Below are 111,451 nucleotides of genomic sequence, written 5' to 3'. Positions count from 1 at the left end.
AATCATAATTACAAGATTTCTAGTCAGGACACGGATTGCAAGATGACAGCTTAATATTTAATCAAAGCGTCAAGATATTGTTGCCAAACCGAATTTCTTTTCGTTGAAGAATTCTTTGTTTTACGGAGCTATAGGAAAAGCAATACATCTCCTGACACATTTTGGATAAACATTTATAAACTCATTAAAATTCAACCAATTAATGATTCCTAAACGTAACTATGGGGAGTTTCTTTAACCAGTTTCTTACAGGTGTTGAGTCAAATTAGTTAAAAATAAGCCCAACAATAACAATTTGGGGCTATAACCACTTAAGAGCAAACAAAGATTGACAGCAGTGTGGTAATCCTGCTTAAGGGGATTACTTTATTTTACTCAAAAGAGTTAAAACCCCTAAAACTATTTAGCTTTTCCTAATTACAGAGGGTGACCTTATCCTTTGTTTGCCTGACAGGGGACGGAGGGTCATAGGGGGAGTGATGCTAACTGTTTTAACTACCAGCAAAAAGTTGTCACTCACACATGCAAAAGTTTATTTATACAGAAAAATATGTTTTTTTAAGCTGCATTATGTCAGAAAAGTTTGAGTTTTTGAATTGATTCATTCATTTATAATAAATATGTGGAAAAAGCTGAACATCATGAGTTCAGTGCTCCCAAATAGCCTTGAAAGTGGCGCACAAACAGAGGCTGAATGAAGCGTCTGTGTCAGTATAATTACCTCCAGTGTTCTCACTACTTATAATAATGAAGACACCATAGAGACAGAAAATGTCTTGCAGGTTTCCTAAACTTATTTGAAAGTATGTACAGTAAAATGATCTCAACTCAAACTTAATTTAAGAGTTATTGTCCTTCAGTCCAAACATTTTTTTTTCCAAATCTGTGTTGTTTGTTGGTATCAAACGGTGGTTGTCAGTTTGACAGCCTAATCAACCATCACCTACTCTTTCTGAAGACAAAGCCTGCTCTTACACATCAGAAGGAAGTCACTTCAGAAAGGTTGATATGATATGAAATGTACAAATGTATTGTTTGCAGAAACACATGAAGCTAACAATTTTCTTCTGGCAGCTGGGCTGTACCAGCACCTCTCAAGCTCATTAACTAACACATCATATCTTTTTAGTTTAATGCTCACACAAGTGTAAAAGTGATAATTTGCTGACACCTTGTTGTCACACATTGGTTTGTGGACTGCTGTTAAAGCCTCATTTTTTGGGAAGTTGGACTGTCACCATCTTTTTTGAGCTATTAGTGACCATATCTGGACTAGAGGGTGGAGCGTCAGATGAGTGAGGGGTGGATCTAACTCAGAGACTATGGCAACACCTCACAGACAGCCTGTCGCCCTAAGCAGCTACAACCTTAAATACGCATAACTTTAAGCCTTAATAACAATTACATGGGTGAATTATGAATATTATATTATATATTATAATATATTCACCTCCATGCAGTTGTCATGAAGGAACTAAATATAGAAACCAAAACTTTTTTTTTTTTTTTTAATTTCTCCTGTAAAGTTGGGCTTTTCAACATGGGGGTCTATGGTCAATGACTTACTGTTGCAGTGAGCCTCAAGTGGCCTTTCAGGGAACTACACTTTTGTCTTGTCCTCATTTTTCAGTCCTGGAGAGAGCTACTTAGATTGTACCTTTATATTTACTGTCATCTAACTCTTGGCAAGAAAGCAAATAAGTTATTTTCCCCAAATGTCTACCTACAGTTATAGCTTGGTGCTAGGACATTATGAAATTCTAGTGAATGCAGGGGTTTGGTTGAGTAGATTAGACTGTATCTTTTTTGTTAGTTGAGGAGAAATATAACAAGTTTTTATAAGTTGTCCTATGGCTGGTTACACAAAAAAGAATGAGATGTATGGTGTTGCAAAACTCCAGTTTGTGCAGAGCTATTCACACTGAGAGAGAGAGCGCGCGCCTGTGCCGGGCCACAGGCTGACAACCTTGGCTCTGCTGATCCTATTAGATGGTAATCTCCAGACTTGACAAATCCACAGCCGTTTAAACTTGGGTTCATGTGAAACTCTAAATGTTGAGGATCCCTTCCTCCCCCCCGTCCTGCCTAATCATCCCTAACAAGTGTTTGGATAATGACCAATTAAATTAAGACGTTTTTCTTTATTCACTGCATTAGCTTTGATTTGGGTTGATGGGATTACGTTTAACGTTTAATGTTTGTCCAACAGAATTTCTGTGTGGCTGACCTTTTGAAATGACAAACCCAACCATAAAGCTTCAAACAGTAACATTAAAGTTAATAAGCACTACAAGGATCCTTGATAGTTTAAATACATAATAATTAACTTACACATGAAGCTTAGTGAAAACATGAAGATTCGTTTGTATTCGTGGAAAAGCTGCATATAACTGTTGATATGCATGTTTTCCAGCACCCAGCCCCACAACACAAACGGACATTTTTCATTTATTCAATATACATCTTTATTTGAACAACACATTTACAAGTACCTCCGTGTATTTCATCTGTATTTATGTACATTGTTTTCGTTCTTATGCATGGAATAAATCATGTTTTTTTTTTTAAGTTTGCATTTGTGCAAATCTGCAAATGTCTGCAAATGTTTCAAGCTCAACATTTTTTTGTTACAATTACTTGTATATGGAGAAATTCAACATGTCAAGACTTATGAAGATTGTTTGCTTTGTAATAACACTGAAAGAAAAAAATAATCTAAATGTCATAATTAATTCAAACAACACATAAAAAAATCTAGAATAACCAACAAACCAGAAGGAAAGTTGAAACACTCATGCAGGATTGAATTTTTAACTTAAATACAATTTTTTTTTGTAAGTGCGTCTTGGTATATTATTTATTTGACTGAAAATCACACTGTTAGACATAACTGTCTCAATTTACAACAAACAGAAAAAAAGAGAACATTTGTGACAAATCATAATTTTGAAATGTATTGTGGCCTGTGACTGTTGTCAAAAAGAATACTCGGCTGGGAAAATCACTTCTCTACAAAATTTATCTAAAAAAAACTTAAAAAAAAAAAAAAAAGACGGTCATGAGGGAGAGATGGGGCACTCTGGTTGTTATTTTAAGCGTTTTCAGTTGCAATGATAAGTCATAAATTACTACTAGGGAAAATTTTACGGTGTATTCAGTAGATGCAGTTTGGTAGCAGTATCAGTTGACCTTTTAATGCTTTTAATAAAAGTAAATTCTTTGTAGGCAGTTGTAACTGAATCGCAGACTTGTTAACACGGCTCAGTCCGTAGATTCTTATAAAGGGTTGAAATTCATTTTCTTGTGGTCTTCTCCTCCTCTTCTTCTTCTTCATCATCACTCACACACAGTCGACCCCCTCTGGTCGTTTACATGACGGAGCACTTCTCCTCCGCTTTGCTCTTCAGCTCGGTGACGGTGGCCGAGGCCTTCTCCTTCAGCTGGTCCATGTCCATGTTCTGCAAGTTTTGAAACTGGCCCATGATGGAGTCCTTGCCTTCCTCCTCCGTGGCGTCCTCATCCACCATCTTAAGCAGCTCCTCGGGCACGTCCACGTCGTCCCCGGCCATCTCGATCATGTTCTCATCCTGCTCGCTCTGCAGACGACAACATCAGAGAGAAAATAAGGTCAGAACACAGAGACACAGACACACGTATTACAGCCAGGGTGTACTTTGATATTAAGATGAAGGAAGTCTCTGTTCTGTCCTGTAAAGTACCACAATGGCACTTATTTGGTGTAAAGTCTCTGGATCGTCCAAATAAATTTGTTCATTTCAAAATCTTAAAATGAAACAGGCTTTTTGTAGACGGTTGTAAAACATAGTAGGTAACTAAATAGTTAGTTTCTTAGATTAACATTTATTCAATACATTAGATAAAACAGTTCTCCATAATGTCCCTTTTTAATGTAAAATATATTAACATTCTAAAAAACAAACATGAAGAAGGCCATTTTTTTGTTTTCTGTGACAATAACAAAGATTATATATTCACTGAACTGAAATTACGCAGAAGTAAACAACCTAAACGCTGACTTAAAGGCTTTTTACCAGATTAACATGCTGTCTTCCTGCCCGATTTCCAAAACTAACAGTATATTCTCAACCTTTTACACACAGATCTGATAAATACAGATATGTACGTATGTATCGACCACAATTTAACAGAGGACAAACCACTAATTCAAATGTATTTGTTGACAGCTTTATGACTAATTATATCACTGTCCTTTGATTTTATTGCATAGTTCTAATATAACACATAACAACCTTAAAATACAATACATTAGTCTGTGTTTAAATTCAAATTATAAGCAAGCAATCAGGCAAACTAAAAATAGATGAACTCTAGAATCTGTCTTAATCCACATTCAAGCAGCTGCACTCGAGGATATTCGGCTTTCTGTGTTTTTACGTTCTCATGAAGCTAACTTGAGTCTCCGTTGATTTTACTTCCAGTGCCTTTTGCATTATAGAAATGCTTAAATTAAATCCTTTCCAATCTAATCACTTAATATCTGGAATAGTCATGCAATAGGCGGCATACTGGGACTACTTTAAACTTCAATCTGTGGGATTATCTCAGACCTGCCTTAGCCTTTCCACTCTGAATCCCAACGATAGTCTAAAGATATCTTCTATAGCGTTGCACGAGACCCTAATTCCATTAGATTAACAGCACCAACTTCCTGTTTCTAAACATACTGTATACTTGTACCATAAAAAACATATATATGTATTTTTTTTTCAAACCCACACTTGATAGCATATTTGTGCTCTTAACCTCCTACCCTTTTAAAGAACACAATCAACAGAACAGGATGCCTTTAGGTGCCTTATTGTTGTTAGAAATTAATTAAAATGCATACTTAGTTGTAATAAAGACACTTTGTCGTTTGCTTTTTTTCAAGCCGGTATGCAATGTAAACATCATTGACAGAAACTAATTAGATTTATATGTATAGCCTCCTGCCATTGTCCTCCTCATATATGTATGGTTTCAATTTAAAAGACCAACAGTGAAAAGAAATGCCTCCATTGTTTAAACCAGGAAACAGAACAATAGAGTGTCTGTTGTGTTAGACTATAAGAGACGCCTCCAGCAGCCAAGGTCATCACCACATTCAGATGAATAAAAATCATGTTATTAGAAAAGCTGTATGAGCAAGAGACTTTTGCTCTTTTGTCACTAAAAGAAAGTTAATTGCAAGGAACCTTTTACCTCTAGGATTAAAAAACACTCTACCAGTATTTATCTGTAAAGGACTAAAATAAAATCCCAACATACCTTATTTGCGCCCTCCATTACAGCTTATTTGTTCTTCTTAGTTCTTTAAAATCAGTTGCTATGTTTACATCCAGTGAAGTAGATGTTGTTCTCTCTTAGAGCCAGTGCACTCTGGCCGCTGCTCCCTAATGAGCCTGGGACACCTGCTCAGTGGCATTTAGCTTTAGGTGCAATTGGGACACATAGGCTAACGTCTTCCAGGACACTGGTCTTGCGCGCTAATCTACTGGCATGGCTTCTACCTCCTGTTTTCCAAGCCGCAGCTGCCATGTGCTGCTGACAGATAAAGATAACCTCGACCATGAAGCAGCTTTTTGTTGCTCTACCTGTGCAGGCAGGACACAGCTCACTCATTAAATCCCACTTTTTTCTGCCAAACATTAGAGGGCAAAGCCATTTACAGGATTCCCGCAGATCCTTAAAAAGTCTTAAAAGGCAGTGAATTCATTAATCTAAGAATAAGGCCTTAAATTGTATTAAACTGCCCTTAAAACCATTTCAAATACTAAGACATGGGAAGTAGGATTTTAATAATTTTCCCCTGTGACACTGCATGGTAAAATCTCAAAATAATTGGTAAGATCTATTTCTTTTTTTGTGTGTTTTACCTATTTATTTATTTAAAATGTGGGTATTTTTTTTTTTGTAAAATTGCACATAAATTTAATGACATTTAAACAATCTGAAAAAGTCTAAAATCTAACGTGCCTAAAGCTTTAACATTGCTGATAAACAGCCCATGTTAAAAGACCGAGAAAAGGAATATACATTTGAATCAGATGAAAATCTACATAAATTGATATGTAAAATTATCGTTACCTGTCGAGTCGAAGCGACTGGTAACATGTTACTTTAACACCCCATATTTAGCATTTAACATCTCATAAATTGTTTGTGACATGCTTCAATGTAGTTCTAAGCAGATATTAATGTTTATGTCTTGCTCATCAATTATAACTCATCCTGCGGGCATCCATTAGCGAAGGCTGCTGTATACATAAATAATGAATGATAATATAAAGTAAATGTTTTCATAGGAGAAGTTATAACTGCTGATAAATACTGTACATCAAACACTAAAAATGTCATTATAGTGTGTTATAAAGCCTTCATAAAAATGTTGCCCTTGTTTTTCACCTGAGTAGAGTTTATTATTGTATACTATAAATGTTATATATGAAATTGGAGTTACACTATCAGGATAAAAACACTTTACCTTTGGCAGCCTGTATTTTTCTCTGAGGCACACCCTGAGTGTTGCTCTCTCTGCCTTCTTGTGTAAGAAATCTGCATCTCTCTCCATCCTGAAATAGAAATATATAAATATTATTAGCACAGTGACATTTGGCCGCAACAATATCACAGTTTGGCCAGTTTGGCAGTTAAGACCAAAAATATATTTTAATCTCTTTACACTCAATCCTGGTGTAAACATCCAAAAATCTGTTATGAACTTAAATGTGCAAATATGTTTTTACACTACTTGATAAAAAAATATTTGACATGTTTTTACCTTTTCACATCTGTTTGGCAACAGGTTTATGCAAGGTTTTTACAAATATATAGTATTACTTCAATCAGGAACCTGCAATGCATACCCCTAAATATAATTGCCTTAGTAATGTAACTTTATTGTCAGTTACTCCAAGTTTACTTCCTTTTGAATTATGGAAGAGTAGATGTATCAAAACTCTTCTCAAATAATTAAGTGAAATTTCATTGTGACACAAGTGTTAGCAACATTTTAGGCCATTAAAAAATAAAATAATTCGATTATTTTCATCAGTGATTCTAATTTTAAAATTTTGAGTCAAGTTATCAAAGCCCATTTATCTGAGTCAGTATTGAGACCTTGCGTACATGAGGCGTGACTCACGTACTTTCCCCTCAGCCAATTAAAGATGGGATTATTAGGCCAGACTGAGTCAAGCAGATTTGAAATCAAGCCAAGACGCCACAACTTGAACTTTAGTGAAAACAACAACACAGTGGACTGAGGTTTTTTAACAAACTACACATTTGAAGGGCGTCCTTGTAACTTACCTGGGAGGGTGCAAACCCCATGTACTATGGGCTGAGTCTTTAGCAGCAGCCAGGGGTTGATTCTGAGCCTTGGCCCTTTGCTACATGCATTCCCCTCTATATGTCTCAAATATATACATTATTAAAATGCTTGATCTGCCCAGACACGTCATATACGTAGATGTTTGTATTTTTTTTTAGCAGAACGAGACGTCTTTCATGTTCTGTTTAATTTCCATCAAACATTAGTGTAGATAAGAATTTGGCATATTTATATAAAATTACAAAAAAAAGGGAATAATATTGCAATTTTATGTCTACTTTTAAAACAAATAATTTCCCAAATATAGAGAGGCAGAGTAGAGAGGCAGGATTAATCTTGTTATGTAATACAGACTTGATGCTGCAAAAATCTACTATGTATCATGAACATTCAAAAGTCAAAATTAAAAAAAAAAAGTTATTCACACAATATTTTCAAAATAGAAATCAGGATGGATTGTATCAGGTTGTTGCTACAAGTTCATTTTATTACTTTAAACGTTTTAGTGAAAGGAATTGGACCACAATGCACCAAAAAGAAAAGCAAATTAAATTCAGAGCATTATCCATAGAAAATAAAATAACAGTGACAATAAAAGGCTTTTCAAAAATCAAGCTGCGTCGATATTGTAGAAAATTAACTGTCCTTTGATGTGGCCTCTGTTGCAACATCTACCTCAAATTGAGATCCAGATAAAATAGTTACATAAATACAATTTTTCAGGATCACAAAATATCCTTAATCATTTTAAATATTTCAACATTTGCTCCTTTTAAGTCCATGTTTTTGAGCTGTGAATAACAATGCAAGTTTACTTTTGCTTACTTAGTTGTTTTCAAAACGAACAATTTTTTGTTACCCGAGCTGTTCATGGTGCAGAAACAGATAACAGATTATAGGAGATTATTGATCAAGGAGCATTTGCCTCAGCGGGGTATTGTGTAGAAAAGATACAGTATGGTGGTACCTCTGCTGTGACCTTCAGCAACAGATGCATCTTTCAAAAACACAGCCTGCTCATTGTAAGATCATGAAGATAATAAATACTTGGGTGTTTGCATGTAGATATGGTTAGGGTAAAAATATGTGGTAGTGCAAAAGAGGGGAAAAGAGTGGAGGGAAGTTGAAAACAGCTTGTCAAGGTCAGATTGTACATTCTGCAGCCGCACGGTTAGTGACGGGCCAGTGGCATCAATTCAAAATGGAGTAGTGTTCATGTTACTACTTACTTCTCCTCCACCAACTGTTTTTGGTACTCTTCATACTCCTCGCGTGTCATCCCTGCTGCCTTGGCTGGATCTGAGGGGGTGGCCTCCTCTTCTTTGTCACCTCCACCACCAAGACCCATTCCTGACAGGGGGTTCCCAATCATGCTCTTGATCAAGAAAGCCATCTTGAGTTGTTTGACTGTTCACTCTGCGAGGGTGAGAATATTTTTTTTCTGGAGGTGAAAGTGATGGTGCTCCCCTTATGGCGCCCTCCGCTTCGGTTTCCTATAGCTGTCAAATCCAGTGGTAGCTCTCTAGCTAACCTGCTGCTTGTCTATGCAGCCAAGGACACACTGACGACAAGCAACAGACACAAACACACACACTTACACACACACACTTACACACACACACACACACAACGGCCATAATCTGGATTTAATCCTCCCTGCTCCACTATGCTAAGAGGCAGATGGCCTGTTTTCCCTCTATTTTTAAATCATGCAGACCGTTGTAGACATTTCTCTCTATTAATTTTGACACTTTGTGCATTCTTTGGAAGAATTAGGTGCAGCACTCATTATAAAATGCTTTTGGAGATGGGTGTCTCAGTTTGGGACCACACATATGCTGCTTCCGCCCACTAGTGCTTAATCATATTAGTAAAGTACTGACTGGCCCGTGTGCAGCTTATACTGCTGAGACCAAGCAGGGGAGAGAGAGAGAGGAGCGGGATTACAGTCTTGTTTATCCCCCACTGGGGCCACCGTTCATGCCGTGCTATTGTTCAGTGAGAGCATGATTGACAGGAAGATGAGAGATGGGAAGGAGACGGCTCTTGTGTCATTTCACCCTATCACTATTTTGATATCTGCTAACTTTAGTTTGCAATTACCGATTGTATTGTAGTAATTACCTATTTAACACGCTATTTTCAATGCAAGCCCTTTGCGATGATATTTGTAGAAAGTTGACAGATAACCATTCTAAAGCATTTTGACATAAAAACCTAGATCAGGGTCTCTGAAACTTGAATGACAGACTACCAATTTATGGAGACAGCCTATGACTGAGCACCGCACAGGAATAGTGCACACATTAAACAAAATATCTTTCACATCATTCAGTAAACACCAGTTATCCGTGAAAATTATGAACTTTGGTAAAAGCACTAGCACTGATGACAATTCAATTTTCACAAGCGTCATTATGGCATTTTTCATGACATACTATAACTATGACTTCATAAATGTTTTCAGTGACATAATACACATGACATTGTTATTTTTGGCTACAAACTGTACAATGTCTTTGGTAAAATTTTGCGACATGCTATACTATAACTTTTTTGACATTTTCATGGCATGCTATACTATATTTTTTTCCTTTGACATACTATGAATTTAAAAAAAAAGATTTATGACATAATGACCAAAAATCCAAGAATATACTAAGGCGAAAATGTCAAAATTTGACATGTCCCAAAAACAACTCAAAACCACTGGAAACAACTTAGAATAGCCTGCCATGACACCCCATGACATCGAAAGTTTCAAAAATTCACGCCTCCCAAAAACAGCTGAAAACCACTGAAAACGACTTAGAATAGCCTGCAAAGACACGCCATAGCAAAGAAAGTTGCCAAAACGGCCAAAAACACCATAATTTGGCACGTGGAAAAAATAACCAAAAATCCAAGGCTATAGTAAGGCAAAAGTTTCAAAATTTCACGCCTCCCAAAAACAGCTGAAAACCACTGAAAACGACTTAGAATAGCCTGCAAAGACACGCCATAGCAAAGAAAGTTGCAAAAACGGCCAAAAACACCATAATTTGGCACGTGGAAAAAATGACCAAAAATCCAAGGCTATAGTAAGGCAAAAGTTTCAAAATTTCACGCCCCCCAAAAACAGCTGAAAACCACTGAAAACGACTTAGAATAGCCTGCAAAGACACGCCATAGCAAAGAAAGTTGCCAAAACGGCCAAAAACACCATAATTTGGCACGTGGAAAAAATGACCAAAAATCCAAGGCTATAGTAAGGCAAAAGTTTCAAAATTTCACGCCTCCCAAAAACAGCTGAAAACCACTGAAAACGACTTAGAATAGCCTGCAAAGACACGCCATAGCATAGCAAGTAAAAATGGACAACACCATATCAGTGAGTCGGTTAATTAATCAAAACTTTATTCCGGACACAGGAATAAAGTAGACAGAATAGACATATGAATAAATAAGTTTTTTAAAAAAAAGGCACATCTAAAAGACCACAGAACATACAGTGTTTCATAAAGTTACATATCATTTATGATGCAATGGTTCCACAGTCTTGAGGTAAATCTGACTGCACTCATTGTGGGATTCACAAAGCTTTCAATTATACTGTTGCATGACACAGTTAGTCTTTACATCCATCTATACATATGGTTTCTGAATACAGAAGGACAAGTCGGCACGTCAACAGTCACAAACAGATAGCTAGCACTACTCCATCCGGGCACTCCATCTGGGCACTTTGATTAGTAACCATTATTGTATGCCACGTGAAGTTTGTGAATGCTGATACTTTTTTATCTCCACAAATGTGCAGTGTACATTGGGGTACAAAAGTCTTTGAAAAGTGTTATTTTCACAGACGATGAACACATACCAAATTTTCTGATTAGCATATTAGCTTGTGCATACATCATACGGTATTGCCTATAAATGTCACGGTCATCAGACAAGTCATCAGTGATGTAATGTCCTTTGCGCTGCTCCCACTTTGAGAGATTTTGGAATCCATGTCTTAACGACACAGCTACCTTTAAAGGCTTCTGAGTCCTTTTCTTCCCTTCCTTCAGGACAGTACTCCATGCTAAAGACAGTGGTTGTAGTTGTTGGTTCGCAGCCTCTTCCGTTGGTGGCTCTGCGTCAGCACCGATTTGTAGCCCTCCCGACGCTTGTGTTTCCTCCTGCTTGGGTCCCGGGAAGCCTTCGTTGGCCCAACGAGATCCAAGGGATGTTTCGAAGTCCAACAGCCAGCATTCCAGAGCAGCGGTCCCCAGTCCCAGACAGTCCCAGCCAAAAACACTATAAATTGGCATGTTGAAAAAATGCCAAAAAATCCAAGACTATAGTAAGGCACTTGCCCCAAAAAATGCTCAAAAAAGCTGGAAACAGCTTAGAATGGCCTGCCAAGACACGCCATAGCATAGAAAGTTGCAGAAACGGCCAAAAACACTATAAAATGGAGTGCTGAAAAAATGGCGAAAAATCCAAGACTATAGTAAGGCGAAAATGTCAAATTTGACATGTCCCAAAAACAGCTCAAAACAGCTGGAAACAACTTAGAATACCCTGCCGCGACACACCATTGCATAGAAAGTTGCAATGATGGGCAAAAACACCATAATTTGGCATGCTGAAAAAATTACCAAAAAGCCAAGACTATAGTAAGGCGAAAATTTCAAAATTTCACATGTCCAAAACACTGCTCAAAACAACTGGAAACAACTTAGAATAGCCTGCCATGACACCCCATGGCATCGAAAGTTTCAAAAATTGCCCAAAACACCATGATGTGGCATGTCGAAAAAATGACCAAAAATCCAAGACTATAGTAAGGCGAAAATGTCAAAATTTGACATGTCCCAAAAAAAGCTCAAAACAGCTGGAAACAGCTTAGAATGGCCTGCCAAGACACGCTATAGCATAGAAAGTTGCAGAAATGGCCAAAAACACTATAAAATGGAGTGCTGAAAAAATGGCGAAAATGTGAAAATTTCACATGTCCCAAAAACTGCTCGAAACAGCTGGAAAGTGCTGATTGTAGATGGCCAAGACATACCATAGCAAAGAAAGATGCAAAAATGGACGAAAACACCATAAATTTGCATGTCGAAAATATGACCGAAAATCCAAGACTATAGTAAGGCGAAAATTTCAAAATTTCACTTGCCCCAAAAACGGCTCAAAACCGCTGGAAACAACTTAGAATAGCCTGCCATGAAACCTCATAGCATAGTAAGTTGCAAAAATGGCCAGAAACACCAATAATTGGCATGTCGAAAATATGACCAAAAATCCAAGACTATAGTAAGGGGAAAATTTCAAAATTTGACATGTCCCAAAAACAACTCAAAACAGATGGAAACAACTTAGAATAGCCTGCCAACACACACCATAGTATAGAAAGTTGCAAAAATGGCAAAAAACACCATGATGTGGCATGTCCAAAAAATGACCACTGCAGTCAGGGAGTGGTGGAAATCATCATTTAAAAGATGTACAACAGGGTCCATTGGTAATTGCAACCATGTTCATTGCGCAATGGTATTTATAACCTTTCCACAAAAATGCAGAACCTCTGGTCATTGCCTCACAGTATGTACAAAGGAGCCAACGTTTTATTGGGGACAGAACAAATAATAAGGTTTACGTATCAGCCCTAAACTATGTCGTATTCTCAGCGTTAAGTAAGCTCTATGGCAAAATTAAATGTATATACTGATGATTTGGGTTTTTTGAAGTACTAGGAACATTGATCCAAATTGCACCAAATTGCATCCCAGTTTAATTCTTGTTCCAATTCTGACATATCCCTTTCACATGCTTTCATTCCTGAAGTAGGGACATATTTTGGGGAAATTAATTTATCATATATGTATGACACTATCCTTTGGATGGTCTTTAGACTTGACCCCCAGGGAACCCCATAGACTTTACAGGCTAACCTTATTCTGAATTTCAAAAAAAGACAGTGTTTATCAACATTATATTGAGAGATCAGTTCTTGAAAATTGAGACTACGATATCACTATACTTTACAGTTTTCTTTGCTATATTATTAAGTGTCTTTGGCCCTTTTTTCCACATGCTACACTATGGCGTGTCTCTATGAGCTATGATAAGCAGTTTTCAGCCATTTTTTTGGACATGTCAAAATTTGATATTTTTTGTCATACTATACTATGCGGGGTTTTTTTGGCCATTTTTCAACATGCTTAGAATGTTTTTGGCCTTTTTTCGCCATTTTTTGGACATGTCAAAATTCGAGATTTTTCACCATACTATAATGTCAAAATTTGACATGTCCAAAAATGGCCAAAAACAGCATAGTGTAGTGTGGAGGAAAAATCTCAAATTTTGACATGTCCAAAAAATTGTTGAAAACCACATATTAAATCTTGTAAAGACACGTCATAGTATAGCATGTCCAAAAAAAAGGCCCAAAACGTCATATTATAGCATGTTGAAAAAACTGCGGAAAATGACATAGTATAGTATATATCATCGGAAACATGACTGAAACGTCATACTATATAGTATGTGGTCCAAAATCTGACCAAAATGTTGTACTATGCTATGTCGTCCAAATTACCATAAAATAGTCATACTTAAGTATGTCGTCCGAAATATTACCAAAAAGTTAGTTAAAGTATGTCATCCAAAATATGACCATGAATTCATAGTTAAGTAAGTAAGTAAGTCATAGTTATAATTAACGACATAGTTTTTATCCAGTTATAAGTAGCTTTTAAAACTTTATAATATTGTATAATTTAACCTTATAAGAGCATTTTAAGTTTTAAGGTATTTAATGTTTTTTAGCAGCATCATAGAAAATGTAGATGCATCTTGTGTGGAATGTATTTCATATGATAACATATGCAGACTTCACCAAATCCTTTGGGTATCCTGTTTATGTAAATTGCTCATGTACAGGATGTGTCAGATTCTGACACTTTTGACCCAGTCAGCACAGATGAATGGAAGCAGGTATCTGCTCCCAGTTTTCATCAACAACAGTTCAGCATTATTTTATACAAAATTGCACATTTCAAAACACAGGTTTTTTTGTTTTCTGTTCACTTTCATGATATGGGACTTAGGACAGACTTTTGAAAACAAAATCAAACAGGATCCAACCATCAAAAAATACTGTCAGGAACATGTTACATCATGTTGGAAATCCAGCAGTCTCACGGTAGCATTCATACACAATTATTTACTGATCAAATTAAAAATCTGCAATTAAAACAAACTTCTTCAAAAAAACCAATTTTTTCAAATATAATAACTTACCATCTGTATGATCAAAAAAAAAAAAAATCACCAAAATGGACATTCCCTAATTTACACATTTTTTCCAGAAATGCATTTCATCAAAAGAACTTTTTTGCTGCTGCTTCTTGTTGACTTCTGAAAAAAAAAAACACAGAAAAACATAAAGTGTTAGAGAGCTTTAAGTAGGTACCATAAGTAAGGGTACTCATTTTTCAGAATGGCCCCTCACAGAATAATATATAGTATATATCACGGATTATAATTGGAGATATATTTATTTAAAAAAAAAAAAAGGAAGTCATAAGACGTCATAGTATACTGTCATTAAAAATGCCATGTTAACGTATGTCGTAAAAAACAAAATCCAGTCATCCAAATCATAAAATACATCAGTGTAATATGTCGTAAAGAAGTGTCTTAAAAAGTCATAGGATATTATGTCAAAAAGTCACCAAAAAGTCGTAGTACAGTATGTAATATTGAATGTCAAGGCAGTGTCATAAAAAGTAAGAAATGTCACTGAAACTGTTAGCTCCTTCGTACATATTGTATAGTGTTTATATCGTGAAAAATGTCATAAAAAATGTCCCAGTGTAACCTGCCTTGAAAAGGGTCATAAAAAAGTATAGTATAGTATATCATAAAAACAGTTACAAAAAAAAAAGTTGTGGTATAGTATCACATACATAATATAGAATGCTGTAAAATGTCATAAAATAGCCTTTGTTTAGTAAGTCTTAAATGTATAAAAAGTCACAGTATGTCCTAAAAAATGTCATACTTTAGGATTTCGTCCAAGCATTAAAAGGTCATACTATAATATGTCGTTGAAAATAGCATTAGAGAGTTAATGTGTATATAATATAATAATAATAACATATCTCCCCAAATAGCATAAAAATTCAAACTATAGTATGTCATCCAAAATAGCAAAACAAAAGTCACTATGACTTGCTAATTTAGGGGTCTTTTTTCCTTTCATTGCTCCTTAAGCTTATTTTGTGTTTTGAAAGGCATCAACCCAAACTTTTCTCCGGTATTAGAGGTTAAAATGATTGTGAGAGGTTTCCAAAATAGCGTAAAAAAGTCATGGTACAGTATGTCATAAAAACATGTTGCTAAAAGCAGGCAGTATGGTATGTCATTTAGTGTCATGAAATTCATGGTCGAGTATGTCAATAAATGTCAAGAAAGTCATAGCATTGTATGTTGTAAAAAAATATAAAATCATTGCATGGTATTATGTCATAAGAAGTACTACTATTCTATGCAATGTCATCCAAAAAAGCATAATACAGTATGTTGTTTAAAATTGCAAAAAATTCTTACAAGGGCATGTTGTCCAAAAGAGCATAAAAGAATCATAGTAGGTTTCCCAAAATAATAAAGTAATAAAAAGTCATACAGTATAATGTTGTTTGAAACTGTCTAAAAATGTCATAGTATGTTGTAAAAACCAAAATGCCATAAAACATCATAACAGAGTATAAAGTAACACAATTTCATTAAAAAAAATGATAGTATATCATGAAAATGTCGTTAAACCGTCATAATATAATTTGTTAAAGAGTGAATGAATTGGTGGAACAGATGCTATAAATAGCCACACCTCTGGGGTAGCAGTCATGACAAATTACAGCTTGACTGCTGCTGCTGGAGCACCTTACCGATGCAACAGTCAGTGAAATTGCACTTTGTCTTTGCTGTTCCACAATTTGACAGGTCGAACGACTAGCGGAGTGGACACAACAATCGATATACAAAAGGATGTTTAGAGGCTTATCCCCTCTAAGCTACCTGTGGGAAAGGATCGTGCATGTGCTGCAGGCTCAGCAAAGGCTGAAATATACACAGCCAGCAGGTGTACCAGTCTGACTACAGACACCATATGTTCTTGTTCAGTGTTGTACTGTTTAAATATATTCTTTTACTGACTTGCGTGTACATAATAGCTAGATGTTATTTACAGTTGTCCATGTTTTTGGTGTCCTTGTTTTTTTTAGCTGTATTTCAGTTTCTGGTGTAACTACATTGAGAGCAACAAACATCTATGTATGTGTGCACCTACTTGGCCAGTAAAGCAGCTGATTCTGATGAGAGTATCACCAAATAAAAACAAATGTTGCCAAAATGTCACAGAACGTGTTATTAAAAAATAATAATTAAAAAAAGTGGTGTCTTAATGTAGCAATAAAAGTCATAGTATGGTATTTTTTCAAGAAATGTTTTTTAAAAAAGTCATAGTATAGTATAATATTTTGTTTAAAAAAAGAAACAATGTCAAAAGAAGTAATAGTATGGTGCTAAAAAAACATCATAACCAGTGTGGTATAATAAAAAAAGGCATATAAATCACCCAAAAGATGTCATAAAAAAGTCATAGTATATCAAGTCTTTAAAAAAGTCATAGTATAGTATGGCGAAATAACTTTTATATTAATATAGAAATAAAAAGTAGTCTCAGCAGAGTGTGTTCTAACAAAATTTCATAACATGTTGTGAAAAATGGCCTAAAAAAGTGTACACAAAAAATAGTGTAGTGTCTCGTAAAACATAAAGTCATAGTACGGTACGTCATAAAAAACTAAAAACAAACAAACAAAAAAAAAACAGTAAAGTATGGTAAACTTTGTGGTATAATATGTGGTTAAAATAAAAAAAAAAGTCGGAGTATAGTATGTCTTAAAAAAATGTAACAAAAAGACATGGTATAATAAGTCTTTATTGATTTTATTATTTATTTATCCTTTATTTAACCAGGTTGGTCCCATTGAGATTAAGAATCTCTTTTTCAAGGGAGACCTGACTAAGGTCTGTTTTGTGAAAAACACAAAATTGCAGACAGGTACACAAAAGGAGACAAAATACAATTCACTTTAAAATGTCAAAGTACATTATGCTGTGAAAAATGTAAAGAGTAATAGCAGTGTATTGCAAAAATGTCATAAAAAGTCATAATATAGTATGTCATGAAATGTGTCCTTAAAAGGCATAGCCTATGATGTTGTAACAAAATTTCATAAAAAGATGTAATATAGTATGATGTGAGAAACGTCATAAAAAAGTCAAAAGTCGTAAAAGAAGTTGAAAGAAATCATAGTATAGTATGTTGTGTGTTGTATGTCGTAGTATGTTGATTTTGGTGAGAGTTTTTATGTCGCCAAATTAAAACAATGACGTCTTACTTGTACATGATGTAGCAGAAGAACAGGACTGACTGGACCACAATGAAGATTGCAAAATGAACAGTAGATAAGCAGGAAGGCATGGGAGGCAGCTCAGGGCACTTTATAGCCTTCTCAGCAGGATTCTGTGATACACAGACACACAAAACGTGAGATCAATTTCATAAACTGCTCTATAAGCGGTTCCACACTCTGATCCGTACCTGAGCGTTACGCTGGACCAGGTGCTCCACGTCCCTCTTGACCGTGTGCAGATGCTCCTTGATGTCGTTGAAGTGCTGAATGGTCTCGTATGATCCCAGCCCGCCTGCGTTCCCCTGGTGCTGGACTGAGCCGATCTGTTTCAGTGACTCGTAAAAGGAATTTCTGCGGTAAAAAAGAGAGGACACACTCAGTCCCTGTAGAAGCACTGAGCAAAAAAAAAAAAATATTAATACTGTCACTGCTTCTCCCAAAGGATTGAAATTAATTATCTTTACTACAACTGCCTTTTAATACCAAATAAATCTATCTGCAATACAGTCATTTACTCTTGATCATGTGAGTTATGTTAGGAAACATAATGTACAGTTAATATGCTGTGTGGTATCATTTATTTACAGTAATACAAATTGTCCGAAATTAATCCCTTAATCCCCATTCAGTGGGGGCTACATATTCTCAAAGTTTGAAAAACAGAAAATTACCATCTGATAAAAGAGGTCATGATTGCTGAATTAATCCCTTATAAAAACATGTTCTTACAACAGATTACAAGTACAGGAGGTTAAGAAACAGACCACAGAGCAGCGCTCACTGAAATCCAGAGTCTGGTCGTGACGCTAAAGACGAAATAAAAAATAGTGATTGAAAAACTAAAAATGGATATGAAAAGGGGAAACAAATAAATGAAGTCACTGGAAACAAGGAAAGGCAGCTAGACAGCTCTGTCCGAAGGTAAAAAAAACTCTCGCTGATTTACATTTTATAAATTTACATTTGGTTTGTGTGCCATTTCTTAAACCGGCACCGTGACTCCTGTGAGACAAAAGTGAATTCAGAAGATGTATGTTGACCAGTTCAGACTAATGGTAACCAGAAGTCACCAGCAGCCCCACGATACATTATTATTACAATACTTTAGTTTGTTTCCACTTATATTACCATTTAAAGATTCTGAACACACCTAAGAATTCCCAACTCAGGAAACGGGACCACCAGAGGAGCGCCTGAACGCAGCGATGCTGCTTTATCCTGCATCACTGCATCCGCTTTTAAAGATTTATGTGTCCCATTGTCTGTCTTTGAGTTACTAACCGGTGTCAGAAATATCCACCCATCACTCCCTCAAATAGACATCTAAACATACAATCCTGAACCGTAATTGTCACGGCTTCGCCAAAAAAATAAAACGTGAAATCTGTAAATCTCGTCTCTTCACTTTTCATCAGTAAATGAAGCGCAGCGTGCCGTTTCTCAGAAGAGAATGAAGACGTCTAAGCCCGGATCATATTTCTCAACAAAATGTCATTTCTTAAAGTTGATTACTCACAGGGAGAAAGCAATAAGTTCCCCTTATCATCTTAAACACATCTAAGACGATTATGAGGAAAAAAGTGACTTGACAAATGAAAGGAATTCCAGCGGCGTAAGTCGGAGGGCCCCGAGGGGAGGATTGTGACAAGAAATCAATTGGAGGCGAGCCATGTTTTGCCCGTGTATGACAGATGTATTTAAAGACTGCTAATCTGATAAGGACAAAATGGTGCTAAGATGGTGGCCTTTTCTTGCTCGGCCACATGGCTGAGGTCTGCGGGGCCGGACAGGGATGACATATAAACAAAATCTAATTTGTTTCACGGAAGGGAAAAACATCTCCCTTGAGAAAGTAAGTGAGCATTTATTAAAGCCTACATCTAATCTTCATCTGCTACAAGTGACCCATTTATGAGCGGAAAGCCCTCCTTGGAGTCGCAGATGAAGTCCCGTCGTAAACTCTGTGTTTAAAAGACGGGCCGGGATCAACTGAGAGCTTAATCGGCAAAGTAATACAGATCAGTCGCTCACATTAGCACATTAGGAGGAGCAGCTGCAGCCTTTTGACAACTTATTTACTGTGTCAATCAGCTTACTCCTGTTCACCTCTGATCGTTCTTTACATCGAAGCATCGCAGGAACTCTGTCTTTTCCTGCCGTCTATACACCAAGAGGGTCGAATAAGCAAATGAGGCGCGTTGCAAGTGAGAGTCTGGGTCCGTGTGAGTTATGGGTCAACGATATGATAAAAGAAAATCATGTATGCTAAATCGTTTTGAGGATGAATGTCCTGTTGGATTTAGGGCATATAAACAGCTTGGTTCTTTTATGATACATGAGACTAAGAGATTAATGTTACATAAAATAACATCTTTAATATCTTGTGATTCTGATTAAGTCTTAATGCAGATGGTGTGTTAAAATTAAGACGCACGAGCAAACTGCACCCATAGGACATAAATGTGCCATTATTAATTAAATAGGCTCTCTTTTGTTCAGACGGCTATTTTCTTAAGTGCTGACTAAACTGAAGAACTAAAGACAAACAAAGCTAAAGATGAGAGTCAGTCACTCAGAACTTAATTATTGTCGATACTGTGAAAAACATTCAATAAAATCCCCTCACAAATCTAAAAGGTTTTTAGACGTTTGTTAAATCTGTTGCGTGCTCACAATGGCTAAGCCTACAAGCACCTTAGGCGAGCAATACAAAAGCATAAGATACACGCTGTAAACATCAAAATATTACATCCTGCACACCTAATCAGGCTTACTTACTATAAGTCCCAAAATCAAACAGTCATGGAAGGCACACCATCATAAATCTCTCCTCTCTTAAGCTGTATTACGTTCATACGTGCCATCTGAGAGCGGTGAGGAGAACATTTTTATCGTTAAGAAGAAGATTACAGCTGGATGTTACTCTACCTATCATACTGTATGTCTCCACAATCACAGAATTCTTATTCATGATATCTTTTTTAGAGGACCAATTATGCTTTAACGTATTTTGTGTCTTATATATAGTGTTACAATATCAGATGTTCATATAAAGCATGGGGTAAAGTTTCAGATAATTTAGCCAAATGAATGTAAAAGTAATCCCGGTGACAGGAAACCTCTGTTTTTGACAGTTTTTTCTTCTCTGGCTACAGTATGATGTCAGTGTGCTGGATTTCTTTGTAGGGTCATGCGCTCCAGGCACGCTACTGTAAGAGTTTTCATTACCGACACTACTACATGAAGCTACATTTAGCAGAAAAACATGCATTTTTTGTTTTCTGATGTTATTTTCTCCGCAATTTCCAATGTCTGGTTGTGTTTACAAGCTTTAATTGTTGATTTTTAATGAGAGAAGGTGCCACCATGCACTCATTCACTGACTGCAAGTACACTGCTACATGTAGCTACATGCTAACATCAGGGAAAAATTTAATCTTGGTTGCTGATGTTGTAAATTTTAATTACAGATCATACTCCTAACATGAACAGTTGTATCAATTAAGTTTTTTTTGGTGATTTTACAAACTAGAAAGTGGATGCATTAAGAGACCTGGATACAGAGGCAGGCCGCCGTTCATTCTTATGAAATTTGCTCAGTGACTCATAAAGACAAAAAAGTTAAACTACCGCATATTAATTAACCCAGACGACCGATCTGTGGCACAGAGCAGGTGACTTCTGGTTACTTTCAATTTAGAGTCCTGCTAACTTAAATGGGGATAAAAAATTTTTCAACTGTGCAGCTCGTCTAGACTCTCTAATTGTTATCGGACCGAATGGATCAAATTCTGATTGAGTCATTCTGTAGGGGTTGTGACAAAAAGGAATTCACAGACGTCTCTTTTGCCATGTAAGTCAATGGGAAATATCTCTTTGGGCAGCAGGGCATCACGAGATGGATGTAATTACAGTGTCTGGCCACTACAAAAACTGGCTTCAAATCCTGGCGAACTTCCTGGGGAACTGGGCTACAATGATGACGAAAAACTCGGAGACACTGACCAATCAGAGCAAACTGGGCTTTATCTGAAGAGACAGGTGCTAAAATTGAGCGCATCAGACAGAAGGTGAATGCAGGTGAAAATTGTGGGGTTTTTTTTACATTTAAGGATGTAAACATGATCTAGTAGAAATCCAAATATAAATATGAACCTGAAAATGAGCATAGTAGGTCCTCTTAAAAAACAAGTCACCTCATGGCAAAAAATCTTTAGGCTGCTGAAAAACTGGAAAAAAAAGCCTCTGCAAGGAAATCCAGTCTAAGTCCTGGTTTGAAGCTAAGATCAACACAGTGTGATGATGATCTCATTTGGTGCAGAGGCTTTTTGCGTGCGCACGTGCATTTGACTGAACGTTACAGCGGCTGGATTATCAGGCTGGCAGACACCTGTGATGTTGCAGCCACTGCATCCTGAGATTAAATATGATTTGAGGGATTTAACCGCCAGGATTTCCCTTGTTTTTCTGGAGTATCACCGAGCTCTCTTTCTGTCTGTCGCAAAAACAACAGCAAGTTTTTAAGACTGACCAAACGTCAACAACAATCACTATGTTGTTACTCACCTCAGCTCATTCAGATTTTTGAGAACCTCGTTCTGGTTGGCTAAGACGTTGCCCAACTGTTGTTGACCAGCAGTATCGAGCTGAAAGACAAATACAAATTAAAGGTCTGAAGGTTAAACACTGATGTTTGATAAAGTGTCATAAAAAAAAAAAACCTTATTAGTTTTTATGATCTGTCATAAAAACACTTAACTTCAGCAGGAACACAGAAATGACAGTGATGTTGACAATTTGTTTGAGCAGGTCAAATAAACTAACTGGAAATTGACTGCAGAAGTAAAACCAAAGGTTATTATTCAGATTCCTACATTTGTGTATGTGTGGAAAAAATTAAACCCAATCCAAAGTTTAACATAAGAAGATGAATGGAGACTGGCGTGCTCAGTGTTCGAGTTGATAGTGGTAAAACAAGGTGCTCTGTGGTGGGTTTAAATTCTTATAAACACTTTTTATCCAGTGTTTATTGCTTCATAAACCCTGTGACCATCACTGCGTGCATCTGGTGTGAGCACATCTGGCAGTGACACACTCACCTGTCCTGACTCAGCGTTCGCACCCTTCTTGGCGACCTCGTCGGTGATAACGGACACATACCGCCGCTGCTCGTCCAGGATCATAGCGAGCTGCCGGTGGAGCTGTTTGATCTCCAGGTGGATCCGGTTCTGACCTTCAAATACCTGACGGATCTCCCGGTCATTCACGCTCTCAAACAAGTCCTCAACTGAAGAGGATACAAAAAACTGACATGAGTGAAACCTACAAACCTTTCATGAGGTATTGTACTGTCTGAGTATATATTGATTCATATTTTCTAAACAATTTAACTTAGTTTGCTTAAATTATGCAAAACAGATTATTAGGGGAAGAAATAAAAACAACTTCTTATGTTTTTTTGGTTTCCACTAACTTGGCTCTCCTTGGACGTCTGGGTGCTCTTTCTGAAACTCCTCTTTCTTTTTGTCGAGCTCTTGCTGGAAGTTCTGAAATTCCTCCTGGTACTTGTCCTTCTCTTCTTTAGGAATCTCAGATTCAGGTGGGGGCTTCAGTGGGAGAGGCAAAAAAAGAAAAAAAGAAACCTCTCTGAGCTCAATAGATGCTGTGTGTAGGCCACGTCGTGCACACTGAGACACACAGCTACACAAACACAGTAAGTGCACGCACGCGGGATTGTGAAGAAAGTACGAAGAGTTCTAGAAAAATGTAGTTACCGGCTGCTGGCCTGGTTCTGTGAGTCTGAACAGCAAAAAGGACAAAACATCGTGGTCATCTGAGGGAGGAGAGACACTCTGAATTAGAAAATTACATCAGATCTTAAGTTATGGTAGCACTTTAAGTAAGTGCATAAAACGATAATGGGGAGTAATATCTAATACCCTCGTGATCATGGAGGAATGTATTGGTAATATCAATGATAATCTTTTATTTCTTTAATAGGATAACTGCAGGGGAAAACATGCATCATGTATTACTAGGAAGAACCTCTCAACAGAGCAGGAAACCTCAGTGGTATTAGTTATATCGTGGTTACAATCGTCTCAATAATTAGGTTGTATCAAGTATAAAACGATGATTATTTTTAAAGAGTAATGATGGAGGTGGTGTTAATGAGGGGAAAACTGCAGTGATAACATCCTAAAATGGTCATAATAATAAGGTATTTTTTTCACAATACAAGGGAAAAACTTCATAAAATACTACAAAATATTACTGAAATTGATCAACAAAATGAAAATTCTGTCTTCCTGTATCTGTTTCACTTCTTCTTTTCTTTTTTAGGATTTGGCTTTTTGGGAAACATGGGGAGAAAGTGTTATTTTAACTACACAGCTCTTACCGGGACCACAACTGTTTATGCCTCCAGCACTGACAATTTCAACTGAATAATTTGTATTTCAGCCCAATCGAGAAAGCTAGAGTGGTTTCTGATTGGCTCAAGAGGGACAGTAAAGTTTTAGCTGGAGGACTTCAGACAAATATTCAATACTCACATTAAACTCATGCCTCTAAAAAAAGAGACAGTTAAACCCCTAATCAAAAATACGTATTTTTAGTCTTACCTGTTGTGCTAATTATCAGTCTACACTGTTTTGATGTGGCTAGTTCAGCTCCGCCTTCTCTCCAATATAATAAAACTAGATGGCACTCGGCTTGTGGTGAATAAAGTGCCAAAAAAAAGAAAATTCACACGTCTTGCTGTGAGCAGTTTCATGTAGAAACTATTTTCTTTTCTCAAGAACTACACCTGCCAATCATATCACTGCTTGAAGAATCGAGCACCTGCTGCTAGCACACCGCGCACCACTGAACTAGCAAACGTTACACTTCACACCTCTACCAGCTGATAAGTGTAGTTTGGTAGAGAGAAAATAGTTCCTACATGAAACTGCTCACAACAAGGTCCGTGGATTATCTTGAGTAACTGGATCATGATTTCTGGAAAGAGACACTGCTGTTGAGTTCTGTTAAATGTATTTTTTTGGCTGTTTGAGCACCACAAGCTAAGTACCATCAAGTTGGAGAGAACGCAGACATCTCTACGGCCGATATCTCAAACATTCGGCAACTGACACCAAAAAATCTAAATTGATAAATAGTACTACAGGTGAGAGGAAAAATGTTTGTTTTTTTTTAATTTTGGGGTGAACTGTTTCTTTCAAGATTTTAACACAGAAGACAACAACAATACTACTACTACTACTAATAATAACAATAATCCTAATAATACCTGCTAAACCTCCAGTGGCAGCTGAAATGCCAAAGAAGCCCTCAGGGGGAATGATCATGTTGTCCACCTTTGTGCAGAACTCGTAGTCCTCTTTGTCTGGGGTGAAACCATTGTTGATCATCACCTGAGAGGAACATGAAACAGGTGATGACTCAAAGACACCACTGACTGTGCTGATGATGTGTTTTATAAAATCAGCGCCATTGAGTTGTTAATCACATAGAATTTCCTTTTTTCTCTTCACATAAAGCTTCATATATAAATGTGTAACAACTCTTGTGCTTATAGTTTCTCCTACCGTCAGCGTCTTCTTGTAGTACGTTATTTTGGCTCTGACAGGATAGGGTTTGTTGCGGAAGTCTCGTAAACATGTGCCGAGGGCTTGCGTGGTGCCGTCACTGGATCCAAACAACAAGAAAACATAACCATTACATTCATCTAGATGCAGTGCTGTGCTCCACATAAACGTTCAACATGAGCAGGAAAAACACTTTGTGATTAGAGTTTATTAAATGAGTGAATAACATTAATGCCCGTGTATGTTTTTTGTAAACACTTGTTGTGGTCGAGTAAACAGTGTGAAATTCCGAGACAAACTGAAACGGCATTGAAAAAGTCATCACTGTCCCGCAGAGATTAGGAAAGACAGAGGATTATTTTACTTCCCAAGCAAATACAATCATATTTCCTAATCTGCTTTAAGTTGTTAAAATTTGAGTTGGTGACGACATCGGAGCAAAGCAAAAGAAATGTTTACTTACTTCTGATGGTCATAAACAAGGTTTCCATTGTTTCCCACAACAACTATAGCAGGGTTATTTTTCTGAAACGAAGATAGAAGAAAACAAGGAAATACATTAATCCTTTTTTTTTCATCTGGAGACCAGAGGTGGATCTGCTTTTAGGTAATCTATTCAAAAATATCAATCCCATACCTGAAATAAACAATATTCAGATGTGACATAAACAGACCTATGAGTGGTTTGTTTTGCATGGCAGTGATCTATTTATGTACAAAAATACTGATAAAGATGAAATATGTAAAAGAATATAAATTAACGTACATATAGACAAATGAATACCTCATAGGTTTAGATAAAAAGAAAAAGAGGACGTGCATGTTTTTACATTTTTTTAAACAAAAAAATGAGTAAAAGGAGGCTGAATATGTGTATGTAAAGTTAGTAAGAAAAATGAATCAGCACGTAATTACTTAATATTTTCATTTTTAACACTTCTTCTGTGACAAACCAGCTGATGACAATCAAACAGAAGCGGTTTAAGAGTGAATTTGGCTTCAACAGCGAGTCTGTGGCCAGATTTTAAAAAAAAAAACCCACATGAAACACTCTGAGGAACGCTGTTTGAAATCCACACTCATTGATAGTTACAAAATAAATGCCAACCTTTCCATCATTGTCAAAAGAGTCAAAGAAGATTCCCACTCCGTTCCACTGGTCGGCGGCACCGTACACTGGACCGTCGAGGCCTTGCTCTGCAGTGAACCACACAGCCTGGAAGACAAAGAACATGACAGAAAACATTAGTTTTAGCATCCTTTACAAAACAAAAGACAGAGGCAGAGGCAGTTCCCTGAGTTTATTTCCTGATTTGCATCTTTTAGGATTCTGTCCTGACAAATAAGTTAAACAGTCTTACATTGTTGGCTGCTTCTTAATAATTGTGTTTGCAGATGGTTTTGTAATGCATGCTTTCTGGTTGTGGTATGATTAAACTGTCCACACATCCCGACCCCAAAAAGAACTTATAATGAGTGTCTGACAACATTACGAGAGTACCCCACAGACACATGAAAAGTTTTTCTGGACCTTTCGCTTGATCCACGCTGGTTATTGTCTTGTTTTGAAATCTCATGAGATGTGACTTGTTGCAGGAAGAAACGTGAGTGAGAGGAGTACTGATAACAATATATTGAGTACACATAGTGTATATCACTCTTATCTGAAAGATTTTCAGTGTCATGACTGAATATTCAGCTGATTTCGAAAATGTGAAAAGTCTGCAAGACTTCAAAATGTTCTCCCGCCTCTCCTTCTCCTTTAATGAAACTTGGACACAAAACAAAACAGATAAGCAAAAGTTACAAAAAAATTTCAATTATTGGCAGGGTTTTTTTTCATAATGTTGTCAGCAACTGAAAAACAAAATTAAGCGCTTTTAATGGATGTAAATTGACAGTGCAAACATGCCCTGAGTGTTTACATTGTAGCCTGTTTTGCAGCTGTCAGCTATAGAGGTGTTGCTCAATACTGGACCAGTTTAAAAAAACTGTTATCCCCTATAGTCACAAAATATGTGAAACTAGGATCCAGGAAGAAAAAAAATAATTATTTTCAACATACTTCATGCAAAGTATTTTTTGTATTACTACAGCCTAGGATATGTGAATGAAAATTATTTTGAAACATCATATTTTGTGCAGTGTCAAATACTCAAACTAACACTGAAATGCACACAAAATGTACTTCTCAAAATTAGACTATAAAAAATATTATACTTCAATGTGGTTTTCCAATTTCAATTAGTTTTTCAGTTCTAACCATAAATATCAAATATTCACAAAGTGTCAGAATGTTAACCCTTTAAACGCCCAGTTTGTTCTTGTCTTTGTTTTAGATGGGAAAAAAAATACACAAATTATTTTCAATATACAACACGCAAAGTAGATTTTTTTTTTATTTGATGATGAATAGGTCAATGATTTGAAGCAACACTGATTGTGACCGTGCACCTAGTGGAAAAAGCATGTATTTTCTGCGTATGCCAAATATGTTAAAAAATTACATCATCAGGTAGAAAATAGTAAAATGATAAATTCAAAATAAACATTAACATAAACTGTTCTTAAAAAACGGCCGATATCAGAACTGTATTAATAAGTTATACTGTATATCACATTCCTTTAAAGAAAACTGTTCTGCCTCATTAACCAATACAGAACGTTAACCCTCCTTACCAAACCGTCCGCTCCCATCCGGCCTCTCCCAGACACTCTGAAGGTCACCTCGGCCTCCCAGTGCTGAAAGCCCACTTTGTTTTTTGTCCACACGCTGCCTCTCTGACTCCTGAGGGACGGTGTAATGCGCACCTGGTCTGCACTAGGAATCGCATCTGTGATGGAGAGGAGAGAATAAGCAGGATTTGAGTAGCATGTTATGTTTAATCATCTCTATGAAGATAATAGCTATAACCCAATTTATCACAAAGCTCGACAACGTATGTGGTTTTCTATGAATATTAAAAAAACAATCACACAAGAAATAGTCATTTGCTGTTTGGTTTCCACTCGAGCCAACGTGAAAAAGCTCATGCCAGCTAACTTAGTGTTGTTATCATAATCAGGGTGTGCCTACTCTCTAATCTTAACTGCCACAGGACCTCAGGTCGTCAGATTTTTTTTATTGAACATCTGCATACTTCTGCTGCAACAAGAATCAAATCAACAACAATCTTGACAATAATTGTTAAAATCACTTCTCATCACTCACAGCTCTTAACTGTTTTAAATCTCTGTAACTCAAATAATGTTTTAAAGTGCTGGATGGACAAAACAAGCAGCATGAAGATAACATACTGTGGCTCTGAAAACTTTTGATGGCCAATTTATCATATTTTTGTATCCATTTTTGAACATTTGTTGATGATTACCTGATGATCAATATTTGATTACTTGCGTGGAGGATTCAGGAGCATCTATTGGCAAAATTGTTAAATTAAATCAATAACTATCCTATGTTTTCATTAGCGTACCTGAAAATGAGAATCACTGTTTTCCTTACTTTAGTATGAGCTGTCTATGTCGAGTGAGTCCTCGTCCACAGAGTCAGCAATGCTGTTTTACAGTAGCCCAGGATGGACAAACCAAAGACTGGCTCCAGATTGGGCTATTAGCGTTTAAACAGCGTTTTTTTTTTGTTTGTTTGGGTTTTTTTTTGTCAAACAAAGGACAGAAAACATCACATTTGACACTGAGAAATTGTGAGGGACTCAAATATCAGTTAGCAGACTAATAAACATTTAAGCAAAGCCCCCTAAATCATTGCAGCCTGAGAGGGAAAGCTGTGTAACCTCACGCTGCAGCTTCCTGAACTCTCATATCAGCAGCTGTGGACAGCTCACTGTGTGATGCAAGACTCCAAAGGCCCATTTTTGTAAAGAGGAAAGTTCATTTGTATGCACAGTCTCAGACAGTCACGTGCTGTTTTTTTTAAATCAGCCCAGTCTGCACACGTTTGAAAATAACATTAACATAAAGCTAAGGTGCTTGCATGAGTGCATTATCTTTTCAACGCGCAAACAGCTGTCGCCTCTGTACATCCTGAGCGGAAACACGTCCGTTACAAACCCTCTCGGGTCATGTCGGTACATGAGTATTTGAGTTTAAAGCGCAGATGAAGGAGCGGCTCTGTGATGCTGACAGCTGGAAACTAACTTACTTCCAGTGTGGATCCAAAACGGGATACTGCCGTCGGTCTGGGACAGGTGCGGTCCTTTGAAGCTGTATTTGTACTCGAACCGGCGGTGAGGGAGCTCTTCTGTCGTCGAGGCGTCGGCGGTGGTGTCGGCGACACTGCTGTGCGAAATTAACGTTGTGACAAAAGTTAATATCAACACACGAGCGTTTGTAGCCCGGCGCTGCGCTATGGACACCGCCATGTTTCTGTATCACTGCTGACGTAGCGCTGAGACCACGAGCATGACGGGATGCCTGTAGGGCCAACAGGGCGGTTTCTGATTGGTCCGTTTTTTTGGTCCGTTTTTCTGCTCGTTCTTGTTTTAAAAGGTTACAGCTGAGGTCGACAAAAGGGGCCTCCTGTACATATGTAGACCTAAGTCAGCAAAATTAACAAAATATACTGACAAATACAATTACTGTGCACTACACGCTATATGTCCAGGATATGGAAGCATTGGTATAGTAGTCTCCTCTGTGGTCATTGACTTTTTTTAATTGTTTTTTAAGTGATCTGTACATTTTGTGTTGGGGATTTTTTTATTTTTTTTATTTTTTTTTATTAAGTGATCTTATTGCATTGTGAATATATTATATATTAAATATATTTTATATTTTTTGTATGTATTGTCTTGCTCTTATCTGGACCATTGAGTCTGTAATAAAGTTTATTATTTATTATTATTATTATTATTATTAATTATATTCTGTGCCTTAGATTTTCACACACAAATTTGCTCTGTTTTGATGCATACAAAGGAAACACAAATATAGAAGAGAAAAAAAAAAATACTATAAATATAAATATAAAAATAAATATAAAATACTTTTAATAAATATGCACACTTGTTTAGAATTAAAGAGTTAGGTATGATTGAGCAAAAAATATTTATTATAGTTAATAATAATGACAAGAATTTTAAAAATACCATACAACTTCAATTAATAGCCCAGGCAATTATTTATCAAAATCAGTGACCTCACAAGGCTTATTTTTGGGACAGGCATCTAAATGGGAGATGCTTTTATTTCCTTTCACAAAAAATAGCACTCAGTAAAGGAGTAGAAATCAAATTATTGATTTAACCCTTTGAAACCTGTGCAAATAGGCTTTATTTTTTTCCCCCTAAAACCATGTGAAGAAGGTAATGAGCAACAAAGAAGAGATTACCCATGTACAAGAAAATTTCCTTGAAACTTACCAAAATGAAACAAACAACCTTTTTAAAAATGAGAAAGGAAGACAAAAAAAACCAAAAAACAAAGTGAGACATGGCCTGGGAAAAAAGGTCATCATAGAAATTAGAACAATTCTGTAAAATAATTCTGAATATATAATTTTGATAATTATAAAATGCATGACAACCAGACCAGGCTTACAATTGAAGACAGGCCTGCATTTGTCAAAATGTGTTCGCCACACTGGGCTACAAAAAGGGACTGGGCGTTTAATTGGGACTTTTATGGTATGCAATGTACAGAGATAGTGGTTCAAAAAGATGTGCATTAATGTAACATTAAAGCCAATGTGATGTTAATATAAGCTGTAGTGTCTATAGAGTTCCCGAGGAATGAGTACTAAAACCTGTAAATGAGTTAGCATTTCAGCATTTCAGTTCCCTTGTCTTGTAGTCAATGGGTCTCTTAAACTGGTTTTTGTTTAGATGCTTGAAATAAGGTTTGTGGTTAACACTAGCTTTAGAGACTTTGTTTTGTTATGTGTCATAAAATACGTCAGTAAATAACCCGCTCGTGAATTTTTAAACCTTGCATGTGTCTTTAAAAAGGTGGTTGCTAAAAAAAGTGGCTAAATGAGACAACAAAACATCATCAAACTGAACACAGCTTAACAGCCTTGTTGCGGTAGGGATTGTATGTTTATAGCCTAACGTTAGCTTTTTACTTCAGGCATTGCATTTAGGCCTCAAATCACAAAACTGGTGCTCACATGTGAAGATTAACTTGCTGAACAAAATGCGTAAGTATCATAAACGTTTGTTTTCCACAGAACTTATTTTCTGCAATAATTCAAAATCCAATAGAAAAATCTCACAGGCTTTTTGATGAGGGAATCAGGGCAATGTTAACTTCCGCGTCATCCTACAGAAAAAAAAAAACATCACACCCCTGGGGCACTCTAATAGGGGGTGGGGCTGAGAGAGAGGTCTTACAACCTGTTGTTGAGCCAAGCTGCAGATGGGAAGAAACTGTTTTTGGGGTGTGACGTTTTGGTCCTGATGGATCGCAGCTTCCTGCCAGAGGGGAGTAGTTTTAAACAGTTTGTGTCCAGGGTGGAAGGGGTCAGCTACAATCCTTCCTGCCTGCCTCCTGGGCAGTTGGGAAAGGTTTTTTCTAGAGGACTAGTGGGGAAAAAAGTTGTGGTTTAGGTGAAAATGAATATGTTTTTTCAGTCAGTGCTTTCTGGGAGAAAGTCTAAGAAGAAGACTTTTCCAATGTGCGGGTCATGGAGGGACAGCAGATTGCAGCCAAAAGCCTTTTCCGCAGAGCAAATTATATGCTGCAGTCTGTCCTTGTCCTTTGCAATCTATCATTAAACTTGTTCTTCATACTACAGTACTAGTGTTGCTAGAGTTTTGACCTCTTTAGACTACTTTCCCTTCTTCACGCACGCAGCTCGGAAAAAAGAGGAAGTTGAACGACACCCCCCCACCTTGTTGGTCCTCTGCAGTGACAGCAGCGTACCAGATGGTGATGAAGGAGCCTTTTTCATGGAAAACATTTGACATATCACATTATGAAAACACACAGGTGTAAATAATGAAACTTATCAATGATGGATGATTTCATTTAGCTGGGATTGTATGTACATAACTAAATTACTTAACCCTTTGAAACCTGAGAAAATTATCTTGATTCCCAAAACACAGGAGGAAGTTACAAGTTGCAAGTTAGAAGAAAATTACCTGAAATTTAGCACACACACAAAAAAGATTTTTTTTAAAAAAAGGTAACAAAAAATTACAAATATACAGATAAAATAGTTAATAATAATACATAATAATAATAATAATAATAATAATAATAATAATAATGATAATATAATGATGATGATGATGAATGATGATGATGATGATGATGATAATAATAATAATAATAATAATAATAATAATAATAATAAACATCATCAACAATAATAATAATAAATCTAGTTTTCTGGATATTTTTCTCTATTTTTTAAGTTATTATTAACTTCTGGGATGCCATTCACATTGAGACACCTTAAGCTAATATATAGTATATTAATAATGCTGTATAGTGTTTTCTGTAGTGAAGCATGTAAGAAACAGGCATTTTTCTTGCCATTACTACATCCCACACAGATTGCACCAAGACATATGATCTGCAAATTAGCTCAAAGCAACCAAAGCTCACATTTTAACAAGCAACAAACCAGGTACGTCAACATCCATAAGGTTTTGGTCCTTTCAGCTGCTGTACCGTATCACTTCTGTTGTTCTGGGGGGGTTAATCAGCCTGCAAGAGGTCAGAGAAAGGTTAAGTGACGTAGCCATGTTGGCTGCTGGAGCGTTCACTGCGGTCTGAAAGCCTCAGCAGGGGACGGGAGATGACACAATTATGTGTCACTTGCTCTCTCTTTACTTTCAGGCAGCGTCTTCCTATTGATTCTGGAGGTGCAGCATCACTTTCTGTGATTACGGATTCAGGAACGAACCCCCGGAACAACACAGGCCATTGTAGTGACTCTAATCTGGGGATTTTGACTATTCTGGCCAATGATCAGCCGTTCAGGGCTCCTCTCAAAGAAATTCAGAGTGTCAAACAATGAATTTTCTGCATTTTAATGAATTTTTATGCAATGATTTATTGTGTCTTTAATTTTGTCAGAATAAGAGTTCTCTGCTACTTTTAGGTTTTTACTGGGTGGGATAAATGCAAATGTTCCTAAAAATCATGTCTATGTTTTAGAGAGGCATGATATTAAATTCCATTGTATTACAGGAATGTGTAATCGCTGCTTTTTGTCAAACTGATTCAATGATTTTTTAAAAATAGTAATAGTTAGGCACAATGTGAATGTTCATATCAATCAGACATCAGAGGTGTTTGAAAATATGCAACTCTGAAAAGTAATATAGTGGAAAAATATCACTCTTAGTAATCTCTATGGATAAATAAGGACCGTACAAAGGCAAAAAGATATAATAAAGAATGACAGCAGAAATTCTAAGTACATTAAATTATAAGTTAAATGCTTATTCTACTGTATGACATTTAAAACTCATGAAAAGTAACAGGGAGTCCGGTGGATTTAGAGAGCAATAGAGGCCTCTGTCCTTTGTCTGAGGAAGTCCTCATTAGAGAGTTAAACCACACTCTTTGTAAGGAAATGTGGGATTTAAATAACAATAGCAATGCTAATGGGTCCATTTAGCGACGGACAATGGGAACCTGTAGGATGTTAATGGGTCACTGGGACTGTGAATACCCTATCACATGAGTCAGCACAAATATTTGGCCAGTGAATTACAGGCCGCTGTAGTAAACATTGGGTTGCAGTCTGAATATTGATGATCATATTATACTGTAATTGAAATATATATTTTATATTGTGTAGTGCATTTGTATACACTGGATCTGCATTTATACCCACTGTTTGATGTGTATAATGCTTTAATACCTGTCACACTTTTGGATCACACAAAACCTCTTAATTAATCATTTTCTACCTGACCTCCACTTGCTGTGTGTATTTTGGCCATCAGTTGGATGAGTCAACATTTAGAGATCCTAAAACAGCCTAATCAGATAAAACAAATAACAGTTGTGCTGTACTTGGGGCTACTTGTCCCCGGAGGATCTAAAGGTGTTTGTATTACCCGAGTCACATTAGGGGGAAAGGGAGAGTGGCTTGTCACCTCCTGGTGTGACACCGTGGCTTAGTTAAATGAAGCCTGTTACCTCATGGTGTTTATTCATACCCGAAAAGCACAAAGCAACCCATTAACCCATGAACTAAATGTCTGCTGAGAAGACAGCACTCTAAGGAAATGTCCTGCGGTTAAACCCGCTGTGCTCTTAAGTCGGCCACCACGATGCAAAACTCGAACTGGCCCGAGAGGATGTTGAGGAGAGCGCGATTTTAGTGTTTGAATTTTCATGTGGTGCACTTGATATTTCCACCATTATTTCTGCTGTGCCACATTTGATGGCAGTGCATCCAAGAGAGATACACAAGCCAAATATTTTGGAGTCTAAGGAACAAAGTGTTAGATTTTGGGAGATTTAATGGCATCTAGGATTGCAGAGGTCTCTTCCTCTCCAAAACAAAAGCACCAGGCGATCTCAACCTCTAAAAAAGCGGATTATAATGCAGTTTCACGTTACAAATTAGAGATTTTCTTATGCTGTTTGGCACATCACAGACTGGTTGCTCGCCCAGCGACTGATAATTGCGCGCACCTATGACGTACAAGTTGAACAGGAGGTTTCACCTGAAGCAGAACTATTCGCTGAGGTCAATCCAAAACATAGGGACGCAGTGATTTAAACTGGTAAAAACACAGAAAAGAGCAGCTTCATATTACAAATCTATGTTTGTCTTATGCTGTTTGGCATGTTGGAGACGGGCTCTTAGCCTAGTGCATGCAATGTGTACTCACCTTTTTTCTTTGATAACTTGAGATCCAGACATTCAGGAGGTTTTTACTGTGATCCAAATTCTCCAGAGGTCCCTTACTTTGCCAAACAAATGGACAAGGTGATAAAAACCTATAAAAACACAGAAAAAAGCAGTTCCATGTTACAAATCCGAGTTTCTCCTATGCTGTTTGGCATGTTGGAGACAGACCATTAGCCTTGCACCTGCTAATGTGTGCTCACCTGTTTTCTGTTTCTGTTTTTGTAACTGCATTGGCCAACACAAAAAACACCAATGGCCTTGTCTAGAACCAGTGTTTGGTTTGTCTGCTCAGGGCTACTGTAGGAACATGGCAGTGCAACATGCAGGACTCAGTGGACAAGCACCTGCTCAATATAAAGATAAATGTCTCATCCTAAGGTAACGTAAACACAATTTTTATTTTCAGTTGATTCTACACTAAAGAAAAAAAATTTTTAATACATATATCCCTCTGAAGCTTACACGCTTAACCTTTAAAACCAGAGTCTGATGATTATTTCAACCTAAGATTTAATGATTACTCCACTGTCTTTGCTGCTGTGTTATTTGTTGGCTCAATTCTGTGCACATAGGCCACATACTCACCCTCAACAATGCAGAAGGACTAAACCTTTATTTCAGATTGCTTCAACACGGTCCAGTGTGGTCCAGGCAAGAGAGGGCACTTATTGTCCACTGAGGACTTTGCCACATTCATTTGAAGAGCAGCCCTTTCTCATTATTAACAGACACACTAAACGATGGGCCCCAAAACAATACAGAACAGATCCCTTTATGCGCACAAGTGCTCAACGTTTCGGCAAACCACTGTGTGCCCTCCACCACTCCCTCTTCTTTTCAGATACCTGCACATAAGTGAAAGATGTGGAGGACACAAAAGATATTCTCAACTTTCCCTTTCTCCCTATTCTGGGAGACAGGCCCATTTTAAAGCTTTTATTTGTGCAAAGCCTCTCATTAACTCCGCTCATGCTGCCTCCCTCAGCTTGCCATTGCTTAAGTACTGGGTGTTGTAAAAAAGCTACCAATTAGTCCCTCATCAGCTCCAATTAGAGGAGACAAAGCCTGAGTAAAGATAACTCAATGAGAGGGAGAGGTGGAAGGCCGAGGGGCTGTCTACGTGTGTGTATCTGTGTGTGTTTGTGTAAATGTGTGTAGCCCGGGCCGGCACAACATAGTTTGTAATCATTGAAGGACATGTGGCCATTCAGTTTGACCCGCTGCAGCACAGGTCCATTCACTCCCCGGTCTCCTCAGCGGACCCTTTTCTCAGGGCCAAGTGTTGTTGTGCTGGGAAGACAGGCCCCCCAGGAGTCCCAGAAAGAGAGCCATTCAATCCTCTCTACCTGCTTGCAGCATATAAAGCACTTAAGGCCAGGCCGATCTCTCATTATTGTCTCCTTCACTCTCAATACTTCCTTAAACTTAGGCTCCAACAAGAGTAAGCCCCTTTTAGAGGGGGAAATAGGGGATGTATGTTAAGGGGGTGCCTTTCGCCTCATTAGAATTGAATTTGCACTGTCTTGTAATTACGTCGGAGGGCAACAATGTATTTTTTTCATCATAATCTTCCCTGAATAGGGGATTTTTGGGTCAGTTAATTTGCTGCCCACACTAATGCATTAATTAATGAATTGGGTAACACTAATTTTCTCTATGCTGCCTCTCTCTGTTTGTTTCCCCCGTCGGTTTCCAACAGTTCTGGGCAGCCGCTACTAATAAAATTACCTCATTGAGGCTTTTATCGCAGCACAGTAACTCACTCATTCATTTGCTATTAAACATTTTCTTTGCAAAGGGGACTGGGGGTGTTCCCATTCAGTGTTGCATCTTTTTGTGGGGAGTTCTAAATAATGAGGGGGACAAGCAGGGAGATATAATTAGGAACAAGGGGGCACTTCAGCAAATATTGGAAATCTTTTAAGGCTTGCCCTTGTATGACAGTGATTAATTACTTCCAGAAGGGATTTTAGAGCAATATATTGCCAAGTATTTTTTTTCTTTCTGTCTTTCCGCAGACGAGACAACCCAAGCTTGTTAAAAGGATGTGCACAGGACGTTAATTTCGGCCCCTCTTTAATCAAATGCGAATTATGACATGTACTGTTCTCTAAAAAGGGGCTCATTGTGAAACAAATACGCAACATGTAAACAATGATGTAGTGTTTAATGAAGGTGGCATCCGACTGTCTGGCATGCGCTTTTGTTTGTGTTGTTGATGAAGTGACGATGATTGGAAATTGTGATAATAGCGACAGCTGTGATGACGCACTTGTTGGTTTTAGTTGACAACAAACAGCGTGGATGTTGTTTGATTGTGATGTTCAAAAAATGTGTGAAAAAGTTGGTTAAGATAACAAAATACAACAGATTATCACTAGCAAAGATGGTTTATTAAACTGGTCTTTTTCAGTTAATGTCGTCACTGGTGGCTGCCCACCAAACAATCTTTGAGAGAAGAGATGTTGAATATCGTTGCATAAGAACATCTAATTTCAGTCATTGAGTCCGAAAATAAACAAGAAAACACACATTACCCACGCCGAGTGAACATCTCTACAAAGCTTTATTCATAATTGTGTTTTGATTATGTTCATGTGCATCTCTGTGATCTACACTGCACAGTTTAATGAGTTCACTGAACACTGAGTGCTGTGCATCATCCAAAGGGGTGTAATCACACAGCACAGACCGAGAAATGACTGCCACCTAGTGGATTTAGAGGGGCACTGAATGACTGTGGGGTGACAGAGGAAGTATAAGCATCATTCAACTTAAATAATAGTAGCAATACCACACTGTAATAATACTACATTACAAGCAGTGGTCCTGCAGTAAAGATTAAGAGGAAATAAAGCATACAAAGTATAGAAGAAATGGCAGTGAAATACACTTCAAGTATCAAAAGATAAAGTACTCATTATGCAGAATGGCTTCTTTGAGAGGGTTACTTATTAGATTATTTTATGACTGATGCAAATACAGCTCATGGTGGAGCTCATTTTAACTACATCAGTGATGAAAATATTCAGTAGTGTATTAATGGTTATTGGTTCAACTTTTAACAGTGTATTGTATTTATAAGCTCATACATTTGTTTGTTTTTCTCAATTCAAAATGTTAATATGCAACAAAAATATATATAAGATAAATATTTTTCTATCATTCTAAATTTAATAAAAGAAAATAGGGTGCACACGTGTGCATAAAAGGGAGAAATATTGATTTGACACTGGCCATAACATGGTGCATTTTCATGGATACGTTTTTTAGAGTTTTACATGATTTTTCATGGAACGCATTTTTTTCTTGCACGATTTGCCTGTAAATTATGATTTCAGCTATGTGGTGTACATGGAGGGAGAGCTAAACACAGGAAAGAAAATGCAGAAACGTATATGATGGTAAACAAACACTGACACACATCGACGCAGAGCTATGTTACATTGACAGCTTCAGAAAATGAATTGGCTGTTATGTTACATTATATGGAAGGTTTTTCACTGAAGATAACTAACAATTTCATTACATACAACAAAGTTCCATGGCTTTTCCAAAACGTTAAATGACTTTCAGGTTGCAGATTCACTCAGCTATGACCAATATGCTTATTGATAACATGATGGAGCTAACAAATTTAACAAAATAATAACATACCTTAAGTTTCTTGACTATTTCCACTTTCCCGGAGCTCTCAGGGGCAGCACCTCAGACAGTGGAGAGAGCAACAGACATATTATCAGTAATTAAAGAAGTATTCAGATATTTTACTTCGGAAAAGTAGTAAAGAATTCTCCGTGACATGTTAAAGCACTGCACTTAAATTCTTCCTTATAAGAATAATCAGCTAAATGTACTTAAGGTAGGCTATCAACAGTGAAAGTACTTGTTATTTAGTAGACAACAAGATTATATAACGTCTATATAAAACAATGAGAATAAATAATAATGATAATTGAGTTTTAGAAGTTGTTTTGATTAATGGATATGTGTAAAAAAAAATAAAAGTTCTCATATACTCACCTGATAAACCACTTTGTTGAAAAGCAGGAAACATAAAAGCCTCGGATCTGTGCTGTAAAACAAGACTGAAGGTGTCCTCAGTGGCATGTTTTTCAATTTGATTGCATGTTCTTGTTATTTTTGAAAATAAAAATGACTTAAACAAGCTCCGGGAGATTACATCTGCAACTTCTCTTCATCCAAATAAAGGACAGAGTAATAAATGTAAGTTATGAGTGAAAAAAAAAGACCAGGGTGAACAAAAAGTGAGGATGAAAAAACAAAATTTATGACTTCAGAAAAGGCTAAACAACGTCCAAACCACAGCTGGAAGCCTGACGCTAAAACCTTATTCTTACCTCAGAGGCCAAACATGTTCAAACTCTCCCAGCTATGATTTCACAGCCCTCACTAACTCTGACAAAATTGTTATGCTAAGTGAGAATAACGTGGATGATGGCAACAAGTTATGTTAAATTGTATAATCCTACTGCTGTTGTTGGATTTTTCACTTATACAGTTAAACATGATTTTTGAACATATTTCAGAAGGTTAATAGTTAGGGACATCTGTAATTTACCTGTTAACGCTACTGCGACTGTATGCCCTCCTAGTTTGCAATCTTAATTCCACCTGTGGGCATTTTTAAAGGGAGGCTGGTGTAGAGACAGATAATGACAATATAGTAAAACAGAACTGTAGTAAGATAAAATTTACCATCACATCAGTATAAAATTGCTGGCAAATGCTGTGCAATAAACACTTATGGTTGCTTATCACTACCATTATACAGTATTGAAATCCATCTATTGAATGTTTGTATACTGCGTAAAAAGCCTAATAGAAGGACTTCAAGTTGACCTTTTTACCAAAAACACCAAAGATGCATGTATTTCAGCCACAGGATGAGCTGTATGATAAGCCAAGATAAATATTATTTTCATATCTTTTTCTTTAAAGGGACTATGTAAAAGTTTGCTCATCTAAGTAAATATCCTGATTGTCTTTAGCCTTGAAAAAGTTTAAATGCGACTTAAAATCTGAAAAGTCAATAGAAGCATCGCTGGAAATTCTGCCTTTTTTACCATCAGATTGAGTTATCACATTGTAATGTAAGATTCATTCGTCATCCATTTATTTATTTCAATATTGCAGAACTTGATGTGAAGTCGCTGAGAATTTAGTATTTTTTAGAGAATGTCTCCCTCTGGTGGAAAACTATCAGTCATCTATGATCCACAGAGCCATCCAACACCTCAGTTTAATGTATTAATTTACATATATGTTTCTTTTAGAACCTGCTTGTATGCATAATTGCTCTGTCTTTTTTCTCTTATCTTTTCCATTCTTGATTTTTGCTGCATATGTGTATTTTGGAATAAACACATTATAAAACAGCAAAAAAACAGACAAAAAACCTTTGTCTGTGTACATAAGTGGCCAATTAAATTGATAAAGAGGTAAAAACTGCGTGCACAAGAGGCTTGTTTAATGTGTAAAAAAAGTATAAAAAAAACATGCATCTGCACAGTCCTCATTAGTTAAAAAATATTCACACAAACTCTCATTTATCATACAAAAATAAACATCTGTGATTTAAAGGCATACAGTACATTCTGTTTAAATAAAAAAGCAAACCACCTCAATATTTACACCTTACATTATCTAAACCCACCCTCTTTAATTATTCAAGTCAAAGTCCGTTCTCTCTCGCACTGGTTTCTTCTTCCTGTTCTTCTTGGACCCTCCACCTGTTCGAGGTGGAGCTTCTTTGTACTCCTCACCTGAGCCTATATCCACATTGTCCTGATGGTCCCTCCAGCTGTCAGGGACGGCAGGAAAATCCTCCCCTGGAGACAGCAGCGGGCGACCGTACACCTTGCTCTGCAGGTCAGCGATGTCGTTACGGATGTCCGCCATCAGCAGAAGCAAGAAATCAAAGGAGCCTGGAGGGCCCTGCGGGTTGAGTACAACAAAAACGAATTATTTAACAAATATTTATTTTATTATCTTACAAATTATGTGTGAGCATATAATTAACACTTCATTTCCGTACAATTTTGTTTTGTATTGATATTTCCATTGAGTATACGGAGGACACCCCCTGTGTATAATGCAGGGAAATGTATCTCTTTACAGATGGATAGAATCTTGAAGAATTTGCACATTTACCAGTACCAGCCGCACAGGAAAGCCTCAAATAATCACCTGCATCCCAAAAAGACTTTTCCCCATAGACCCACACTGCAGAAGACCCCCATAGCAAACAAATTAACCCTTTGAAACCTGAGCAAATTGGCTTGATTTTTTTCAGAACCATGGGTAAGGGCGACAAGCAACTCAACAATATATGGCCCAAAAATTAGCAAGAAATTAGTAAAAATTTATCAGATAATCACCTGAAAAAATAAGTTCAATAAAAACAAACCACAAACAAGAAAATTACCTCAAGAATGTGCTAAAAAAATATTTTTTTTTTCTGTAACATGATTTTAAATATATAATTGAGAGACTTATAAATATAGTTTTCTGGACATTTTTGCCTCATGTCTTTCGTATCTGACCCCTCACCCCCTCATATGCGCAAGGCAAGCACCTATTAAAATAATTAGACGCCATCGTGTCTCGGTAATATTAAACATCTATAAGGAGCACAGAGACAAAAACAGGACCAATAATGCATGGTGGCATATAAGTGAGGAGGTCAGCCTGAGGGTGTGTGGCCAGTTTTGTGAAAAATTTTGTTGAAAGACGTATGATCCACTACGCATGCACAGTGTTACAAAGCTAGCATGCTACCAATGTTAGCTCGCCATGCCATCAAACTGTTCTCTTGGAAAAAATGTATAAATAGTGCTGCATCACATTCATCAATCACTTAGCTGATTTGTTTTTTTGTTAACTTCCTGTGGTACAGTATACAGAGTTCAGATTATTTAACGTACTGAAGGCACATTCAGGACAAAAAAAAGTGAAGGAGTTCATAAACACATCTGAGCTCACAGGGGTTTCCATACGAATCAATGGTTTTTGGGTTGACTCGCACACGTACAAAGAGCTATGTGGAAATGAGTCGTGAAGTTTCTCTGCATTTCATGGAAAGATTACATTTCTCATGTGACTATTTTTATCCCAACAGAAATCTAGCTGATCAACGAGCTGTGGGCTACAGCTCATGACTTTCTCTCATGATTTGTTAATGTTAGAACCATCAGTGTTTATGTAAGGGGATAATGCTTACTCTGTTCTGGATACTATTTACTTTGAATTTGACAGAATCATTAACTGTGTCTTTTAGAATCCATAGTGGTCTGTTTTTCACTCATGCTTTAGTTCACTTGTATTGTTCTGGATAATGCTAACAAGTTACAATAGTATGGCATCAACACATAGCAAGAATCTTACTGGTGGTCCGACAGGCCCAGGAGCTCCTCGGTCCCCCTGGGGAAACAAAACAAATATTTAGCTTATATGAATTACAGTTGAGGGGGGGGGGCATGAAAAAAATTCATATAATTCTAGTTAGGGAAGTTTTTTTAAAGAGCGAGAGGAAAGGAGAGAAATCTGAGATCAGGATGAGGGTAACCACAAATGGCTGAATAAGCAAGCATATAATTTTAAAGAAACATATTTTATGGAAGATTAAAATCAGATTAGATTTTGTATTATTCCCTCAGCCAGACAGAGGAAAAGATTTAACATTTTGGGGAAAAAAGCTCATTCACTTTTTTTTGCCCAGAGTTAGAAGAGAACATTGATTTATGTCTGAGAGTCGTAACGACCTCCTTTAGGTTTATCTCCCAAAATGTGGCACTATTCCTGAAACTGTGTCCACTGTGTGTAACAGTAAAAAAAGGGCCTGCTGCTCATGTAAAATTAAACATACTGTACATGTAGCTTGACTGTGAAGTATTATGGCAGGCAGTTGACCTTCGGTAGCGCGCACACATAAACACAAACACACACACACATACATATGCACGCACGCACGCACGCACGCACGCACGCACGCACGCACGCACGCACGCACGCACGCACACGCACACACACACACACACACACACACACACACACACACACACATTGACCTGGTCGCTGAGGTTGTTAGCCAGGCTCAGGGTCACACTGGGGCTGTGAGTGTTTTGGCAGATGGTTTGGATTTGTTACTCAGAGAGACAGATTCCCATCAACCTCCAATCTATCCACACAAACATCCCCGCTGTAGTGAGAGAATACCAAGGTACTGCGTCAACAAAGCAGATGCACCTAAGTTGTTCCATACGTGATCCAAAAGCTAAGCAAACAGCGTTACGGGTATAACAAGATCCAAGAGCCAACACAAGATTCTCCTTAGCTTTCCAAGCAGACACTGGATGTCTCTATGACACAAAGAAGTCAAATTTTGGTTGAAATGAATGTCTGATTTTAAATGTCTAATGACATCAGAATTTCACGTGTCGTGGCTGTTAAAATTATAACGATTTGAAGACGTTGAAGTTGCGGTCTCCTCACAACTAAATGTTGTTCTTCTATGTCAAGATGACGGCGTGATTTTTTCTAACAACACAACTTAAATAGAACGAAATATCACATCTGTCATCAGAATTCTACAACAAAGTGATTTGCATTAAATGTTGATACGCTGACATTAAATTTTGGTCACCCAAAGTCACAACCTAAACATCAACATCCTACAAAAATGGCAGCTAGCTGAATTTTATACCTCACACTTAGCAAAAGGTTGTTTTAAGCGCTATATTGTAGGCAACTGGATTTGCTTGAGTGTCTTGAAGACCTCTCATCTTCAGTGCTAACTGACTGGTGGGGAGTTGCAGGATTTATGAAATAGCACTCAGAATTACCATGACCTGAATGACTGAGAGTCTTCCCCAGCATGTAGCCACAGGTTGCAAATCTCAACCTCTGAAAAGGGGTATTTTTATGATTTTAACTCTAGTTGTGTTATGCCATCAAAGCCAGATCTCTGTCGGATTACGATCACTTTCAGGTATAATAATGCTTCAAAGTTAACCACATATTAGCTGCCTGAACTACCTCAACTGCTCCCAGGCTAATTTAATTTTGACGTCCTGTTGGATCACAGAGCTTCAGTTTCTAATCAAAAGTCAGCCTTGGCACTGAGGAGGATAAACTTTTTTTTTTTTTCAAGATTATTTTTTGGGGTATTTTCCCTTTATTTTATAGGGCCTTTGTAGATTGACAGGAAATGTGGGAGAGAGAGGAGGAATGATATGCAGCGAAGGGCCACAGGCTGGAATCAAACCCTGGGCGCTGCAAAGGCCTCAGCATATAGGGCGCACACTCTAGCAGGTGAGCTAGAGGCTGCTCCATGAGGAGGAAAACCTTACCACTCTCACTGCACAACCCAAATACCATCAAAAGATTGATGGAAAGTCGAATTTTAATTTTAACAGGCCCTTTTTCATTTGTAGCTCATCTTTGTTCTGCCTTTGTTGCCACAGCTTCTTCACTAATTAAAACAGCAGCTTTGATTTTCTCTTTCACAAATATTACAAAATGAGTGAGAAGGTTAGAGCAAATCTTGTTTATTAAAAAAAAGTTAGAAAATGAAAAATGTAAACACAAATACCACTGTATCCACTGTGGAATCTGCATTTTTCCTCCCTAATCTGAGGCTTAACCATCTGCTGGAGACACTTTTTTCAGCACTTTTAACGTTTTAGGCTTCTCAGGGAGGCAAAGAAAAGAAAAAAGAAATTCCAGTTTGCCTTTTGAAAGATGGCGAGTCCCTCCCGTCAGCAACTGTTCCCATAATCCATGCAATATTCCACAGAACCGCAACAGCCCAGAGGTATCCAGAGTATTCACACTGGTGGTCAGAAGAAAGTTACTGTGTTGCCACTTAACTAAACTTGCTGTTGGCTTTAGCTTCTTGTTAGATCAGTTCTGACTCAGGCTGCAGAAGGAACTTGTATGTTCTGAAACAATGTGTAATCTCACGTCTGATTAAGCAACGACAAAATTGTCCCAGTTTGGCCCAAGATGCCTGTATACCAGGTACAATGCTTGAAACTCATAATGAAGACTCATAGATAACAATGCTCTATTTGCTCCTTTGGAATATCTAACAATTCGCAACTAGAGGATCAAAATTGTATCTATTGTGGTTTGGCACATCAGTTTTACTCTCAGAACTTGAAGCAACTTGCAGTGATCCTATCATTCACAGGGACAAATTCAGTATTCGTGAGAATGCTGGCACAGGATTGTGGTTTTCCCCCCTGTATGAATATGGAGAAGTTGAGAAGCATTTTTGGCTATTGGGAAATAACTTTTGACAGACATGGTGCTGGCAGATAAACCAACTGATCTACTTGGTACTTCCAAACCTTCTGCAACTCTTTTTTATCTTTCCTTTTAGAAAACCTGTGTTCGGTGAGCCAAGAGTCAAATTCTGCTGCCAGCATGAATGACTCCTTTGCCTAAGGGGCAACACATGCTGGACTGCAGTTCTTCAGTCTGCAACTAAAAAATAGGCTCTCGTCTATAATAGCTGTTTTATACAGAAAAGTAACACTTCATTTCATATTCAAAACTTTCTACACATTCAAGGAATTGGCCCTCATCTGCGTTCCCTAAGAAGTCTAGAATAAAGTTGTGATATTTTGACAAACCACAATTAATACCTCGTGTTTGTATTCCACTGTGAACCAGTGAAGTTGTAGTGACAGTTTACATGCATGTCTGTCCAGACTCATATGTAGCCATGACAGTAGAAAATGCTTCAAATATGGATGTTGCTGCAAACAAGCTACATGTTCTAAAACATGGATGCTTCCTACTCTTCTTCATTTTATCCTCTTGGTCCTATGTGTGAAATTTTGTCATGAAAAAGCATATACATTTTTGAGATATGGCCAAATACAATTTTTGTGAGGTAACAGTGAACTTGACCTCTGACCACCGAAATCAATCATCATAGAGTTTTAGTGTACGTTTCTTCCAAATATGAGGACATTCCCACAAGGTGTTCTTGAGATGATGAGTTTAAGAGAGTGAGATGGACGTACGTTCGAATGGACAGACAGACAGACAACTTGAAAACATAAAGCCTCTGGCCACAGCTGTCACAGTAGCATAAAAAGTGGTAATGCTATGAATAAAAAGTCAGAACTGAATCGCACCATAATACTTAAAGAAAAAATCTACCTGTTCTAATCGTCTGCTGTGCCTTACATTATGCTCTCCTGATATAACAGTATCCCCTTCAGACTGTCTGACAGCCACATAACCTCGTTTGGGACTCTCTGGATGAGACAAAGTTTAGGGAAGCTGCTGTGCACTGCTTTTTATCAGAGGTGGAAAACTGAAAGTAACTGGAAAAAAATACACACACACACACACACACACACACACACACACATATATATAACCTGTGGCTGCTGCAGGGAGGACATAGCCTCTGTACATGGGGCACCCACTCTACCACCTGAGCTACTGGGCGCTCCAAAAGCACTTTTGATCTGGCATCAATCTCCCCAAAAATGTTAACTTCACCCGCTCCAAAGAAGTGCAGCTCACAACTGTTTCCCCAAGCTTTCGGTGGGAAGCACACACAGTGATGCTTAACTACTAGTCAGAGGAAAGACTTCACACTGTCCTTTACTAAATCAAACAAGGCGTGATCTGTCATGTATTTTGGTAATTTTACAATTAGATGTAACTACAGCGTCTGACACATTAGCAAGAAATAAATGCCTATCCTATGACCGATATTGGGTAAGGGAGACGGGAATCACTGAAGAGAACAAGACCTGTTAATTGTTTGTGAACCTAATATATTGGCTACCAGACACTGTAAGACAACAGTGGCTATAGTTATTTTATGTTGTTTTTTTAACAAAATTATTGCTAGGGAAAAATCAGTAGTTGCTGGATATCGGTAGGGACATGTCTGTATTAAATTCTATCAATGCCCTTTTGTTACAGAGAGAGGACAAAGTGACAAAATAGCATCTGAACTCACCTTTAAGCCATCTTTTCCTGGTGCTCCTGGAGCCCCCTGTTAGATGAAAAACAAAATAAAACAATAAATTTCCTTTCACACTCCAAAGACAGCCTGCTGTATGATGTGAAGCACATAAATGGGAATTTGCACGTGACTGTCTATCTGGTGGTGGTTCCCTATCTTGCACCCAGAAATGTATTAATGCTCTATTTAACATTTTCACAGAACAATGAATTTATTAAAAATCTTTACAAATTCTAAAATGACATTTTTATCATGCTTCACCAGCAATTATCTAAAACTAATTTTGTGCCTGCCTTAAGGCCACTTTTGAGTGACTTCAGCTCAGTAGTAGAGCGTGCTTTGATCTCTTTCCTGGAATAATCACCAGTAACGAAGTGTGAAGACACTATAAAAGAAGTCCAGCCAGTATTCAGATCAGTGCCAAACCTGCAAGTCACATACAATACCACAATCATCATCTGTGAGACCGTGACGTGCAGTCGAACATGGGACCTGGTCCTCATAACTGTGCTCAAAATCTGATGAGGTTTTTGTGTAGAGAGACTCCCTTTAAGTCAGCCTTCACCACCATGTGCACTGATTAAAGGTATTAACAGGTTATGAATATAAAGACACACACACAAAGTAATAAATCACTTTCTACTGTACAAACGGAGTTCCAGACTTCTAAGTTTGGCATTGATGCAGCTTGTGATATGACCAATTGCAAGTTTTGATGGTCTGATTTATCAACAATGAGATTGCATAAATAACCAAGCTTTAAAAACCAGAAATATGTCACATTCTTGATTCAGATCCCACTCTTTACTACAGAGGGTTTACACTCGCAGGCAAGACCCAGAGCTGCACAAAAACACAGCGAGCCAAAGAAAACAACTAAAGCTGTAAATGGATTCTACCTTCTCTGTTATTACTGCCATAACCATGTGTCATCTTTTTCCCTTTGCAGAAGCGTATGTCTTTTTAAGAGGGTGAGTGATGGGTTGGGTTTTCCTTTTTTTTCATTTTTTTGCATCAGTTAAAATGCAAGGGTTACTTGGTTTCTCCTACTCATGCTCCTTTTATAAAGACAAATCAATCGCAGCTCTCCTGGGGTCTGTCTCACAATGCAGGATTACAAAATTGGCCGAATAATTTTAGTGAAAAAAATCTGCAAGATAGACAAAAGTAAAAAGAGCTTTTCAATTTTTCACGGCATGCAGGCCTGTCATCGAGAATAATTGAGTAATTCTGCTGTGAAGAGTGACTCTGGACCAACAGAAATTAAAGGCAAAGGTGGACATAAGAGATGAGTTTTCAATAATTATTCAGAGCAGTGGAGGTCACAGTCTAAACACAGACACACTCAGCTTATGCTGTTAAATGTGAGAAATATGACAAATTGAAGTACATATACAATCCTAAGAAAAGATCTCTATTTCACCTGCAAAGAACCATTGTGTGGCAGTTTTGATAAATACATAAAAAACAGTATATATTAACTGACCACAGGTCCTCTGGGGCCCCGTTTGATATGGGACAGGTCTGGTGAGGGTCCGATGGGTCCCATCAAGCCCCTTGGACCAGGAGGCCCAGGGTGGCCTAAGAGTCCCGGAAGACCTGGAGGGCCCTCTGGTCCTGGATCTCCTAAAACAAAACAGACTGATATTAGAGAAATAAAGACAGCTGATCACAAAAAGGTCGTACACAGAATAGATGATGAGTTTCTAGACTAGATTAAATACTCATTAGCCATGCTAGTAGCGCTCGAGATGGTGGTGGGTTGACCACTGTGGTTCGGACTTATCTAGAACTTGCTGTAATTACAACAACTACAGTATGACTGCCAAGGAATGTTGCTGTCAAAATCCTCTGATTATTCCCCTAGTGCTACTAGCTGGTCAAGCTGGCATCACTAAAAATTAAAAGTGGTTTTGAGAGAAATGTTTCAACAATTTATGGATAGATTGCCATGAAACGTGGTACGACTATTTATGTCACCCTCATGATAAATTATAACTACCTTTGTGACATTTTAAAGGGCAATACCAGTTAAGCTAAGAATACTAATATGTTATTTCCATGGCCTAGGAAAGTGTAGTATTTGTGAACATGAGCTACTCTCTCTCAAAGTCCAAAATCAGAGCTAAGTCTCAAACTAATTTATTTTCATCAAGTATGAAGTCTGGAGTTGCTCCATAGACACTGAATGGGAGACTGATTTTGTTTCCCCAATGAGCTTTATTCTGTTGTAGTGACCACAGGGGTCTTCAACATTTTTCAGGCCAAGGACCCCTTAGCTGAAATAAAGACAAAGCAGGAACCCCCACTACATGCACTGTATAAAATACCTTGCACATTACACTAGGCCGTTGGAGGGTGTCAGGCAGGGGACCAAATCCGCCTCAGACTGCATTCTTGATTTGTATTTCCTTTTCAGGTGTACAAGGAAGGAAACTCCACTTTCATAAAGGTAAGGCAAAACATGTTCTGTGTTAATTCTTTCAGACATATTCTAATAACAATAAAAAAGAATAAAAAATATATATCATTTGGAAGCCCCCCTGCAATCATTCAGAGGACCCCCTGTTGAAGAACCAGGGTTTAGAGTGCTGAAACAGAGTGTATATTTGTACTAAGAGCAGTCCCCTGGGTGACATCACAAAGAGTTTGTGTCTGTTTTGTGACTGTCTTAGACCATAAAAATAACGTGAATTTTGAAAATGGGTGTTGCTTACCTTTAACTTTTCATCTACCATCACCATGAAAATGTCATTTTGTCCAGTACAGTTGTTTATGACCATTGTCGCTCTCAGCATGTAACAATACTGAAGTTAGCATTTGGCTTAAAGCACAGCTGTGCCTGAGTATAACCTCAAAGAGCTGCTAGCATGGCTGTAGATTCCTGCTGGATTCAGGCCAGTTTCTTTGAGCAGAGTCTGACACTGTTTTATTATCTTAAGCTTCATGTGTTTACCTGGGGGACCACGGAGACCTGGAGGCCCTGGTAAAAATATGGGCGAAGTCAGGATTTTCTCGCTGGTCATCTGCTCAGGGACGTCAGCACTGTTTGACAGCAATGCCATCTTGAATAAGGATTCAGAAAATAATGACTGAATGAGCAGGTCAATGACAAGTAAACTACAAATAATTGAATGAATTATAAATCAAATGGAGAACATGGCCAACAAAAATACACATTTCTAATGGGTAGAAGGCATTTTTCCCCTTAATTTGGAAGTGATGCTAAACATCCAACTGTTTAACAACCATTTGGTTGTCATTCCTAAAGTGGTTACACATACAATGCTTCCTTAAGTCCTGCAGTGTCAAACAGGACAAGAAATTACACACTGAAGGGCCAACCTGAGGTGAAATTACATTAAAATTATATTCCCTGCCAAAGATGAAAGCTGATCCTCCATCTGCTACAAGCTGTAACCCAGACAGATGGAGGGCCAGGCAACCCCTCTGCATTATTCAGCAAGACCAGGAGAGTTCCTGCTCTGTATGCTAAGTGGCATCCTTGGGAAAAGTTATCTTTGATCTCTGTATAACATCATGTGGATCTGACAGTCCCAGAGGGAGACATGTGAAAGACCTTGCTATGCTGCAAGGGCCAAAAAATCTGAATTCATGCACATAAACATATGTCCACACATACACACACACACTCACACATACACTGACTGAGGTCGTGGTTCACCTGCTGATACGTGAAAATTATGCAAGACTGTAGCCTGTGACCTTGGGCACAGGTGTTTGAACCACAGCGTGATCCTGCACTCATACTCTAAACTTCCCATAATATGTGTAAATTATAATATACTTTTTCATAAACTGAAATAATACACAGAAATTTCATTTTGTTTTCTTAATATATTAACATTGAGAAAAAAAAGTAATAAACTGTATAGCTGCCCAAGCACTTGGACCACACAGCTGGAAGCAATATATAACGTGTTAAAGCCGAGGGTGTTGAGTGCCACTGCTGACAGACTCGTGCTCAGATAGGTTCAGACGCCTGTGATTACACAGAGGAAAATGTAACCCACTGTTGAGTTTCACGCAAACTGCCAACCAATTCCCACTCACAGAGAAAATCTAACAGCTACAGTACAGGAAGCTTTTTCAGACATTTTTTATTAGGAAATAAAGTGCTACAATAAATCTCAGGGAAGCTGTAAAAGTCTGCCAGCTGTTGCTCCTGAAATACTGTCAGGTATGGATTCCATGGAGATACAGCGAGATCTTTAGGTGGTGATAAAGGAACAGAGCAGTTCTGCAGATATTTACGTTCAGCTGAATCAAGAAGGGTTTGTTTAAAGCTCACAGATGCCTTTCTGTGGTCAACCACAGAATGCTAAAAGAGGCTGCAATTCTACACTTGTTAAACAGAAATGCATTTTTTTTAGTTTATTTTTCTGCCGCTCACCTTCTGTTTAAGCTGCAGGACCGACATCCTGATCTGGTGGAAATCGTCACATGTGGCTGAGCAGGTTCCAGCATTCATCACGTTGTCAGACTTTTCAAAGAGATGCACTGCTGAGAATTGGGAAAAAAATGTTCCTGTCACTAAAATTACCCGAAAATGGTTCTTTTAGAAAATCATCAGAAAAAGGAAAAACATATCAGATCTAAAAAAAAAAAAAAGTAGAATTATTTCGCACAATTTGACTAAGTAAGTTTTCAATGTGTTCATAAAATTATGTTAAAGCACAACTATTAAAAGAAAAAAACAATCCAAACACCAAAAAAGACACACCTGTAAGGGTCCATATTCCTGAGTCACACAGTGCTTGTCTGATGATAGTCTGACGGATTGTTGCAGGTAAAATAATGCAATATAATTAAGATACTTGCATATTTAAACATCTTGACAAAAAGACTGGGTACTGAGGAAAATTCTTTCTATGATTATCTTCTTTAACTGTATTCAGAGACCATGTTAAAGTTTAAGCAATAAACATGAAAAGCACAAAGCTTACTACGTCTCCTGGTTTTGTCTGTGGGCTGGAGTCGAATAAACTCTATGAATGCATAAATTTAATGGATGAGTTAAAGTGCCTCGACACTAATTTCCTCACTGCGTTACAAAGCAGCAGGACATAAAGCAGGAGCATGACTATATGAACCATCGTCTCTCACTCTCCAGCCTCTCCTAAGTTGCTATAATAGGTAATGGATGATAAACACATGGGAGGAAGTAGCAAATCTGCAGCCCCTGACCGCTTCACTGGCGACTGAATCTGGGGCGGCAAAATACTTTATTATCGCCGGGACCATTTGTGATGTTCTCCTTTAATGCATCCAGCAAATCAGAAAAGACCAGGAGTCACGGGGGCAGCGGTGTGTTTGGGAGACAGAAATGTTCTGACATGCACAAGCAGCTTGGATGTGTAATGACTACCAGGTGTCTATGTTTGCAGTACCCCCCCAGCTCCTCCCCATCTCTTTTTCTCCCATCAAACAATAATGTGTGGTCAGCTCCCCATCACAGTCAGAAGTGCCCTTGAGTAAAGAGAAAGTGTCTGAGTAAAAATACTATTCTCACCTCTCTCCCCCTTGGTGCATGTTTTCCCATCTTCTTCCAGGAAATAGCCTTTCTCACACTCACACCTGTAGCTCCCCACAGAATTGATGCAGATCTGAGAGCATGTAGTCATGTTTTTGTCTGCACATTCGTTGATGTCTATAAGTTGAAGTGACAGATACAGAGGAGATACAACAAGCAGTTAAAAGAAAGACAGGGTCTATTAATACAAACATACATTTCCAATTACATTTTAAAAATACAGAAAAGTATATTTTATACATTTTTTCACTATTAGCACCTTCTTGGCTGAAATTATGGGATGTTAAGTGTCTTGACATCAACTGCAGCGATCAGCACAAGGATTTGATACACTGAAGATTTTACACATATGACCCTTGACAATGTCATCTATATGATGCGTCACAATTTGTCCATTCATCAAAAAGAAAGAATCTATTTAGCTTTCATGAATACAAGGTGGTCAAATGGTGGTTATTAACTCTCAATGACAAAAATGTAGGAAAACTGATATGAAAACTAGTAATCTGAATTAAAGACAAAAATAAATAATTACATACTAATAAAGAGCATGGATTGAAAGCCAAATTACACCTAAAACATCTAAAGTCAGTCGCATTCATGCATTGCAGTGTGCTAGTATAGTAAAATGGGCACTCAATAATTTTTTTACAACCATTAAACAAAAACATGTGATGCAATCTTATATTCTGCTGCAGTTTAAGTCAGTGGACCAGAACTTTCTGCAAACCCTCTCCAACCCTAACCCAAAATAAAAAATACTTTATTTTCTTTTCTAATGATCTAGATTGTTTAAGATATTGTTATAGATATTAGAGAAAAAGCTGACATTTCTATGGCCGATATCCCCAATACTCATCAACTCACACCAAAGCAGTCTAGACTCATTAATAGCACTATATGCATTGTTTACTTTTAGGGTGAAATGTCCCTTTAAGGAATGCTATTAGACAATGCAGTGCATGTGTCTTCTAACTGGCTGCACTCTGGTTCAATATAGAGTGATCAGTTCTAATACTTTTAACTGATACATGAGAATATGAGAATTTGAAACATATCCTCATTTTAAAGATAAATTATTTTTATTAAGGTGTTGTGCAAGGTCTCACCCAGACAGTAGGGCTTCTCTCGGTTTCTGTGGCGCTCACGGTCATAGCGGTAGCCGGGGTAACAGGTGCACACAACTCGACCGAAATGGTCAGTACACTGTTGCTCACAGGGGGCGCCAGCACACACATCATAGTCTGTAGAAATACATGATCTCTTGTGTTTAATCAGTATAAACACAAGAGAACACACATCCATCTCATATTCATCTTTTTCATTTTTCCTGTCATGCCATGTCAAACACTCAAGGAGGTTAAAATAATATCAAGTTTAGTGAAGTCTGTCAAAGGATCAAAGATCATACAGTAAGGGACAAGATTGAAGAGAATTCCAAAAAAAATCACAAATACACAAGACAGACATCTGAACAGTTTTCCATACCTTCAGGAATACACTGGCCCAACACAAACTTGAAGCCCTTGCAACATTTCTTTCTGTAAAATATCAAATGGACGTGAATATAAGAAATCCAAAACACTTTCACAATCACACAACAGGTCCCACATTTCAATATGACGTGCATTATGTTTGACATGCAACATTAATAAAGATCTGCTGAATATGTTGGGATCCAATGATGGAGTCTGTTTTTACAATTGTGTTTGTTAATGTGGGAAGCAACTTCTTGAAGACTGATGTTGCCAAAGTAAACACACACACACACACACACACACACACACACACACACACACCCAAATACACAGAGAGAGAGCTGTCTGCAGGTTTCATTGCATTGTCTGGCCTGTTTTTGCATGTTCATTCATGTCTGACAACACTTATGAATTACTGTTAAAATCCCCTGTTTGGACTATCCTGGCAGTGTGGCGTTTCTTGTTTCTTTTAAAAAAAAAATGTCCGTTATGACTCCTTCATAAATGGCAAAATACCAAACTTCATTCTTCATTTATTTTCTGTTTCTGTCAAATCAGTTTTGTTACTGCTTACTTGTATACATCTTTCCTTTCCAATTCAGAATTTCCATTCCAATATGCACATCTTCAGTCATACAAGTTATGTAATCTCACAGATGCCGTGACAAATGAACAGATGAAATACTGTTTGACAATTAGTTTGTGTTTGTTTGTGTGCATGTAGATGAGAGTGAAAACAGCTTGATGAGACGATGTGAAGTAACAAACTAGTGAGCTTTCCTTTAACATCCTCTCTGTTGCATCATTTCTTCCCTCATCTGTATTTAGTTTAATTCATACCATCTCCTTGATAGCATATTGTTGCAATATTTTATCAGGAGGATGAGTCGCATCAACATGAGGTAATATTCATCCCTCGCTCACGCTCTGCTTTAAGGAAAAGTACTACCAGGTGTTACTTTCAAACAGGAGGTGATAAAAAAAACCAATTACACCATGAAGTCATGGCAATATAGTGCAGTCAAATTTACTTTGAAAGTTGTGCTGAAAAATGATAATGCTTTACAGCTTTTATTCAGGACCCAGTTATGATGATGGGGCATTCCTACGGGCCTGTTTGGTAATTTCATATAATGAAAGCTCTCCTGTCTCTGCTCACAAGCATTAAAAACAATTGATATAATTTATTTTCACATTTACTTAAAGTAACATGATTCATCAGCTCTCAACCAGGGTACCCACAGGAGAGCGAGACTCTACAGCTATAGAAGTGGTTCTGTGAGGCTGAGTTATAGATTTTATTAATCAAGACGGCACCTATACAATTTCAACAGAGTTGCTCACCTAGCACATACACCAAAGAATTTTCCAAGCTTCTGGTTTACGTGCGTGGTATGCAGCCCACTGAATTGCCGATGTGCGGTAGTGATTCTCGCGCTGGCTCATAGGCTTCACATTATGATGACATCACAGATTCTTAAATCGCTTCTCTCAGCTTGAGAAAAGTTTTACAAATATAAAACCACCATGGCTCAACAATTCAGGTTATAAAGAGTTAAAACGGGCCTTGTTTGCAGTTTGAGGTGCCCTGTCAACAGTTTTACAGAGGAACTTTTACAATGGTTTGATATTTACAATGGTGGCCTGATGGAAAAATGTTTTTTGGGCCAGAGGGGATTTTTTTGCTACAATACTGAGAACGGTTACTAGGAAAAATTGGCTGCAAGGCTGAGCAGCTTTCCTGAGGCCAATGCTAAATGCAAGCATTACACACAACCTAATTTGAATATCATTAATTAAGCTATTCGGTCATAAACCTAAGTATTGGACAAATAATTGGAAATATTGGCCAAATAAAATTATGATCTGATCATGGCGCTGGATTAAAAGTTATGGGATCTCTAAATTTATGGATTCGAGAGGGGAACATTAATGTTTGCACCAATTTTCATGGCAATCCTTCCAAAAGTTATCAAGAAATTACACTCAAATCCACAAATGCCAACTTCACTGTACAAGAGAAAACGTCAGGCGATCAACACAGTGAGCAGGATTCATTCTCATTTGTTCAAAATGTCATGGCAATCTAGCTGAAAGTCTTGTGAGATATTTCAGTCTGGATAAAAGTGGTGGACTGACCGATATTGCCATGCCTGCAGCTAACGTGTGGTAAAACAGTCTGAGTTCCTCCTTCTAAACACTTCACCATAAAAAATCCAAATAACACACAAGGGAAAAAATGAAGGGGAATGTCGTGCAAGAGTAAGAAAAGCTGAATTTGTTATCTGAGGAGAGTTAAACTGACATTTTTCAGATTGATTATCTCTTAAATGGCCCATGGGAGACTTGGAACAGAATGAGTGTGTATCACAGGATCTCTTAATTTCAGTTTCTCAGCTTATTACAGTAAGATTTTCCATTTACTACTTCCAATTTTATTCATGAATCAAGAGGCCTGTCTACAGAAAGGTCATGCTTTTCGCAGTAACATCATCACAGAAATATAATCCTAGTAAAACAAAGTAAATCATTGACTCTGCGCAACTGCCGTCTAATGGGTCTACCTTCTACAGTCTAATGCTTTTACAGTCATTTTCATGGGTATAGGATATACAGAGGAGCCAAGTACTTATTCACTCACATAAATTAATATTTACTACCTAAAGAGGGGCCATGAGAACCTTCCTTGCTGCACTTGAGGCTCCCACTGAAGAACATTAACCTGTAACAACCTCATTTCAAGTCTTTGATTACAATTAGCCTGCCACTCAAGAGACCCTCCATGTAGTAAGAGCAGGCCACATGCAGTGTGTGTACAGCTAAATATAACGTGTGTGTGCAATTTTGTGTGTTGTGTGTTTCATTAAATATTTATGCAAGTGTTTACTGTTTACTTAAAGGGAGGTATGGGTATGGGAAAAATAATAATATTTCCATTGTGAATAAATTCATTTTCATTGCAAGACAAAACACAGTGGGCTAGATTTGGCCTAGAGAGCCTTAAATTGAGTATCACTGAGCTACTATATAGTGGATGAAATTTACCGCAGAGCATTCAAACACTACTATAAAATGGTGAACACTCTATATAGTGCACTGTTTTCATGATAGGGAACAGTTTCTAACACAGCTTCTAAGTTTTGTTAATAAGCTCTTTTGTTTTGTTTTTTTTTGTTTTTTTTATATAACCTACAGTAGTTTGCTTAAGTTAGTTACTGGAGCCTCCCTAAATTACTTTATTAATGTAGGATATTCATTAAGCATGGAAATACAGCGTGTTTTTATTTTAGGCAAAGATAACTGTGCAGTAAAATGTACCAGTGCATACCAAACTGTGGAAAGTTGTTCCTTTTTCTGTCTTTCAAACTGTGTAAGATAATCTCAACTCGGCATATGTTTTGGTGTTTGTGGGTTCAGAGCGCTGATCTGAGGATGATTTCCTGCGTGACCCAATATTTCATGTCACAATAACATCCCCATGAGGACAGAACGAACTTATAGCAAATAACCAGCGTAGCAAAATAACCAGGCTTGGTTGAACAATCATGAGAAAACAAACATCTATGTCCGTCTCCAGCAGCTCATGAGAGAGGCGACAACATCCCATGGAAACTGGGTTCATATCTGTGTTCAAGTTTATTTTTTTCTGAACTGTATCTTTATTAAATTATAACTCAGGGAAATGCTTATTAGCCCAATAATTCTCTACCTTATTGCACTTTCTCTCTTTATATCATTACATAAACAAGTCTAAAATTTAAGTCATATTTGGTTACCTTGCAGATTAAAGCACTTTTAAAACAAAATGACAGTATTATCTGTTATTTTCCATTTAGGAAAATTGATTTAATTTAACATTGTTGATTTCTGATGTTGTCCCTTTGATAACCTTTTTTATTTTGACACGTGGACATGAAAACAGGCAGACCGGGAGAGGCAGACACGCAAAACCAAGATGGTAATGATATGACCTGTCCACAAGTTAAAATAACATGCCTGGTAAAGATTGTGGGTGATGGATACTGAGCTGAAGGTCAATGCACTAAAGCGATAAAATAACCTGAAAACAACTCCATGATTTACAGTCGGGGGATGGAAAGTTGTCAGGTCTTTGATATGGAAGGTCTCAGAGATGAACTGCAGATACATGACATTATCATTCTTGTCACAAACCAGATGTATAGCTATGTTAGCGCTGAAATTTGTTTAAAATTTGGTTTTAAGTTATTGTCCAGTTAGTAATACCCCTCAGTCAAAATATCACATACTTTAAAGAGTTGGGCTTTTTTAATAATCACATGACATGTTGTGGCAGTGGTTAAGTCTGCAATTAGTGCTTTTAGTCAAAACACACCATTCCAGTATTGCAAGTGTTAAAGTCGCTTGGGGTAAGATTGCAATATTTTCCCACAGTCAGGGCCAAGTCAACTCTTTAAGAAGAAAGTCTTCATATAAATACAGAATATATAAAGTGTGTGCGTGAACTCCAGCCTCTGCCAGAGCACACTGGTGCTTTCATCAAAAAGGATATAACTCTTTCCAAACAGATTTGTTTATATTTACACAACTGTCTGAATCAATATCTTGCATTGATTTTCAAAAGGCTATTTATGTCACAGTCCACCTCAGCTCCTCTCACTGTGTTTGAACAGCAGAAAGATCTAAATCCCTCTCTATATTGACACACTAGAGGACAGTAAAAGAGCACTTAATAGAATAACCCCTATCCAAAAGATTAAGCATGGGTAATCAGAGGCGAAGCTCCTCATAATATTTGGCACACAAAACAAGATCATGCAGAGTCATTATGCACAGAGCCTTAACACCTTTCATAACAACAGCCAAGAATACAGTGCTGTGCAAGCTTGTTAGATGCTCATGTACTTCATGCAAATCAGCAGACAGATTCAAAACACATGTGGATTTCATTCATATTCATGAGTGCGAGAACAAGGGGGGGAAAGATATCCCAAATGCATTCATGACACTTTTCGACATGAATATCAATGAGTTTCCAGAGTCGCATGCCTACACGCACACAATACCATCTTGTTGACTAACATTTAACTTTAGTAGACTGTGAGTCCAGCATTTGTGCAGAATGAGCACATCACAGACAATCTGATTGTTTTGTCACCTGTGCCTTTTTGCACCTAAAGGTTATTTAATTTTGCCAGTGGTCCATATCATTTTACAGCCTTCCTTGAAATCTAGACATAGATTAGTCTGACCTCAGTTACCCCGGCTGAACCTAAGCACTCTAATTACCTTAAAAACACTGGACCTCCCCTGAACCAACATGCTGGACCAGCCTGGCTTGACTTTGTCTTGTAGTGAAACACACTAATTCACGCTGACACACATGAGTTAAAGTGGACATAAATATAGCATGAGCACTTTTTTTCCTCTTTTGCCAGTCTGTTTGATTTTTAACCGTTGTTTATTTACTTTTTGACAATTCTTATTTTCTTTCTTTTTCCTTCTAGAAATGTATATTATTTCAGTACTATTGTATTTAGATATATATATTTATTTTAGAAACATGTATATCTACCTATGTCTATATTTGTATTGACATTTTTACACATTGTTATTTAATTATTATAGTTAGCATTGGTTATTTTCCCTGCTACATTATGTTCTCATATGTGTTGTTATTGTTATACATCATCATCATCATCATCATTATCAATACTATTATTATTACTTTTATAATTACTATTACCATCATTGATAATAATTTCAATTACAACTTGCTACATTTGCCAGAGATAACATTATTGTTGTTTGTTGCTTAACAGATTTGTGTGTTGTATGTATGATTGTCATGTCTCTTGCACATGTAAAATTAAAAAATAAAAAATAAAGTTCTATTGAAAAAAAAAGAATGCACAAAAAGTGCACAAGGATGAGGCATACAGTACATGTGCACCTTCACATGAGAGGCCCTCTTAATCACAGCCCAGCGTGCTTTTCTCTCAAACCGGGATAACAATTACAAAACTAAAGGGTACCACACACACAAACACACACAGCTGTGAGACAACACGTGCAGTCTGCTCAGTGGAGGCTTGTTTGTCTAGCAGTGATATACAATAACATGTCTGCATTCCACTCAAGAGAAGACGTTTGTGGTGAGGACACAACTTCCACACTCACGCCATGAATGCTGAATCTTAAGCTTGACATGAAAGCTCAAGTTTGACATGAAAGAAACAAATATTGGTTAAGAATCTAATAATGACTTCAACAATTGTTATGCTCATCATGATCCTCTCTGGCTTCCCACTCCCGTATTGCATGAGTGTTGCATCATCATCCTTAATATCTGCCAGCCACCCTCAATTTGCCATTGTCAACAGGACCATGGCGGCTCCTGACTGTTGTGAAAGACCCACAACAAAGAATCAACCCATTTATTATGTTTGTACAAAACTTTAAAATCTTTAAAATCAGACATTTCCTCCTCAACAATAACTCTATCATCAGTCTGGACTGCAGCATTTCCCCTCAGCCTCCAGTTTATTGATGAAGTCTGCTTGTTGTGTCTTCCCTCTATTTTTAGCTGCTCATTTCAGATCCAAAAGCCTGGCATTGACACAGTAAACTATCTAAAATGCAACTGTTCATCTGTTCATGTATTTTGCAGTTATACTGCCTACTTAGTGTTCAGTATTAGCCATTGGCAGGGTCAACGCTCCACTCACTCTCAACTCTGCACAACAGGCTCACACATGTTCCTCTGTTATAGACTCAAAGTCCAGTTTTCAAGAGCTACATACGTCACCTTAGATCAGGCATGTCCAAAGTCTGGCCCGGCGGCTAAATGTGGCCCATGGATAAATTTAAAATGGCCCTCAGCTTGACTTTCAAAATACACTATAAGTGTCCCTCCACACAAGTGGTTAATCAAGCTAGTTCACTTTGCATTTTTTCCCTTCGCTTCATGACGGCTGCACTTTACAACAGCTTGTCGATGCACACCAAGTTGAAACTGCACAGGTGGAACTAATGTGATTTCATAAACAGAAGATAAACAAAACAAAAGTTACCAAACAGCAGACATTTCCTGCTAAGCAGCACATATGGCCACAGCAAAGAAGTCCACAATGAGGGTCAGTTTGTGTTGTTGTTTTTTTGTTTCTTTTCTGTTACACTTTTAATACCCCATTTAATTCAAGAAGCAGCTGTAAAACAGTTGTCAGGACATCTCCAACTGCAAACAATATCAAAACTACTAAGTTTTGAGCCATGGAGGCTTTGTATTGGTAAACTTTTGGTAAAATCTATAAGCCCAGTGGGAACTCGAAGGTGGGGCCATTGGGAAAAACACTACTGTGCATAGTCCGCAGCCTCTGTAAATCAATAAAAATAAAAAAAAGACGAATGATGATAAGATTTCCAGTAAGTAGACAACATCAAAAATATGGAACAAAAGTCCACATTTTCATCTTTTCAATAAGAGGAAGTGAGACTTTATATTAAACAAAGTGCTTCGTCTTCTCTTCCTATAGTCATAATGGATTCCTCACTTCATGATTTGTATGCACTACTTATTAAATGCAATAAATAACAGAAATTATTGGGTGTTTAATGTTGTGACCATACATTTAAGGCAGATTAAATTCTGACACTTCCATATAAACCCTTTCAGTTATGCTTAGAAACAACTGCAAACAAACATAGGCGCGCGCACACACACACACACACACACACACACACACACACACACACGCACACACACAGACAAACACATACACAGACATCAGGCGCCCTCTCTGCAGCTTGAGGGTCACCACAGTGTAATATAAACAAATTAACAAAGGTACACCACAGTTTGTAAGGCGTCCTGGTTTAAGCGTTTGCTCTGGAGACTCACATTTTATCGTTTAGAAATAAACCTCTAGCATGTCAAAATGTGTCCAGTCTCTGTGAGCACACACTGGTTGTCATGACAAACAGGAGATAAAGTTAAGCAACACATTAGCAAGTCCAAAACCAGACAAAATACAGTAAATTAAGAGGGACAGTTACTTCTGCCAGTGCCGTATCCAAAAAACAATACCCTAGGAGAACCAGAGTTTATAGAAACACATAAAAAACAAAGTACAGACGGTACCTCTTCAGAATGTCTGGATACCTTTGTGTTTTCCAAACCTACAAACTGAAAAAACTCCAGTCTTGGAAAGGTCTTCCATTCTGCTAAAAATACTACAGAAAAGGAAGGAATCAGACATCAGGGATTGTTGCAGACTATAATTTTCTCTATAGTGGCAGACTTTCAGTCTTAAGGCACTCTTGAAAATGTGTTGCCGATTCTTCAGCTCTGCTGTATTATGTCCCATTATTGTCAGTAATTATAACGTAATTACGGGCAATTGTTTGGAGATGCCATAAAAGGTAAACGATGTTGGAGAAATATGTTTTTCCTCAAGCTGATATCCCTCTGTTGGAGGCAGGCCATTACAGACAACAATTGTAGCACTATAACCCCAAAGCACTTAGCAGTATAACTCAGCATGAAGACTAAAGGGGCATTTCAAAGACTGAGGGGTCCAACAAAAACTCAGCTGTTCCAGAGCTTCATGCAAGCACTGAAATTTAGAAAGAGGAAGGTGGATTAGAGCCAGTTGTTACTGGCAAAATACCTCGACAACACAAATAAAATGTATAAAATGTTTTTAATATCTGGTGTTGTACTAAGATGACAACAAGTCGAATATCTGACAGATAAAAGTACTGATAAATCTGCAATGTTGATAATTGCATAGTCCTGACATATTATCACATTATACTGACTAATGCAAGAAAACCACAGCCTGCTTCTACATCTAGCAGGCACACAGCAACATCAACCCATTGGAATCCATAAAGCCAAAACTGTGAGCTTAATGAGGCTAATAGGTTTTAATAAAGCGACATCTCTCTGTGGGTTATTTACTTAAAGCAAACCCTTTTACATGTAGTCTGATCTGACTGTATCTTAATTTGCAAAACTTTAAAAATGAGTGTCGACTACACCATAGTCTCACATAGCCAGACCTATCTGGTACTGTGCCAAAAATCGAGAAACATTCACTCTAGGTTGTTTGTATTTCTTTAAATTAATCACAATCCTCCTCTTGGGCAGCGCTGAGCAGAGGAAGCAGCGACAGTGGGCTTAGAGTAGAGAGAGAGAACTTTTGGTGGAACCTGTAAATGGGTAAATCCTCAAAAACAAACAAACACCATACATAAAACATTAAAAGATGGTTTGGTGTGTAGGTTGCTAGCTCAGAGGTTTTTGTTGTGAAAGAGATTATTTTAGGGGGACGAAATCCTTTATTTATACGTTTTACTTGATTAAAAAGCCTTAATAGTTTGAAAGTACTTTATCACTATACTGATTAAACAAATCTAGTGCAAAAATATATATAAATGTATTTATACGGTAGTCCACCAGTTTAAAAGTTTTCTTCCATTCTTCCATTCTCTCCTAAAATCCCCCCTGAATCCCTATTGTTCGGATAAGGAAAAAAGGAGAAAAAAAAATAAGATTAGGGCAAAAACAATCACTTCTTCCCCAAATAAAAACAATTTAGCTGGCCTTTTACATGACAAATATTCCCTGAGACATATTCCCCTCTTCTATTCAAAAAGAATTGCTCACTGCATAGCTGTTTCTATCTGTATCCAGGGTGAGCGCATATATACATCTGCCCTGAGAAATAATGGCGCCCCATTTGATCACTAACATGGTACATTAACATAACCTATTGGTTAATGACTGTTTGAACTCAGTGTTCACTGCCCGTGACAGTCACACAGTTTTGGTACAATACCCCTAGGTGAGGCCCCTCATTTTAAACAAACAAGCAGTCTGGTTAGAAAATTGTGGAATCGCATCGCTCAATTTAATGTCACTAATTCAAAACTCAGCTTTTAATTCTTGCGCTTTTGTTTTCATTTTCTCTCTTGTGACACAGTGGTAACAGGAAAGCCTGGTAATTGTAATAAAAAATATGTTTTCAGAGACTGAAGCAACGCAATGTCGTCACAAGCTGAAGGGAACTGTTGCTTCTAGTTATAGGAAAATCTGTCATCATGGTAACTATAGCATAATACAGTGGTTCCCAACTGTTGGTTTGCAGTCCAAAAGTGGTCACAGGTCCATTCTGAATGGACCACAAATGACTTGCTTAAAGTACAGTCAACTTCAGGCATAGAGCTTTTCAGTGCCATTTGTGTTTGTTTTTGCTATGATTTATTTTTTGTGTTCTCAGTATTGTTTACATTTTGTGAAATTAAACTGAATATGTGGTCATTTATAATGTGTGGACCTTGAGCTAATGACTTAAGAGAAATCTCGACCCCCTGACTGGAACAGTTGGGAAACATTGGTCCAATATACTATACTTAAACATTATGTGAAATATACCTATTCACTTTCTTGCAGAGTTTCATGAGAAAATCAAAAAGGCTCTCACATCTGTACATTTAACTGAAGTTAACGCCAGCAGCCAATTATCTGAGTTTAGCATACAGACTAGAAACAGGGGGTAAGCAATTTGTCTGGCTCTGTCCAGAGACAACAGAACCAGTCTACCAGCACCTCTAAAGCTCACTAACTAACCAAGCTTCAACCTCTGAGGCTTAACAGTGAAACGAATGAGGAAGTGCAAAAAACTGCAGTTCATCAAATGGCCACTTGAGGCTGGCTCCAAGACAGAGAAAATCCCACTGGGCTCCTGTGTTTAAAATGCCCAAATTTGCAACAAAAACAGACATGTTTACAGCCTCGCAAAAAACATTTTTGTTCACTATAACCAATTTCAGCATTCATGATGACTGTAAGGGGTTGAAATTTTTTATGACTCACCTGTTTATTAAGAGTGCACATTACACACATTTAAGGCATCACTGCAGTCTATGAATCAGATCCACCCTACACTCCTCAGTTCCACCCTCTCATCCAAATATGCTCACTTCTGGCTCCAAAAACCCAAAACGGCTGTCCACAAACCAATGGGTGACATTACTGAAGACTCATTCCATGTTCAATCTCATTTTGTATAAGTATATTTTTCATAATCTGTACAAAAACCTCAGTGTAAAAACAACAAGCTTCTCCAGCTTCATACTTATTGTTGGGAGTCACCGAACTCTCAACAATAAAACAAACATTGGGGCGTTTCCACCAACAGGTCATTACTATTCAGTACAATTCGGCATGCATTTGTTTGCGTTTCCATTGTGAAAAGTTGTGAATGGTACCTTTAGTACCTTTGGCACTGCTACCATTTTTGGTCACCCCTCTGCTTGGGGTACCTTGCACACAGATATGTTAATAAAAGGTGGAGCTAGACACACTGCAGTCCATTTATTGGTCAGTAGAGAACACAGAGCTCAGAGCTGAGGTTTGGCAGTTTTAACAACTGTTCATACCTTGGCAAGTTTTTCATACATTCGTCAACGATGCTAAAAAATGAAAGGATGTTTGCAGTCTCTAGCAGCAGCTGTAGACTGAGAAAAAAACATCATTCAGTGGGCCGACTGCCGACAACTTTTAAAGTGGAATCTAATCCTCACTCACAGTTAAAAACATGCCAGGCTGTCGGAGCTTTGTTCGATGTGCTATTAATATCCCATAGAGAGACTCTCACTGCAGTCTGCTCATTTTTGTGCAGTCCTGTTCTGTGGACAATAAATGAGGTGCAGACTAGTTAACTCTTTGTAGGTGGCACTTTTGGTTCCTGAGGTACTATACCAAAAGCCTTTTAGGGAAATGCAGTAATGTGTGTTTCCCAAAATGCGGATTAATTTCTTCAAAACAACTTTATGCCCACTCCAGGACTAAAATTACCACCTTGCTGTTTTATGCCTCTGTAAACCGGTCAGGTTGCAGTTATAGTTTACATCCATGTCTACTCAGAATCATGTGTAGCCACAACAGTTGACAATGTTTCAAATATAGAGAAGCTATAAGTGGTTACTCTCACTTTTACTTTTGACCATCACGTTCACAAGAATAGGATGGACCAACAGACAACCCGAAAATATAATGCCCCGAGCCATGTCTGTTGCCATATTATCTGAATCAGTGTTCTGACAAAACGGCTTCACAGTACCAGCATGTACCAGTTTGGCCATAGTGTGAGTTCACCACAGTGAGCCAACATGAACATCCCAAATCAAAAACAGTACATGAGGGCTCCTGCCTGTTAGACCAATACACAGCCATATACATGTACTGTTATAACACACAGCAACTAAAAAATGGCTACTTTTGTGTGGCAGAAAAGGGTCACATGAAATAACGACCTCTGTCCATATAAGCTCTGCAATCCATCTGCTGTTAGCAGCTACTTTGGCCATGTATAGCACTCCTGCTGTGCTGGCATCTGCAACATAATCCAACAAAACCGGCAGTTTTTCAGTGAGACTCACTGCAGCAAAGCACTTCAGCTTCGCTCAGCTTTTGCGGACAGCTGGAGCCAAAATACTACCAGTCAGCTATAACAGAGACAGCCCAGGCCTCTGCCTCTTTGTTGCCTTTCCTCAGCTGTGTTCAAGGCTCAAGCAAATCGGATTTGACTCTGACCACGTTATAAAATGTGTAGTGTAATCCATAATGAAATCTATCTGCTTTTATGTCACATTTTGAGTTGAGAAACCCAGATTTTCATTTATATAAACTTTCACTTAAAAAGCTGAGGACAAGTGCAGGGGTGTGTGTGATGTCTCTGATACTGACACTTCAGGAAATCATATAAAGCACGGCTGTCTGTGGCCTGTTACAGTAAACCGTCATCGGCCCCTCCATGTGTTTCTAACTCAAACCATGCTACTGGACACAAGCCAGATATTACCAATCCCCTTCCAACACTGGGGTTACTGTGAAAGCATGCAACCTCTACTTCAGGGAAATGTTGAAAGAATCTTGAGGGGATTATTGTTAATTTAATTAATTTGTTATTATTAACAGATTTTACAGCTCATTACATAAACAGAGTGGAAAAAAATTAGCACTTCACAATGGATGGCCATTTTAAATGTAAAGAAAGAAAAAAAAGTGAATCAAAGAACTGGCCTGCTGAAAGATGAACTAAAATCAACAGTGGTTTATGGGAGATTATTTGCCTTTAAAAGGAATATCTTCCATCCTGATATAAAAGGTTCACTTCTTCATATAGATTTAAATGTATAAAGCAGATGTTCTGTTTTTTTTTTCCCTAAGACCTTAAGTTAGTCAGATTTGGTCTAGACAAAGATTACCAGGAATCACACTTGAAAGCATCGAATGAAGTCTTATAGGGCTACGAGAGGTCACTGGTGCCTCTTGGTGATCAGAAAACACATAGAATTTTGATATATGCAGTATTCATGATCAGATTTTGTCACGTGTTTGTACAGTAAATGTGCTGGATACTTGCTTCTACATCTCCTGTTTTAAGCTGAGCTGTCCAACATTTTGGTTTAGACTGAAATATTGAACAACTATTGAATGAATTGCCATGAAATTCTGTGTTTTTTAAACAGAAACACCCACTCAGCCATTAACTCATTGTGTTCTGCAAATTAAAATAGCTGTTTCTGTCAAAGGAGATTAGTGGCTCTGGATGGGAGCAGTGGCAAAAAATCGGTTTAAGTACACACTACATTAAGATTATTTCACTGCTGTACCTTGCTGTTAGAGACGCCTTTCTGGTGGGAAACTGATGCTATCTAAGCTCTCTTCAAAGCCAGCGGAGGCAACTGACTGAAACAGTCATTTTACCTCACAGCACATGGGAATTGCTTGTCTTGCCAACTTGATTTTTTAGTTAGTTAGTTATTGTGCGACTTTCGGAACCAAACTGACCACAGTCCACAGCAGTACTTGGGGTTTATATGCAGCAACAGCACCATGCAAAGACCTATGTCAAGTCAGGTGGGACAAAGTTTTTAGAGGGGCTTGGGAAAAATAGGATTTTGAAGCTAAAACAGAGGAAGTTTGACCAAAATTTAAATTTTAGGATTTGAACACATCAGGAACACGAATGTAAAGCTAAAGAATGATAAAAAGAATTAAATAAAAAAAATTGATTTGACTTTTTATCATTTAATTTTATTATTACCACTTGAATTAGTTTAAGTTGATTAACCGTTCTCCTTTTTTCAGTGTGGTTGTGTCATAGCTGCCGACTATTATGTCTCCATGTGAGGTAGTTACTGTATTGTATGTCTCGTTTTATCTGGTTCATATGTTCTCATGACATGCAGTGTGCAAGCCAACAGAGATATGTGGTATGTGACATATGTTAGCCAACCAGAGGCTTTGCGGTTTGCATGTTATTTTAAATACTTGCATGTAGTGAAATAGGATATTCAGTCCAGGGACTCCTGAAAATTAGCCAGCATTGGCCAGCTCAGATTATAATTTAAAATAAAACATGTAAATGTGCATGTTTCCTTAAAAATAGAACATATCCAGAATCTTGGGTGGAGAGACAAGGACAAGGTGAGAAGGACGATAAATGTCTGAGTAACTTAAACAGCATAATGTAGCTCTATAATTGCTGTATAACATTATCATGATCTTCACAGCTGGACAAACACACTGATGGTGGTGGTAGTGGTGAATATCATTAAATTATGTTACAACTGACTCACAAATATTGAAATCCAGCAGCATACAAGCAAAATTCTCAATGGAAGGGGCGACATCTGTGCTGCCAAAAACCACCAAACATTAAGTCCTGTTTCCAAAATATGGCATTAACATTTAATGCTACAGCTGTTTACAATTTAACATGACGGTACTGATATATGGCAGCTTGTTCACTGGTACAGGCGAACATTTCCTTCGCCTAACTTCTGTCCTTCAGGACAGACACATTAGCAGGTTATTCTTTTCACTTTTTCACAAATGGGAAAATAAATTAAGGCTTAAAATGGCCCTCAAATTGCTTTCAGTCAGCTGATTTTCTTGTCAAATAGGTCCTTTTTCACAGAAGGGTGTACTAATACCTTTTTTGTGCAAAGTGCCAGTATACTAGATATTTATTTTTTAGGGTAGAATGTAGTGACATGTTAAATACAACTGGAGCACAGACTTGGATACAGAGCAGAGCCTGCGGTTTACATATCACCACATCTCCTAACCATGGCAAAACCACAGCGTGACCAAAGCGTGACCACACTACAGTTCTCCACGGACAGAAACAGATGGTTGAATGAGCTGCAGCCAAAAGAAACAAGAGCAGGATTTTAGGGAACCAAAATATTAGAAATAGATTGTTGATACACTGATCAGAGAAGGAAAAATGGCTGTGATCTGAAAATGTTGAGTTGAATGTAAAACAGACCACAACAAATAAGTCATGTAACTCATTTGAGTTAGGATCTATTACTGTTTAGCATATATTAAAGCTGATATTTAAGGTCAGACCCTGTGGAGAATATCAAAATGCGTGGACATCAGCACTCATTCAACACAGATGCCAATCTCTTATACCTGTTTCTATGTTAACACGTGTACCTATGCCATATGAAAACACTCTGATTTAAAGGTACATTGTGTGTAATCTAGGGGCATACATTGGCAGAAATCGAATATAAATGATTAAGAATATGTCCATAGTGACGTGGCAATAACAAACATGTTTTCATTAATTTAGAATGAGCCATATATATATATATATATATATATATATATATATATATATATATATATATATATATATATATATATATATATATATATAGCACGACCATGTTTCTACAGTAGCCCAGAATAGACAAACCAAAGGCCAGCTCTGGATAAGGCCATTTTTATTTCTTATACCAGCAACCATAGTTAGCTGCCCGTCCACAACGAGTGGGTCAGGGCAGCACTTATTTTGTCTGTGAAACTGCTTTATTCAGTGTTTGTTAGGGCTATACCTGATTTAGAATTTATACCAGTCAAATCGTATTTGGCTGTTCTATACGAATATTCAAATATTTGTGTGGTTTTTTTTATAAAGTATTAAAGTTTGAATGGGCTTCACTTGACGCTCAACGTGACAGCGGCATTTACTTCATATAGTGAACGAGCTAAAGAGTGCTAACGATGGACTGCAAATGCTCGACAACATTTTTGCCGACACTAGATATCAACTATATAAATTTCAGCTGGTTGCAATCTGCAATCCTCACCACTGACACTAAATCTCCCTAAATCTTGCACTCTGTCCTGTAGTTATATACAGACGTGGACAAATTTGTTGGTATCCTTACAGCTCATTGAAACAATTTTTCATTCCTCCTGAAAACTGATCGAGTTAAAAGCAAAAGTCTCATGTATACCTGTGTTCCTCTGGTATGTCACAGAGTAAAGTATATAAGTAAAAATCTATTTTCATTACATATGGAAATAACAATAACAATAATTTTGTCAGTGTCAAGTTATTTCAGAGAAAATTGTGGGATCTTCTATTTTCATGGAAGAGTACCAACAAATTTGTCCACGTCTGTATATAATTTATGTTCTTTCCTCTAAAATTTAGGCTTGATGTCCATTTACGGTAGATATTCAGCTGGTAGCTTACATCTACCCAACACCCTGCACTGCCTTTGAATACATGGAGGCTTTGAGAGAGAGAGAGCATCCATCTCCATTTACAGCCTGTCCTCCACAAACTGGATAACTACTGTATAGTGCTTAAGTATGTGTACTCTGGGCAACAGGTCAAAATCATCCAAACAATAGCTGTCAAACAATTCCGATAAAACAACTCCAGGCTTTAGGAGACATTATAAAGCAAGAACACTCAAACTCATGGTCTCTCCGGCAAAGGCATGTTTTGTATTAGTCTTCTGTCAAATGGAAACAGATGGCAAAATGCATTTGCGAGGAACTAAATCAAATAACTCTGTTAGTAATACTGAAAATGTTGAAACGATGTCTGATTAGGATCAGAAAAATGACAATTTTTAAATGAAGGAAAAATGACAAAGAAAAAAGAAGAAAGAAGGCAAAGAGATGTTTCATTTGTAAGAAAGAAATTCAGTATTGTTGGACCATATTTGTTGTCCTTGTGCCTGGCATTTTGGTTAAAGAATCATAACAGAGTGAATTCAATAGCAAAGTCATGATTATCTAAACTGTATGTATAAATCTAACACACTTTAATTCATTAAGTGCAATGCACCAAAGACATAAGACAGGAGAGAGAGGATGTTTGCTGCTGCTTGTGTTCTACATCCGTCACTAAGGAATGCTCTTTAACACTAACATGTCCTCCCCTGCTCTCACTGTGATAACTTACACTTCACTGCATCGTCCTCAGTGCTGTTAAGGAACAGGATGGGGATTCATCCTTTACCTAATAGGGCATATCACCACTTCAGCTGAACTGTTGACAAGTATGTGGCTAAACAGCTCTTTTACATCTTATCTATGAAAAAATAATACAGATGAAAATGTTTTGTAAAATACCCCCCCATTGGAGCAAATATGAATGACGAGTATAATTCAGAGTTGAAAAACCTGGCTCCCCCTCCCACTCACAACACAGTTAAACAGAGACTGTGAGATCTTCCAGCAGCAATCTAATATATTAATGACAGGACCTGCAGAAATTACTCAGGGCCGATTGGCTCGACTTCTACAAAAATATTATTCAATATAGTGCAAAGTACGACACCATTAAAGTGACACACAATAATGGCAGGCTCCAGGGCGTATGTGCTATGAATTATTAACATAAATATCAATAATATTTGTATAGGACAGAAAAAACAGACGAAAGTGACCAATAATTGATGTGTCTGAGCACAGGCATTCAGGAAAAACAAGTAATAATCATAAATAAAGTGGAGTTACAAAAACACTACTTTCCCTTTCTCTTCTGTTAAGTAACTACTCTCTAAACAACATAAAATGATTTTAGTTTTTTGGTTCATTGGTTCAAGACTGGTGTTCTTAAGCCCTGTTTATTTTTATTTTGCACTGTAAAGTACTTTGGAGGTGCTCATTAAGCATGCCGTTGCTACAGTGATGCAGCACAGCAACAAACATGCATCTTGTTAACTAGGTGTTAAAAAAAGGAAAAGGCCTTTTCTAAGTAATGATGTAGTTCAAATGAGGTCTTTCGGCCCAGAATTGCACATGCAGGTGCAACTAACCCCGCCTGTGCAGGGTATTTACTAAAGTGGGTCATGCACATGATCACTGAAATGCATAATTAATCAAAATGGGAATAAGCAGAAATAGCAAAACAATCAAAATATACATATTTGTTTGATTGTTACAATTTTCACTGTAGACACTGGGAGACAAAAGTTCTATGCACATTTAAAAACACTAGGGTGACCAAAAGAAGGCAAACTGAAGCAAAACATCACATGAAAAAAGCCTTTGATTTACCTGCTAATGATGGTAGAGCTATAGGAGACAGCATGCAGCAAAAACAAATGTAAATCTTGGTTTGTTTTCATATTGAGCTGCTATGGTGAAGAAGGTAAATCTAGTCACAATAGGAGATGAAAGCACTCTTCTCCAGCCAGATGCACAGATGGGGGGTATTTTTGCCAGTTACAAAGGTTTAATAGCAGATAAGTTAGTTACATAAATCTAAATGACACTAAAACAGCCTGTTCACTTAAGTGGAAAAGCTCCGGGTGCTCTTGATGTTTATGGATGAAGCTAGAGAAACTGAACTTGGGGCTTATATTAGGAGCTCCTAACTACAGTGCTTTCATACAGCCTGTAAACATACTGAGCTGAATTCTTAAACAATGGGATGAACAAGTTTGAACTCCATCCATTGTTTTACTGAGAAACTACATAATAAACTGGCAAAAGGACAGCAAAAACAACTTGGGGTTACAGTGAAGTGACAAATCCCTCTAGCAGCCTTACAGTTATTATGACTCCTGCCTGAATGGGTCAACAAAACATGAGAATTTGCCATCTGACTTCTATGCATTTAAAATTTCCTACAGTCAATGGTGGTTTCTTTTAACCACCACAGTGGTCATTCCTTGACCTTGAAAGAGTTGTTACTATTGTATGAAAGTACCCTAACCTTAATAAAGTATTGTACTGATATAAAGAGGGACCTCACATAAAACTAGGCCATCTCTGCAGCTGAAAGACAGAAGTATTTTTTTAAATTGGTGCCACATGACCAGAAGAAACAGAGAAAAAGGGTGCTTTTGATCAAGAGGTAGAAAACCGACAACTACGAGAATGGTACCACTGGTTGGTGATTTGATGTGAAACAATGGCGGCTGGCAGAATCTCGTATTACATTTAGACAGATAGCTAAAACGTGTTTCCGAAAACATTAAAGGTGAGAAATACGCAACTCAGTAAAACAATCTTGGTTTATATTTGATCAACGCTGTTTAGTTTTACTATTGGATCTCTATTTTTTCAGCCTCCGTTTTCACTTTACAGGAAGCAGTACATGGCACCCACTTCCTGTTCACAAAATATTACCATTATGGCAAAACGGGGCGTTAAAATACTTTTCTTAAAACATTTAGGTGAGAAATAGGCAGTACGGTAGCTTAACCTTGACTTATATTCAGTCATCACTGCCCAGTTTTATTGTTTTATATGATTTTATTCTGAGTTTGACAGAGAAACAGAGGGGTAGGTGTGTCTCCTGATCAGCTGTTTACTTTTTGAGGCAGCAGCTGGCAGTGGGCAATCGCAGGCAATACAAAAATGCCAAAGTACAGCCTGAAGTTCAAGCAACAGTCCCAAGAGACCACCAGCCCACAATGTTTTGATACAAATTAGCAAAGTATCCCTTTAATAAAATAGTAATTTTAACCCAGACAACGCTCTTGTCTCATTTCAAATGAAGTAGGGTTGGTGCTTAACCTTAGCCTTAAAGGAATAATTCAGAATTTTTGGAATGGGGCTGTATGATGTTCCTATCCATAGTCAGTGTATTACCTACAGTAGATGGCAGTCAGCACACCCCCAGTTTGGAGAAACAGACAGGAGTAGTGACACTGAAGCTAAGCGATGTAGTGCTGTGGACAGGGGCAGCAGCAAAACATATTTTAACCAGCTAAAATGTTCAATATCAGTTTAAGTGTATGCTATGTTCAGAATATTGTCACTGTTTCACCTTAGTGTCAAAACTTATCTAAGCTCCCTTCAAAGCCAGACTCATTTTAAAAAAACAGTAATTTTACCTTGCTGAACACACACACGTGTTGGTCTACAGGTGCTTCAATCAGTTAGTTTGTGTTATTGTTTGATTTTGGTGTTTTAAAGGGTTGGATTTGACTCACCAAAGTCACACAATAACACAAACAAAGAAAACAGGCAAAAGTAGACCAGCAGCTGTTTTTGTTTTTGTCAAAGGAGTCTGGTGGCTTTGAAAAGAGCAAAAAACAGCACCAGTTTCCTGTAAATGGTTGTCTGTAAGCAAGGTCAATTGTTGAAAATATTCTTAATATAGCATACAACTTAAACTGATACTGACTGTTCTAGGTGGGCCCTTTTTGATGACTAAAGTGTGTTGTGCTGCTGCCTGCAACCACAGCAGTACATGTCTGGTTTCAATGGTGGTCCTCCTGTCTTCTTTTCTAAACTGGGGTCCAGCCAGCCACAATCTGCTGTAGGTAATACACTGTATCACATACAACGCTGCTTAAAAAAACCCAAATTACCCTTTCAACCATAGCACTGTCAAATTTTAAAACCCATTTATTTGTCCAACAGTAATTTGTGACAGTAATGGAAGGCACAGAGAAATGCTGTTCTCCTGCTGATAAAAATCCTACTTTGTTGTTTTATTTTGGTCACTTGTTGGAAGGAATGTGAAACAAACATTCACCTCCCCTGACTCTAAGATCTTTTTCTGCTCATGATTCATCAAATTGATCCATTTGGAAAGATTTATTCACAGACATTTAAATTGCTGACATGTCTATGACTTATCCAAAGGTAGAAAAAAAAGATTAGTAATTCATCGTATTTTTCAAAGTATTTAAAATCAGATGGACTATGATTATTAGCTTATCCAACAGCTGACCTCTTTCTGTGCCTTTAGATCCTTTCAATGTTAAACTGTGCGGGAGCTGTCATTAAAGAGCAACGCCAAATGTTCATGTCAACTCCTTGACTTCACAGCAGTCTCTGTAATGCAGCAGTCTACTTCAGTTAACAGGCTACATATCCTCTTTCTGAATATTGATAGAAAACACATGTTGACGTCTTTTCTTTGACAGAACATTATGTATTATTTTGGGGATTTGGTTTATGATGGATTATGGGATACATTAGACCTTATAGTTGTGTCAGTTGTTATTAAATGTATTCATCAGTTTGTAAAAGCAAGAGTTTATTGCCTTTTATCCATAGAGTTTCTTGTGTAATGCAATGGTGTACATTATACTAGCAACACTTGCTCTTACTTTCCTCTTACTACTCAGTATGGAGTATCACAGTGCTGGGGAACAGTGCCATGTACTTTAAATCATTCCAAGCTTTTTTGATTGGCGTGATTTTCAGTGGTGTTATCTCATTATGCATCTACTGAGGTTAATTCCGGTAAATTCTATTTCACTCAAAGGGCTGTTGAGAAACATCTTGGACTTTTTCCATGCTCCTTCCCACACAACTTATTTACTTTATCATGATGCATTTTTCTGTCTTTTCAAATGCTAAACTGCATCAGCTTATAATGTTGTCATTCCTAAAATAAATAATTTGCGGTTTTAACCAAATCTGAAAGTGTTTTGTTAGTAATTCCAGATGTGGTTTCAATAAATCAAAAATGTGCCTGCTCTGGCACTTAGTCCCTGTGTTTTTGGAAACCCTTAAACCACTAGAACAATGTCTACAGCTGAACAACAGCTACAGCACATGTATTACTGGTTTGCTATTTGCTATCTTGCAAAATCCTCTGATGTGAACTGTACTGCTGCCTTTTTTTCAGTGCAAACAAGACAAGACAAGTATACCTATCAACACTACTAACTGGTTCCTGACGCATATGCAGTAGCACACAAGGTTGTTGATAAATGGATTTATAGACAAATAAAAAACACAAATATAGAGAATGCTTGAGAGTAATCATTTTAAATTGCCTAATATTTTCCATCTCCCTCATGTGCAATCATCAGTTTTCCTCCTTTCATTGTGGAATAACTACTGCATTAAATGACTAATTATGCTGTTTCAGTTTATGTGTAATTTCACCTAGAAGCTCAGTATGGGCAGACGTTAAAAAATGTTGGAAAATTTAAGTCTGAAATTTATAAAAGGACCCCAACCAACCTATTAAACAAATACATTATAATAGTGGATGTGTGCCCATGGCTCGGTTGACATTCATTTAGTAATACTATAACATGGGGGCTTTCCTGAGTTACACATTTTTCCGAGAAAAAAAAAAAGCTACTTGTATGTTGTCTGTAAATCTAGACTCACTTTCATTCCAGTGCACAACATTTATAGTTGCATCAGAAATATAGTAGCCCAAAAAGACCAAACAAAACTAACTGCTAAACTCCTTAAGCTGTGCCACAAGATATTCCTCATGGAGCTACAAACACTGGAGGGATGACAATATGGCAGCAAAGAATCCCAAGTGTATGTCTCGTGTTGAAAGCTATTTGAATTGGGAGCAGGAACAGAGGTCCAGCAGAGAAGATTATTCCAAGTCACAGAATACATCTAAATTTGATGCGAAAACCAGATTTAAAAAACTAAGGAAACAAGAGAGACTCAAAGCTTTGTAGCCAGGCTGAATAATCAGACTGATGTGATCATTTCTCTGGAACTGAGCAGTGCCCCAGCAGTGTTTGGATCTGACCGGGAATCACAATATAAATCAATTACTCATTTTGCAGTCAATGGAAAATCTATTTTCAGTAATTCCTCATGACAAATTTCTGGGCCATTTGTTTCACTAGGCTACAACGCGTAAAGGAAGTGAGTAAAAATGAGTAATACCTCTAAAGAAACTCTAGTGCATTTCACTGGCATGAATTGACGGGACATTTTAGGACACAAACAATGCTGTCTGGATCGGCAAACTGCATGAGAAGTATCATGACTATCATGTCTCAGGGGGTGGGTGATGAAATGTTATCCCCAGTGTCCTAACTGTGTAAACGAGAGTTTCCCCTGAATTCCTGAGCAAAGGAGGACGGGAACCGAAGAGAGGAGGGGCAGGGAACGCAACAAAATGCTTAGCACTACCAGTATTATTTGGAAAAATAATAAAGCAACAATTAGAAACGCCACACATCAATTATGTCTAACTGTTGCAGCTGTAGAGTGGACAGACTCACTCTCACTGTGTTCTGCTTCTTTTCCAGAGAAGCATTTCCTTTACGGGTAGGTAAGGCCGACATCGTATACACAATAAATCAAGCCAATGTAATCACTGTTTCATGTACCCTCTTGTCACCTGAGAGAATTTATAAACAAAGATTATTAATGTGCCTCGATGCTGTGATGGCAAACACGTAGGATCTGGCTCTCATCTTGGATTTTCAGAGATGACATAAGATACTTGGCTGAAAAAACAGCTTCACTCTGAGTAAACTGCACCACATTTACTGAGTTTGACGGAACAGCAGAAAAACTAGGTATAGGTATAGAGAACCAGATCCAGTTGAGAACCGGTTTCAAATTGTCCATTGGGATCGTATGCCTCCAGGCTGATCAGTTCCTTTTATCAATGCCGGTATGTTAATCTGACAGTTGCATATTGCCAAACTAGAATTACTGCCTCAAGGTTGTATGCCTTCATGCACCAGTCAAGTCTGTGAAAACATGGAAGCTTCCCACACATCTTCCACCCTGTCGGGTCACACAAGGTCACACTATGACCTTGGCCTTGAGTCCAAGTGGACGCAGTATCAAGAAATTCTCTATAGGCATTCTTGAGATACTGCGTTCAAGAGATAGCGACAGATGAAGTCACGGTGACCTTGACCTTTGACCTATAACCACCAAATATAATCGGTTTATCATTAAGTGCAAGTGGACATTTACACTAAAAGTTGAAGAAATTCCCACATGGCGTTCTTGAGATATCTGTTAAGTCTCAATTAAAAACATTTACTTTTTTTACGCTGCCTCCTCCATCTATTAATGACTGCTAATTTATTTTTAAGCTATATTTTAAATCATTTTAAATAATCTTTTTATCTTTGCACCTCTTGTCTGCATTTTTGCTATTTTTAATTATTTTTATTTAATAACTGTAAATTATTTAGTAATTAAAATTACCTTTTATATCTTATCTCTTTACTTTTATTGTAAATATATAATTGTGTTTTTTATTTTCATGCTCTCTAAAACACTTTGAATTGCCCCTTTGTATGAAATGTGTTATATAAATAAAGCTGCCCTGTCTTGCCTGACATCAAACTCAAGCTTCTATACTGCTGGAAATTTCCAAATAAAAGGAGTCGTGGGGGAGAGACAGAAACAGTCCAAAGTGTGCCTTCATTTCACAAGGACACATGAAAACAATGCTGCTTGTAACGTCAGTAAAAAGACACTCTATGCACGAGTGCCACTGCTTTCCAGATGAACAGCGTGTCCATTACCAAGGGGAAATATCCTGTTATAATGACATTGGTGCCACACAGACAGTTTTTGCAGATTTTTTCTTTGACTAAGAAAACCTAAATGAAAATAAATGCTGTACAAATATTTTCTCATTTCATCCATTTTATATGATGAAAGGCAGACTGCTGCTACAGTGAACTCTCAGGCTACATCGAGCTCAACTCGCCAATCACAGCTTGCTGTGCTAAGAGGGAAAATAAGCCAGCAACGAGTGAACAAGTGTCACATTGAGTGTGGTTACATGCACACGAGTAACTTGCTTATGAGGCTTTTTACGGTTCTGATCATATTCAGGATATGGATTTACATGAATACAGAGAAATTGGGTTATTCATACTCCCCGTACACATCCCAGTTTTTTTCAGAGTACTCAGCAGGCATATTTGCATTTCTAATGAAGAGAGAGAACACGCTTAATGCAGAAAACCTGTGCAGGCCCGCTTTTTCCACACAATAACTTGAATTGGACTGATAGGCAGAATTGATAATGGCAGAGGTATTAATAAAATCTTATCAATTCCCATCTCTAAAAGACAATAAAACAATCAACCTTTAGTCCACAAACTCGTCATAAATATCACTCCTGTCAATCCCTACATCCAACTGACAAAGTAATTCAACCTCAAGTAGTTTATGAAAGCTCAAAGATTTGCTGTTTGCCAACAGCAGCTGTCAGGTATATTTTCCCCAGGGGGTCCTTCTCACAAAGCAGGATTATGAAGTTAGCTGGATAACTGCTGAGGAAAACCTGGAAGCCTCTCAAATCTCCAACATGTACTCAAATAAAAACCTCTTCTGGGTTATGGCCTGCCCATCGCATTTGTCCAGCTAAGTCAGTAATCGTCCTTTGTGATACAAGCCACAGAGAGAAAATTCTCTGGACACAGAAAGTGGTGGGTTTATGTTTTCTGCAGCAGCAACTGTGGCTTGGATAAAAATACTCTATGAGGATAAAAAGGTTGGTTAGCGTGACCAGTGATAACCACAACAGCCAAACAACCAAAGAGAAAATAACCACAAACAGCAAAGACAGAAAACATAACAAAGATAAGCCATAGCCAAACAGCAGTGACCGCTTAGCACTTAACATGTTGCCAAATAGGAACAAAGAGCACACACCTTATCGTTTTAATCAAATTGTGCTTTGGATTTTAGCAAAGCATTTCTGTTGCAATCACAGGCAGTGGTGTTTTAAATCAAACTTCTGGAGCAAAAACCCTGCACAACCTTTCACATCCTATTATGAGCCAAGCATATTTAACCCTACAGCCTTTGAGAAACTACACACATAATCATGTAACATTTGAATCAGGAAAATACTGAATCCTTACAAAACCAACGTATGATGATCTCCATATAAAACAACCACAAACGACAGTGGCTACAATTAGATGCACATGAATGTGACCATTTGCTAAACTTGATACGGTCATATAAACAGCATATTCCATTAAAATATTCAGTGTCCGGCTGTTTTCTGAGTTTAGCGTTGTCCAGTTAAGACATGTGGGATAGGTCAGTATTATTTGGGCTTTAAGAGCATTATTTGGACATATATAAAGCCATGCAGAATATGCGTCTCAACTGGAGTTTTCACCGCAGTTTGCAACAGACGGCCTCTCATATGTCTGCAGCTTGCACTGTGCATTGTCATGGATATGTTGCGCACAAACCAATTTGCCAACATTTTGCAAAGCTGTGGAGTAGAGATGCATGCAAAAGATATTCCCACATTTCTGGTCAGAGGGAGAAACACACCTTATAAAGCTTATAAACTTTATCTAAGACTTAGACTCAACAAGTTTTTGGAAACGCACAAATATCACAGCACCGACCTTTTCAAGACATTTAAGTTTTTTCTCTTTTTCTTTGGCTGTGAGGGAAAAAAAAAGAGACCCACAAGTCTGCCACCAGTAGAAAACTCTGAAAAACCTTTTTGATGTAAAGATGCAAAATGACAAGTGGTTCTACCTGTATTAATTCTTCACATTTTAACGTGATAAACGGTATGTCGATGGGAGTATGCGCTGCTGCATGAAAACTGAAATGTTAGTGGAAAATTCATTGTCATTAGCCATGTAAACAGCTTAGTAGCAATAATGTCTTTTTCAGAATAAGGGCAAAAAAACAGAGTATTTCGTGCATGTAAACACACTCAGTGGGAGAAGAATGTGGCTGCACTGACAGTGAGACAGATATGGCCCGAGTCAGCTGAGGCCCTGGTACTTCTCTTGTACTATGACATATGCTCTCTGGGTCTCTGGTGTCTCCTCTGATGCTGTTTCACAATTTGATAAATTTCTCCAAGGATGAGTGTTAAACTGTGCACACAGTGGAATGCCATGGTCAAAGGGAGCTTGTTTCAAAATTTCTTCATGTGGTCCTCTCCTCTCCCACTTAAGCTACAAAAGACTTGGATTTGAATGCCTCTAAAATGTTGGACATTTTAGGAAATTAGTTCCTTTGTTTTGTTTTTTTGCCAAGAGTTAGATGACAAGATCCATGTCCCCTTTACATTTAAAGCCCACAGCTTCTTAGCTTCGCTCAGCCTAAAGTCTAGAAACCCAAGAGCTGTAGGCCTGGCTCAGTCCAAGTGTAACAAAATCCAGCTACCAGCACCTCTAAAGCTTGTTAATTGATGTGCTATGTGTTTGTTTACTTCATAAAAAACAAAAACATAAAAACAAGAATTTGGAGGGATTGGGGGGTGTTTATGTGCGTTTCTTGGCCGAGAGGAGTGACTTCCTGGAGCCTTCACTGTTCGCCTAGTAGCAACTACTCCTGCCATATACGTAGATGTGCACTGTGAAATGTAAGGTATATCAACTGTATTGTCAAATGTAACAAGTAAGAGTACGATTTTTAGAAACAAATCCAGGGTGATGATTTTGTTAACTAAGCAGTTCAGTGAGAACTCAAACATCATTACTAAAAGCTTACCATGATCAACATACTTATATCCATTCCCTAAAGAAAATGCATGCCCATTTTCAATTCCCAGGTTTATTGCCATTTTGTCACGCACGTTGGCGTTACATATCGACGCCAAAGGTACCTGACTATATGAGGAGCATCCAGGCTTTCAACCAACTTCAGTGTAAAACCATCCATGACAACACTTGAAGCTGAGAGCAACAGGCGTAGTATAACAAGAAAAAGTGTGCCCTGTGGGATGCTATAAGATGCCTAGGGGTGTGACAAAGTGTCTGTATTTGACATGCTGGGAATGGGAACGGGTTACAAATGCTAATGTGCACTGTAGGCTGTGTGCAAACTGACGCCCATCTGGCATCTGCAGTTCTACAGATTGTTGCTCAAATATGAAACTGATGTATCAAATATGAAAGAATAATATATATCAATAGTATCAAACAGATGTAGCTCAGCTGTGAGTACATGCAACAACTTTTAAACAAATACTTCTGTGTTAGAAAAAAAGAAGTCTATTACACTAACAATATGTTCAGAGATGTGTAGACTTCCTGATACTCTACAAAGCCCCTAATGAATGCCATAAGCCCATATTTTCCTTTGGCAACTGATTCTTGCCAACTTAAGTCATGCTTGGTTCCCTTTGAACTGCAACTCAGTCATGCCAAGGCCCAATTGCACTGTTATATGACTGCATTTTGAAAACAAAAATGCAGTAATCAGAATCCACATTCATCAAATTCAGATCATTAATCTGAATCTTTGGCACTACAAAAAAACCCCTCTACTAACCATTACAAGGCTGATGGGCAGTCACCAGCTCACGCCGTGCAGGTGAACTAAAAGGCACCCCAGGACACATTATCTTGGCTCTTAGCTGAAACACTTTTTCTTCTTTAAATAAACATTGTGGGAAACAACTGTGGCCGCAGCCAATAACCATAAACCAACATAATTATGTTAAGAATGTGTTTGAGATTGAAGATCAAACAGGATGTCGCTGTGTGCTTGAACCACGGCCAGTCGTTTGTCAAGTGATGCAGAGATGAAACCTTACAAAGTCGACATTTGGGAGACTTCTCAGAGGAGAAACTCAACAATCTGGCATTTAGTTCTCGATATGCTTTCCCAGAAAGGACATACATGAATAGATTTGTTATGAATCAAGATGATTGACAACATGTTTAAAAATTAGCTCCCTAAATAAGTTGCATGATTTTGTCTCAAAAGCAACAATACAAACAACCTCATCAGCCTGAACCACAATGTGTCTGAAAAAAACAAAACAGCATTACATTCCCACAAAGTGGTGTTTGAGCATTAGTCAGCTGTCCATTATATATATCTTAAAGTAGCATTGCAAGGAGTATGTGGGTGTTGGAGAGTAGCACATGTCTAATCTGATTTATTTTATAATATGATAAAATTTTCAGCTTGTATCCATCACAGAGACAGCAGACGTTTGTCAAACTTTGTTGCTATAAACTATATCTACATAGCAAAGTTAATGAAGTGGCCTTTAGGAAAAGACAGAGTGGATATTTGAATTGATGTTTGACTTAACTACCTCTTTTAAGTCAGCACAAGTTTTTTCATTATGCCTTTGAGGTGGCCCCTCACAATGAAGACAGATTAGGGTTCTAACAACTTAATCCATAGCCTCTGACAGGAGTTTGCTGCAAGGAGACGCTGTGTCCACTGTGTCTGTGAACTGTCATAATTAAAGCCAGTGTCAGAACGCTGAAGTCCAGTCTGAGGGCTCCTGGATATTAAGATTGCTAAGATCAGTTCACAAAGGATGATTAAGAGGAAAATCCACCCATGTGTCTCCAGAAATCCCTTCATTTTGTTAGCTATATCATAGAATAACTTAAAAAGGATTGTGGAGTTTTGTAATATCACTAATGATCAACTGCATCCTGCTTAGGAGGCAGGCAGTAGATTTATTGAAAATAAAAATTAAATCACATGCATGGTTGAAAGGAACACTGGAGGATGTTTTATAGCCTATTCATTTTTGTTTTAAAGCTATGAGCAGCCTTAGGCAATAACATTTTGTGATTCTTTCTGTGCCTCATAAGGCTTAAATGTCTCCAGTGTTACACAAAGTATTAATTAGTTTCCATCTCATTCATCTCGTTTCAACCAAGCACCATTTCAAAAAAATTATTGCTCTGTAGGGAGAGTAACTGAATTTGGGCAGCATCCAAACACATGATTCACTCCACTGTACCTGTAACATGTTGTAACTTCTCCGGTCGACTTCAGGCACGGATACTTTGATGTAGAAATGTTATTCTCAGAGCACTCTTCACTGTAAAAAGAAATATTTTAAAATAAGCATTTTCTTTCGTTTCATTCAAGGAGTCCTCGTGTCGTTTTGCTGTTATTTGTCCGATAGTTACCCGTCACTGGCATCCTCTTCTTGATAGGACCAAAGCAAACCTCCTGAGAAGTACATGCAGGTGACGGCGAGCAGAAGAGGACTCCGGTTGGGTTTTAGTATCATCTCATCGGTCCCGTCACCTGGGTGCTGACAGTAATCCACACTTGTAATGATTACCTCCTCACTGCTACAACTTCAGGGAGTAAAGTGGTGTAGCACAACAGCAGACCCTCCCACTCACCCCCGCGGAGCTAAACGTGAATGAACTGTCACTACAGCGGCTAGCTTAACGGTAACTTTCCCTCCTCCGTACTTCTGACAGGTCACGTCAAGACACCGGGACATAATCATTACTTTAACTTTTCTGTCGTTATACATCGTTTCTTTTAGCCAATGAGTCCCCTCACACATAAACACGCCTTTTGTTTCACCCTTTCTCCTCGGTAAAACTTTGAAAATGTATCGAGAAAGAGCTCTAAAGTTTACCCCATCACTCTCCCCAAACAAGCGCGAGCGCGCGTGCACGAACGTACACATGATTAGAGCGCGCTGTGTGCGTCATGACGTCTGCATCTTTGCTACCACCGCGTGGCTGTTACTGAAATAACTGCTAAATAAGGGACTGTTCGTTATTATTGAGGGTGGAGGCGGGGTTGCAAAATGTGGGAGGAATGTCAAATGTGTTTTTAAGCACCAGGACTGGTGTTCTTTACTTGGGTTCAGGGGAAGGACATGCAACTTTAAATGACTGTATTTTGTATTCAATTTAAATAGTCTCTCCACCCTAAATCCCTTTTAACGGGTTAGAAGGGTATATTTTCTTTGAAAACTGCCAAAATTTCACCATCTAACATACTGATTAGTTGATTTTTTTTTATTTTACAGTAAATCTTTTTTTAACCCTATGAAACCTGGACTGACATCATTTTACTTTCCCATTTTTTGTTTGTATGCCTTTATTTTTTTGTTTCGTTTTTGTTTTTGATTGGGTTTTATTTTTTGTTAATTTGTTGTTTGTTTGTTTTTTAAAGTGGGATGGGGTTGTTTTTGAAAGAATATTATAAAGATTTTTATAATTATATATTATAATAAGAATATTATAAAATATAAAATAATATATTGAAAAAATCGATGGTTATTTACGGTGAAGGGTGATGCATTTCTCTCAGGTCACTAAGAGAGGCTAAAGGAAAAATTGGGAGGGCCAAGATTTGAAAAAAAAAAAGTGTACATATATATATATATATATATATATCACACCTCAGCCACCCTTTACCTGTGATAAACAAAATACAGTTCTTACGCACAATAATTAAAAATAAAAACCACACAACAAATTCAAATGTTCTACTATGACAACTATGTAACAAATCCATAATCAATTGGACAATTTTTTATTCATTTCTGTGTTTCAGTTAAATTGCAATCTGATGTTCAAGAGGGTGCTCATAAAACCAACACATTAAAAATGCATTAGCAATATGAGCACAAACACATTTCAAGTAATTAATTTACTGTACCTCTATTTGAAGTTGTAAGCATTCATTATTCATGAATTGATTTAACCAAATTTCATAAAATATTAAAAGGGGCACGTCTCACATGAAATTCAGAGAACTACTACTCAGCGTACGAAATCAGTTGTTATAATTTCCTCTGTGGCTTTGGGAAGAGGTTTTGCAATAAAAAAAAAATCAGGTCATGTCATCACAGTCACAATATGACAGACAACTGAGATGAACACAGTGTAGGATCCCATATATGTTTCTGGAGCTTGACAGCTCAGTCGCTTCAATTTTAACCAATTAAAAAACAAAAACTGTTTTAGAATAATATCTGATGTGTTTGAGATGCATAAACTTGACAAAATATTTCAAAATAATTTTGAAGGCATCCCGTAACTGATGATATTATCAGCTTGTTATGTCTAAAGGGAAAAAAAATATGCAGGCTTCATTTAAGGTAAACAAACACAGCATTAACTGTAGTTAATGTTAGCATAATGTAAACAAGAAGAACATATTAGTTAAATGAGCGAGTATGGTATTTACTTACATTTAGCTCAGGCTGCTTTAAATCCCCCTTTACAAACCAGAGGGCATCATTTCTGTAAAAGCAAAGCAGATTAATGTCTTTATTTACTGCTGTCAAAACTCTGGGGATTCATGGTGCAAAATATCAGCCAAGTCATCACAAACAAAGCTCAGCAGCATGATGAAAGAGGGAAGCAGTTTGTGAATTAATTGAGCTTCTAGAAAAAAAATATCTGCTAAAGGATTGCAGGACAAACAGGATGTATTTATAGCCTGGGGCCCAGTGGCACAATATGTGCTTCATTATATTATGTCTGAACATTTATAATCTTAAAATCCAAGCAAAAGAACCTGTGGGATTCGAATAACAACCAAATATATTGCCAGATTATGATTTAGGAATTGTTTATTTTGCTCTCACTTGGTAAACCTCATTAATTTCAACAGATAAATATAATGAATGAAAACAATTCTAAACTTGAGTCCTGCACTGTTAGATAAACTTAGCTCCTCCTCTTAAGTACAATAGCAATAATACTGTGTAATATGGCTAAATTACAAGTAAAAGTATAACCAGCAAAAATGTACCTACAACTGTAGAGATGAAAAAAACAATGTTGCACACAGAATGAACCCTGTCTGAAAATATATAATTATTTGTAATTTGAGAATTACCACTGAGGCATTAATATGTGAGCAGCGTTATTGCAAGGTTAAGGCGGAACAAATGTTGACTTGTAGTTTTGGTTGTTTAAATGACAAAGCTTCATATTTTATATGCTCATTATGGGTTTTAAGATCTTAATCTGTCAGATAAAGGTAACAGAGGAAAAAAGTTCAATATTTCCCTCTTCGGCATTAATTATAAAATATTTTTTGGGGTGTTGGTCCCATTTAATACCCACTTAATATTCAGATATGCTCAAAATATCCTCACCAAAACACTGATGAATACATGTGTAAATGATATTTGTGGTATGCTAGACATGTACCCCCAACTGAGAAAATCAAATATAATCATATTCATAAATAAACATAACAAATGCTATTATTATTACTATTACAATGTACTGCAGTTCTGCTTTTGGTTTGTGCAAGTGGTGCAAGCAGGTAAAATTTCAACCACTCTACTGTCTTCTATCTATCTATCTATCTATCTATCTTCCAGACATATTAAAAAGTGAAAAATAGTGTTACATCGGCTACATCACTGTCGACAGTTATAGTTTTTGTGTTAGTACGTTGTAAAAGATGTCGTAAAAAATGTCATGAAAAGTCATAGTATAGTATGTCAATGTTATAGCCCAGTGTACCATTTTCCTGTGCAGCCCTCAATCATATGCTGGCTCCCTAAAATGACCCTCAGTCATCAAAGCTTTAAGATTTTTGTCTCAAAATCCTCTAAAATGGTTCATTTAGCTGTTGAGTTTCTAAAAATTTCTCCTGGGGAGAATCCTCTCAGACCACTTGGAGGTCTAAAGGTGTAGATTAGAATGTTCCCCCTCAATGTTAATAGGTGATTATGACACTGTTTCCCTCTAAAACATGGAGAAGTATGAAGTTACAAAAGGCAAATACTCAAGTGAAGTAAAAGTACTTCAGAACTGCACTCACGCATATGCGTACTACTAAGTAGTTATTTTCCATTACTGGAAATGAGCACTATTACATGAAGCATGTCAAACAAGCCATGTGCATCAGCAGGAACTAACTTTTCATGCTCTGTTAACCCGAACTGACTTCACTATCTTGCTCGGTCTTTGGGTCAAGTGATCTAAAGGAGGTTGATGAGAAACACTACACCTGTATGCTGGTTACTTTCTTTCTGCATGACCTTGACCTCTGTGTGACTTCTACCAGCCAGCCTGATCCCAGCACAAACATAATTCACCTGCAGAACCCCTGACTTCTTCATTTTCTTACGATCGCAGTGTGGTGTTACAGGGAGATTGATAGCGGAGCGACTGAGGAGCCTGTAAAGGATATCCCAGTGAAACAAGAGGACGGCGGTGTCATTTACAGCCACAATGGCCGCTTTTCAATCTGTGAGGTCAGTCAGGTATGATTTAACGTTATTCAGAAGGTGAAATTAGTCCAAATGTCTGCTCAGGTGAAATGTAATACAATATTTCCTATTACAATCATGCTTTTTTCCCCCTATTGAAAGGGAATCGGGCCTCTTACAGTATCATTTAGCAGAAAATAGCACCTTGAGCCTGCCTCAAAGGGTCTGCTCATGCATGACCACTCCAGTTCAAGAGAAAGCAGTGTGCCCTGCTTCATTACAACTGAGCCTCCACGGCTCAGCAACCAGCCTGAAGCTGCAGTTCAGTTCCCGGCCACTTGATGGCCCTTTCAACCAAGAGATCCCACCCATCCCGCCCCTCTCTCGCCACTATCGTCATCATTGCCCACAAAATGGATGACAGCTTTTAGAAATACCAGGGTGCGTCACGACTCTGAGGTGCACATGCTGTGCCATTTATGTTCCACCTGTTTTGATGCCTCAGCTCAGCAGCCCGAGAGGCAGAGAGTGATCATGCCGAGAACGGCACAAGTAGCCAATTAATGTTGCAGGGCTGATACTGTATCAAAGCTGCAGGCCTAGTAAACTCACTTATAATGTCTGGCAACATCCACTGCTGTAGAGATAGGAAATGATTATCTGTGACTCTTTAGTCATGTCATCAAATTCCAGAAAACAACACCAATCAACAAAGGAAGCATTTTCACACTTTACTCTGTTACAGACTCTCTCAAATGAATAACTTTTGTAATGTTGTCTTAATTTCTGAGTACAAGTGGTTAAAGCTTGCTTGCCAGGACTCTTGGCATCCTTGATTTAATCACTTCTCTCTCTGTCTGCGTCCATCTGCTTGCCACTTTGCAAACTTAAGGACATTCTGCCTAGCCAATCAGTATCAGTGTTGTTGATCAGAGGCGGGTATTTCCTGACCTAGAAGGATTGGTTCAAGCACAGGCAGACCATTTTGTTTCACTTAGCAGCGCCACATCAAGTGAAACTTTATCCTATCTTAACCGCCTTGACGGGGGGAAAAAAATCTGCACCACGAAGGGAACAAATGGACTCAGAATTAAATCAGATGAAAGAAAAGTGATGACACAGTTGGGAGAAGTTTGGGAACAAACAAACAAAAGCTGATAAAAACTGTCTGTGATGGGACTTGGTTGTTGCTCTTGATTTAGGAGCTGTCCTCGAGATCTCTGCAAGAGGCTGAAAACGGCCTGAGTTGAACTGGAGAAAGGTGGAGAAGATCTGCATGATGTTGTATTTTTTGAAGGTATATGATATGCCAATATATAACGATTCATTTGGCCAATTTATCCACCTAATTTTAGCGATTAAGTATTTTCTGTAGTGCAATTAACATCATATTATGCATACTCTTAGCATAATGGCCCACCAGCAGATGGAGACAATGCATTTAAATGTATGTAATTTTCATTGTTCATATTAGAAAAAGTGCGTTGGGCGATTCCAATACTTCTTTTTAAAGCCAATATTGTTCGATACCAATGACATATCGATATTATCATGCATTCCTACTTATCGTGATGGCCCACTAGTGGCAGATGCAGACATAAAATGCAATGCTTTTCAAAATTGGCAAAAGAAGACAGCTACTATAACTTAGGTCACATGTAAAACATGCAATATTTATTCTTAGATAATAAATTCACAACAAAACTGTAAAAATCCTCCACCTTTAATAGGCTTGGATGGCTTGCTTTCCCTGAGACAATCCCGACAATTGCCACAACCAGAGCAAATTTGACCTATTTCAGCTAATTAAAGTTGCATAATTAATACCTCAGCATATCAGCCTTTCATATCGGCAGAAATGTTAATTTCAGACAGATGCTGATATTTTATTTTGAAGCTGTTATCTGCTGATACCCATAACATGTCGATATTATCGTGCATCTCTAAACAAAATGACTCAATTTGGTTGTTTGCAAGAGGAAATCTGACAAGAAACAAGGTCTAGTTACTAGTGAAATGTCCAATAAACACAATTCAATTCCTTATAGGTTGCTTAAATTTACATTAACCTTTTCCTGCTTAATGGATGCTTCATAATGCGGGACTGAAGCAGTGGACGACACACAAATATGGCCTTTTATCCCCTAAATGTTCTCTCAACACATTAGGATGGCAACGAGAATATTGCAGGGCACGAGCACCCCACTGTCAAAACTCCTCTCTCTGTCTCTCTCTTTTCACAGTGCAGCACTGCAGTGCCTCTCTGCACATGCCCAGACAGACTGGGAGAGAGCCACAGCAAGTTTGAGCTCACTAGAAATATTAACAGGCTGCATCGCAGATCATGTACGCCTGAAAGCTGCCTTTGCATCAGGAACAAAAGTCTTACTTATTGAAAATGAACGGCATCTTTACTAAGATGATGCATCGACTGGGAGGCTTTCTTCTGTCTCAAGGTCACTATGCCTCCCACAAGCTTTTTATGCAAACTATTATATCGTCGGTGCTGCTTAAATATACAGTCTCGCACCACTGCAATAGAGCCATATTATTTCACTTGTAGTGGTCTTAATTTCCATTTGCATAATTATTACTTTTTAGCTTTGTTCTATATTTACCTCTCTTTATAGTTCCATACTATGTATGTTAATTATCTTTTTTATCAGTTTAGATCTCAGTGTAGTTCCTTTTATGTATTAAACAACTAGTCTGCCCCAGTTACAATAATGCCATAACAAGATACATTAAACCATTACCAATGCAATCCGAGAATATATTTACAGTCTGGTGACTTAACTCTGATAACCAGGTTTCTGTTTCAGTTAGAGAAGTCTTTGTGGTTGCATTTGTTTTCCATAGAAATAAACTGTTATTAATTTTGCTTGTTGAAACAAAAACGATGCAATCAAGGTGGATATGAAAATGTGATTCACAAGTCAGCAAAACACTAAGTAAATAGGAGAATAGAAAAAGAGAAATGACATCAAAGGAGCCCAAATAATGATAATGAGGGAAAACTTTCCCCCAGGGGACAGATGTTCAGAACATGTGAAACCAAGTGAGTCATTTTAAGGTAAATCATAAGGTACCACCTTTCTTTTTTTTAACCTAACCAATGTAACTTAATGTTGAATGTGTAACGTCATTTGTGGGGCACTTATTCATTGGATTTCATATTGTATGTGAATTTTGTACAACAGGAGAGGTATCAATAAATATCACAGGTAGCTGATGTGCAGCATCCCAAACAGGAAAGCCAAGCAGACCAAATGGAGCACAGCCATCATCACTATAGCTCTCAGTCCTCCACTGTTGTGGCAGCAGGTTTATACAGAGTTTTCTTCCTGTCATCTCAGTGAGAACCATTTCCCCCACCACACGTCACTATGACTCTCTCCCTCCTCCTTCACTTGCACCAGCTGTTCAAAGGCTCTGTGGTGACTCACATAAGGTGTAATGTGATGTGTTGCTTTTCAGCTGCTGTGAACATGCCCATCCACACACAAAAGCAATCCTTGAAATGCTACACAGATACAAGGAATATGATGGACATGATGGTTGTCCTAAGCCAAAGGAGCATCTTCAATAACACGTCCAAAATACATTGCATAGTAAAAATAGCATTTAATTTATTCATATATTTTTGTAATCCTACAAGTTCAATCTTACAGATTTACTGTGGAAACAATCAAAATCGGGACTAAGCCGATTGAAAGCCCCCCTATCCTCCACCCACCACCAACCCCCTGGTCGATTACCAAACAAAAAACTGTAACAATTAAGGCATGATGGGAATTTACTTCTACTACAGTACATGTCACTGCACATGTCTCCTCAACCGTGCTGCGATCAATAAATCTAACCTCAGTGCAGTGTCCTTGGGATGGCCACATTTCACAGCCCCTCCCTGCCATTATGTCTCTTCCCTTCCTCTGAATCTCCTGGCTCGTTTTTACCGCCCAACCCTGATACACACGCACAGACGCACACGCACACACACACACACACACACACACACACAGACGCACACACACACACACACACACGTAAAGCGCACTGCGTCCCTCCCTGAATTCATCCTTCCTTTTTATCCTCCTACCAGATCTAGATACTCATTGATAAAGGAATGTATTGGTCTGTTTCCACTGCCCTCTGTAACAAAGTGGGTGTTTGTTTGTTTTGTGTGTGTGTGTGTGTATGTGTGTATAGCATTTGAATAGAAAAAAAAATTAGAAAACAAGTTATGAGTGAAGTGGACATTACTGACTGGCTTAACCTTCATTTAAATGTATAACAGGACTGCTGGCAGTTCCCAAATCAGATGGACTATTTTTTTTCTTTTTTTTTAAATACACAGAGAATGTGCTGCATATTACTTGATCTGGACGCCCTGAAATATAGAGCCAGCGAACAGATGGTTAGACTAAGGCAACCCATGCACGAAAAACACAAATAAAAGAATTATATCTCTCTATATCTAAAAGAATGCTTTAAGATTGCATCAAAATATGACTACAAAACTGCATGTCTGGGCAAAGTTTCCGTTATCCACTCAGGACAATATTTTACTTAAGATGCTGACAAATGGGCCTCCTCTCCATGTCTTTCTGTGGTTTTCTCTACCTCTTCCACTCTTCTCTCTTGCTCCTGCCTTTTCTAAACTCACACTATCTTAAGGTAATAGCTCCTCAGTGCTGTGGTGATCAGGACTAGCGCAGGTCTGGTAATATGGCTCATCATCATTTAAATTAGTTCTGAAGCATTAGGCAGAATTGGCCCCGGGTATCAGTGAATTTATGGCCCAGTTGTGGCAACATGCACCAGTACACCCGGCCATATTGTTAAACTCGGAAGCTATTATCATACCAATCCGCTTCCTCTTGCTGTCACGCGATAGTTGAATTTGCAGCAGCGACAGTCCTCATTGATTTTCCACTCTAGCAGAGTTACTTCAAGATTAAATTCAAGTAGTTTCGTGTGAACTAAGCGAACACAGTGGTTTGTTTCAATTTGTTTACAAGAGTGTGAGGAAGGTCTAAGGTTGACCTGGATGCACACTTCATTGTAGACAATGATATGCTAATCATTCTTGGCAATTTGCAAACACAAAGGTAAGGATATAGCCTCTGGATGGGTGACTTCCCTGTCTGTCTTTGTATTTCATGAAGGCCAATAGCTTTTACTGAACCAGTCACCTACTCTATCAGGGTTCCTATATCATAAGGAAAGTTAGATTTAAGACTTGTTTAATGCCGCTGGGAATGGAATTAAAGACTAATTTTACAATAGCACAAATTTAAGAAAAAAATATATAAGCTGAGTAATGTGTAATGTGCTTTACTTACATGATTTATGTAAAGTACTTAAATTACATACAATACTTAAGTAACATCACAGACGTACTTATTTTAACCCAAACCAGGGTCTTTTTCTAAAAAAAAACATTAAGTTTTGGTGCCTAAACCTAACAAAACACAACTGATGAATATGCACCTTCTGGCCTCTTGGTAGGTGCAGTTTGCCCTGCCTAAAGTGTTATTATGATAGTGAACAACTGCTTATTTCTATTAAGAGGGCTGATAACATTCAAAACACATGTTCACAAATAAACAAATGAAGGCATCTTATTCTATTGTGATGTTACCTATGTTTTGGATGAATTAGACCTGTTAGACCTGGTCTGACTGCCATCACTTCGTATACATGTTTATAAGCAATTCTCATTAAATTAGAAAAAGTCATGAAGTATCAAGCTGATAAAACAACAACAACAACAACAATATCAAATATATTTTTGAGCTGCTGAAGAGGGCTCGTGCTCTCTAAACCCCCAAATATAACACTAGAAATTTAACTAAAATTTAGTCAGTACTTATGAAAAGCTGGTAGTACATCTTGTCCTTCCCTGATGTTAGTGTAGCAAGACATCTATATAGCTACTGTCTGCTGGCCCACTACACTTTGGGCACAAGCTAATGGTTGTATGGATGCTTGCCAAATACTTTGATTGCTACATGTCTAACAAATATAAGAGCAACTCCATATTAGTGTCCGTTTTCTGGAAACTTAGAACCTTGTCTGATTTGAAATTGGTAAACTATTATATGTACACTCTAGCTTTGCTTTTAGGCTTTATTGCTGAGGTACTTTATATTTTCTCCTTTTTCATTACATTTTTGTGGAAGAGATGCTAATAAAAGCTGAAAGTCATCAGTGGACTGCTGGTATAGAAAGCTTGAAATCTCAGCAGTAACTGGCAGCTTTCGTCAATAACACTTCCAAACACCCGATAATATAATTACTGCCAAAACCCTATGACAGGTTTGCACTTTACAGCATCTACTGAATCAGATCTTTCCTCGTCAGATATTTGTCTCTTTGTACAACATTATGTGCAGACTTTCTCATCCTACCAAATAAAACACTCTGTGGTGCTTCAGCTTGTGTATACTGCTGCTATGCTGTCCAACTGACCTGTCTGAGGGGTCACCAGCTCATCGAATCAGCTAACTATTCTTCATGTGAGCTGGCCAAGGTGTCAATCATAGACCACAGCCAGCATAAGCCGGTTCTGTTGTTTTGATTGATTTACCCTTCAGAAATGTCACTAATTGGTTAGTCATACATTTTAAATGTCAGTATGGTGGCAACAGTTGGCAGAGATGCAGACACAAAGTCAGGCTGACTGCGTAGGTAGTGGCTGCAACTCAAAATTACTGTTGGTCTCACACTGTGGGTTTCTGTCCAGCTGTGTCCCAGTCTCATCGAACTCACAATCAGCACAAATGCTCCTTGGATTCAAGTGGGGAGCATCCTCAAGTGCATATCCCCCCTTTTCCATCATAAATAACTGCGGGCTGTTTGATCAAGATCTACCTGCCTTTCTTTGGTATCCCATCACACATACATACCCACACCCACACCCACACACACACACACACACACACACACACACACACACACACACACACACACACACACACCTCCCTGCATCATGCTCATAAGGTTTCACCATCAGCCAGCTGCAAACACAGCACTCTCATTCCTGGGGGATGCGAAATTTCCATCCTTGACTGCAACTAAGATGTAAATAATCTCAGACATCCACATGCAGCACAGATGCACTGATATTTTAGTATCAATTCACAGCAATCTGACCTTGGCCAGTTACAATATGTGGCCTGATATGCATCTTTACATTCACTTTAAGACTACAGATGAGAAATGGGATTAAAATAACAGGTAAACTTGCTTCCACTCACACTGATTTCTCTCCTTAAAATAACTTCTTTCAATATTTTAGAAGTTTATTCATTGTTTTCTCAACACTCAAATCTTAGATGACAATTCTACAATTAAAAGGGTATATGTACTATTGGCTTCTTAAAAACTGGCGTCTTAAAAATTCCAGGAATCCAAGAATTCAAATTTAGACTTTTTTGGCAAGCCTTTTAATGCAAATGCATCAAAAGATTCCCTTAAGTTTAAGTTCTTATAAACAAGCCTCCTGTTTTCCCACGCTGTTGAGTTTTCCACAAGAGAGCCAGAAAAAAGGCAAAAATGCCTTGAGTGGGAGCTCTTTGAATCCAAACAACAAAGCACACTGTAAAAAAATGGCAAGCAAAGTGCCCAAACATCAAAGGTTACTCGCTATATTTCCCTGTTGCAATGTCAATGAGGTCCCCTAGCCAGAGACCTTCATAGCCCTGCATTTTACAAGTTCGAATCAATTTGTGTAACAGTGTTGTGAAGATAATTCCCCCTTGTTTGTAAGAATTGTTATAGGCCTCAAGAGGTAAAATTGCAATTCACAAGAAAAGGGCAAAGACCACAGAGAAGACAAAAAAGACTAAGACCAAGCTAACAGCTCTGTGAGGCTGTTTATATCATGAATGCATAGAGGCCTGGATACAGCAGGGCTGGGCCCCGTTCATTCCTTTGAAACTTGCTTCTTGTCACATGAAGTCAAAGTTTGACTTCCTGGGTCTAAAATTACATCGATTTTCCGCATTGCTGGGCCTACAGAGCAAACACACTAGAGACTTTCGTGTGCAGAGTGGCTAACTTCTGGTTTAGCCCTCTGCTAACTTGAATGGGTTTTCTGTTTCTCATTCTTCATGTTGGATCTCACTGCCTTAATTCCAAAAAGTTTAAAAGAGAAATTTGGTTAGTTTTGTTTGTTTTTTAAATAGATGTTACTAATAATTTTAAGATTCTACAGAATGTCAGAAAAAAAAAACATCCCTTGTATGAGAATTTGTAAGAGTTCTGAAAGTTTGATTTAACCAATTTAACACAATTAAGGCCTTATTTTAAGATTAATGAAATGCCTTTTAAACTTTTTCAGGATCTGCAGGAACCCTAATAAATGATACGTCACATACTGACATATATCAGAGCTATGTTAAATCAACAGCTACAGAAAATAAATGCTGTTATGTTAAATAACATGGCGGGTAATTCAAGGAAGACTACTATAACAATGTCAGTACACACAACAAAAACCCATGACTTTTCCAAAACTTAAAGTGAATTTTCCTAATTCCATGACTTTTCCAGGCCTGGAAAACAAAAAGTACAACTGATTGTTGATAATCTTGCAACCCCTTAGTTTGATCATCCCTTGACCCCTTCAGGGTCCTGCCCCCCAGGGATCCTTTGACATATAGCAAATATAGTAGTACAGCTTTACCTCTAAAGATTAATTTGCCCCATAGCTAACTCACATGAAATTATAATGCACGTAAGTATTAAATAAAATAATAATAATAATTCATGGTGCAAACTTCAGAGAAGCATGAGATCAGAAAATGCATATGGCATTGTGATTTAAACTAAAAAACACACCTCTGGTCATCTACTTATATATAATTGACTGTTGCAGCAACTGGAGCATAACGACAAAAGCAGTCTCATTAGATTTGCAGCAAAGATGACCAGGACCTACTGTATACTGCCAGTGTTAAAGCCCTCGGGATTGCATACGATTACTGTCAATACTTCTTCTTCCGCAATGAACAAACATTGCCATCTCATGCGGCACTTTACACTTCAACTGCTTATGTACAAGTGGCAGTACTGTGCAGACCCCAAAAGTAATAATTACCTTCTAAGTCTGATTTGATGTGATGTATTTTGCTACTGAGGAGACACGAACAACACCATTAGCAGAGAGGCACGCAGCATGACACATGGTGAACTAACTGGCTGCTTACTTGATGTGCATAAACAACATTCTGAAACCATTTTCACACTTCACACATGATTCTCCATGGATACTTGTATTGTGCAATACATGCTGTTTCAGCGAGTGTTGGCACTCCCAGCACTCTGCCTCTCTAATGGATGAGCACCTTTAAAAGTACCATTGTTAACGAGGCAGTGAATATGCATGCAAATTTATACTGTATGTTGTTGAAGCATTACATATCAAACTCTTCTCATTCTCTCTATATTGTTCAGAACACTTGACACCCTCAAGCATTTCAATAATGCATTAAACAGTAACTCTCAGGTCAATGCAAGGAGGCGGTGGTTGTAAATAAATACAGCATAAATATGGATAAGTCTCTTGCAGCCTCGTCACTGGAGTCTTGGTCACTTAGTTCCCTCTTTCTCACCTCAGCCACATGGTCATCTCACTCTCTCACACATGCACTGCACACACGCACACACACATTACTGGTAGGGCGTGATTACATAACACTGACGCTCACAGCTGCTGGTTTATCATTTATTAATGCCTCTTTCAGTGGCATAATTTGCTCTGCTCTGTGTAGGACAGTAATAATTCAGGTGATATGCTGAAATATGTGAGATTGACCTAAGAGAATTTTGGGGCAGTACGGTGTTTTCTTTCATTTACTACATATCAAATTGTTCATTTAAAGGAAACCTATTACTGTAAGCTCATTTTCAGGTTCATTCTTATATTTTGGAAAATGTTTATATGCTTTAATGGTCATAAAAAAACACTTATTTTCCTCATACTTACTTCTCCCACACCAGCAGAACAGGCAGGCAGACAGAGAATGGTGATCCTAAATGGACAGGGAGACACTTCAAGTCAAAGCACATCACACAAGGGAAAAAAACTGAATAATACTGAGCTGGCTAGACTGAGACAATACCAACCATAGGAGAAACAACAATCTTGCGAGAAGTGGGTGAAGAGCCAGGGTTGATATATTGAAGAGCTAATGTGCTGGTTGCAGGCAGGTGTGTAGGTAGAGCCGAGAGCCGGGACAGAAGCCACGTCCACGCCAACACACAGACTGGCAGAGACAGACATGGAGGTGCTGGAAACACAGAGGAAAGAAAAATATAAAAAGATCTGCATGGGCACTGCAATACTCTGTCTGAGAGGGCTCCGTTTTAGTGCTCATCTCTTTAAGCCTTCCCTTCTGAAAAGCCCAGTCTGCTCTGATTGGTTAGCATGTTCTGGTCCTGGAAGTGACTTAAATGGGGAACAGAGGCACTTTTTACTGTGGACAAATCACCAATAAAAGCCTCTAAACAAAACTGGACATCTTCCAGCAAGAATATAATCTGAAATCGGGGAGAAATTAACTAAATCAGCAACTACGTAAGGCCTCATTCCCACTGCACAAAAAACACTAAAACCCGCTGACATCTGGCTTTTTCAATGCAATGGAAGTATGTACAATCTGCATTCACAACTAGGTCAAATGACTCTGCAGTAGTCACAGGTATTTATTGCCTCTGGTTCTGATCGATGACGATCGTACTTTTGGGTGAACGCAGTAATTTCAGCTCCACTCGAAAGTGCCGCCACTTTTTCCGTCTGTCTCCTCCTAAGCAGCTTAAACACTGATCCATATTAGTCTGTACTAACTTTGAAAGATAGACTGAATAAGTCAGAGAAATATAAAGAGAAGTATCCACCGTGAAGTTTTCACAGACCTCTGTCCACCACTGTTGATCTGTTTTCCTGCCTCTGAACAGACACATCAAAACAACTCACACACCCCCATACTCGTCTGCTGCAGAGCCATGTACACAGTTCTGCTCTCTGTGCAATGTGAGAGTAGTCTATAGCTTATTTTTAGCGGATTTACTCTTGTTTGAAAAAGCCTGTGTGTACGCTATCATTTAGGTGGGAAAGGGGTACAAAATTACATGTGTCCCTGATGTTACCATGTAGCTACATGTAGCTGTCTGCTTTCAGCCAGAGAATTGCTGTAGAGCTGCATTTTATACGTTAAAAAACAACCAGGCATTCAAAATTGGTAAGATACTAACATCAGCAACCAAAATGACATGTTTCTGTGACATAGCATAGTTATACGTAGCAATGTAGGCTGTATAATGTAAATACTTTTCGTAGTGTACAAGGAGAAGTAACCAGATTAATAGAAGAAAAACACATTGAAAACAGAGTATTCAGAACAATCTTACGCCTGAGGTTTTTGCCCACAGGGATTATTATTACATACCTCATCATTTGAAACTTAAATCAGATATAATATGAACATTCAAGATGGTTACATTATATATATATATATATGACAGAAAATCTGGAAAGGAATAATTGTTGTCCTTTAACAATGCAAAGGCATACTTAAACCATATATTGTTAAACAGCTTTCACATGAATAACTATGACACTATAGTGCCTTATCTGTAATGTGCTGTCGCAGTCACAGACAGGAAACATGAAGCTACCATCAGCACGTAGACATGTGGGGCTGTGCATGTTCTGATCTGTGTACAAAGTTGATTAGCAAACAATGTCAGTCAACTAGAGGACTGTTAACTTTGGAAATATATCAATCGGTTGAAGTACCTGCGTATTTCATCCTGCTAATTTAATTACCAGTGAGTCAGGCTCAAGGACAGACGATGGTGGTGACAAACTTGAAATTCAGAACATGACAGAAAGAGACAGAGAGGAGAAAGACAGGGGAGGGGCGCACTACAAGAGATGACAGAACAACTGAGAAATTTGTTCTTCTTTCTTAGTCCTTCATAACACTGGATAAAACAACGTTATAAGGCAGGACAAACAATGCACGTGCAAAAATAAAGCTCCGCTGCAGCATAATGCATGAACTACAAGTATGCAATTTGATTTTTAATTGAGGCAATGACAGAGGGAGTGTTGCAGTAAATCAGCCGTTCTGAGATAAATGCATGAATGACTTTCACCAGGTCAGCAAAAAAAACCCTTTTTTCAGCTGTTCATCAGAATTCAATTTGGCATCATATGTTGACTTATGGCATAGATGGACTAAGGGCACACGCTGTCTCAATGTTGCTACGGATGACTGATGTATGAAGAGCAGGAGTTCATGTTCCAGAACATTCAGCCTGAGGGGAATTTCTGTTGATGAGGCTTTTTCTACATTATGTTGGGGATAAATCCTTCAAATGTAGAGACAGTTCTTTTTAGTCATAATACATGAAAATAAGAAAATATTCAATATATTAATAATATATAATCAATTAAAAGACATAAAAGAACAAATATAAAATACATACAGAGTATGAAGGGGAACTACACAGATTTTCCTCATACAAATGCAAATGCAAGAAAGAAAGGTGTATATAGCCTTTAATAGCTTCTTATAAGGCCTGGTAGCCATTCATCTCACATGTTGAGAACTGTAATCTGGATATGATACTATAGTTATGTCTGGACTTGAGTGTTGCTGGATTGTGCAACAAATTTTCTTGTTTAATTTATTTATTTATTCAATTGTTTTCTTCTTTTCTTTTGTGTTGGGAATTGAAGGTGGGATGGGTTCATCAGTTATGCATAGTGGAGTACTAAATCACATCTGTATCTGTACTTCACAAACGGTAAGTGAAACACTGGCCTGACATGATAACTGTCAGAATCACACTTTTCATTGATATAAGGCAAAAATAATCTGGGTTGGGTGCTTCAATTATTATGCCTGCAGTGTTCAGCATGACTGAACAGTTCTCAGAAACATCTAAATAGCGCATTTGAGTACTGAAATGAAATCAGCCTGCAGACCAACATCAGCCTGACAACTTAAATGGTGCCTTGTCCTGACCTGCCCATGTCTTGGCTGAATTTGTGCAGTGCCATTACCGACTGGAAAGTCTATTTGAGCTGTCAAATAGAGTTGCTCAATCTTTACTGCTGCCATTTCGTGTGCAATCACACTGCAACAGCTTGCTGCCATCCACCTGTGGATGAATCCCCAGTCAGTTAGTGCTGATTTTCTGCATGCTCAGTTGGCAGAAAGATAGAGCCTGATGCCAAAATTAAATCTGCATTTCTATGTATTCTAAAAAAGACAAAACAACAACAAGGTCTCCAGCTAAAATGCAAATTAGAGCAAAATCAGGGAAAAAAAATAAGACATTAAAATCAAATGCTATTTTTTCATTTGTTTTCTATAAAATGTGCATGTCTTGTAAAAAGAAATAATGTGCTTGCATATAATCAGGATATAAGTGACTTTATCCAGGAGTCCATCATATAAAGGGATTATGTAATTAAGAATTGATGTGTGTGACTGTATATAAAGTCTCATATGCATGATTACATGAGAAATAATAGACAAGGACCAATCTCACTGGTTGTTGCTGTGTTTACTCTGAGCTATTTGACAAAATGTATCTTACTGTTGGAATTGCATGGATAAGAAGCATTATAAACACTGAGTCACAGACACTCCTACTGTCACTTCCGTCATGCTCTGCCTGTGGACACGCAATGCAAACAAAACAAGAATCAATATCACTATAACAACTCACATCACAACACCTTTCTGTTCTATAACAATGTGTCTGTTCTCAATAATGTGAAGATGACAAGAACAAAATGGATATTGTTCTGTGTGAGATGAGAGAGAAGACTTTGCTGAGCCAGCCACTAGCACTGAGCTTGGACGGGCTCTAAATTACTGTATGTTGCATGTGTTGCAGCAGAAAATGTGAAAGATGACTTGCTGGACTCCACATTACGGCAGTACAAGGCCTCAAGCACCTCAAGTGTCTTCATTTTCACCTTTAGTCCAATGTGTCATGATGAAGCATCTAAATCCCAGCCATGATGCTGACTATAAATCGCATGTATGTGTCCCATTTTTCAATATGCAACTGCAACTTTTCGTGACTATGTTTTTCCTTAGTGGCAGTCGGTTGAGTTTGAGTCGCAGGGAAGATAATTAAGGGACAATCGTTCTGATTATCACATTCAAGACCTCCTTTCGATCAGTTGGTTCAAGTATACTACAAGTGAATGAATGTGTGGGAAACCCTGATATAATCGGCCCCGACCTTGTCACCAATTTCTTGGTATAGGACTTTAAAGGAATCAACTGGACACCAATGTCGAGGTAAATAAATGTTGAGCAGCTGGTCAGAGTTAAATAGCATTACAGCAAATCCAGACAATCCTCTCTTTAAGGAATTTGACCTTGCTTCCTCTCTGATAACAGTTGCAGAAAATAAGAAGCCATTTATCCCATCTGCAGTAAAATCTTGATACACCGTAACCTGCCTCTTGGTTCCACATACAGTTAAACTCCATTATACTCCAGGAGCCACTTTTTTAAAGAAGAGAATCAACAACGAGGGACAGAAAGTGATTGAGCTTGATTGGAGTGCTACGGTTTGAAATGTGCAGTATCCTCACAGAGGTCAGTCCTCAATAGAGTAACCTCAGAGCGCAACTAAGACCCTTATCTGTCTTTTAGCTGCACAAAACAAATCACTAACCCAGCACAGTACGCTGGCTTTAGGTGCGGCAAACATTATTTAGAAATAGTGTATAAAAAGAAGAAGAATAGAATTTGTCCTGTTCTCGTAATTAAAGTTAAGAATTTGGCTTCCATGAAAGAGTCTCACTTGTGTAATATAATCAATGATTTTAACTCTGAGGTTGTCGTGTTCAGGTCACCTGAGGTTTGGCCAGTAGTGCATGTTAAGTATGAGCCACCTATGTTGGAGCCAAAGGCAAACAGGGATCCAAAAATAGCTTTCCTCCAATATAAGGATGACAAAGAGAAACTTTCCAGTGCAACATCTAGGCACAGTATACATGCCAAGACACACTCACGTGAGAATGGGAGAGAAAAAGGGAGAGAGAGCACACACCTGGCCGTTATGTAAATTGATTAAATCAATATGACAAATGTACTGTAAAGGAGAGAAAAATACAAGGCCTTTTCATCCCCACCGGCATTCATCCTTAACCACTGGTCTTATCACCACTCCCAGTCGTGGGCGAATACCTGATTAATGGCTGCCACGTGTCAGCTGCGTAAATCGTCATGGCACGCTTGGTTGCATATGAATGGATGAATCGACAGGGTGTGAGCTGGATAGCAACACACAGCGAGGAGAGCTCTGCGTTTCCACTTCTCAATCTAAAGAAGCTCTGAAGCACCATCTCAGATGATTCAATGGCCTTTTCACTTTGCAGAATTTCTGTAGAAAAACAAAACGGTTGATTTACAACTAATATAATTTTTTTGTAACAGTTAAAACCTTAAGAAAGATGTTTGAGAATATGTTTATTGTGTGGTTGAACAATGCCCTTCACAAAAATACTAAAGCCCATTTCTCACCCTACAAAAAAAAAAAAACACAGACGCCTGCTAACATCTGGCTTTTGTGTGCAATGGAAAAGGTAACAATTAGCATTCACAACCAGGTCAAATGACTGCAGCAGTCAGAGTAATTTATCAGCTCTTGCTCTGATCAGCAGAGAAATACAACACCCAGGTGAATGCAGTAATTTTAGCCCCTTAACTGCTGAGATTCAGTGACTCACCACCACCACAAAATACTGTCCGTCTGCGCCCAAGCAGCACCTAAAACAGTGTTCCAATTTAGTCGGCACCAAGTTTCAAACAGAGACTAAGAAGTAGCCACTATAACATTTTCACTGGCCTCCATGCTGCTTTCTATTGTGTACTAACCTGTTTTTCCTCCATCCATGACGCCAATCATAACACACCAGTGAAAATACAACCAACAAAAACACACAGAAAGGTATACCCGTCTGCTGCAGAGCCGTGTACACAGCTATGTTTACTGGCAATGACAGGGAGTCTATCACCTATTTTTGCAGGTTTTCCCGTGTTAAAAAAAAAGTGTACACTCACTTCGTGTGGCTGTACTTAAGCACTGTGTTATTTTGAGTTAATGCTCACAATTAAGTGTTAATATGCTGTTTAACAGGTTCATTATTTACCGAGTTAACTGTTAATTTAGTGTTAGCATGCTAGCATGTGCTAATTTGCACCAAATCTCTTTAAACAAATATCTGGATACGTATGCAGAAGGGAAGGTTTCTGGCTTCTGTTTAAAATCTGAACAGTACTGACCAATCACGTTTAATTGGAAGGTAAACAGTGCATGTGGAGAGCAAAGAGGTGGAAAGCATAGGTCAAAATGAAATCTCAGCTATCAATGACAATTTAGCTTTTTTCTTATTTATCTGCATTTGATTTGCACACATCTGTTTACAGAAATCAGATGAAATGGCCAGTGCGTGAAAGAGGAAGTCTTGTCATATCTCCCAAAATATTGTCAGTCATTAGATAGATAATCTATAGGTTTCAAGACTGCTTAGCAATAAACACAAAGTGTTTTAGTGTTCTTCGTTATGAAGGTATTTTACAATAAACTTCAGTAAGATCACTAAAGTAATTACGGTTCATCCTTAGGGAAACATCAATTTCTTTAACAATTTCTTGGCAATTATTCAAAAGATGATGAGTATTTTACTAAAATCCACATATTCCAACCTCTTGGGGGGAGCTATAAGAAAAATCAAGACATCACTAAAATTATTAGGACACAATGTTTGGGAATAATGACTGTTTGCACAAAGCTTCGATGTAATCCATCCAATAGTTGTTGAGATATCGGATGAATTGCATTATGTAAACAAACTGTTACAGCCCTCTTCAGGTTAGAAACAGTGATCATAATGTACTTTTGCTTTGTGTTAGTTAAGGCACCTTTGGGTACAAAGTCGTGCAAACCTTGCTGCTGTGGACTGACTGACTGCATAACAGCCACATGGCCACTCAGTGTGCCCATTATTACTTCAGGCAGGTCATCAGTGTCTGGTTGGTTACTTTTCCACCACATCTGTACATGTGCATTCACTCTGTGATGTAATACTTCCTCCTGATGACACGGGAAACCATTTGATTATCGCATAGCTTCTGTCAAAGCAGAGAGGGCAGGTCCTGCAACATGAGGGGGGATGTCAGGTCACGCAGATGGCTTTTCTTTTTTTTCTTTTTTTTTTTTTAACACGCTTATGTTTAACCCCTTAAAAGGGTTTCCTCTCCCTGGTGAGGCTCCAATCTCATTTTATGTATTCAGGATTTTCACAAAAATGAAACCCTTGACACTACAATTTCCTTTATCTTTAGTTCTACAGTCAGAAATCTTATGAATGCATAAAATGCTGCCTAGTGGCGGTATACAAAACTGTGTGTGAGATAATTTCACAAAACCGTGGAGCTTAAAACAAACAAACAACGCTGCTGTCTGTCCTTAAGAGTAGTTCAGCGTACTTCATATGACATCTGAGGAACTGGGGCACAGTGAAAACACTTTCTCAGAATCTGGGACTTGCGTGTAAAAGATACCACAAATATCTACTACTTAAGACAACAACGACGGTACAAAGACAAATAATTCACAAAGTCTCCATCAGTCCAACCTTAATGCCAGATTATATCAGGATTGCATAAGACATCTGTCATGCAAGGGGCTGAGTCAACTGCACAATATGACTTGTGAATGCCACAGATGGGAAAATTAATCTGTTGACCTAAGAAGTGGAGAGGGAGAGTTTAAGATGTGTTGACACGCTGCAACAGAAATTAAAGGGACTGGGAGTTATTGTCAGTGGTAACTTGTTGGAGAGATAGTTGGGAAATTGTAACTAAAATATGAACTATTATTTAGCTAATTCTGATCAGAATTATGTCACAATTACGGATTTCTATATGGAAGTTGATGGTAAAACCATTATTCATTGCACTATTTAATCATCTTCATTCTCACATCGTTTCAATGATGTGTATAACGTACTTTGCAGTAGTATTATCTTAATTATCATATCCTATATTTCCTCCTGTGCTAGGGGAAATACATGCAAAACAAATCCAATTTTTAGACCACAGAAGAAAGCTATAAGAATAGTAAAAAGAGCTTTACCAAGAAACAACCAACAAATCATTTATAAATCCACAGTCTCAAATTTAGAGATTTGGTAAACTTAGAAAACTGCACAATTATTGTAAAGTAAAAATGAAGATGCCTGGAGTGAGTCAGTATGAAATAAGAGGAACTTGTATGTTTACAAAAAAATTATTATTATTATTCTTTTTTTTTTTATTCATCTAGTTTTTTTTTTCATTTTCATTGTACAAATTTAAAGGGAACAGTACAAAACAGTGATGTAAAAAGAGTGGGCACAATAAGCCAAGGACTACACCTTTTCAGTCAGCAAAAATAACTTTGTAGCTGTGTCACTGCTTCAAAAGAAACGACTTATTATTTTCTTGTGTGTATTTGAGTTGTATAAATTGGAAAACAATAGAAACAAACCAAACTAATTCAACAATCATATTATGTATTGAAAAAAAAGGTATGTAAAACAAAAAGTTTCACACAAGCATAGGTACACATCTCTGGTAACTTATCCACACTAAAATAAAAGAGAAAAATAGACAAATGAGGGGAAAAAAAAAGAAAACAGGGCAGACATAGAATGTTTTACTGTGGGCCTGCAGTTTGGTTTGTTCAACCCTTTTTTATTATCTATTTATTTATTTCAATTAATTGCGTCAGTGTTTTTCATCTTTTTCCATCTTAACTTAAAGACTTCATTTAAGTTCCTCATCCAATATGTTATTCAGTACAGTTTAATTTTGCATTTATCTGTCATACTTGTATTACAATGTGTGCAGCTTTCCTTGCATTTTAATGCCGTTGTTTTTTTGCTAACTACAAGTGTAACTCTACCTGCCTTTGTAAATTGTCACCTTGGGGACAAATGAAGTTTGTATAATGGAGTCTTGTAAATACTGAGCTTGAAAAGGAAACTGCGCAGTGAACAACAGCCCAATGTTCCTCCCACGTGTGACACTGAACTCTGCAGTTAATGCATTAAGGACACAGCACATGAGGAAATAATGGATCACCTGCACTCCGAGTGTAGGCGCCCCCTCTGCAAATGGTCTGCCCTGTAGTTCAGCCTGGAGTCTGACCTCCCTGAAGACAGGGGAAAGAGAAAGTAAAGTATTACACATACACCAGAAAATTCAAATTCAGTCACGATAAAATAGTATAAGTGGTAGTTTTAGTAATTTCCATGATAACAGAAGTAGTAGAAGTGATAGTAAAAGCACTAGCAGAGAACAGCAGTAGCAGGACCATAATAGAATTACATCAGATCCCTTTCATATTTTATTCGGGGGAAAAAAGCTTATGTAGTCTAACAGACGGTTCCGGATTCCACAGCTTAGACTTAACAGGCTGCAGAGGTCATTCACTTCTCAATCCATTAAATTACAAACACACATTTTGTACATCTGAACGTGCTACGTTAGCCAGCTTGGGTTCCATACACTGTTGTTTGTTTCCCTATGGCGCGATGCGCATACGCCTGATGCTGCTCTGTATGCGCCGACCGCAACAGTCCTGCAATCTGTTGACATCCTTGTCTGGATGATCCACAGAATTGAAAACGAAGCAGAGAATCACAATAATATCATTAATATGGTTATGAAAACTACAACAAAAAATTCAATTCATAAGGGATTTGTTTTAATCTGGCTGGGTTTAACGATGGCAGGATTATTTACTGTTACGTAGGAGGCATTAGGTGTCACATGTCCATGGAGTCTAGGATAGGGCTCCACACCAGAGGGAAACCTCTTACATCCTTTTGCCCTCCAACTGACCAGATTACAGTTTACTTTAGTGATGACTAACTGATACTGAATGACCAGGGTTTGAGTCCGTCTAGGCACACGGGGAAACTGAATGCATCAACACAATGTGTTCCTGCAAAACCACAGCAGCCATGTGCAAAAAAGTACAATCAGGTACAAAATGCTCACACTTTCAACTCACGCTTTCAAAAGTAGCATCACTTTGCTGAGATAATGACACTGCTATTTGCACGGGGAGAAGATGAGCAGTTCAGCCTACTACTGTGGAACAAAATGTCCAAAATAAGTGCTGCCATTATATTTGGAGGACGTGTTGCTGTTACATATTGCAAATACAATTTTTTAAAACACAAAAGTCACATCTCACAGTAAAATCTGAAAAGATTATTTTACCAAAAAAAAAATATCGAGGAAACCAACTACCTTGAAAAACAAAGTAAGTCAATTTTACTGTTATGTTATTGTGTTAATTGTTTGTAATTGTAATTGTTTAGTTTACTTAGAATTAAGTTGTGTCTCCTTAATAATCATATTCAATCATATTTATATTTTCTTAAACATGTTAAAAACAGAACTCATAGATCTCCTAACTTCATCAATGGCAAAATCCTCTTGGTCATGATCAAGTTAAATCAGACTATTTACTGAAGTTGCTCACACTAAAGAGAGAACCAGATAATGACGACTGTCATTTTTAAGTTGCAACAACTTCACAAAATGAAGTAAATACAGCTTAATTTCAAGTAATCTTAACGCTTACATATCAAGTAAACATTGATTGAGATATATATATATATATTATTATTATTAATATATATTATTATTATCATTATTATTATTGTTGTTGTTGTTATTATTATATATTATTTTTCAAGGCAATTAATTTTCAAGATTATTAAAGTAAGATCAATTTGTCAGATTTTATGGGTGCTGGAAAGATGGGAAAATGTGTTTGGGTGTCAAGAACATACACGCAGACTATCATACTTTATAGATCATCAACATAAATGTGGTCTTTCATCTGTATAGAGTGTGAAAACCAGATGCCCTCACATGCGAGATTGTCAGACCAGATTCAGGTCAGTCATGCTCAAAGACAAAGCCGACGTCAGTCCCTCAGATCAAATATAATCCGACAATATTGCACTGTAGTTGTTTATTGTTGTAAGCAGTTCCCTGAAAGAAAGTAGTCATCCACAACTGACCTTATCAACCGGCTGCTCTCTTCCTTTGTGAACTGATGATATAACACACGTCATGATCTGTGGTGCACTTATGTAATCATATATCATTTTCTCTCATTACATTAGAATTCAATACTCTCATCACATGCTGGTAAAATGTAAACATCAGATGCAGCATGAGGCCGAAGTAGCAATTTGAGTAAGTGAGATTATGAGGAAGTATGTGTCACTAGTAGACTTCTACATTTCAGAGTGGACTAGGCTACATTGTGCTTTTTACTATTCTACATTTACCTGACAGCTACAGTAGTTATGCAGATTAAAATTTAACTTAACAAGGGCACCCAGTAGCTCACCTGGTGTAGTGGACGCTCCACGTACAAAGGTTGTGTCCTTGCTGCAGTGGCCGCAGGTTCGATTCCAGCCTGAGCCCTTTGCTGCATGTCATCCCCTTTCTCTCCCCCTTTCAGGCTATACCTGTCCTGTAAAAATAAAGGCAAAAAGCCCCCAAAAAGTCTTTAAAAATAAATAAATAACTTAACAATCACGATCACTTGACTTGACCCATTGTTGTAGATTACAGACTGCCCTGCAGTAAACAGTGTTTCTAAAATACTAGCAATAATTTACCTTAATTAATTTGCAAAATGCGGCACTTCTACTTGTAACGGAGTTTTTTTTTCATATATTTCTATTTACAAGTAAATGTCTGGATACTTCCACCCAATACTTTAATAAAAAGGCTTACAATGTAAAATGATTGCAGATTATAATCTAAAATGATTAAAATGTAAAATAACTGAGGATTATAATTTAGAGTATAACGCATTTATTTATTTATTTTCTTTGGTATTGCTGATATTCTGAGTTATCGTTTGGTTGATATAGAAAAGGATAAAATAAGCCTTTGGCTTTAGCCTATTTCTTTTTCAGTTATTGACTGTGAGAACATTTGTTTGAGTTAATCTTTGTTTATCAAGATGTATGTGAATGAAATAAAAAATCTTTATTCATATTCATTTATTTGCCCATGTCAGGGAGCAGTCTGTTGCTTGCAGTTGTTCATAGCGTGATATCATTTGAGCTTAGAGGGGAATTATTGCACAACATGACCCATGTAATTAAATGTATGCTTACAGCTATTGGTATAGCTAGAATGATTACTCAATTGACAGAAAATATTAATGTACAACAATTTGCAAAATCAATTTGTCATTCAAGTTTTTTTATCTAGCTGCTGTAACAAACATTCTTTATTTCCAGCTTCTAAAATATGAGAATTTGCTGCTTCTTCCTATTATATCTTTTTTGAATGAATCTTGGTAGGACATTAAATATCAGTAGTGGAAAGCCACCAAGTTCAATTAAGAGTAGTTAAATTTTAAGGTATTTTCACCAGTGGCAGATCCAGAATGTGGCTTTTGAGTGAGCCTGGAAAAAGCCTGAATGGGCCTGGGTTTTTGTAAGCTTAGATATGATTTAAAATGATACAAGATGAAAAAAATGGAGGACCAATCATACATTTTGGTATGCCAAGTACTATAGTATCATACTATATTCCAGGCATATCAATGAGCCGGTGGCTGTTTCCACTATCACAGAGCTTTTCATTGTGTTTTCTAAAAGTTTCATCTGTATGAACATGATTCTGACATAAATGTTGAGAGTTTGAAATAAAGACTTTAAAAAAAAAAGGTTTCTGCTTGGCTGACAAGACAAACAATGACAGCAGATGAAAATAGTAGATCAGTGTGGAGCTATGAGGAAACAAACAGAAACACCATATTTCCATCATGTTTTTACATCACTGTTTGAGGTTTGACAGGTGCTTGTTTATCTTATTGCTCCCTCTTCTTCTGCAGTGGAATCATGGCAGCTGACCGGAAAAGAAGCGCCGCCTGCTGCTTATCTCTCAACCTGCTGTCTGACAGATTGACAGCTTTCCCACCCTGTCAGCATCATGAAATTCTACTGTGACTTGACTGAGTTTTCTTAAATCAAATAGGGTGGGCAACTGTCAATCTGGGTGGACCTGTAGATCCATCCCTGACTTGCAATGTACTTGAGTATTCATATTTCTACTTAAAAACCTTGGGTTGGGTCCCATTGTACTTAAGATGTTCATCTTGTTTATTTATG

General features: G+C 37.8%; 3 protein-coding genes across 5 annotated transcripts; all 3 read right to left on the bottom strand.

The window, feature by feature from the left end:
* Window positions 1–3,368: 3,368 nt before the first annotated feature.
* cplx4a (complexin 4a) lies at window positions 3,369–8,747 on the bottom strand. Its single transcript, XM_042508724.1, has 3 exons — window positions 8,584–8,747; window positions 6,506–6,593; window positions 3,369–3,596 (listed from the first exon to the last, which is right to left on the bottom strand). The coding sequence occupies exons 1-3, from the start codon at window positions 8,745–8,747 to the stop codon at window positions 3,369–3,371; spliced, it is 480 nt and encodes a 159-aa protein (XP_042364658.1).
* A 5,962-nt stretch (window positions 8,748–14,709) lies between these two features.
* Window positions 14,710–29,826, bottom strand: lman1 (lectin, mannose-binding, 1). Its single transcript, XM_042509903.1, has 13 exons — window positions 29,560–29,826; window positions 28,080–28,234; window positions 26,509–26,616; window positions 25,864–25,925; window positions 25,401–25,500; window positions 25,103–25,226; window positions 23,586–23,644; window positions 23,285–23,417; window positions 22,911–23,098; window positions 22,378–22,457; window positions 18,000–18,162; window positions 17,797–17,921; window positions 14,710–14,746 (listed from the first exon to the last, which is right to left on the bottom strand). The coding sequence occupies exons 1-13, from the start codon at window positions 29,777–29,779 to the stop codon at window positions 14,710–14,712; spliced, it is 1,554 nt and encodes a 517-aa protein (XP_042365837.1). The 5' UTR covers window positions 29,780–29,826.
* Window positions 29,827–39,507: 9,681 nt separating this feature from the next.
* On the bottom strand, window positions 39,508–109,734 carry ccbe1 (collagen and calcium binding EGF domains 1). Of its 3 annotated transcripts, XM_042509328.1 has the most exons (16): window positions 109,669–109,734; window positions 107,376–107,445; window positions 98,335–98,498; window positions 98,195–98,240; window positions 86,218–86,269; window positions 84,182–84,309; window positions 84,010–84,090; window positions 54,297–54,349; window positions 53,918–54,052; window positions 52,788–52,925; window positions 51,669–51,778; window positions 50,211–50,319; window positions 48,741–48,880; window positions 47,249–47,284; window positions 42,646–42,681; window positions 39,508–41,196 (listed from the first exon to the last, which is right to left on the bottom strand). In XM_042509328.1, exons 3-16 carry the CDS (start codon window positions 98,489–98,491, stop codon window positions 40,921–40,923), a joined length of 1,497 nt encoding a protein of 498 aa, XP_042365262.1. In that variant the 5' UTR covers window positions 98,492–98,498; window positions 107,376–107,445; window positions 109,669–109,734; the 3' UTR covers window positions 39,508–40,920. The 3 variants fall into 3 exon arrangements, with proteins under 3 accessions (XP_042365262.1, XP_042365259.1, XP_042365260.1); XM_042509325.1 differs by lacking the exons at window positions 107,376–107,445; window positions 109,669–109,734 and adding an exon at window positions 103,434–103,606; XM_042509326.1 differs by lacking the exons at window positions 107,376–107,445; window positions 109,669–109,734 and adding an exon at window positions 103,434–103,606 and having other exon boundaries at window positions 51,669–51,775.
* Window positions 109,735–111,451: the final 1,717 nt, after the last annotated feature.

Source organism: Plectropomus leopardus, chromosome 20, assembly GCF_008729295.1.
Source record: "Plectropomus leopardus isolate mb chromosome 20, YSFRI_Pleo_2.0, whole genome shotgun sequence".
Classification (NCBI taxonomy): domain Eukaryota; kingdom Metazoa; phylum Chordata; class Actinopteri; order Perciformes; family Serranidae; genus Plectropomus; species Plectropomus leopardus.
Note: the sequence above shows the minus strand (reverse complement) of the source record. Positions and strands in the feature narration are given on the sequence as shown.

Coding starts and splice junctions, on each gene's coding strand:
- cplx4a (XM_042508724.1), bottom strand. CDS start 8,747: ATGGCTTTCTTGATCAAGAGCATGATTGGGAACCCCCTGTCAGGAATG. Junction 6,594..8,583: donor AAACAGTTGGTGGAGGAGAA/GTAAGTAGTAAC, acceptor TTTCTATTTCAG/GATGGAGAGAGATGCAGATT. Junction 3,597..6,505: donor AAAAATACAGGCTGCCAAAG/GTAAAGTGTTTT, acceptor TGTCGTCTGCAG/AGCGAGCAGGATGAGAACAT.
- lman1 (XM_042509903.1), bottom strand. CDS start 29,779: ATGGCGGTGTCCATAGCGCAGCGCCGGGCTACAAACGCTCGTGTGTTG. Junction 26,617..28,079: donor GGATGGGAGCGGACGGTTTG/GTAAGGAGGGTT, acceptor TTTGTCTTCCAG/GCTGTGTGGTTCACTGCAGA. Junction 22,458..22,910: donor CGAACGCTGAGTCAGGACAG/GTGAGTGTGTCA, acceptor TTTGTCTTTCAG/CTCGATACTGCTGGTCAACA.
- ccbe1 (XM_042509325.1), bottom strand. CDS start 103,591: ATGGTGCTTCAGAGCTTCTTTAGATTGAGAAGTGGAAACGCAGAGCTC. Junction 98,241..98,334: donor AGATTGTTGTTTCTCCTATG/GTTGGTATTGTC, acceptor CTGTCCATTTAG/GATCACCATTCTCTGTCTGC. Junction 84,091..84,181: donor GAAGAGGATGCCAGTGACGG/GTAACTATCGGA, acceptor TTCTTTTTACAG/TGAAGAGTGCTCTGAGAATA.